The sequence below is a fragment of the Mercenaria mercenaria genome, chromosome 18 (assembly GCF_021730395.1).
Source record: "Mercenaria mercenaria strain notata chromosome 18, MADL_Memer_1, whole genome shotgun sequence".
Taxonomy (NCBI): domain Eukaryota; kingdom Metazoa; phylum Mollusca; class Bivalvia; order Venerida; family Veneridae; genus Mercenaria; species Mercenaria mercenaria.
The window spans coordinates 3,740,410-3,884,588 of NC_069378.1; the positions used below are offsets into that span (position 1 = coordinate 3,740,410).

Here is a 144,179-nt window from a genome sequence, read left to right on the forward strand (position 1 = left end):
TAGAAAATAACGTAACATCTGATTTTTTTTTTATTTGTGTGTGTTTGGGAGGGGAGGGGGTGCGTTATGATTAAAAATCAGATACCCCTCTAGAAAGTTACATCTGTATGTCTTTTAAAAGAGACGGAATTAGTAATTACCTTGTCAAAACCAAGAACATCGGATATTATATTAACGATAACAAACAGATACATTTTGAGTAATAATATCTCCCACCTTAATGCATCGTGAGCAGGAGATAATTGTTTTCTTTAACACTTGGAGACGAAACAAAAGCAGACAAGACAGAGCTCGTCTTTAGTAGTAACATATAGAAACACCTTTTTAGTTTCAGCATGACTAAATGTATTGTTAAATAAACATATCACATGTGTTTTTACTATTATGACTTCACGTTGATTTATAAAGGTTCTCAAACAGAATTACTAAGTACTAAAGTCCTCGAAACGATGTGTGTATGCTGAAAAAAAAACTCATGAAATTACTTTTTAGTAAACTAAAGCTCTAAAATCCTAAATAGCTTATTAAGGCCAGAAATGTGGCTTTAGACTAGTTGAAAATAATAAAAGTCAATGAAAGATAAGCAGATTGGATAAAAAGGTAATGATTACAATCACAAGTGTTTGACAGAATGCAATGGCATCCCTTTAGAAAGGTAGGTGACAGTGGGCATTTGGCCTTTATATGCCGTTCAACAAAGTGGAAAATTCTATTTCAAGAGAATTTTTAGTATAAAAAAAATTGGATCGGTTAAACCTATATGAAATTTCTATTTTTCTTTGGTTTCTGCCATGTTATCGTATTAAAAGACAGGGGTATGTGACAGAGTTATTTCTTATAATGGAAGCCTATGGAAAATTAATGGCAGTGTCTGACCTAAATAAGAATTAAGGAAGCATTTCACAACAATGGGACTTCGTACAATTTTTGTAGTTATGAATTTCTTCACAGTTTAAAAATGACATTGTTGCTCATTTACAGTTCTATATATTAGGGTTTACCACACAGAAGGACCGGAGCGGTTCATTTCCTTTGCATTAGTATTGGTATCCATCGTCATTTGTCGGAGTAACACCCGTAATAATGTGTAAGCCGCTACACTTATTGATTAAAAGCAGTTTAAGCCGATTTAAATTAATTTAAACATTTTATATCTAAATCAATTTGTTTTCTTTGGTTTTAGATTAGACTGGCATCAGTCGTTAGAATCATTAAATGTAAAGCACTTGGCCATAAAATCAATCCTCTCTGATAGAACTTTCTGAAAACATTTCAATATCTATTGCCTCTGTCTCTAACAACTTGACAAATGCGATTTGGAACCGGACAGCTTTCATACCTGCTAATAATCACCATCTCATTAGCAGTCATTGCAAATGTGTTCGTGATGTAATGTAACCTTTGGCCGATTGCCCCAGCCTGACTCGACCTCTATCCAGGTGCCCGCTCGTGATGAAATAATGCATGGGGGGCACCTGGGGTCTTCCACCACCATAAAAGCTGGAAAAGTCGCCATATAACCTATAATTGTGTCGGTGTGACCTTAAATCCAACAAAATAAAATAAATAAATCAAAATGTAAATATTGTAGATATATATTTTTAGTTTCATTTTCCTTGAACTGATAACTTTTACAAAACTATAATAAGCTACATTTTTATTCATGGTGTCATTTTTTAGATAATGATGAAAATGGTACTTCTTGTCTGGTTAACATGCTAAAATATTCACATATACAAAGAATGAAATTCCTTATGATGCTTATTTTTTTCTAATATAAACCGCGATGTGCAACGAGTACATTTTAACTGGATTAATATTTATGTATAATAGTAAATTTTTCAATGTAGAAATACTTGTAACAAGACATTTTCGCAACATTCAGTGGTTACGTTAACACAAAACCTTCAGTGGAATTAGTTTCTCACAGTAAATACAACATGCAGATGAAACAATTTTAAGAATTATTTGTCATAATAATACTTAATTGTCTGTTAAAATATGCATCATGTCATTTATTGATGGTTATTCCAGTACCCCTGACGGCAAACATTTTTTATAATCGCATTTATAAACATGTTTATAAACATTTTACATGAAACGCCTACATCCCGCGATTCGGTAAAATATTTCCTACTGTATTTGATAAATAGTATTTTATTATGAAATTAAGCTCAACTGTTGACAGAAATGAATGAATATTAAGCGGTCTAAAGAACTTACGCAAGAAATATTTACATTATAAGTGCACACGGTTTTAAAGACATTTCATGAAAATATGTTATAACACATTACAGACAGATGAAAACGCAACGTACAATAATATGTAATTTATCCTCAATCAAATAACATACATAAAAATTTCACCATTTAAATGTTGAATTCCTGTTGAGATAAGCCACAATAAATGGGGGAGGTGGGGGAGTTGAGTGGGGGGGGGGGGACGGGCACAGAAAGGGGATTTTGTAATGGACCTGTGAATATATATATATTTTTAAAAAAGAATGGGAAATGTAGGTTATAGTCTGATGTCTACCCATGTCGGATACAATGCCTGGAAGTGCACCTAAGATCTTCCTCAACCATTAAATGCTACCATAATACATAAATTGTGCCACTATTACTAATTAGAAAAAGAAATTGATTGTATAAAAATAAAATTTTCTTTTGTCAATTAAATTAGTAAACCGTAAGTAGTGTAATGCGCAAGTGTAAACTATAAGTTAAGTTTTAAAGGTCCATAATGATTTATTTTATCTTAAAAACAAGATGATACAGCTTTCCAAATAGATGTTATGTGTACTTACATTGTTAGAAAAGCACTACCCCTAATATTGCACATAACTTATATAGTTAGCAATATTCAAACCTTTGACAAATGTTAAAGAAAGAAATTATCAGAAATAGGATTTGACAAGAAATTAATGTATTTCATGTTCATAACGGAAAATGTGGCAGCCACTGTATTTTAAACAAAGGCATTATTGCAAATGTTCAAAACATAAATTTATTTGTCCCTGGTTTCATGTAATAATATTGAAATATCAAGGAAATTATTTTCATTTAATACAAGGAGGATGTTTTTTGTTCATAACATGGGCAAGCATTATATTTATAAGAGATTTGAATGTTTAAACATGACGACAAGAACACTGATACGGCAATGTTTTCGCTACATAGGGCACATAAAAAGAAAGTGATACATGTATTCAGTTTAAACTGATCCATTTTACAATCATTTTGTATTATTTCTTCTGTCAATATTCTATAGGTCATCTTTTTGATAAGAATTATGTGCTGAACATCCATATCGTTGAAACGCTTATCTGTTTTGTTGTTGTTGTTTTTTTTGTCAACGGAATGGAAAGGTGTCTTTCACATCTAATATCCCTCTTAAACATACAATTAATATCCGTCTTAAACATACAATTAATATCCCTCTTAAATATACAATACGTTTCTTATATTGTTGTATTTTTATCACACATTCTCCGTAGGACAGCTTAGCTACTTCTGAATATATTCCATCATTATAAAATTAAGTTTTCAAGAAGTTCCACTGCCAAATAAAATCAACTTTGAAAGGTTACACATGAGTGATTCTGCACATTCCTAAAACCTAAGCTTATTTCATCTCAAGGTAGCAATTGGAGTTCGTTACAGTTCACCATAAATATTGTACTGGGCGTCTTTTGACGAACACACATTACGAATTAAATAACTTTCGATATCAAAGGTTTTATGAACACCACATTCGTTTGATCCATAATTTAATACAAAAAGCATTATTGAATAGTGATCGCATAACTGTAAATGTTTTTGTTTCTGTTTTTGTGTTTTTTAACGCCGTTTTTCAACAGTATTTCATTTATGTACCGGCGGGCAGTTACAGAGGTGGAGGACGAATGATTTCGGACACTATGTATTCTATCAATTCGTCACGGAGAACATACGCCTCGCCCGGGGATCGAACTCACGGCTCCGCGATCCGTAGATCTGCACTCTCCCTACTGAGCTAAGCAGACGGTCACTGTAAATGTGGACATCCTGACCAACAGGTAGTCGGTGTATTCATCCTAAAGAAAGAACACTGTTAACTATTTCTGAAACAAGAACACAGATTAATTTTGTGTTACAATGCCATCATTATGCAATGTCATTCATTAAAAGGTATATCTCAGTGGCTACATTATTTAGAGAGAAAAGAAAGAGATAAATTCTAATAAAGTGATTTATCTAAGCTTTAAAAGGCAAGGAATGCCTGAGAAGAAGTATTTAATATGAAAATCATCCTCAAGTCTTTCATAACGCTGAAAAAATTAATATCGGACCACTGTCACAAATTGACATACGGGCCTTAATTTATCTGTAGTGTAAATGCAGGTATTGCATCATCTTTTTGTAAATTTTTGAGTTATTGAGGTAAATGTCAGATTTCACGCATGAAATACCTCTTATATTTTTCTGTATTTCATAACATAAATTTCCATGTAAATTTCATTAAATTCTGTTCAGTAATAAGAAAGTTGATATTTTATAAACTTCAGTAATTTATGTTTTTATCCCCAAAACCACTATAATGGGCCTCAAATTGTCAATTTAAATTCGCGCCAAAGTAGTTAGATTTCCCGGCTATATCGTGAATCCCGTGAAAATGACAATAGTCATAGCTCACGGCTTAGCCGTGAATCCCATGAAATTTAGTATTTGGCGGGACATTATCCTTTAAATAGACTGGACTAGATATGCCTTGCGCACACCACCTTCCGACATTATAGACGAATCTATGTCTGAATTATTTTCTTGCTAGAAATTTATGCTCGATCGAGGTAAGAAATTTATTTGTTAGATTTTTGTATGATTTTTGCATTACGATTTTTTTTGGGTAAATTTTTGTTCATTCTACAGAATTCTGTAACATTTACTTTTCGGCATATGATTTTTGCTAGTTTCGGTATGTCAGGATGATTTATTAAATTTTTCAGACTTTTGTAAATTATTTAGAAAGAGGAATCTAAAATGTTTCATTTATATAAGATGTAAAATTTGTACTGAAATTTGTAACATGATATTTATAAAGTACTTTGTTTCAAAAACTTATGTCAAACATTTCGTTATTATGGAACGCCATTACTGCATTGTATTGTTATGTATAAATTTATATGGCAAGTCTAGTACCATGTATATATTATTGTAATATGAAATTGTGTGACAGTCTATTGCATACACATACAAGGTCCGTTTTAGTGTATGGCATTAGATATTATATGGATGCCAACTATCATATAACGTTTGATTTATATTGAATTTTGTTAATTTGTAGTTGTAAATAATAGCTGCAGTTTATCATATCCGTATCTATAATGTTTCATCATATACTTTTCATATCTTTTTCATACTTTAACTTTAGTCTTTTAAGTAAGTAATCTTTGTAATAATGGAAGTAATAAGTGACGTATTTTAATCATGTGACGTTTGAACTTAGTAGCACATATATTTTGTATAAGTAGCACGTATTATTTATGGGAACCTACGGAGGTATGGTATACCCAAAGGAGCAGTTTTATGCCCTGACTTATTTGTTTTGCTATGGTGCTTACCATATGTTATATATTTTAGTTTCTTCTGCAAGACGATTTTACCTGGTGATGTCATAACCCGGAAGTACAATGCCCGAGGTTCACTTGTCTTCACTCGCCTGGATGTGATATTCCCAGCGCAGAGCTTTCGTCCCATGGTTGTGCCGTAAACCGCAAAGACGATGATTTTTGTTATCCTCTGAAGTCAGCTCAGGGATGCAATCACCTACCACCATAGGGAGCCAATACGGAATCAACGTATTCACGGTTTAAAGGGACTGTATTTTGAATTTAGAAGCTATGTTTTGTTTGTGCTACTTAAAGTTCACAATTACATTAAAGACCTGTGTCACGTCAGATTAGAATGGACTATAAGAACTTTTGTATCTAGAGATACTGAACTTTCTTTTTTTTTCTTTCTTCTAATCAGTTTTTTTTTCTTTTCATATCTATTCATTGTTAATAATCATCTTATGTAAATAAATTTGTAAATATTGTAAAGGGTGTTGATTTGTTCTGATGGTTACTGTCGCCGGTACGGCCTTTCCTGTCACAACCACTACTGAAAAAGATATGGCAGTTTGTAATTTATCAAAATGGCTGGTTATGGTGGCAGCCATTTGTGTGTGTTTATGACGTTACTAACACACTGCTGAATTCTTTATTTAACAAATAACCTTTAGAATAGATTATCTCAATGTGTTTTGAGTGTAAGATTTAAAACATGGTAATTTCTTTCATTGTAGCAGGAAGAAGTAGAGAAAAGGTTTTACAAAAATAAGTAGATACAGTTCAGATATTTATCCAGAAAATTTTATAAATCCTCAAGTTTGTTTCTTGTTGTCGTGGAAACAACATGGCCGTCATGGCCGTGATCGAATATTGAAATGTTGATAGCTTTCTCATTTTAAGCCAACTTTGAATTTTTTTTCACTTCTGTAAATAATTTAAGTAGCCTAGCCTTTATGAACAACATTGCCTATCCGTTTAAATGTTATAATTTTTAGGAAAAACAGTAATCAATAGATTTAGATAAAGGAAATAGAGATTTCAACGGTGTACTAAAGTATCAGATTATGTTTATTACTGTTGCTTGATTGCGAGTTTTGAAATATTTAATGGAGATTCACGGGACGACGGATGTTGGTTAATATTTCACTTTGTCATAGGAAATTGTTCTGCTTTGTACTCACGCCCTTTCATCATTTATCATTGATATTGGATACTTAAAATGCGTCATAATGATAAATAATTAACAAGTTACCTGCAATGAAATGCTGGAATTAAACGCTGGAATAAACATAATAACTTATATAATTTAGTAATTTCCGCAAGTACATTGATTTACATAAGAACATGACTCTGAACAAATAAGGGGCATCCGTGGCCGCTGACCTCAAACCACTTGCCCCTCGCCGATGTTGGTTCAAGCCTCACACGGGACGTTGCATTCTTCATGTGCGGAAGCTGCCCAGCTGGCTTAGGGAAGGTCGGTGGTTCTACAAAGGTGCCCGCTCGTGATGAAATAATGCAAGGTGGGGCACCTGAGATCTACTTCCATCATCAAAGCTGGAGCTTTAATTGTGTTGGTGCGACATTGAATGCAACAAAAAAAGAAACAAAATACAAAATTATGGCAAATATTCTTGATTACAATGACGTGTTGTTGAACTCTTTCATTGAACAACGAAAACATGTTAAGATACCAAGACGATTATACTTCATACATGTATATTGTAAAGCTTGGAAGAACGACTGGAAATGAAAATGGTTACAGGACTTTCGTAGATCTCATATAAACATGCACAAACCTAGGAGACAATAGCAATAGCGGTCTTAAGTGCCGTGTGGCGACTGGACTGTAACCAGACTTCCCCTACTGGCACTAATTTGAGCCGGCCATGAGAAAACCAACATAGTGGCTTTGCGACCAGCATGGATCCAGACCAGCGTGCGTATTCGCGCAGTCTGGTCAGGATCCATGCTGTTTGCTAACGGTTTCTTTAATTGCAATAGGCTTTGAAAGCGAACAGCATGGATCCTGACCAGACTGCGCGGATGCACAGGTTGGTCTGGATTCATGCTGGTCGCAAAGCAACTCTGTTGGTTTTCTCATGGCGCAGCTCATTATATTTCGTGGTCCTTTGAGATCATGAAAAACATTCACCATTATTGCAAAAGAATTCCTCTTAAGCCGGTGCTAAAGGATGTTCAACATTTTATTACCTCTTATGAACAGATGAGTCAAACAGAGTCTGCTTTTATTTTCCTTGGTTGCGTTTCATGCTTTCGAAGGATTTCTTAATAATATTTTTGTATGCGTATATCTCAATGGTTTGGCCAAAGGCGGAGATGATTTCTGAGATAAATATTTTTTAAATCTTCCAGACACTTCGATAAACAGAATCTGTACTTTCTAATCTTCAACACAACACTTGGGTAAACAGACTCTGTTTCCAAAACAAATATATACTTAACTGATACCTGTTCTACTCAAAAGAAGGCATATACTGTCGAGGAATAACTAATTGAAATTTAATCTATAACGATGGCATGAACACTTTTTCCTACGTTGCTGTTGACTGAAACATTGGATATAATTTGCAAATTAATCGAACAGCAACTAATATGCGATATTTTAACAACATTTAGCAATTATTTCTTTCTATAATTCTGCCGCTAAATTTTAACGTGCACTACCTTGATTCTAATATCAAATATCAAATCGATATTTGGGCATTTGTGTGCGTTTGAATTGATATGCGCCAAACACTCTTTGCAAAGTCACCATGCAGATAACATACTTATCTCTCGCTCTTTATTTTCTGTTCATTTACGCGGGATTCGATGGTGCTTTTGCCGGTACTAACTTTAAGTACATCAGAAGTGGGGATTTAGAAGGACATACCTGTCCAGCTGACCAGACTATTTTCGAAGATAAAGGAAGTGTTGCACAATGTTTATCGATGTGTTCTGAAATATCCACGTGTTTTGGCGTGTTCAGACAGCCGCAGAACAGCCATTGTTTAGGATGCAAGGACAGGTTTTTGACAAGCGACAAAGCTCCCTTACTGAATGGAACACAATATTATAGGCGCCAGAGTAAGTCCTCGTTCTTACTTAAAAACAATTTATAAAATTATTGAATACATTATTACCTTTGGTTGAATAAACGGTAAGGTTTTATTTTCACAAATATATTTCATAAAATGATAACTCATAGAACGTTGTATTAAAATATTAATGATCTGGCTATTCTGAGATACACCGCAAGTTTGTCGTTTTATTTTGTCTGGGACATGACTCGTTTGTCATCAGTTTCTGAGTCAGAGGTTGCTTAACTGGCTTACTATTAAAACGGCGAAAGATTAATTTAGAAAAACAATAGAAACAACAGCATCAAAATTATAAAAGTGTAAACTTAAAAATCTAATGATTTACTACAGAGTTTGAAACAAAATGATTTAACAGGTCTATGTTTGGTACCATATTTACTGCCCAGCAATAGGACTACATCGGCTCATTATAAGTACACTGTATGAAATGTATCAGAATATATTTTTACAACAATGAAATGCATTAAACATTCTAAAATATTACATTGTTTGTGATAATGTATTACTTTAATGTTAAAATACCTTACATTCTTATCAATAGAACAAAATGTGTTTAACTGTATCGGGCTCACAAATAAAACATCTAAAAGATTAAAAAAAAACGCATTTAGTTGCTTATTGTGGAAAAAAAATTAATAAGTAATAATGACAATATCAACAGTTAAGATATCAACAGTTTTATGGAGAACATTCTGTTACGATTTGAAAAAGTTGTTTCTAATATTTCAAGGGTTACAATGCTTTGAATTAAATCAGCGAACGCGTTTAGAGATGTGACGTCAAGAATATCATAAATACAGTATGACGTCGTTGTGCAGGAGTTGTACATCGCGTGTCTAACATTTATGCGACAAATTATTTATATCACCAAATTGTTAATGTATGTTTGAATGTTTAAAGACTGTTTTTAAAAAAAGTTTACTTAACAATAACGTTACAGTGTATGTTTTGTTTCAGCACGTGACTTTTCGTAATTAACCTTTGTTTCTCTTGGTCATAGGTTGATTTAAATATCGGTTGTCATGACAACACAAATAATATTTATTTGTAAAATATCTTAGAATTTACTTTGTCTTGGATAACAAAATTACAATATACTAGTTTCTAATTTCTGCATGAACACAACAAAAACAGTGGTTTTAATGGTTTATTTCCTATAATGTAAAAGCCATATAATGTCTGTAATTATACATAGCCCGGCTTATAAGTCATTCGATCTTGCACTTTTTAGTAGAGACAAGCCGTAAACATAAAATGATTGAAGGTTATGTCAAACAGAAATCTGGATATGGAACACTGACTTTTCGCACCTTCTTTTGTCAGGGGCAGACAACTCATATAGCGGATATTTTCAGCAAATTTCTTTTTAAATCGTCATATTTCATTCAGTTTTTAATAAAATTTTACGATTTTTGAGATTTAAGTGTTTTGCCTTAGTATCTTTCTATTTATAGTATTAAAATCAGGTTTACTCTCAAGTTTATTCATGCGCAACGACTCCTGTTATTTTGATAAAAAATGCTCTTAGTAGTTACATTTTTTAATGGATCCTGACAAAATTGTTATATAATTTATCTTTATAGGAATGCAAAATTGAAATAATGTAAATAAATAATATATTTCAGAAAAATGACAAAAATATTCATTGTTGTTTATAAACAGCTATCGGTCCTTCTTTTTTATCAAAATTACCGTAAAATGTTTGTAATGTAATATTCATTTTTCAATACAAAGCCCTTTAAACAACACTTATTACACTTTTGTGTCATATAAATCCGCGATTAAATATATCATTTTCCTGAAAAAGAATCAGTAAACGCAATTAAAAGGGAGGTAATCGGTAAATGGAAATATAGTGCGCGTATTTGTTGCATTACCATGAGTAATGTGCTATAATATTGGTTAGTTACAAGTATCCAGGCACTTATGTATTTATATTAAATGGTTCGTAGTCTCAAAAAGAATAATTAAGTGGAATCATTCATGGCGATTTAACATTAAATAAATTGCACATTCTGACATAGCTGGATTTGGTTGCAAGTTAAACAAAGAAGAAAGTAGTCAATCTCTAAAAAGTTAAAAAAAAGAAGGCTTAATATCATGGGGGCGTAGCTCGAGTGATATAATAATACGCATCAGAACGACAAACAAAGAAGGGCAAATCACTAAATTAGATATATAATTTCGATTCTAACACGTTACGAAGGCCTTTAAAGTACATCCTTGACGACATCCATCAAATGCTAGTATTTGCCTATTTTCTATTTTGTGTTGATTTCTTTTCCTGCGCGACTGACGTAATAATTGAAACGTCAGGAAAATGTACTGATATATAAAAATACACAATTATCAGCTAGGAAAATGAATTCGGTTGTGTTAGAATCTGCGATAAACAACGGTTGACGCGCGGACCGGTAAAACAGCATTATGAAGTCCATTATGACGTCAAATGGTGGCATGACGTCCGGTTTACTACTACTTGGATAAATGAAGCCCAGCAATATTTTATCATAAAAGTTCGATGACCATGTAAGATTAAAAATAAAGAAGGCCGTTGAGTGGTTTTTCACCAATTTTGTCACGGTTCAGAGCTCATATGCGCAGGAATTGAACCAAAATGTTTTTAATATAATATCTAATTAAAATGCGATATTTTTAACAACGTGATTTATATAAAGGCATGAGAGTGATATTTTAAGTGAAATGTTTCTAGCAATCTAACAAAGCTGTTTTACTCTTTGTAACGGCATGATGTGTGTTTCATTCTGTATATTTTTGCAAATTTAGGTAATAAAAGATATACTCAAATAAATAGTACTAAGTCGCAATTTATTGATTACATTAATCAAACTGTATTTTATCTGACATATGAATATTTTTAGATTGAAGGAAAATTGACACCAGAACATAATTTAATCACACAAAGCATGAAAAAGTCTTACAGAGTTATTATTCACCTATCATCCTAAAGGTCTATGGCCATAGTTTAAAATAAAAATCGGCTAAATATATTCGTGTTTAAATGTTAAGGGGTGTGTATTTCGAACGCGTCAATGCAGTAACTGCTAATTTGCTATTTATATCATATAAGTACATTTTTTATTTGTCTTTCTTTAACATTGTTTACACTGATTCAGTTTTGCATTACTTTAACTGTTTTTCAACTTACGGCATACATTTATACTAGCATGCATCATCATGAAAGTGTCTTATGACTAATGTCCAGTGTAATTACAAAAGAATAACGTTCTAATATTTGCAGTCCCGTTTTGGAAAGCCAATTAACTTCGGTAGAACTATTTATTTCATTTCATTTCATCAAATGCAATCGTTTTAGCGTACTAAGTTGTGTAAAAAATGCTTATGTTCATCTTACATTCCCTTTCATTAAGAAATAGACTGTGGTTTAGTGATTCACATCTGGGTATGAAATATATGGACGTGTTTATTTTATAACGGGCGGTAGCCTTCACACGCACTTTAAATAAAAATCATTTATTACATACCAAAATATAAATTTGTAAACCACGATGGTGATATGTATATTATAACTACTACTTGAAATATTCAGTCTAATTTTACATATTTTGGGAGTTGTACTTCTTGAGAACACTACATCAAATGTATTAATGTGGTGTCACAATGCATTTTCCTCAGTGGTCACATCCGGTAACATACACATTTACTATACCGCAATTGTTCCGCCTTTAGAAACATATGTAAAAGTACATTTATAAATATGTTGTCTACAGTCATACGAAAGACTAGCACAGTATATCATCTCACAGGTGAAATGCAGTTTGATATAAATATTTTAAAGTCGCCACACTATAAGAAAACATTAAGCAATCATACATTTTTTCTCATTAATTTATATAGTAAAATAAATAATGTATCTTTGACAGGTAAAAACACCACAAAAAAATGAAATTTAGTAAGGAAATCGTTTCAAACATGCGCAAATGTTTATTCATCAGTTAAAATGTATATTCGGATGAGTACAGCCCCCCCCCCCCCCCCAAACTCCTCCTCTCCCCACAAAACACACACACAGCACACTTTCTTTCCGGATATTTTACCTCATCGGGATCAACTTGCATTAGTTCGTGTCAAAACATTATCTCTCACATGCCACTTTTAACAAAGCAGTCTGACAGACTGATAAATCCTCCGCCACTGTTATGGATAGTGAAAGGGTAAACCTTTGACCTTGAGTTGTGGCCTTGACCTTGAACTGACATGGCTTACTCATAAATTCTGCACATTGTCTTGATGAGGTGATAATTTGACCTAAGTTTTATGAAAATCCTTCAAGGGGTTTAGGAGATACAGAGCTCAAATCTTTGATCTTGAGTTGTGACCTTGACCTTGAGTTGACATGTCTGACCCATGGGTTCTTGATGAGGTGATCATTTGACCCAAGTTTGATGAAAATCCTTCAAGGGGTTGAGGAGATACAGAGTGGACACAAAGTGGACACAAAGTGGAAGGCTCAAACATTTAACCCAAAGTTGTGACCTTGAGCTTGAGCTTGCATGGCTGACTCATAAGTTCTGCACATCGTCTTGATGAGGTAATCATTTGACTCAAGTTTGATGAAAATCCTTCCAGGGGTTTAGGAGATACAGAGGGGACACAAAATGGAAGGCTCAAACCTTTGACTTTGAGATGTGACCTTGATCTTGAGCCGGCATGGCTGGATAATAAGTTCTGCACATCGTCTTGATGAGGTGATTATTTGACCAAAGTTTTATAATATTCCTTCAAGGAGTTTAGGAGATATGGAGCGGACACGAAATGGACGGCTAAAACATTTGACTTTGAGGTGTGACCTTGGCCTTGAGCCGACAAGGCTGACTCATAAGTTCTGCAAATCGTCTTGATGGGGTGACCATTTGACATAAGTTTCATGAAAATCCTTCAAGGGGTTTAGGAGATATGGAGCGGAAACAAGTGTTACGGACAGACGGACGTCCGGACGAAGATTATTCCTATAACCCCCACCACTCGTGGCGGGGGATTAAAAATGGAGTTCTAAACAAATGTTTTAAATGACTACAATAAACAATAAAATATGAGCTACATACTTAAATAAATATATATTAAGTTTTTCTATTGAGCCGCTTCTAAATGGGTTGAGGCATTGATGTGAATAAAGGTAGTTGATATTGCATGTTTCAATTAGCTGTAATTTTGACATTTTACTAACAATATACTTTTCTAAATGAGTAAACATATGTGCGTGTAGTTATATGAAATGTGTTTGAAAAGGTCTTAGTATTACGCTAGAATATTTGGTAAGTGCATGTTCTCATATAGTTTACAGCTGTATGCAACATCGTGGTACAAATAAAATTTACCTGACATATCTCTACAAATATATAATTATATGTCATCTCTTAGCCTAGCTCTGTTGCGAAATAGTCATAAAAATAACCACTCTACATCGTTCTTAATCATGTTATAGCAAGTAATATATCGCTGCAAATGTATAGAAAAGTGTTTAATTCGAATTAAGATCTACGTATAAATTGATTATTACATAAATACGAGGTTTAGTTCGTATCCACAAAAAAAATAAAATGCAACATTTAGAATGAGCAAAACATGAAGCATCTCTCCCGTATGTGTGGACAAGATTAAAAAGACCCGAAAAGGCATTTATAGTCGGAATAATTCTAAAGCGATATAATCTAATTATGATCACATGCTTCCTCTTTTTTATAACACTATTTTATTAAAAAAAAATGTCTTTGTTTGAAAACAGGATGTAAAGTTTACGAAATGTGATATGTCGTTTCAGATAATTTATCCCTGTTCATACAAATTATTCCAAAAGTAACCTTTCTTTGACATTTCTTAAAATAATGTAACTTTGAGAAGCTCTACATAGCCTAATTGTTTTGTCACCAGATTATAAGAAATTTCGAAAAGGGCGATACAATTTTATACGTTGCTGAACATGATCAAAATATTTTTACGAATTCAATAGTCCTAATGATGACGTCATAAAACTGTTTACCCTGGCTTTCATGGTTGACTGATTCGAGTGTTCCATATCCTGAATTTATCTTCTGGTATTGTTCTTTAAGAAATGTATTGTCTTAAGTCTCTACTAAAATGTGCAAGGTTCAGCCATATTTTAGGATTTATAAGCCGGGCTAACAGGTTTTCTCGTGAAATAGGCTATACATACATAACACGTAAACTCTTATTTATACTATATCAAAATTGTATTTGCTTAAACGAATAAACAACTGAAATTAGATGTTTGAAATTACGTTTTAACCAATTAAAGTTTTTGAAATCCGTACTTTGAAGTCCTATTTCCCAGTAATTGGACCTTAGTTCTTTGCTTGATGGTCAATCAGAACAACATGAATGCAGCTGTTTATATTATGGTCTTCAAATAGTGCCATCGTTTTGTTGTCACAGGTAAATGCATATTACGATAACACGATTTGGTAGCACAACAAAACGATGATGATAATACAATGTGTCAGCAAGATAACAGGATGCGACAGTACAACATTAATGCCACGTTTTTACTTCCTATTGTAATGCTGTCGCATGAGTTGTCTTGATATAACATCGTGTTGTCGCATCGTGTTAGCGTGCTATAATGGTCGACATAACGACATTAATATCGCACAATAGTATTGCGTTGTCGTGATGCTGAAGTCGACAGAACGACGATACGATATTTGTATCGTGTTTTCGCGTTCTGGTTTGATATGCGCAATAATCCACTATAATATTTTTACTGCGAATATATATTAGTATAATCAGAACGCAGTATCACAATATTAATGCCGTACGTTCGTATTTTGGGTCCCGGCATTACAACAACACGATACTAATGCGCCGTATTAATGTTGTACTGTTGACCGCGACACCACGACATGGCGATATAATAGCATTACAACACGATCCTTTAGCACGACAACGTGGTGCGGCTTCACGACAATACGATGTTATACCGCCCTCACCTAGTGTTATTGTGCTATCGCAATATCGCCCTTACCTCAGAGGGTTCGTCAGTACAACATTGCGTTGGCCCTATCGGAAGACCGTACTATATCGATGATCCTTATTTACCAAATTGGCTGACTGAATTGTTCCAAATTACAGGGAGAAATGTTTCAATAAGTTTGATTGCCAGCAGATATTGTAAAGCAAACAAACGACACAATTTATATAAAAATATAAACAGACGTGTATCATATTTGTTTTACAATAATTTACGGTAAAATTACTACCTCAGCCTGTATCTGCATGCCGTATAGCATGTATTATAACACAATAGGAAGTATTAATTTCAACCGCAGTTTGGTTGCGTCACTTACATAACAATTTCACTTGATCAATGCCGCTAGTTCAATCTGTTTTGATGTCGCAATCAGCGCATTATGTAATGTACGGAAACTAATTATAATGTCTAAATATTTGATATCACAATTTAAATTAACTAAACTAAAATGTTTCAATGATAGAATGCACACTTACGCTCGAAAAATATCAAAAGGACTTATCAAAATAAGTCTTTTTTTTTTTTTTTGGATGGCTTTAAAACTTTTGACTCAATTAAACAAAACTGATTTGTTTCTGAATCTCTTGCAGCGTACAGATTTGTTGAGGAAGGAAAGACATGGTATGAGGCTAAGGTAAGTAGTTTACCCCGTACGTATAGGTATTTTTTCCCCTTCTTTATCTATATAAAGCCGCCATTTTGTTTTGTGGAGACAATTCTTTGAAATCAGTCAGGCGTGGAGCTAACAGTATAATAAGGACTGCCAATGTAATATGTATTTATAAATCATTTGTCTTGTACTTTCCATGCATATTTTTGTGCAATGTAGTCATTTAAAGCAGGTATTTGATTCTCTGTAAGTGGTACTTAACTCGAGAAAGTAAATAATAAGTCTCCATACGGTAGCTCGGTATTAAACGTGTCGATTCAGCTGCTTGATGTCAGCGGAAGAAAAGGGTTTTTTTCTGATAATTTTAATAATAATAATAATTAATCTTGGAAAGTGCTTCTATCAAAATAATTTAGCCAAAATCAAGCAGTGTTTATTCTTTTTTACAGAACTATTGTGAGAAATTAGGCGGACGTTTAGCAGACATACAAACAATAGAAGAAGAAAAGTTTATAGAAGGAAACGTTATTTCGGGTCTGTGATTTTATAAAGTATATATCATATTGAATTTTTTGTGGCATTATTTAACATTCTTCACCATTGCAAAATATTATGTGAACTAGTATACCTTTCTTCTTTTTTTCCGGGATGGTATTCCTTAACACTGGGATATAACATATAGCTAAAGTACAAGATGAGACTACATCTATGTACCTTCATGTGGTTATTGATATTATACAATGCTATTGTCAAACATACTACATGTGTAGTCTTTTTTTTCAACATTTTTTGATGAAAAATAATTGTGTTGCCAATTTTATAAACCATTTAATTACAGTAGGATTTGCCGAGATGGTACACCTTTTTTAACCAATAGGCAGTCACTTAATTTGTGATCAGTCCAATTTTGTGTTTATGTTATGCATTTAATATTACAGCAGACGATAAAGAAATCTGGCTGGGTGCAACAGATGAGGAAAATGAGGGAACATTCCTCTGGCAAGACGGAACCAAAGTTTCTGATGCTTATGACAACTGGGGACCAAACCAACCAAATGGTGTGAATTTTGGAGCTGTTGCGCATTGTATGCAATTCTGGTTTGAAGGCGGGAAATGGACATGGAATGATGCAGCTTGTAGTAAATATATACCAAGCGTATGTGAATTCTACTGATACCACAGTGCTGGATGGTTTCGATTCTATTACTCATTGAAAACTTTGATAATTTAAACACTACCTTACATCTTTTCTTGTGGCTTGTCTTTTACTGGATGGTCAGCTATACTTTCACTTAGAAACTCTTACATGTGGTCCGCCCAAGAAGTTTATTAGATGGAGACCAAGATATCCAATCAGAAGATCATTAAATATTATGTTTGTATCCCGGCCGAGGCAGTTATTTTGTTCAGTTTGACTTTTACCCTTGGTTGTGTGGGGACTTTCTCAGGCGCTTGCGAAGAACAGGTTACGACTAGTAAGGAACTGAAGAGCGAAGAAACACCAGAAATTTGAGCTGATTTCTACTTTACCACAGCCTGACACGTTTTATAGCAGTGTGCTTTGTAATCCGAGAAGCAAACTAAGGCACGTTTCCGATTTCTGGTGTTGCTAATTATTGTTTATCTTTTTTCTTCGTATAATGTTACTCAAATGTAAGGAACCTATTTTAGTATAGTTATAAGGTTCTAAACTAAAATTGTGAATGTTAATATGTAAAGCAGATGTTGTATTTAAATGAGAGCGTTTACGACAAAAACAGTGTGTTTGTATATTCATTACAGTTTTAGATTTTAATCATTCTGTCATCAATTTGCAGATATGCTAAAGTATTGGTTGCATAATCGCTGTTTACAACGGTACAAAGCTTGACTGTATCGTTATAAAGTCATTATGAAAATACATTTTATCTTTTTATCAATTTGATTTGGAAATATAGGAGTGCAATGTTATTTTCATCGCATCTTTCTTTGCATTTTATGTTAAGCTTACGTATGGTGTATTGGTAAAGCTATCTAAGGTAAGCCTTGTGAGAGACCCTTTTACAATATTATCATAAAAGTTGTTTAAAGTCAAAATTTCAGAATTTTCTGTTTTTCGTTTGCTTATGTAATACTTACATCTTTGTATTATATTAAACGTGAAAACAATAAGACCTTCTATTATTTCATGATCGCCAGAGAGATAGAGGGTTAATTTGCATTTAAAAATGGTATCTAGTTTTGATGTTACAGTAGCAAATATAATAGATCCTACCAAGTCTTGCAGTGTTGTTTGACGGCCGTTAAAAGTCTATCCTTACATACACACAGTTCTGATATAGTTTCTGATCCTCATCCTCCTTTGTGGTCATGTGGTCCATTCAATATCTGTATAATTAAAAAAAGGCCGTTTTATCCGGTGCTAATTCGCCACTTTGTTATTTGTTGAATATATTAATTCCAAAGAACAAAGTGGCATTTAAAAACAAACATCAGCCGGGGTCCAAAATTATAAGGATGAGTTTGGAAACCAGTCTTACAACTCAAATACTTCCATTTTGACTGGTTATTCCTGAGATTATTTTTTAAACATCAAAGATTGGAACTAATAATTAAATAACGTATACAAATCTATTTCAAAGTCTTTCAATTAACCAAAAATTATTTTACAAATGTGAGTTTTATAAAAGTTTTTTTTGTATCAAAGGCTGATATTTATAGATTTATTTTGTATCTGTTGTTTTTTTTTTTACAAAGAATGACAACTCCTGTGGAAGGTGAAGGTATTTAGTAAGAACTTGCATTAGCTTACCTCTCTAGCATTATAACAACTTAGTTAGGCAAAATATTTTTTCCACGTTATATTCGCCTGTGTATGATCTACCACTGCTACGCTGCTTCAGATGTTTTTGTCATCTTATGTATATAAAGTGAATTATCACTCAGTATTTTATGGTGAAGATACTACATGTTTGTTTGTAACAAAATGTTACATTTGTAAACATGTTTTGTAATACGTAACAGGTAGGATATGGAAATCAATCTAATTAAAAAAAACAAAAACATCGACACACATGATAATAGTCTATATTTTCTTTTTTGTTGTTTTCTTTCCATCTGGTGTCCTTTTAACGTCCTACCAAGCATAGTGGATACACGTTTTTGACATGCAAAACAGCTTTACATTCATACTGAGTAGGAAATAATCGAATTGTTTAGTATATCTCAAACAAATCATTTTGTTTATTGTGTGGCAGATCTGTAGAATGGTATGAATAATAACAACATGTGTATTATATATGTATGTCATAAAAGAGGAAATATAAATAAATCATTACAAAAACAGGCAGGATTAGTACCTGTGTTATTATATTGATCTTCGGTACTTTTGCCTAGAAATTGAACAATGTTAACGCTGTATTCTAGGACTGGTCTCGAAAATTTCTTTTTTTTACGTTCATACAAGAGAAGATATACAAATATAACTTTAAGAGTGTAATATCTTAGCTGTTTTATACAACTTAAAACAGAAATGCATATTTTTCAGAATTTTAAGTAAATAAGACAGAAATTCAAAACAATCTGGCTTAGCAAACGTTCATTTATGACGTTACTAAACAGCAAATCAGCCAAGGACAAATTAAACATTATGTTAACTTTTACACGTACCAACCCAATTATTTCACATACACCTCCAGATTGATATGAACTACATCTTTCGCCGTAAAACCCTTACAAAACTTTTGTTGGAAATGAAATATGTCAGAAATTTAGAAATACAATAGAAATTAACAATTCTAGGTTCTGTAAAGTATATTCAGGTTTACAAGCAAGTGCATAATATCCTGTTTCCTGAAACTGCCATTCCGGATGCCAAAAAGAGCACAAAATGTATAAAATTGTAATAAAACACATATATTATATGTAGAATGTAAAAACAGTTTCCGCAATTGATGCTAACTAACCTAATAATAGATCCCATCTTTTCTAATTTCATTTCGGTTCTTATCCCAAAATATTTTTTATTGAAATTTCATTTCTATAAAGACTTCATCTTTTTCCTCATAGTCAAGAGTCAGAATCTTTACATTAAAGTCGTCGTTTCTTCTTTAATTCTTTGTAGTATAGACTTCAAAGCATGCCGCAATCATTCAGATATTGTTTATCAATTATATATAATATTATGTAATATATTCAGTCGGAGAACAAAAAGACATATACAATAAGGTTTTCAACTGAATCAGATGTTTCGCCAAAGTCAGGATTTCACATTCATTTGCGCAAAATTCAATACGGCATGATTTACAAAGAAGACTATTTGATAATAACTTGAGGTACCTGTCAGTGACATCAGTAGTATGGATGTTGTAAAGTACTACGATATATTTACAATACAGCGACATCACCGGACAGTTGCATATTAGAAACAACTGGTAATGATCGTGGTATTTTTGTAGCACTTTAAAAGACATTCATACAGAGCATGCTATAATTCAGATTTGATTTTAGTTAACATGCCAGGAGATCCTCTACCGCTATACCTGGAATCAGTTTATACCTCAGGTAACATTTTATTGTAGCATTATCTGAATATATTAACTATCTATTCTAACAAGCATGGAGGACTGTTCTGTTTCCTTTTTTCTGTTTCAGTTTTCCTTTCACGTATGCCAATGTAACGTAAGAAAACTTTGGAAGCTTTACAGTTCAATATCTTAAAGACAAAGTCTGGATATTCATCTAGATTTCTTACACAATAGTTCAATACATCACACAAAAAGTACTTGTAAGAATCCGAGTTACTTATATGAAAAACATCTCCACAGTGTTTCTTTTGCACATTTTTTGAACTGTCAGTCAAATACAAGAACAATACCTTGCATAGTCTTGGTGATTTCACTTTAGACAAGACAAGATAGTCTAATATTTCTTCCACCATTGTCTCATACTTGCCTGCAACACACTCTGTACTGAGCGATGTAAAACAAAGGAATATCAAAATTTTATCGTGGTCCCCGAGAACGTTTTCTATCCACTTATGTCGATCACCTGTCATATAATGCTTATAGACACTACGGTCATAACAACACTGGCTTAGAACACCAACCTCATTTTCAAATACAGATTTAAGTCTTTTAGTGACTTCATGTGTGAAAGTATCAAACGGTTTGGGCAGAAATAAAATCTTTTTCTTGTAGAACGGATCTGTGTCTTCGAGCAATGCCATCGTTACACTTTTCCGCATAGTTCGGACATTCGATCCTCGATCTTTTATAGTTTTTTCTGGAGTTCTTGTAAAAGTCGTAGAGCTTAATCTTCGTCTCGATGACTTTCTGGACAATCTTGGACTATGCTTTTTTATCGACCTGTCTGTCAGTGAGCACTCTGAGAAAAGTAAAATATCATTATATTTACTCAAAGTACACATGTTAAATAATATTGATAAATAAAAAGGTAACTAGAGACTTCCTTTAAAAAAAGAATATCTTCCTTTGAATTTAAGTGTTAACTGACATAAGAAAAACAGTAATAGAAACAAATGTGCTGGAAGAAATTGCAATTCTAAGCTAACGCTCTAGTGGGTAAACTAAAGACAATGGCACAAAATGATCCATATTTGACATTTGACCTCATCACTAACTTTGCCCTTGAACAAACATAACCAATTATGTCGTCAGCTTAAGGTTTAAAGTTGTGGTAATCCTTCCAGGAGCACACTGTTAGTGACAAATAGAAACCGAAGCAGTCAGACACATGGACAGACAAACAGACGATCGGATTAAAAGCGAAATATCTACCCCAAAGTGTTTTGGCCACCTTATTTCAATAACTCATCTAATGCGAAAGTGTCTAAAACACATTTGAACTCAGGCAAGCAGACATACGGGCGGATAAATAGCTGAAAGGTATGTTTCTAATGTGTGCATAAATAATTATACTATATCCCATGTATTTCTAAAGTTTGACATAGTCATAGGTAAAATGTAAAAACAAACCTGTAATTTCAGATTTATTAGTGTTTAAAGGGACACTGTCCTCCACACAGATACTGGCATTACGAGATTCTGTAATATACATTAACAGTGAATTAAAATATATAAGAATATGTTTAGTATGTACATGTATCATAGAACTTGCATTTAACAAGAACTTGTCGTGAAAAAATAAAAGCATACATGTGTTTTTGAAATAGGTCCCGAAACTAATCCGAATATGCTGAACAGAGATTGTGATCCAAATCAAAATATCTAAAATCACGTTTTGTAAACTAAAAACAAACCAGCTGACTAGAGATTACAGATTGATGCAAATTCTGTTAGTTTAGTTTAAATACTGTTGTTTTAAGGATAATCTGCTGAATACATTTCCAATACTAGTAAATTTGTAACAAACTTATATATTACAGTTCGAATATGTGAAATAAACAGAAGCCTCAGTGGCCGAGTGGGTAAGGTCGATGACTTCAAATCACTTGCCCCTCACCGATTTGGGTTCGCGCACTCGGGGCGTTGAATTCTTTAAGTGAGGAAGCCATCCAGCTGGCTTGCGGAAGGTCGGTGGTTCTACCAAGGAGCACGCTCTTGATGAAATAACACGGGGTCTTCCTCCACCAACAAAGCTTGAAAGTCGCCATGTGACCTATAATTGTGTCGGTGCGACGTTAAACTAAGAAAGAAAAAAAAACAGATAAACAGAAAACGCACCTGTCACGCTTCCCATGTGGTGTTTGAAGTAAGTTATTCGTAAGTACATGAACCATTGCACAACTTAGAAGGAATGAAAAAGAAAATTAAAACTCGGTCAAGAAACACTACTTTTACATCTAAAATTGATTCTCATCACCAATGAATTGATATTTATACAAAATTACGGAATTGTTCTATTACTTTCCAATTGCAGTGATATGATTATTACGTTTATATCAAGAAATTGTGCTTTTGCAGACAGGTAACAAGGTACTTGTAATTAGTTTCGGCTATAAACAGAAAATGAAAATATTTCACTTGACAATTGTATGTCTGTAAATTTTAGAATATCGAATTCAGGTGTATTTATAGTTTTATAAATTGTAATGAGCATAATATAGAGAAACATGTCATTGAAATATTTCTTATTTATGTTACTCGCGCAGTATATGTAAATCTAATCACTTGACTGAATAAATGCATCCTTTGATTAAACATTACACACCCTTAGATGAATGTTTGATTAAATGGAGCATTGTCACCTACAGAAACATAATTTGAAAGGGTCTCAAAAGTAAAATCAGGTACAAGTATCCAAAAGGGATAGCTACGTCCGGACAAACTGAAAGTAAATCTGAAACAACATTATTTCTTACCAAATATTGTGCTGAAGAACATAGCTGTTATAACAACAGTACAAACAACTCCAAAAATCATAAATGTCCCAAATGAATGAATGTTGCCGGGATCACTGGCTGGACTTCTTCTTGTAGAATTTCCTGAAATGGCTGATGTAAAAATAACAGCTCAATATGTCTTTGGTGTCTTTTTAAAGTATTGCTAGTATGAGGATTATAAAAGGAAAACTTTATAATCATATTTCAAGTATTACAGTCAGCTGTCCTTGCGAAATCTTTTTTTAGAAAACAAAGCAATAATTTTATGCAAGGAGGCAAATTACATATGTTAGCATTTATATGTTCGGATCAGTTAAGATAATTAATGGAAGAATTATTTACTTGCCGTTTGGACAATGTACTCTAACCAACTGGTACTTTAAGCAATACTTTCCATGAGTTTGATATAGTACCTATAGAAAGAAATGCAATGATTTAAACGCAACAATGGAAGATGAATAAAAGTAAAAAAGATAATCTTTACTTTCCTCTTAGACATATAATTCATGTGCATGATTTAAGAATTGTTGCCGACGTATCTTAAAATCGAACGTTATCAACAAGATTATATTCACGCATGTTCCTTTAAAATGGAAAATCATGTATAGTTAGTTCTAGAAATGAGTAAAATTATAGTTTTGCATTACCGCTCAAAAAAAACAACAACAACAACAAAAAACAAAACAAATGTTAATCATATTTTTTCCATGAAGTTACACTAGATTAACATTATTTTACATAGTTTCATATGCTAGAATTTCAACATTTCAATTGCATGTTACAATTCATTTGAAATGATTTTTCGATTTCTCATGGATTTAAATCATCATCTTGTCTGTCTGGTCTAGGATATTTGTATATTTAAGATCTAATAAAATGACGTAGTTCCCATCAATGCATAATTAACAAAGGTCGGGGTTCGATCCCCGGCAGCTACTCGGGAATTTTCAGAAACGCTTTTCAGTGTTTCCCACCCAACTAGAGGTGTACTGGTCAGGAACCCAGGCAATCCTTGCGTGTATCAGTGCTATACACTGGACACGTTAAAGAACCAGGCTGTCTTTTCGCAACGAGCTAGGCTAAGTTAGCCGGACAAACGTGTATCTGATTTCTGATCTCTCTGTCGTGGGGGCTTTGTCTCACTCTGTCCCTCTGGTCAGATCGCTCTGTGTCTGTACTAGTAGAGGATGAATTATGCGCCCTGTGTGGCTGCATTTGAACTATGTAAAGCGCCTTTGAACGTAAAATTGATCATGAAAAGGGCGCTATATAAATCTGGTATAATAATAATAATAATAATGTTCATGTCATCCCTTCAAAGTATTTTCCCTGCAAGTATATGCATTTTTGAAGTCTTTCTAATCATGATCTAAACATGGCAAAGCAGCGTGGGGAGACACTGAAAACATTGTATATCCGTGGGCTCTTCTACTGACATAGCATTTACCTGCTATCATGGGAAATAGGAAAGAGTGACTTAGGTCAGGAGAATAAGGTGGGTGCTCAGCCTGAATACCCTTTTATTGCTGTAAGAAAGGCTTACAATCTTGCTTTTGTGGGTGGATGCATTCTTAAGATCAAAACTTTACTATGGACTTTTTATATATATTTTGACAGCTGCAGTGCTTTATTTTTGTAAACTTGCCCGTGTCTGTTTTGATCTCTTTGCAAGATACTCATAAGAACTGAAGAAAGTGGCATGGAAACCCTCTGAGCACTTTTTGTCCTTTTTGCAATGATCGGCTTTGCTTGACTTACCTGACATTGGTCGAAGGCTCAAAATTATTAGCCAAAGTTTCATCATCCCCTTTCCCCTACCCCAGTCAGTAACTCAAGAAATTTTCTTGTTTTCTTGGTATTACAATTATTTCAACATTTTTTTTTGCGCAATCTAGACATTTGGTCAATCAATAGGCCTGCCTGGATGGTTACTGTCTGAAAAACTATTTTGACACTTAAAATTTTTTTAAGCCAACAACACTGAGATCTGAGTGTATCTGTATGGTTCTACAACGGATAACTTTGCCAGTAGTTACTGCATTAAATCGATATTTCACATGTATGCTTAGTAAACATCCGTTATCAAATACATGAAACTCTTGTGCTGCTATGTACAATGACTTCTATGGTAGACCATTAATGACAGTATTTTATTACCCATGTAACTGAAATAAATCAACCCCTGTACACATCATAACTATCTCCAGCATGTAATAGGGATACAATGTTAACTGATGTTTCACAGAGAATTTCCTTCTTTTGCCTGGATAGACGGATCATATATTTTCCAAGATTTCAATGGGTTTTTTTTCCCGATGTTTGTTTAAGTCTAGTGCCCGATGTCTTATTTGAAGGCATATTTACCCTTATCCTCCTGAAGTTCTATAAAGAACTTGTCCATATTTCAATTTGGACAGTGTCATTAACTGTAAAATGGGTGCTTACAGAAAAAATACTGACTTAATGGCGAACAGTGCATATCATGATCAGACTGCACGGATGTGCAGGCTGATCATGATCTGCACTAGTCGCAAAGGCACAATCAATAGTGTCAAGCATGATAAGGGTTAATATATATAGTTTCGTTTTTGAAAACCGTGCGTTACTTTAAACAGACATCGAATGAAACATGACATTGGCAGAGACTTTTAACTTAGTTGTGCATTAACTGTTTTACTTACCTTGACGTACCCTAAACCATGATAACCGCAAGTAAGTTGATATTCAAGCCGATTGTCTGTCTGAAATTTATTACATAATCTTACAATTATATACTTGTTCTTGTACCAGCAAAAACTAACAATGAGCGCAAAGTAAAAGTCTGTAAATGTGTAGTGGAAGCAGTTGAAAGTCATCCATTACAAGGACACTGTGTTGTTACATTTTCGGTCCTTGGGACCATTAAGCTCATAAATAAGAGTTCCATGTAAGCGGCGCTAGGGTGCATAGTGGATGTTGTACATTTCCTTACCTCTCACGAACCGACTAAATCAAACCGAGGCTACTCTAATGTTGCTTCGGTGAATCACATGATTCAAAAGAATCTTCTCTCATATATTTTATTGATAAATAAACATGCCAAACCACAGAGATATATCATTTATGATACTCTCTTACTGGATAATATAACTTTTGTTTTCCGTTCAACCAGAGCATTTTGTCCTTTATGCCTACTTTCTTTTGAATAACATTTTTTGTGTGGTTGTAATATATGAATGTTATTATACACCTTTGATAAAAAACCATGTGAAATGAGTGATATCCACTATTGTAAAATAACGATTACCTGTCTGGAAATATGAATTATATCATTTTCGCATGACGTTTTATCGATGGCATCGAAAGACAAATGTTGTACGACTGTAGACATATTATACACAATAGAAGTCGTATCTTGACAGTTAATCTGTGAACCTATGTTCATTGGTACAATCTCACATATATCTGTACAGCTGTTAACAGGATCTGAAAACGATATTATAGGAAACTTTATTATCATGTTGTTCATTTCGCGAACAAAAATATTATAAAAGCATTTGGCATCTTGTGTAGGGTATCTTTCAAGAGAAAGTACTAAAGGCATAAACTGGATGCACATATTTCTAGATCACATTCTATACTTGTCTTGAAAACCTTTTTAATAGGAAACCTAGACTCTGGCAACGTGTAAGACAGACTGTTGAATACAAGATACCGATTAAAGTATAAAATTTAGGGTATAGATATACATGTGTATATAACAATAAAGATAAAGTTGGAAATACATGTGATTCATTTTATTTATTAAAGTGTTCAAAATATTCTATTTACTGATACTATTTACATATGTAAAGGTTACGGATTTGACACTTAACGTTATCCACAAAATCGAAGTAAATACAAGTAAATACAGCTTATTTGCATTTAGATAATAAAAGCTATAAAAAGCTGCTTTGGAAGCATAAAACCCAGCAAAATAATAGCAGACTAAGGTGTAAGGCATCTGAAATGATTGTTTTATGCTTATCGTTATTATGCATATGGCGAATTAAGCCGATACAGAATCCAGTTTTATTCAAGCGAGTTTTTCAAAGTTGAATTGAAAATGTCTTGATGTTCTCTCTAAAATGACATTAAGGATATTTAGTTACTTTCTGGCAAAGTTTATTGCAACAAAGAGGAACGTAAACTGATAGGAAGCTATATATTTCAAGAGTTCATCTCAACATACTGTAATTACATTGTGTCATGTGCGGTAGGTATATTAAAACCTATAAAATGGTATTAAAGCCGGGCATAGTATGTCACAACTTGGCGGGGGAAATAGATTAACCCGTGTATGACCATCCGTCTATCCGTCCGACTGACAACATACCTCCGAAAATATTTGACATGCCGAAATGAATCTTTATAGGGTTGTCATTCAGCAAAAAGTTTTTTTCTGTAATTTTACTTATTAACAGCAGAGTTTTGACCCTTGAATACGTATTTTCAAACGTGTGCCGACACTGTTCAAAACGGCGATGGTACAGAGACATTAGACGTAGCAGACATATATAGCGGGGTGAGCAGTTACACATTTCTGGTTTAAAGTCAAACTTATACTGTAAAGACAAAACAGCCTGTAACGTTTCATTTCTCGATATTTCATATTTTAGGTTGTCCTTAATGCCATTACAGTTGTTTTTCCTCATATATTATGTTATACCAAATTTGAATAGCGCCCTTTTTCATGATAAACAAGTTCAAATGTGGTTTATCCGTTAGCCGTTCATTCTCTACTAGTACAGACACAGTGATCTTACCAGAGGGACAGAGCGAGAAAAAGCCCCTAGAACAGTTAGAGAAATCCTTTAAATACAGTGTGTCGAACGGGATTCGAACCCGGACCTCTGGATTGACTGTCAAGCGTGTTACCATTAGACCACATGGCCACCTGTAATGTACATATATATGTACATTTATATATCTAAATTATGTTGAGATCAGCCCATAATATATCCAAGCACCCCTTCTTTATTTTAATTATCAAATGTCTATCACGGCAGCTTCGGTGCATTATGAGTGTGTAGGCAGCTGACTAAAAAGTCGTTCTATATGGAAACTTATTTCCGACGTTTTTAAAGCACATAAATAACAATATTCATGACCTAAGGCACTAGTATTGAGACTTCCGGAAACACTCCATTGCGATGTTGGAACTGATTGATGCACCCATGCTGTGATAATAGGTTCTTTGTCGATATTTTCCGTCGGAAACCAACAGTTCTGTAACGATAATTACTCAGTTATTACGTTTTCATAATGTGCATTAAGCAATAATAATTTACATTGCCGTAGAATTTGTATTTAATAAATGACAATACAAATGACGGTTTTCAAAGCAAGGTTATAGTCATATCTAAAAAATATTTAATGTCTTCCAAATAACTACATAAAAAATTGTGACTTTGATTTAGCTGTGAAGAAATCTCAGTTAAAACAAATTGTATTAGAGAAAAACACAATCGAGAAAATTCAGGGAATACTCTGAGAACGCAGAATTGAATTCTTGAATTCAATGTACCATAGAAACATGCAAGTCGTTTTCTACATTGTATTCTATTATTTTCTCTCTTACATGTAAAATCAAATGCACTGTCTTTTTTTTTATTCCATGTGATATCTTTTTATTCTCTACAAGACGACGAAAAGAAGTGTTTGGAATACTTGATGTTACTTTACCAGTGTATGAAGATATTTGTATACTTCTTAAGAGTCCCAAATAGAATGTGTGTTAAGTAATAGCTTTATTTTCTTGTAAAATTTAACAACACTAATAAGCTTCGAAACGTCAAAATAGCTCCTACCATTGCTGAAGAATGATTCGACCAATAGACAGGCAAAAAGAAGCACACTGTATCCTTTAACATCTCATTCTTTGCCGACTCCATTTTGTAACACAGCGTCGTGTTCCTTTCTGTAGAAATATAAGAAACATGTCAAACTGATAAAACCTTTTAGCAGTGCCAAAAATAGATCAGTTTTCGTGACTTTGCTCAGTCGCTGTATTTTTCTAAGCATGTCAATGATAAATGATAGAACTTGAAATCGTGATTTGCACGTTTTCCATAGGTTTAAACAAACTAGTACATAATATATGAAAGTGTACGTAAATACGGGCTGACAGAAAGCTGTTATATCAATATTTCTGCTTAAACGTCTGAACTTTAATAAAAATAAACTTTGTACAACTATCGTCATAAAAAATAATATTTCTTTTCTGTGAAATATCAGTTCATTCTAAGATTTTGAAATTACAACTTTTAGCTTCTTCAATTGGAGTTTAAAACGGATAATGTAATTCTAATTGCGTTCCGATTTCAGCTAATGCTTTACATACCGTGTGTCTGACTTGATATCCAACTTATTTTAAGAAAGCGTCTGTTAGGACATAGATCCAACCTTAAATGTCCAGTTTCCGCGACAGACAGTGGTTCTGTCGAAGCTGAAACATCACATGTAAATATATGTTAGTACAGATAGAGAGAATTTATACGAACCAATCACCATCAAAATATGCCACACCATTTACGACAAAGCGCCTTGCAGTACAAAAAGAAACACACCTATATGGCAACCCAAGAAAGCTGGTTTCAGTGACACCACAAATTAAAAGCGGTTCAACATTTATATGATCTTTTGACAAGACATTGGAATTATTCCATTGTTCTCACTGCAACTTGCTCAGAACAGAATTAGAAAACGAAACCTGATCAATGTTGTCACGAAAGAAAACTAAACGGTATTAATGTTTTCTCCGTGCAATGAAACCTATTACACACTGTTCGATTTGCAACAAGTGTCATATTCCATTTTAGAAAGGAAAGTTATTGAATAATTTAATACAATAACTCAATACATATGATATTTTTCTGTAGCGACAATAGCATTTTGAAAGACTTAAATGTATGCTTGACAAACATGTTGTACATGAAATATTAAAAATACTACATATGCTTTATTTAAACATAAAATTAACAAGCTTAGTAGTGTTAGCAGTTGGGTTAAAATACTACAAACTGATTGCATAATAAAGAAGTGTTCGATCACTAAAACCCAGGAAGTTGTCTTTTTTTTTTTCTTTTACTGCAAGACATTTAACTTTAATAATGCAGCTCTACACACACAATTATTTTATATATTTGTTAACATTAAATACATTTAATGAGGATTTTCTAAACTTTTAGTAAATATCTAAAGCTAGAATATTATAGTAGAAGGTAGGCATTGGATATCTTTAATAGATAAGATATAGTACATGTGACTTGACATATATGACAAACTGTATAGACAGTTCGCAACACTTTTATTTTCCTATACTGCGTACTTAAAAGCGAGTAAAAGTCTTACCATTTATTGGCTCTGGTATGATTATCTTTGGCGTGGAAGCCATCCTATCTGTCGCCTAAATACAGGTAAACACAGGTAAATGCAAGTAAATACACTCAGGTAAATACAAGTAAATGCAGGTAAATACAGGAAAATACAAGTGAAGGTATATCAAATTTATAATCAGTTATTTTTGAGAAACAGCATAATTAAAAGTAACACATCAGCAAGTACAATGTTATAAGTTCCATGTTCGGTAAAGTTTAAACCGTGGTAACACAATCACACTTACCGTTACTGCAAATGAATGAAAGACCAGAAATGATTTTGACATACAATTGTATATTTACTGATGAAGGCAAATTGATACTTATATATGATACACCTACGTATTTTATACTTACTTTTAACGGGAAATTTTTCTTCAAAAATTTAAACAAGGTCCTAGGCTATTTGGTTTATGTTCGTTTCTAGGCATTTTTTCATATGTAATCACGAGGGCAACACCTTGGACAGATCTATCACAAACTGTTCATTATCCTGGACGCGTGTCATATCTAATTACTACAAATTTTTGCATGATTATACTTGTCTTACTAACGACATAAAATAAAATAAAAGTTTCATTCTTAATTGCCATTTATGTCAAATATACATTAACTTGATATCAATCAAACTACATTTTACATTACTTAAAAATTTACTTGGACAGAAACACATTCATGTTTAATACACGTTCGGCGCAATTTTCCTATTTGCTTTTCGATGGATTGAACCTAGAGTCCTTCAGCGATATATGTATATAGTGTTTCATACCAAGCGATATCGAAAACATCATGCCGTTTACTTTGTGTGAAATCCATATTAGACTGTATTTATCCATGTATTTGCATTCATTTAAAGAATAATTTGTGGTTATGTAGTTATTATCTGGAGTGGCTGCGTTCAGCTTGAAGGCCTTCTAGTGTACTTTAAACAGCTCTCAAAACAATACATTCTAAATACTAATGGACTAATTCTAAAATGGCTGTCAAAGTGTGGATGTGAAATTTAATTTTAGTATTTAATTTATTACAACCTACCCATAAATAAAATGAGTGAACGAAATTGATTTACACCCAGTGCTCATCAAGTGCCTCTCAATTTCAAGTATACAAACATAAGATATAGTCTCATTTAAAAGCTTCCAAAATATACCAGCAAATACTAGAATACCATAATTTATTACGAGATGGTAGTGTAATACCTGCGCAAAACAGTGCAAACCTTGTTTACTCATATTTCTCTTATTATATACAGATTGTATTTAACATTAATAACATTTAATTAATTATAATAACGACTCATCTCTTATATTATACTGATGTTATTTAACATTAATAACATTGATTAATTACAATATTGCATGTTTCAAAGTATAAAAGGGGAGAAGCATCAGACCTAACACTGACTGGTATTTTTTGCGAAATTACTCAGATTTTACAAGTTTTATATGGTAATGAAAATTTGCTAGCATACCTGATATACTTTTGTTTTATAAAAATTTAAATTTTAAGTATTACATAGAATCTTCATATATGTTATAACCGTCAGACCAGTAAACTTTAAGTTCCATATGGCAGCCGTAAAAGATCTCCCCGAACTGTTATATGCTTAGGTCTTTTGGGATCATCGACTCAATTAAATATGTGTGTAATAGAATTAAGAATTCCGCTTAAACCGGTGCTTAGGCCTTGGTGATGTTGCCTTTCCATTTCCTCTTATAATCCGACTCAATCAATATTGTGCTCGGCTGCATTATATTGCATGCTATGCCCCGAAAGCATCTCCTTTTACTGAACAGACTTTACTCCTTAAAGCTTAAATACGGTTGAAATGCAACAATACAAATAACACTAAAAAGAGAACCAGTTTTAAAACATTTTATCTTACCGTTTGAGTGCAGTGTATATAAACACCCGCATCAACCGTAACGTATTCCGAGTAGGTAACTTTTCTGAATGCGAACAACACAAATACAGTCATAAAATATTTTTTGTTTACTACCAACAAATTGTAACGATTTGAACTATTCATGGCTGTATCTAAGTCCATTATGTTTATCTCATTTCACATTACATGAAAATACATCCAGTCTTACTTCTGAAACACGTTTCATTTGAAACGTTCTTGACTGTTATATATTACTGTTCTAAGTTTTGAACCACATCTATTTCCAACGAACAAATGAAAACATTATTGTCAGTAAAATGCATTGTGTGTTTTTTTTTTACAACAAATCCGTTTGTGGTCTTTTTTCAACAAACCCTTAAATCGTAAGTAATTGTTCATTCCACATCAGTGTATTTCAACCACAACAGGTTATCACTTATTTATTATCCTACACCGTCGCTATGTACCAGAAGATATTGAAAACCCGCTTCGTTGTGACATTTCACATTAAATGAAATGACATTCACTAAGACAGTATAATATCTAGTTATATATGAGAAATATAAATTGATGCAAGCTCTGTAAATCTCCGTACGTTATAGTCAGCAGTACTCCTGCGATGTAAACTGCTTCTGTCTTTGACCTTCGACACACGCAACAATCAATTAATACTGTAGACAGACAGAATCAATACAAAAACAGTTTAAGATTTTTCAATAAAGTGGTTTAATCCTTGCGAAACTCTGTTCACTAAAATATTTTCATCCATAACAGTACACATATATATTATTGAAACTTTTTAAATTCCTTCGTAGTTTGAAACAAGAAATATCTTTAAAAATGATGGTCGGAAAATTGTAATAAGGAAAGACGTTTATGAATTTTTCATCTTACATTCATCTTTCATCTAACATTTTTCAAATTGCAAAACTAAACACCGCACTTTAACAATTTAAATGGTTCTCTTTTAATTTTTCGCAAAGGTTTCGTAGGGTTGCAATTTTGTTTCGTTTATCGTTAGACGAATAATTACAGCAGTAGTCTGATGAAGATTCATGAAGCGGTTCATGAGAAGAGGTCATTAAACGTGTTTATATTTTTAGCTAAACTGATCCCTATCCCCATTTGTAACAAAATAGCAGGAGACCTTACGATATTGTTACACATCGAGTTTGATAAAAATCCATTACATTTTAGTGGTTAATGCGAAGAAAGGCATATCTACTTTTAGCTATAGTGGTCCCTAATAGGGCCCAAGTTCCTATATAAATAAATTTGGAAGAGAACCTTATAATGATGCTCCAGACCAAGTATGACAAAGATCCACCAAGCTGTTCATGAGACGCTGTATAAAGGCATTTCTAGTTTTAGCTCTAGCAGCCCCTAAAAGGGGTCAAATGTCCCAGCTGAACATAGTTGGCTGCGGGCCTAATAAAGATGCTACAAATCAAGTTTGATTAGAATACATGAGAAAAAATCAATTAAAGGATTTTTTTATTTATTATTTTTATTTATTTCTAAAATAGGCCAACTGATCCCGCTTTAACAAATTCGTATTCGCTATTCATGAATCTTTGGACAATGAAGTCACACCTATAAAAAAGTGAAGGTCAAGCAAAACATACAATTGTAATTATTTCAATATTTCTGTTTCATAAGCAAAGTTTGACAGTAGTCATATCACATACATAAACTGTATGCAGCGTACCTTCATTTCAGTGTAATGAAATTCAGTCATTATATAGCATATATATATTAAAACAGATTTCAACTGAGTTCAATATTTGCATCTCATACTAAAGAAAAATATTCATATATAATAAATCAGTTAAATAATTTATAACAAATATATCAAAGCAAACAAGTACTCATTTTAATATGCAATCTGAATAAGTCACAAAAGCAAGAAACCTTTTCATTTACAGACGACAATTGTAACAAGGAAAATCTTTTAAAAAGCACTTCTCTACATAAAAGACTCTTATCACACCCTTATTCATGTGATACGCAGACCGTATTCAGCTCTTTCTTTAATTTGATATATGTTGGTATTTGAACAGGTTTTTATCATATTTATTAAACTTACTTATCATTTTGAGATATATCAATATTCTTGCTAAATATACTGAGCCAAAGTTAGCTTTAAAACTGTGAACAGCGTCGTTTAGGATAAACGCTTTGTTTACATTTCACTCAGCGTAGCACAATCAACAGAGTGAAAGAAATTGACACTCTCGTCCAATCAGGCAGAGTGTTGCATAAATCTTCCATTTTGATAAATTATCTATAATGCGTTATCAAGTAGTTTGATTTGCAAACTGATGTCACGTGGCATAGGTAACGAAAACGAATTTAGACGGCAGTCGCCGAAAAAAAAACGAAAATGATACGTTTGTGCCAACTGAACTATGAGCACATAATAATTATGAGCTTTACTATTTAAAACGCAACGAATTATTGTTGCCTTAAAATTAATGCTGTCATATATTGGATTAATTCTCGAAGAAACATCGAATTGACCACTTGTTCAGACACTTTGGTCGATCAGTGTCTTGTCATTTGGGATCACGGAGTACATTCATTTTTGCTGTAATATAATTTCGCTTAAGCAAATGATAGTCAGGCATGAGGGGTCTTGCACATTTCATGAACAGACTCAATAAAAACGGGTCTGCTATTATGTTCATTAGTTGGGGTCTATACTTCCAAAGGAACTGTTCACATATTTTATTATTCAAATTCACTTAGTTTTGACCACGGTTATATCTTCATATTGATGCTACAAAGTAGCTACGCATGGACGTACAGATAGAACGTAAGCTTTGATAAATGGATCGCTATCGCTTTATAGGGCCATTCACAATACGAGGTTTGGGAGCTCCATGATATGGATCAAAAGCTGGAAATTTACAATGTGACCTATAATTGTTTGTCTGAAAACCATACCAAACAAAGTTTACAGACACTGACAACGCGTGTGTTTTCCTACTTTTCACTATGGAATACATCCTAAATTTCGCATCATTTTGCAATTGCAAAGAGACCAGAGCTTAAAGTTACTGTTATTGCAATTGTATTATACGAAATCAAGATGCTCAACACAGACACGGCGTGCACGCGTGTTGTTGTTGTAAATAGACATATGATTGCTAAAATAACTGCAACTGTATCATATCAATCAATGGTACATCATCAGAGAGTTTAATAAGGTCAATGACAACATAATTAATTACGTGACAATGTATTTATTTACATTGCGCGGCATGTATAGTGAACTCAAAGAATGCTCATATGTATATTTTCTAATGTTTGATTTACATAATGTGTGTGTATTCTTTGATCTTATCTTATTAATTTTAGATTAAAAGCTGCCCGCCTTTTCATTTACAACATGCTATTATGAATAAAACTGTTAAGTACTCCGTAGGGAACTACGCAGACCCACAACACCACAATCATTGAAATGACATGACATTTATATACTTTGTAAAATATCATCGCATATAATTGATTCCAAAACTGTTACTTTTATGTTTTTGTAGTTTGCTAAAGTGCCTTAAAATTAATTTTACAAATCGATAGCCTTACAGAGAAAATGGAAATTCGTTGAAAATGATACATTTGTAAAGCAAATACATTTTCTTCGTATTGCGGCAAAAGTATTTTAACACGGGTATTTTATTGTTGCTAAAAAGTAGATTACAACCAAAAACAAAAATAATTACTGAGTATCAATTAGCATGAGCAACGTATAATTTCAACATTTTATTAAAATAGAAACACAAATACTTAACTGAGAAAATTTAAAGTTATTATTTTCAGCAGTGCATTAAAGCTTTTATTATGATACCGAGTGATTATATTGTTATTTTCTCAAGAACATTATACTAAAATGTGTTGTTAGGCTTTCTAATCCCCGAATATGCAACATTAATCACTTTCGTGTGTTTGCAAATTGAAGGAGAAAATACTTTATAACCGATGTGAGTACGTTTGCTACTTTTAGCATATGTTTCATTGTAACACACTGTATCAAGCAACGTTATACAATTACGTACATTGATGTTTTACAGATATATTCATATAACAAAACGGGCTTTTCAAAACATAAAAAATGACCAAAAAAAAAAAACCAGATTGTCATATACCACGATGATGTAAGACTTAACTTTTTGCACTAGACATTAAATTATTTATAAAACGATGAGTCACCTCATTCAGATTTTACATGATTTTGAAGTTAAATCAGTATAATTTAACTTACCGCCTGAGTGCAGTGCATGTAAACGGTTTCATGCGTCGTATGTTCTGAATAGACAGGTTTACAAATTGAAAACAAAATAAAAACAGTCAAAAAATAAGAATCAATCCTTTCTTCCATTTGAGTGTTATTTCATTTGTGACATATTTCACTTTGTCAATAAATATTTGTGTATTTTCACTTAAAACAGATTAATAATGTTCAACACACAACCTGGACCGCCGTTAGAACATTTTTAAGTATGTAAACTATTATAATAGTTTTTTTTTATGAAATTCACATTGTTGAAAATATAAATTTCTGTTCAATGATTATAGTGTTGATCTTATCAATACTCTTGAAGAAAATCAATCAAACACAAAACTGTAAATTTTTTCAAAGAAATAAAGTGTAACTAAGATATCAATCAAAATATTGTTTATAAACAGTAGCCATTTATTACAATAGCTATTTATTACAATTCAAAACAGCTTGTTAAATCTTTTAAATGACGTCGTTATAATTAGAATACATCCGCTTATTACGACATCATTACAATTAGTTGTCTCACTTTATATATTGAAACAATTCTTCTAGAAAAACACTTATCGCGTGCAAAAAGCAGTATGCCATGTTATCAAACCAGTCACTTCTTACTAAATTGTTGCTTATACCTGCATCTGGTATCAACTGTACATATAACACACGCGATATCATTTAGATAATCACAATATTCCCTTACTTCTTTTTACTGTTCTCTGTCTACTTTATTGTATTTAGTGCAATACAGGTATCTCACACTTGCATTTATTTCTTCCCGGGTTACTGTTAATAATTTATATATAATTTATGTGGATGAACTGAAGCGACAAAAAAACATCTAGGATTACATGGACTAAATCGTCAACATCTCTATAAACTAGACCGAACACTGACACTTTTATTTACACGGATTTTTCTGATATATTTACCTTAATGAGATCTTATTACTCGTTTCAGCGTTTTTGTTTTTATACTATATGAATTAATTTGGAACGAAATAAATATGTTTTATTGGATTCAACTGTGCAAATATTGCATTGTTCATTAAAAACTGTAAGTTAATGTGGTTGTAAATTTTTACTGCAAACATAAAAACACAACAGTAACCTCTTGATTTCGGTATAAAACAATATGCTTGTTGCAGAATAACTTATAGTCACATAATATACTTTCCGGCTTTGATGGTGGATGAAGACTCCAGGTACACTACTGGCATTATTGCACAATGAACGGGCACCTGGTTAGAACCATCGACCTTCCGTATGCCTGCTGGATGTCTTCTTTACATGAAGAATTTAACACCCCGAGTGAGGCGAGATTCGAAGTCAGCGTCCTTAATCACTCGGCCACGAAGCCCCGCGAAGAAAATTGAGATTAACGTTTAAGGTATGTTGAGGATCAGTGTAGATTGTTCTTACATCAAGTGTCAGGTTTAACATATTGACATATTGAATGCCCATACATACAGTATTCTGACTGGCTAGATGTCTGAAGGAAACATATAAATGAAACTAAAACGGAACCCACCTTTAAAATTCCAACCGTGTTAAAAGTGTCTAATTTCTGTTTCTGTTATTTGACTCAGAAGATTAAATAACCACTTTGTTATTTGAGGTTTTATCAGCCATCTTGTATCAAAATGAAATCTAAATGAAATGTACCATAGAATATATCCACGTTTACTAAAGATGAAACAAAAAGAAATTTCAATTTCATCTTGCCGCATTATTTGAATTAACTATCATAATACACAAGTTTCCTGTCGCAAACAACTGACGGTCAGGAAAATTATTTTTACAGGTGTAAATCACGATATATCATATTCAGTGTTTCTGATTAAATTACTTTACTTATCGTTTACGCCCCTAAACATGTGTTATATCCAATAACTCATATGCAAATAAACGTCCTACTTAACAATATCTTCTCTGTTGGTACTTTTTCAGTTACATATTTATTAGTTATACGTGCGTAATTTGACGATATTAAGGGTTCGACTATAACGACTGTATTTAAATTTACAGACTTCAAGTTTAATTTAAACCAGGTGGATCTTAAAATCGAGTATAGGCTAAACTGACACTGAATTAATCGGATAAATAAAATCATTCGATTCGGTAACTTTCAGGAAGTTTGTAGTCGGTAAGGTTTACGAAAAAATCTTAATTCAAGTATCATCAAGCGTAATACACGAGGATCGAAATATATTAAAACTGCTTTCGGGTATAATTACTGCAACGAAACACGAGAAGCATTTTGCAGATTACCAGGCAATACAGCTAAAACACCATTTACATTAATGTAATTGCTTCTTGATTAATCCACGCAACCTGACAGATGATTCTGTTGCTGCAGTGAAAACTTTACAGTTATTTGCTACTATTGATAATTCTTCTGTATTGCTGACATGTAACAAAAAGTGTTGACAACAAAAAACAAGATAACAAAAATGTTCGTTTCAAAATGAAATATCATCTAAATATGATAATAGGCTAAAACTAATAAAATTACATATTTGTTTTTCTTTATAACCGTTTCAAATTGAGTAAATGACGAGTCAGGTTAATTCTTATGGATAGATAGATAGATAGATAGATTTCAACATAAAATGTCCAATTACATGGCAAGTATGACATCAATACATACAACAAACAATATATGAATTAATATAGTTATGTCAATCCACATTATATGTCAAGGATAACACAAAAAGAAGAGTTTTAATAAACTCTTTTTTCCATTGTGGTTCTTGAGATGTAGTGTTGTGTGACATAGGAAGAATCAATGAATGAGAATTATTCTGAATTGCCGTGAAACATTAAAATGGCTAGCATATGACTAGACTATACTAAAAACGTTTAAAGCACATGTAAAAAACTAACATTTAAATGACAAGACTATCTATCTGAACAAATCATAGCAATGTTGTAAAAGTTAAATAGAATTTAAAAAATGTTCCTTGACGCTGGATTTAAAAGGAGAGGTAGTTCTAGAATCCCTGATATATTGAGGCACACGGTTCCACAGGGTGTACCCCATATAAGCAAAAGACTTTTTGCCAAAGCCTTTGACAATAGGAATAGCATATCTTGCCATCTGACACTATATCACATGGACTATCAGAGTTGGAACCAACCTTTACCCTGAACCTGGTAGAGTAATTATGAGCAGCACTGACAGGGGTAAAATTATCACTCATATATGAGGGAGCAAGGTTTGAATTAATTTTGAAAACATGCCAAAGAGTAATTTGGTTCACTCTCTATCTGCAGCAGGTAACCGTTAATATTTGAAAAATGCTCTTAACCTATATGTGACCTAGGGTGTAACCTTAATGCAACTCCTATGAGCTTATTTTGAGTGACCTGTAACTTGTGTTTTAACTCTTGAGTTAAACTGTTGAACCAAACAGATGAAGCATAGTCAAAATGACGCTGCATAAGGGAAGAGACTAAAAGTTTTTTGTGTGTGTCGGGTGAGAAATTCACTTTTACGATACAAAACTTGTAAACTAGCATTGCATTTCTTGATTATAGATCTAGCCATAGCATCAAAGGACAAACACTGATCAAGGGTGGCACCAAGATATTTAACTGATTTTTTGGATTCAACGGTTTGACCACTGCAGTTTATATCAAGATTGGATTGGGATATTAACCTTTAATATTGGATACTAGTACTTCAAAATCAAAAGTAGCTTTTGAAGAATCAAAAAAATTACTTATGTGTTAGACGAGGTACATGAATAGTATTATCCTTCGCTAACCGTAACCTTATTCATAAGACTGCAATATTTTCATTATGGAAGCTATGTATTTTCTGTTACCATACGTGTTATATACCAAAATAAAGCACTCGTGCTTTACGTCTAAAAGGTATAAGTAGTTGACAATATAAGGGAAAGGCACGTGGTAAAAGACATCGATTTATTCGTAGATATTTAATGAGAACATGACATGTCACATGCTGTGAAATAAAACTAGGATTTGATCAATAACGTTCGGTTTCCACACAACACGATCCGTATTCAACAACGTTTAAGGTTTGCAAGTTAGACTTCATAATGCTAATTTTCATTTTCCTCTTTTATTATTATCATAACATTAACTAGTAATGATATTTTGCAAGAATATTCATAGACAGTTCTGCGATGCAAACTTTCATCAGTAATGTTATGTTATTAAGTTATGACAACTTGAATGCTTGCCATTCTACAGTTTAAGTCAATTCGTCATTTCGGCGTTTTGTTTCTCACAAAATACTGGATAGCTTTTAGCATCACCGAGTTCAGACTGGGTAGGCCTATTTCAAACAAATATTTAATACAATGGTTCAAAGCGTTAAAATAATTGCTTATTTACGGGTTTCCACAATATTTACTTCTTTCAGCTCCCCTACTTGTACAACAGGGCTATTTAACAAATAATCAAGGCCTTCGAGTGGTTTGTCGTCTGATTTATCACGGTTCAGAGTTCAGATGCGTAGGTTACCACGTGGTTAAATATCTAAGCATCTGAACGATGAACCGTGGTAAGTTAGACGGGCATTGATTGTTTTCATTCTTACATGCACATTGAAATATTTTAACAGAAATTATATTTGTATTATTTTATCCACGTGGTAATGAACTGGATGTCAAGCGGCAATTTGACGTCATAATTGACGTCATTTTGGTCTCTTACCGGTCCGCGCGTCAACCCTGGTTTGGCAGAATATACAGAGCTTCACCTTTTTCTTTGTTTAACTGGCAATCAAATCGAGCCATTACGTTGACCTGCAATGGTGTGTCCGGCTAATGCGGATCTCGACAGGCCAGGGTGCACCGAATTAGAACCAGTCTGGCAAAATCCACAACGTATGTAAACATAAATTTTAGACATTTTTAATTAGTCTGAAAACTCGTTTGACACGGTAATCTTTCTGACGCATGGAACGTCGAGACGCCGTCATAACGACATTTTAGACGTAATATTTGACGTTATAACTAAAGCCCGTAGACTCAAAATTAGAATGACTGTGACTAAAGATACAGTAATGCGGCCTTGAACCGAACATAAAAATGACATTTTTTTTGCCAAGTTACTCACTCTAGTAGTTTTTTGGCAGTGATGAAAATTTTGTTGTTTTTTTCCTAGTGCTTTTTGTTTTCCTAGTATTTTTGTATCAGAATTTAAAAATACTCAGTTGACCATAATCATTACAAATGCTTATGTATAAAGCTTACCGTTTGAATGCAATGCATGTACACTTCCGCATCTACAACAAATGCCAGGTAAATGATTTTTCCAATTGAAAAAGAGATAAACAAAGTCAGAAAACAAACTGCTTTTCTTTCTAACATTTGCGATACGATAGTCATATTGTTTATTTTTTCAATCAAATTGGCGCAACGAAGCTGTTACAACCATTTTAATCCTTCAGAATTGTATTTTTAACAGAGATTCTCAACCGTATATGGTAATAATTAAAATGTGTTCAAAAACTGCTTAAAACTTAGTTCAAATGTACACTTGAATCGCGTATATAGTAGAAAGAATTATAATTTCCATCCTACATGATGACGCTCGGCAATTTCCGTGCAATCACGTATTCTTTATAATAAGTAATAAAACGGACAATGCCGATTACGATTACATATCCACTATCTTATAACACGTTACTTTTAAGTAAAATTTAATGTTATAGTTTTTTTTTAACAAAACACTCGACACAAGTCCTTTATTTGTTCCATAACACACATAATATTTTTTAATCAGTTGGTAATCCATAATTCAACACTTATTATCTAGCTATTTCCATCATTTTCGAATAATTGCTTTGCTGTGATATGTCACGTTATCTAAAACGAATATTATTCCTTCCAGCTCTCTTTACTGTACAAGATTTTAGTTGTTAGAACTGGAACACAATGAATGCAATCTCTATGAATCTTCATATGTGCCATTAGCAAAATTTACTAAAATTTAAATGAAAACAGCTGTCGGTTGCTTAAGAACTTCAGCACGCGCTAACATGAATGAATACTGTCGGCAATCACTAGCGCTTTTAAACTTCTCCGATAAAATATGTAATCATTTGCAAAACTCTTCCGCATATTATATGTTAATAACCATAAATTCCTGTCATTTTAAAAGTTTGGAATGGATTGCCTGTAAATAAGCAAAATTATCGACCCTCTGTCCGTCGGACCTTGGGCAATAGTTTTAACTGTTCACAGGGATGGCATTCAGTCAGTCAGTGTATACAATATAGCTGTGGTATAGTGTGGATTCCAGTCTATTTTGGGACTGTCATTAAAGCTCATGCAGGTCGTGCCTTTATTGTTCTGTTTATCAGTATAAGGTAATATGTATCTTTAGCCAATATAATCATCGTTGAACTTCGGAGCTAGTTTTACTTCTGTCAAAAACATCCACAATATGTCCGAAAAAATAATCTTGGACTGTCTATATACATAAAGTATTAGACGGACTGGTTGCAAAAAAAAATGGATGAAACACGCAGACATTTCCGTGTTACCGCACGAGAACACAGAAACAACTTCTGCATTGCTTCCGCAGAGTGGTGAGTCTGTCTTCGACTGACCACTCACCATTTATTGTTATTATTGATCGCTAATGCTACACAATTAATTCGACAACAAAAACAAATGAACTTAAAGATTTCGTTCAATAAAAGTAAAACTTCATTTATAATACTATCTGAAGGTTATTGAATTACATGTATAATTTTCTAGATGTTTTATTTTGGATTGATTATTAAGAGACAGGTTTTTCATTTAATCTGAAAGAAAAACTACCTTTCCTATGTCTTGTGCTAACAAGAATTTGTCAATATACTTGAAACTTCACCATAAGAAGCATTATATTGCTAAGAAGAAGTTAGGTACGTATACCAATACTTAGAGACTGGTATACAAACAAATGCACAAAGACACAAAAACAATATTCCACAATCAAAAGACAATAGGTAAGGGTAGATTTCTCGGAAGCACAGAGCACCAAAAACACAGCCCCAGAGCCACGCATTTACATAGTAGGCCCACAACAAAAAGAAGCTGTAATGGAAAAATATTTCAGACGGGTTGCTTCAAACATCCAACAAATACATATTAATTTATGTTAAATATTGATGGAGAGGAGGGAAATGGTAAGGGGCGAAAAGGGGTCGGGGATGGGGGTGATGTGGGGGAAATCCGAAGGGAAACTTACTCAAAATGGTTTCTTAAGAATGTCTGTTTGTTTACAAAATCCACTCATTTGGTAACAAAACACGTAACCTTCTGATTTTCATTTTAAAAGGCAAAATATCTTTTAAGTTAATATATTCTAACACCTGTTGACATTTTCCCCTCCCATCTTCATACAAATGGACAGGCATTACATCAGCGGAAAGCACGGATAACGCATTAGTTAGTTACCCAAAAAACATATAAGTACAAATATCTAGAATGCAGAAGATATAATATATAAATATGAAATTTGACATGAACAACATAAAATGTTTTAAGAGGAAGGAATCCCTGTCTTGTTAAGATCATGCCAATATCTCATTTAGAAAGAAAATTACTCAAGAATAGAGTTGCACTGACAGACTCTAAACTTACGGTTTGAATGCAGTACATTACAACAGTTGCATACGCCGGCAGTTCCAAACAGTTAATATCTGTATCCATAACAAGAAAATAAGACTATTGTTCATTACTATTTATAAGACAGTACATTTTGTAGGCGATAACATTTGTTAGTCTAGTGTGTTTCACATTACCAATTTTATGAAAAATACGTATATACAACCACGATTTGAGATATTCATTTACTGAAATAAAGCGTTTGCAATCTACATGTATATGCATCAAAATTGATTTTTGTGATATATACATATATATATAGCTAATCATTCCACGAAAAGTCAATTCCATGTAAAACATTGATCAGTTAATAAATATTTAAGATCATACTACATGTATTTCAGCTTCAGTAAAGCAAACCTCAAGTTCGACGTATATTGGCATATCAGTATCCTTCTGTTTTCAAGAAATTTGTACATTTAGTAAACATATTTGCATTTTTAGCATTACATCATCGTTGTTTTTTTCTTTCCAAGCATAATGTTTAATAGTTTTGAATCGAATACAATGTTATTTAAATGAAAATGCTAATCTACGGTTTGTCGTACGATATAAAAAGAAGTTTACTGCCTCCAGTTATCCTAATTGTACATGCTATTACTGTGTGGCTTAAGACAAATTGGTTTCCAAAGTATACAGAATGTTATACTGTAATTCCTAACGCCTGCTAATATCTGCTATGAAGTAACAGGAAGGAGTTGTCTTTTGCCTGTGAACAGTAACACACACTAAAACTAATAAATATTGTCCCTTATATCTGCTTTGACAGTCTGCATTATTATAACAATATTTTGTCTTTTGCAAACCTTTGTACAGTCTGACGTTCTAGATATTCATATCATTTATGTATTAATCAAATTTATTCCCTGTCGGGAAACAGTTACTCATAAATGATGAAAAAGCAATTATTTAACCTGACGAGAAAATGATAATTGAAAGCTACCCTAAGTCCTTGAACATGTATGTTGAGGGTGTCACAATGTCAGCTTTAAGGATTACCTTAGCAGCATAATATATATCTTTATTGCAAAATGTTACATAGGAAACAAATCAGAAATTACCTTGTTTATTTCTGTATGAATTTCTAAGCTTTAGATAGCATTTTATAGTTTTGAAACAATCTGAGCATTTGTACAGGAACACTTATTAATAAAACGTACCCTTTTAAACGTAGGTGGTCTCATTAGCGGGGGTCATGTAAAACTAAATTATAAGCATCTTTCTTATCGATAATGTTATGAAATTTCAATTAGACATGCAACTTTTAACTTACTCTTACAACTACGCTGCCACTTGCATGCAGATATAAACAAATACCATGTTAAATTGTTTATTAAAATTCATTAATTAATATTCACAGCAGTGTACATGTATAAAGCCTCTTAAATTCTTCTTATCAGCGTAAGTAGAAAAACGTGCATCACCTGCATATTAAAATCAATTAACAGACCCGCGCTATCGACATGGCGATGCACTAATCAGTACACGGTAAGCTAAATTGATAACGACTTTAAGATTTCTTAAAGGTAATGAGTATTCTGGCTTTATTTCATTCATCGACTTTGTATTTCAGTATATCTAGCAAAACAATGGAAATGCTTTGTTTGATTAAACTATGGTACTGCAAGTGGCGAATTAAAGTTTCATGTCAGAAACACAGCAGTATAGGAAGCATAAATGTTATGATAAGGAAACCATGACAAAATACATTCTCTTATCAATACTTCATTCACCATTTTATCATCCGGTATATCATTTTTATACAATACATGCATTTTTTTCCGAATTCATCAAATTAATAAACGTCATACAATTGTGAAATTTTCTTAATTATTTACTCTATAATTTATTGGTAAAATATTTACAATAGGTTGAAAAACAGATTCAATATATCAACCATTTAACATTTAATTTTATTTTTGTACTGTAAGGACTATATTCTCGGTATTAAAAGTTACATTTATATACATACGGAATGGCATTACTGCAATGTTACTCAAGGGACATTTCCAAACTTCCGGACAAGACATCATACCCATTAACGTCATCCTGTCTTGATTATTCCAAGCAGTCATATAGACTGGGAATTCTGTTTTTATTGACAACTTATCAGTTATTTGGTTCTATAGAACCCGCTAGTAATACTTAACTGAACTGACATCGGAAACTTCGAGCAAATGAATACGTATCTTTTCATGTCATTAAATTATTAGATTCAATGCATTGGTATAGTTGTTGTTGCATTAAATTAAGGAAGAGTTTAATGAATATTTCATAAGTTGATTTAAAAGAATTTGTCAATATTTTTTACGATAGTAACTCTTTAGCATAAACTTTAAATGTTCAAATGGGATAAAATTAATACGTGACAATACCATACGCATACGCCAAAAGTTGATTAAGACACTGATGATATATATATTACATGACCAAACGTTACTCGAAATTGCTTTTTGAAGAATGTGTATGTGTAAAAAAGTATTCAAATCCTTTAATTGATTGAATATATTCACTTTTTTATTTACAGGTGACGTTTTCAAAGAAATTTGTGTTAGTCAAATACATTTTATCATTTTTTGTTGTATTTTGTTATTTTTAAAGTTAAAATATGGTGGAATACTGATTTTTAAATTTGATTTGCACATTGTTGTTGTTTGCATGGTCATTGTTTTCATGAAATTTAAGATTGTTCAGCTGACCTCTATTGGTGTTGGTATTGTTTTCGTTTGCACTTACCGGAGCGAGGCTCTAGCTTGAAAAGACTCGTGTCAAATTATGTAGGGAATAACTCAATCTCGTGAAATAATAACAAAGAATTGTTAAATTTTCTGTTTTATTTTCACAAAGAACATAATTTTGCCGTGTGTGCGAAACCGCGTAATCCGACACAGGGTACACTAACTCTACAGTTAAAACCAGCCACCACTCATTCATCTGTAAGCAAGGTACGCAACGGGGGGAGAAGTTTACTTTCGATTTCTTTTGCGGTGATAAATTACTAAAAGCTTATCATTTTAATTTTGGGTAACAAAACTACTAAATATCCTCCATTTTATATGTGCCTTCTGATATTCAGTGCAATTGTAGACTAAATAAATGGTTTATCTTCTCAGCGCGCACCTGTTCCGTGTCCCGATTACTACAGGATCTAGCCAAAATCCATGTCGTACAGCTAAAACCGAATAACGATGAAAAAATACTGTTTTTGCAATTGCATTATATACGAGTACAAACACGGGTTGTCAACGTGCTATTGTTGTAAATAAACATATGATTGCAAAAATAACTGACAATGTAACATTGTAATGAATTACGTGACAATGTATCCATTAACATTACGTTTCATGTACAGTGAAAAAGAATGCTCATGTATTTATTTTCTAATGTTTGGTTTACAAGAACTTATGTATATTCTTTCCATCTTGATCTAATCTAATTAATTTTAGATTAAAAATGGTCCTCCTTTCATTTGCAACATACGATTATGAATAAACTGTTAAGTACTCCGTAAAACCATATGGATCTACGCAGATCCACAATCATTGAAATGACATGACATTTATATACTTTGTAAATATCATCACATATAATGAACTGCTCATTAGTTTCTTTATTCTTACCTTTTATGTTTTTGTTGTTTGCTTAAGCGTCTTAAAATTAGCTTTACAAATCAGCACAAATGGACATCCGTTGAAAATAATACATTTGTAAAGCAAATACATTTTATTCGTATTGCGGTAAACTTATCTGAACACGCGTATTTTAATGTTGCTGAAAGAAAAGTAAAATTACAATCAAATACAAAAACAATTACTGCGGGCAACATATAATTGTAACATTTTACTAAAACAGAAACACGAATACTTAACTGATAAAATCTAAAGTTTTTATTTTCAGCAGCGCATTAAAGCTTCCAATATGCTACGGAGAGATTATATCAGTGTTATTTTCTCAAGAACACTATACTAAAATATGTTGTTCAGTAGTTTTGTTCTGTGTCTCGAATATATATGCAACTTTAATCACTTCCGTGTTGTTTATAAGTTGAAAGGGAAAGTACTTTATAACCGATGTGACTACGTTTGCTACTTTTAGCTCATGTTACATTGTAACACACTGTAACAAGCAACGTTATACAATTACGTACATTGATGTAAATTTCTAAAATGATCTGTCAGTCTTTATAATGTTTTACAGATTTTTTCATATAACAAAACGGGCTTTTCAAAACATAAAAAAGTGAAGAAAAAACATTAAACAGATTGTTCTGTGAATACCACGATGATTTTACACTAGACATTAAATGTATTTATAAAACGATGAGTCACTTCATTCAGATTTCACAAGATTTTGAAGTTAAATCAGTATAATTTTGGAAAAAGAATCTTAACTTACCACCTGAGTGCAGTGCATGTAAACGGCTGCATGCGCCATATGTTCTGAATAGACAGGTTTACCAATTGAAAACAAAATAAAAACAGTCAAAAAATAAGAACCAATCCTTTCTTCCAGTTGAGTGTTATTTCATTTGTGAATATTTCACTTTGTCAATAAATATTTGTGTATTTTCACGTAAAACAAAGTTATAATGCTCAACACACAACCTGAACCATAGTTATAACATTTCGAAGTATGTAAGCTGTTATAATAGTATTTAAATTTCTGTTCAATGATTGGTGTTGATCTTATCAATACTCTTGAAGAAAATCAATCAAACACAAAACTGTAAATGTTTTCAAAGAAATAAAGTGTAACTAAGGTATTAATCAAAATATTGTTGATAAATAGTATAGTAGCCATTTATTACAATAGCTATTTATTACAATTCAGAACAACATGTTAAATCTTTAAAATGATGTCCTTATACTTAGAATACATCCGCTTATCACGACATTACAATTAGTTGCCGCATTTTATTTAATATTGAAATAATTCTTCTAAAAAAACACTTATTGCGTGCAAAAAGCAGTATTCCATGTTTTCAAGCCAGTCACATCCTACGACATTGTTGCTAAAATAATACCTGCATCTGGTATCAATTGTACATATAACACACGCGATATCATTTAAATAATCACAATATTCCATTACTTCTTTTTACTGTTCTCTGTCTACTTTATTGTATTTAGTGCAATACAGGTATCTCACATTGTTGGCCCTGCTTAATCCAGGTTGTTGTGCCCCAATTATTAGTTTTCTCGCAAACAATCTTAAATGGTTATTTTTAGTTTTAATAAGTCATTTTATCTTGTTTTATGGTACTGAATTGTTGAAAAACGATATTGATGTGAAAGCTGTGTGATCTGAGGAGACTGATTGTCAGATAATGCACCCTTTTCTGGTTTAAATGAAATGCAAATAAGACGTTAAATAATATTCAGTAGTTCATATATGCTTAACATTTAATTAGTACACTTATATCATTAAGCAGGTTTCTTTTAGTATGTTTTTGATTTTGTAGAGAAAAATCAGTCCAGTTCTTCATTCCATGAGTAAAAGATACAGACTCTTAAAGTTTTATGATAATTCTTTCGTCTGTGCTTATCAGACAGTCAGTCCCTTTTAACTTACATATAGAAAACTTTTTACTTTTTTATATGGGAAGATCACTGTTAGGTCAATGAATAGTTTCGATGCTGTTGAGTTTGATTTGCCCGTCGATGCTTTGGTTACGTCACTGCTTTTGTGGTGGTGGCATGGGCGCCTTGGGGTAAATGATGGTCAACAATATCGATACTTCCAAACTAAACATCTTGATGTACAAATACATGTTTTATACTGTTTTAGTGTCTCATAAGTCAGTAATGGCTGGATGTAAAACTGTTTTAACGTGACTGTTTTATACATTATGTAAAAATGCTATGAATGTTTTACATGTGACACTTTAATAAAATATAAAGTTGAAGTTGAAGTTGAAGTATGTTTTATTGGATTCAGCTGTGCAAATATTGCTTTGTTCATTAGGTGAAAATATTTAAAACTGTAAAATATTGTGGCTGTAAAATGTTTCTGCAAACACAAAAACCAAACATTAACTTCTTCGGAAGACTTCTTGATTTCGGTTTGAAATAATATTCGGAGATGTTTCGCTATTTGATATTCACGGAAAATTATGACTAACGTTGAATGTACTGTTCTCACTTAAACTAATGTTTTCACTTGTTTAGCCTAGTGACATAATTAAATGCACATACATTGTTAACTAAAGTATTCTGACTGATTTGATGTCTAAGGTAAACATGTAACCTAAAACGAAACCCACCTTTAAAATTCCCACTTTTAAAAGACTTAAGGTAATTATTTGCATGAATAATGCACAAATGATGCTGTAGATTACATAGTTACCGTGTTAAAAGTGTCTAATTTCTGTTGCAAGAGTTTTTGTACTTAGAAGATTAAATAACCACGTTGTTTGTTATCTGAGGTTTTATCAGCCATCTTGTATGAAAATAAAATCATCTTATTTTATATAAAAAACCAAATAGCCATGTTTACTGAAGATACAACAAAAAGAAATTTCAATTTCGTTTTGCCGCATTACTTGAATTAGATATCATAATGCACAAGTTCCCTGTCGCAAACTAATCAGGTATTTCAGTAAGTGGCGGCCAGATAATTCAGTTTCTACAGTTGTAAATCACAATATATCATTTTCGTTGTTTCTGATTAAGTTACTTTACCAATCGTTTGTGAAAATTCTTTTACTTCCCTAAACATGTGTTATATCCAATGATTTATATGCAAATAAACTTCCTACTTACCAATATCTTCCCTGTTACATTAGTTATACGTAGGTAATTTGACCGAAACAAAATTATCATGTTATGGATTCGGTGAAAAAGAAGACCGAGGATTGGATTTGAATTTACGGACTACAAGTTTAATTTAAAGCATGTTATTCTTAAAATTGAGTATAGGCCAGTTAGAAACAACAAAAACTGACGTTGAATTATTCAGATAAAAAACATCAGTCGATTCGGTTAGCTTTCAGGAAGTTTGTAGTCGGTAAGGCTTACGAAAAAATAATTACCCGAAAAGGATTCAAGTATCTTCAAGCGTAATACACGACGGTCTGAAATATATTAAACTTGCTTTCGGGTATTACTGTGACGAAACAGGAGAGACATTTCCAGATTACCAGACAATAAAGCTAAACCACCATTTACATTAATGTAATTGCTTCTTGATTAATCCATGCAATCTGGCAGATTGATGATTCTGCTGCAGTGGAAACTTTACAGTTATTTGCTACTATTGATAAATCTTTCTGTATTGTTGACATGTAACCAAAAGTGTTGACAACAAAAACAAGATAACAAAAAATGCTCGTTGCAAAAATGAAATATCATCTAATTATGATAATAGACTAAAACTAACAAAATTACATATTTATCTTTCTTTTTCACCGTTTCGAATTGAGAAAATGACGAGTCTTGTTATTATTAGATACTACAAAATCAAAAGTAGCTTTTGAAGAACCAATAAAATTACTTATATGTGATCCTTCCAGCTATCCCGAACGCTAACCCTAACCTTATATATAAAACTGCAATATTTTCATTATGGAAGCTCTGTATTTCCTGTTACCATATGTGTTACATATCAAAATAACGCGCTCTCGTGCTTTACGTCTAAAAGGTATAAATAGCTGACAGTATAAGGGAAAGGCACATCGTAAAAGACATCGATTTGTTCATAGATATTTAATGAGAACATGACATGTTAGTTGCGGTGAAATAAAACTAAGATTTGATCAATAACGTTCGGTTTCTATATAACACGATCCGTATTCAACAACGTTTAAGGTTTGTAAGTTAGACTCCATAATCATATTTATGCTAATTTTCATTTTTCTCTTTTATTATTAAATTATCATAACATTAACTAGTAATGAAATTTTGCAAGAATATTCATAGGCCGTTCTGCGCTGCAAACTTTCATCAGTAATGTTATGTTATTAAGTAATGATAACTTGAATGCTTGCCATTCTACAGTTTAAGTCACTTCTTCATTTCGGCGTTTCGTTTCTCACAAAATACTGGATAGCTTTTAGCTTCACCGAGTTCAGACTGGGTAGGTCTATATCAAACAAGTATTTAATGCAATGGTTCAAAAGTGTTAAAATAATTGCTTATTTACGGGTTTCCACAATATTTACTTCTTACAGTTCCCCTACTTGTACAACAGCAGTATTTATTAAATAATCAAGGCTTTCGAGTGGTTTGTCGTCTGATTTATCACGGTTCAGAGTTCAGATGCGTAGGTACGTGGTTAAATATCTAAGCACCTGAACGATGAACCGTGGTAAGTTAGACGGGCATTGATTGTTTTCATTCTTACATGTACATAGAAATTTTAACAGAAATTATATTTGTATTCTTTATCCACGTGGTAATGAACTGGACTTCAAGCGGCACTTTCACGTCATAATTGACGTCATTTTGGTCTCTTACCGGTCCGCGCGTCAACCCTGGTTTGGCAGAATATACAGAGCTTCACCTTTTTCTTTGTTTAACTGGCAATCAAATCGAGCCATTTACCATGACCTGCAATGGTGTGTTCGGCTAATGCGGATCTCGACAGGCCAGGGTGCACCGAATTAGAACCAGTCTGGCAAAATCTACAACGTATATAAACATAAATTTTAGACATTTTTAATTAGTCTGAAAACTCGTTTGAAACGGTGATCTTTCTGACACATGGAACGTCGAGACGCCGTCATAACGACATTTTAGACGTAATATTTGACGTTATAACTAAAGCCCGTAGACCCAAAATTAGAATGACTGTGACTAATGATACAGCAATGGCAGTGATAAAAAAAACATTTCCTAGTGTTTTTTGTTTTCCTAGTATTTTTGTATCAGAATTAAACATTACTCAGTTGACTATAAACATTACAAATGCTTAGGTATAAAGCTTACCGTTTGAATGCAATGTATATACACTTCCGCATCTACAACAAATGCCGGGTAAATGATTTTTCCAATTGAAAAAGAGGCAAACAAAGTCAGAAAACAAACTTTTTTTCTTTCTAACATTTGCGATACGATAGTCATATTGTTTATTTTTTCATTGAAATTGACGCAACAAACTTGTTACAACCATTTGAATCCTTCCGAATTGTATTTTAAACAGAGATTCTCAACCGTATATGTTAATAATTAAAATGTGTTCAAAAACTGCTTAAAACTTATTTCAAACGTACACTTGAATCGCGTATATAGTAGAAAGAACGATAATTTTCATCCTACGTAATGACGCTCGGCAATTTCCTTGCAATCACGTATAATAAAGCGGACAATGCCGATTACGATAACATATCCATTATCTTATTAACACGTTACTTTTAAGTAAAATTTAATGTTATATTTTTAACAAATATCTCGACACAAGTCTTTTACTTGCTCCATACCAGACATAATATTTTTAAATCAATTTTGGTAATCCTTAATTCAACACTTATTATCTAGCTATTTCCATCATTTTCGAATAATTGCTTTGCTGTGATATGTCAAATTATCTAAAACGAATATTATTCCTTCCATCTCTCTTTACTGTACAAGATTTTAGTTGTTAGAACTGAAACACAATGAATGCAGTCTCTATGAATCTTCATATGTGCCTATTAGCAAAATTTACTAAAATTTAAATGAAAACAGCTGTCCGTTGCATAAGAATTTCAGTACACGCTAACATGAATGAATACTGTCTGCTATCACTAGCGCTTTTAAACTAGTACTTCTCCGATGAAATATATAATCATTTGCAAAACTCATGTGCATATTTCATATCAACAACCATACATTTCTTTAAAGTTGTAATGAATGGATTGCCTCTGTCCTTCGGACCTTCGGCAATACCTTGAACTGTTCCACCGGCAAGTCAGCAAGTGTATATAATATATAGCTGCGGATTCCAGTATATTTTGAGGCTGTCACTAAAGCTCATGCGGGACATGAATTTATTATTATATTCTATCAATAAAACATAATATTTTCCAAAGAAACACTATCATTAGTCAACACAATTATCGTTGAACTTCAGTGCTAGTTTTATTTTCTGAGAAAAAAATCCACAATATGTCCGAACAAATAATCTTGAACTATATATATATAAAGTATTAGACGGACTTGCTGCAATGAAATCCGATGAAATACGCAGACATTTCCGGTTTACCTCACCAGAACACGGGAAAAAACTTTCACATTAATGTCATTGCTTCCGGATTAATCAAAGCAGAGTGGTGAGTCTGTCTTCGACTGGCCAATTACCAGTAATTGTTACTATTGATCCCTCTTGCAACACAATTAATTCGGATGCGTCGGCAACAAAAACAAATGAACTAAATATTTTTGTTGCATAAAATTAAAAGTTCATTTATAAAACTATCTGAAGGTAACAGAATTCGAGAATAATTTTCTAGATGTTTTATTTTGGATTGAGTATTAAGAGGCAGGTTTTCCATTAAATTTGAAAAAAAAAACTACAATTCTTGTGTCTTGTGATAACAAGAATTTGTCAGTATACTTGAAAAAGTGGTAACTATTCACAATAACAAACATTAGATTACAAAGATAAATGCTAACTCCCGCCCGCTTAGTTCAATAGGGACAGCGCAGATCTACGGATCGCGGGGTCACGAGTTCGAGCCCTTGGCGAGGTGTATGTTCTCCGTAAAAGACATTGTGTCTGAAATCATTCGTCCTCCACCTCTGAATTATTCATGTGGGGAAGTTGGCAGTTACTTGCGGAGAACAGGTTTGTACTGGTACAGAACCCAGGAACACTTGTTAGATTAACTGTCGCCGTTACATAACTTAAATACTGTTGAAAAACGGCATTAAACCCAAAACAACCAACCAACTAACTAACGGAAGAAGTTAGATACGTATACCAATAATTAGAGACTACTATACAGACAAATGCACAAAGACAGAAATACAACATTCCACAATCAAAACTTACTCAAAATGGTTTCTTAAGAATGTCTGTTTGTTTACTTAATCCACTCATTTGGTAATAAAAATACGTAACCTTCTGATTTTCATTTTCAAAGGACAAAATGTCTTGTAAGTAAATATATTCTGACGCCTGTTGACATCAACGAAAAACACGCATAACGCATTAGTTATTTAGTTACCCAATGAACATAAGTGAGCTGTACCATGAGAAAACCAACATAGTGCATTTGTGACCAGCATGGATCCAGACCAGCCTGCGTATCAGGATCCATACTGTTCACTAGAGGTTTCTCTAATTGCAATAGGGTTTGAGAGCAAACAGTATGGATCCTGACTGCGCACATGCACTATGTTGGTTTTCTCATGGCGCGGCTCAGTTATAAGTACAGGCATCTAGAATATTTACCTGCAGAGGATGAAATATCCCAGACAAATTTGACATTAACTGTATACAATATGTTTAAAGAGGAAGGAATACCTGTCTTGCTAGGAACATGCCAATATCTTATTGAGATAGAGAGTTGCATGAACAGACTTTAAACTTAAGGTTTAAATGCAGTACATTACAACAGTTGCATCCGCCGGCAATTCCGAACAGTTAGACTTTCAGGCTTTCCAAAATTTTCATTACTCTTCATAAAACTGTAAAAAAAAATTGTAGATGATAACGTTTTTAGTCAAGTATGTTTAACATAACCAATGTTATTAAAAAAATATGTATATACTGTTACTATTTCTGATATTCATTTCCTGTAATGCGTTTGCAAACTCTTTGAAATTGACTTTTCTTCTAAAAATCTGTAAGTAGCTGATTATTCTACGGGAAGTCACTTTCATGTGAAATATTGAGAAGTTAATAAATATTTAAGATCATAATAGCTTAGCTTCAGTAAAACAAACCTCAATTCCGACATATACTGGCATATCAGTATCGTTCTGTTTTCAAGAAGTGTGTACATTTTGTCATCGTTGTTCTTTTCTTTCCAAGCATAATGCTTAATAGTTTTAAATTGAATACAATGTTATTTCAAAGAAATGCTAATTTACGGCTTGTACTATATGAAATGAAGTTTATTTCCTCCAATTAACATATCTTTATTGCAAAATGTTACATAGCAAACAAATCAGAAATTACTGTTATTATTGTTTATTTCTGTATGAAGTTCTAAGCTTTATGCAGATATAAACAAATACCATGTTAAATTGTTAATTATTATTAATCATTAATTAATATTCACAGCAGTGTACATGTATAAAGCCTCTTATATTCTTCTTATCAGCGTAAGTAGAAAAACGTGCATCAACTGCACTAATCAGTATATAGTAAGCTTAACTGATAACGACTTTAAGATTTCTTAAAGGTAATGAGGTTTCTGGCTATATTCCATTAATCGGATTTGTATTTCAATTTATCTTGCAATGCAATGCAATTGCTTTCCTGGCTTAAGCTATGATACTGCACGGGGCGAATTAAAGTCTCGTGTCAGAACACAGTAGTAAAGGAAGCATAAATGTTATAAATTGTTTTTGTTTCTTTTTAAAAAAAAAAACAACAGGAAACCTTGCCTAAAAGCATTCTCTTATTAATACTTCATTCACCATTTTATCATCAGGCATATAAATTTTATACAAAATATGCATTGTTTATTCCGACAATTGTGTGAAATTTTCTTAATTATTTACTTTATGATTTATTGGTAAAATATTTGCAATAGGTTGAAAAACATATTCAATGTATCAGCCGTTTTTATTTTTTTACTGTAAGGACTATATGCTCGGTATTAAAAGTTACATTTATATTCACACGGAATGGCATTACTGCAGTGTTACTCAAAGGACATTTACAGACTTTCGGACAAGACATCATGCCCATTAACGTCAACCTGTCTTGATTACTCCAAGAAGCCATATTGACTGGGGAGTCTGTTTGTATTGGTAACTTATCATTATTATTTGCTTCTACAGAACCCGCTAGTAATACAAAGTTGAACTGACATCGGAAAATTCGAGCAAACGAATACGTATATTTTCATGTCATTAAGTTATTAGATTCAATACATTGGTATAGTTGTTGTTGTTGTTGTTTTTGTCTGTTATAGTAAGTAAATTACGAGTTAGATTATTCATTAAATTAGGGAAGAATTTAATGAATATTTCATATGTTGATTTAAAAGAATTTGTCAATAACTTTTACGATAGTAACTCTAGCATAAACTTTAAATGTTCAAATGGACTAAAATTAATACGTGGCGATACCATACGCATACGCCAAAACTTGACTAAGACACTATTGATATATATATTACATGGCCAAACGTTACTCGAAATTGCTTTTGAAGAATGTGTGTATGCAAAAAAGTATTCAAAACCTTTAATTGATTGAATATATTAACTTTTTTTTTTCATGTGACGTTTCCAAAGACGTTTGTGTTAGTCAATTACATTTTATCATTTTTCGTTACATGTTGTTATGTTTAAAGTTAAAATATGGTGGAATAGTGATTTTTAAATTTGATTTGCACACTGTTATTGTTTGCATAGTCATTGTTTTCATGAAATTTAAGATTGTTCAGCTGACCTCTATTAGTGTTGTTATTGTTTTCGTTTGCACTTACCAGAGCGAGGCTTCAGCTGGTGTCAAATTATGTAGGGAATAACTCAATCTCGTGAAATAATAACAAAGAATTGTTCCATTTTCTTTTTTATTTTTACGAAGAACATAAACATTTTGTGTGAACGAAACCGCGTACAGTCCGAAACTGGGTACATTGACTCTACAGTTAAATCCAGCTACCACTCATTCATCTGTGAGCGAGGTACGCAACGGGGGAAGAAGTTTACTTTCATTTTTTTCTTGCGGTGATAAATTACTAAAAGCTTATCATTTTAATTTTGGGTAACAAAACTACTAAATATCCTCCATTTAATATGTGCCTTCTGATATTCAATGCAACTGAAGACTTAATAAATGGTTTATTTTCTCAGCGCGCACCTGTTCCGTGTCCCGATTACTACAGGATCTAGCCAAAATCCATGTTGTACAGCTAACGCCGAATAACGATGAAAAAATACTGTCATTGCAATTGCATTATATACGAGTACAGACACTGCGTGTCCACGTGCAATTGTTGTAAATAAACATATGATTGCAAAAAAAAATCTGACAATGTAACATTGTATTGAATTACGTGACAGTGTATCCATTAACATTACGCTGCAGGTATAGAGAACTCAAAGAATGCTCATGTATATATTTTCTAATGTTTTGTTTTTCTACGAGAAGGTATTTCTAAACCGGTTTTTTATGGGGATGTGGTTTACAAACTTCGTAAGATCTTGGGTCATGGTAATTTTCCAAATGTATTTGGTAAAATTATAAAACGTTTTATTCAAAGAGGTTACGACCCAACTGTTTTGAGACATACCGCATGTTTAGTGTTCAACCCGTTTACAGTTGGACACTACGCTTCCCTCTTTGATTGTGTCTGACGGAAGAGGGGGAGGACTCTATGATAAGCAGTTTTTAAATCATACCAGGACTGAACTGTTTTGATATCTGTCTTCTAGCCTGTTTCGTCGGGCCCTTAAGGGTGTTTCTCTTGTTGCTCTGTCTTCTGAAATACTTTTTTGGTTCTAAAGGTTTTTTTTATATATTTATACACGAGCATTTTTGTGTTTTACATGCCATGCCTTTTTGTTTCCATTACGTGTGTTAGAGAATCACCTGGAGGGGATTACTTTTATTTACACTGTCCCGTGTCTTTGGAACATGGTGGGGGTAAGAGTGAGGTTGGGTGCGCACCATAAACCGGTTTAAGCTCTCCAGTGCCCCACTTTGTTCCTTTGTTTGTTCGTTTTGTCCTAATGTGTTGGCCTTTTGTGTGTGAGCGCGTGTATGTGTGTGTGTGTGTTTGTGGTGTGCGTGTCTGCGTACTGTGGGTTTTGTTTTGGGGAGGCAGCGCTTTTGGTACGTGGCATTCCCTGTTTGATATTTGTCTTTGTTTTTTTACAAAAACTTATGTATATTCTTTCCATCTTGATCTTATCTAATTAATTTTAGATTAAAAATGGTCCTCCTTTCATTTGCAACATACGATTATGAATAAACTGTTAAGTACTCCGTAAAACCATATGGATCTTCGCAGATCCACAGCACCACAATCATTGAAATGACATGACATTTATATATTTTGTAAATATCATCACATATAATGAACAGCTCATTAGTTTCTTTATTCTTACCTTTTATGTGTTTGTTGTTTGCGTTAGCGTCTTAAAATTAGCTTTACAAATCAGCAGAATTACAGAGAAAATGGACATTCGTTGAAAATGATACATTTGTAAAGCAAATACATTTTATTCGTATTGCGGTAAGCGTATTTAATTGTTGCCGAAAGAAAAGTAACATTACAATCAAATACAAAAACAGTTACTGCGGGCAACATATAATTGTAACATTTTACTAAAATAGAAACACGAATACTTAACTGATAAAATCTAAAGTTATTATTTTCAGCAGCGCATTAAAGCTTCCATTATGCTACGGAGAGATTATATCAGTGTTATTTTCTCAAGAACACTATACTAAAATATGTTGTTAGGCTTTTAAGTTAAGTTTTGTTCTGTGTCTCGAATATATATGCAACTTTAATCACTTCCGTGTGATTACAAGTTGAAAGGGAAAATACTTTATAACCGATGTGCCGATGTGACTACGTTTGCTACTTTTAGCTCATGTTACATTATAACACACTGTGACAAGCAACGTTATACAATTATGTACCTTGATGTAAATTTCTAGAATGATCTGTCAGTCTTTATAACGATTTACAGATATTTTCATATAACAAAACGGGCTTTTCAAAACATAAAAAAGTGAAGAAAAAAAAACAACATTAAACACATTGTCCTGTGAATACCACGATGATTTTACACTAGACATTAAATGTATTTATAAAACGATGAGTCACCTCATTCAGATTTCACAAGATTTTGAAGTTAAATCAGTATAATTTTGAGAAAAGTATCTTAACTTACCGCCTCAGTGCAGTGCATGTAAACGGCTGCATGCGCCATATGTTCTGAATAGACAGGTTTACCAATTGAAAACAAAATAAAAACAGTCAAAAAATAAGAATCAATCCTTTCTTCCATTTGAGTGTTATTTCATTTGTGACATATTTCACTTTGTCAATAAATATTTGTGTATTTTCACGTAAAACAAAGTTATAATGCTCAACACACAACCTGGACCGTCATTAGAACATTTCGAAGTATGTAAACTGTTATAATAGGATTTTTCATACAATTCACATTGTTGATTGGTGTTGATCTTATCAGTACTCTTGAAGAAAATCAATCAAACACAAAACTGTAAATGTTTTCAAAGAAATAAAGTGTAACTAAGGTATTAATCCAAATATTGTTTATAAACAGTAGCCATCTATTACAATAGCTTTTTATTGCAATTCAGAACAACATGTTAAATCTTAAAATGACGTCCTTATACTTAGAATACATCCGCTTATCACGACATTACAATTAGTTGCCGCATATTATTTATTGAAACAATTCTTCTAGAAAAACAATTCTTGAGTGCAAAAAGCAGTATTCCGTGTTTTCAAGCCAGTCACATCCTACGACATTGTTGCTAATACCTGCATCTGGTATCAATTGTACATATAACACACGCGATATCATTTAAATAATCACAATATTCCCTTACTTCTTTTTACTGTTCTCTGTCTACTTTATTGTATTTAGTGCAATACAGTTATCTCACATTTGCATTTATTCGATTTCTTCCCGGGTTACTGTGAATAATTCATATATAATTTATGTGGTTGAACTGAAGCGATAAAAATACATCTAGGATTACCTGGACCAAATCATCAACACCTCTATAAACTAGTCCACACACTGACAGTTTTATTTACAAGCATTTTTCTGATATATTTACCTTAATGAGATTCTATTACTTGTTTCAGCGTGATTGCTTTCATACAATGGTGAATTACATGATTTAATTTGGAATGAAATAAATATGTTTTACTGGATTCAGCTGTGCAAATATTGCACTGTTCATTAGGTGAACATACTTTAAACTCTAAGTTAATGTGGTTGTAAATGTTTACTGCAAACATAAAAACCACAACAGTAACTTCCTTGTAACACTTCCTGATTTCGGTATGAAACAATATTTGGAGATGTTTCGCTACCTAAATATGTGTTATATCCAATGATTTATATGCAAATAGACTTCCTACTTACCATTATCTTCTCTGTTACATATTTATTAGTTATTCATAGGTAATTTGACCATGTTATGGATTCGGTGAAGAGGAAGACCAATATTTGGATTTGAAATTACGGACTATAAATTTGATTTAAACCAGGGTTGTTATGACATGCTGGTCTTAGAAGGAGGTTTAGGCCAATTAGACAATTAGATTCAAACCATGATGCTTATGACATGTGGGTCTTAGAATGAGGTGTTAGGCCAATTAGATTGAAACCAGATTGTTATTTTGGTATGTTTTTGTCAATTAGGAAGGGGTTTGAAGAGCCAATTAGATTTAACCAGGATGTTTATGAATGTAGGTGTTAAGGAGTTTAGGCCAATAGATTTAAACCAGGTTGTTTTGGCATGTGGTCTTAGAAGGGGTTTAGGCCAATTTAACCAATCTAGATTTTAAACCATGATTTTGATTTATGACATGTGGGTCTTAGAAGGAAGGTGTAGGCCAATTAGATTGAAACCAGGATTGCTATGGCATTTTGGTCTTAGAAGGAGGTTTATGTCAATTAGATTTAAACTAGGATTGTTATGACAGGAGGTCAAGGCCAATCAGATTTAATCCAGGATGTTGATGTTTGTTAGGTTTGGGTTTAGAGAAGGAGGTTAGGCAAATGAATTTAAATCAGGATTGTTATGACATGTGGGTCTTACAAGGAGGTTTAGGCCAATTAGATTTAAACCAGGATTGTTATGACATGTTGGTCTAACAATGCGGTTTAGGCCAATAAGATTTAAACCAGGATTGCTATGACATGTTGGTCTTAAAAGGAGGTTGATGCCAATTAGATTTAAACAAGGATTGTTATGACATGTTTGTCTTAGAAGGAGGTTTTGGACAATTAGATTTAAGGAGGATGGGTTAGGCCAATTGAATTTAAACCAGGATTGCTATGACATGTGGTCTTAAAGGAGGTTAGCCAATTAGATTTAACAGATTGTTATTTGGTTTGTGTGTCTATCAGATTAGGGTGGCTGTTTAGGTCAAATAGTTGTTAAAATCAGGATTGTTATGACATGTGGGACTTAGAAGGAGGTTTAGGCCAATAGATTTACACCAGAATTGTTATGATATGTGGGTCTTAAAAGGAGGTTTAGGCCAAAAAGATTTATAAAAGGATTGCTATAACATGTGGGTCTTAGAAGGATTTTAGATATTTTAGTTTTTAAATTGGATTGTTATGACAGGAGGTTTAGGCCAATTAGATTTTAACCAGGATGCATTATGGCATATGTGTCTTAGAAGGAGGTTTAGGCCAATTAGCAACAACAAAACGGTCTTGAATCATATAAATACAATAAATAGCAACATTTAAGTCGGTAGCTTTTAGGGCGTGTATAGTCAAAAACGTTTACGAAAAAGTCAGGATTTGAAGTATCTTCAAGCACAACATTTGACAGACTGAAAAATATAAAAGTTGCTTTCGGGTATTACTGTGACGAAACACGAGAGACATTTCCAGACTACCAGGCAATACAGCTAAAACACCATTTACATTAATGTAATTGCTTCTTGATTAACCCAAGCAACCTGACAGATGATTCTGTTGCTGCAGTGGAAACTTTTCAGTTATTTGCTACTATTGATAAATCTTTGTTTTGTTGACATGTAACAAAAAGTGTTGACAACAAAAACAAGATAACAAAAAATGTACGTTACAAAAGAAATATCATAATATCACCTCATTATGATAATAGGCTAAAACTAAAAAAACATATTAATTTTTCTTTATAACCGTTTCGAATCGAGAAAATGACGAGTCATGTTATGATTAGATACTACAAAATCACAAGTAGCTTTTGTAGAATCAATAAGATTACTTAATATGTGTTATCCTTCCAGCTAACGCGAACGCTAACCCTAACCTTATTTATTTTCATTATGGAAGCTATATATTACCTGTCATCATACGTGTTACATATCAAAATAACGCGCTCGTACTTTACGTCTTAAAGTATAAGTAGTTGCCAATATAAGGGAAAGGCACGTCGTAAAAGACATCGTTTTGTTCATAGATATTTAATGAAAACATGACATGCTAGTTGCGGTGAAATAAAACTAAGTTTTGATCAATAATGTTCGGTTTCTATACAACACGATCCGTATTCAACAACGTTTAAGGTTTGTAAGTTAGACTCCATAATCATATTTATGCTAATTTTCATTTTTCTCTTTTATTATTAGATTATAATAACGTTTACTAGTAATGAAATTTTGCAAGAATATTCATAGGCAGTTCTGCGCTGGAAATTTTCATCAGTAATGTTACGTTATTAAGTTATGACAACTTCAATGTTTGCCATTCTAAAGTTTAAGTGAATACGTCATTTCGGCGTTTTGTTTCTCACAAAATACTGGATAGCCTTTAGCATCACCGAGTTCAAACTATGTAGGCCTATTTCAAACAAATATTTAATGCAAAAGTGTTAAAATAATTGCTTATTTACGGTTTTCCACAATATTTACTTCTTTCAGCTCACCTACATGTACATCAGGAGTATTTAACAAATAATCAAGGTTGAGTGGTTTGTTGTCTGATTTATCACGGTTCAGAGTCCAGAGACGCAGGAATTGAACTACGTGGTTAAATATCTAGGCATCTGAACGATAAACCGTGGTAAATTTGACGGGCATTGATTGTTTTCATTCTTATATGCACACTGAAATTATTTTAACAGAACTTATATTTGTATTATTTTATCCGCGAGGTAATGAACTGGACTTAAAGTGGCAATTTGACGTCATAATTGACGTCCTTTTGCTCTTTTACCGGTCCGGGCGTCAACCGTGGTTTGGCAGAATATACAAAGCTTGACATTTTTCTTTATTTAACTGGCAATCAAATCGAGCCGTTTACCTTGACTTGCAATGGTGTTTTCGGCTCAGGCGGATTTCAACAGGTCTGGATGCACCGAATGTGATCCAGTCTGGCAAAATCCACAACGTATATAAGCATAAATTTTAGACAGTTTTAATAAGACTGAAAACACGTTTGAAACGGTAAACTTTCTGATGCATGGAACGTCGAGACGCCGTCATAACGACATTTTTGACGTAATATTTGACGTCATAACTAAAGCCCATAGACTCAAAATAAAATGACTATGACTAATGATACAGTAATGCGGCCTTGAACTGAACATAAAAAAATGACATCTTTTTGCCAAGTTACTCACTCTAGTAGTATTTTTTGGCAGTGGTGAAAAATTTGTTGATGTTCTTCCCAGTGTATTCTTTTTGTATCAGAATTTAAAAATACTAAGTTGACTATAAACATTACAAATGCTTAGGTATGAAGTTTGTAAGGAAAATGTCAGCTTACCGTTTGAATGCAATGTATGTACACTTCCGCATCTACAACACATGCCGGGTAAATATTTTTTCCAATTGTAAAAGAGGCAAACAAAGTCAGAAAACAAACTGCTTTTCTTTCTAACATTTGCGATACGATAGTCATGTTTATTTTTTTCATTGAAATTGACGCAACGAATTTGTTACAACCATTTGAATCCTTCAGAATTGTATTTTAAACATAGATTCTCATCCGTATATGGTAATAATTAAAATGTGTTCAAAAACTGCTTTACGTATTTCAAACGTACACTTGAATCTCATATATAGTAGAAAGAATGATAATGATAATTTCCATCCTACGTAATGACGCTCGGCCATTCCCGTGCAATCACGTATCCTATATAATAAGTTACAAAACGGACAATGCCGATTACGATTACATATCCACTATCTTAATAACACGTTACTTTTAAGTAAAATTTAATGTTATATTTTTTTAACAAAACTTTCGACACAAGTCCTTTATTTGCTCCATACCACGCATAATATTTTTAAATCAATTTGGTAATCCATAATTCAACACTTATTATCTAGCTATTTCCATCATTTTCGAATAATTGCTTTGCTGTGATATGTCACATTATCTACAATGAATATTATTCCTTCCAGCTCTCTTTACTGTACAAGATTTTAGTTGTTAGAAATACAATGAATGCAATCTCTATGAATCTTTATACGTGCCTATAAGCAGAATTTACTAAATTTTAAATGAAAACAGCTGTCGGTTGCTTAAGAACTTCTGCACGCACTAACATAAATGAATACTGTCGGCTATCACTATCGCTTGTAAACTTTTCCGATAAAATATGTAATCATTTGCAAAACTCTTGCGCATATGTCATATCAACAACCATACATTTCTTAAAAGTTGTACTGAATGGATTGCCTGTAAATAGTCAAAGGTATTAGCCCTATGTCCTTCGAACATTTGGCAATAGTTTTAACTGTTCACCTGCAAGTCAGCAAGTGTATACAATATAGCTGTGTATTTTGGGTATAGTTTGGGTATATTTAAGGACTGACATTAAAGATCATGCCTGCCTTTATTGTTCTGTTCTATTAAAAGAAAGATAATATGTACCAAAGAAACGCTATCTTTAGTCAACATAATCATAATTGAACTTCTTAGCTAGTTTTATTTCTGACAAAAACATCCACAATATGTCCGAACAAATAATCTTGGAATGTCTATATACATAGTATTAGATGGACCGCCTGCAATAAAGTTCGATGAAACACGCAGACATTTCCTGGTTACCGCACGAGAACACAAGAAAAAAGCTTTCACATTAATGTAATTGCTTCCGGATTAATCAAAGCGGTGTGGTGGGTCTTCTTTGACTGGCAACTTACTAGTTATTGTTACTATTGATCCCTCATGCAACACAATTAATTCGGATTCGTCGACAACAAAAACAAATGATTTCGTTGCATAAACTTTAAACTTCATTTTAATGCAGAAGTCAATATAATTCGAGTATAATTTTCTAGATGTTTTATTTTGATCTGATTATTAAGAGGCATGTTTTTCATTAAAACTACATTTCTTATCTCTGTCTTGTGCTAACAAGAATTTGTCAATACTTGAAACAGTGGTACCTCTTCACCATAACAAACATTAAATTACAAAGATTAGTGCTAACGTACGTAGTTAGGTATGTATACCAATTTTTAGAGGACGCTATACAGATAAACGCACAGACATATAAATACAAGTGTACAGTATTCCACAATCAAAACTTACTCAAGACTTCATCTCAGTGTTGTTATATTTTCTGGTCCTTCGGGATCATTGATTTCAAGTCATTTAGATTTGAAGATTGAATACTGCTTAAGCCGGTGCTAGGGGGCGTGGGCAGTGTTGCATTTTCCATTACTGCTCATGAACAGACTCAATCAAACCGTGTCTGCAATTTTTACTGTTTGCCATGTTTTCGGTGCTTCCGAGGGATCTACTTTCCAGATTTTATATTCTTAAGGATGTACGAGCGTTTTTTCATTATATCCGCTATTTTGAAAAATGTTCCTTCGAATATTGCTTTCTAACAAAAGTTTTGCCAAACATTAATGCTAAATGATTAAAATATGGCTTATATTGTACCATTTAACCAAATAGATTCCACTTTTTGCGAAAAAACAATCCACCCTTATTTCTTGCCTAAATTTGACGTAAGATTTACAGTGGGGTAGAGGTAGGTAATTTCAAATATCTATTAAAGAAGACCAGGTTTGGTTTTGATATTTTCCTGACTGATACATAAAACACCTTATGTTACCTAGAAAATATAAATTAAAACAAAATGAACAAAATATATCAAAATTCACCAGTTTTTAACAGTTTTTTTTTCTTAATAAATCTCTCAGATGCACGGTGACCCCAATTTTTTCTTTTCATTTTGAAGCATTTTGGTATATCGTTAAAGCTGAAAATATTTTGAAAATCTTAACGTCAGATTTTATTTTGTAGATCTAAATATGTTTGTACTATTGAAAATAAAGTGGGTAGGGTAATTATGGCAACATGTAAAAATGAAAGAGATTTTGTAGTGGCATTATGCTTATATATAATACTGGCATCATCTTATTTTCATATTAACCTGTAAGACCTTAACTCCCTGTATCATTAAGTGGGATATCATATGTTTGATAAAGTACCACCATTTTTTCAGTCTTACAAAATTTCAGAAATGCTTAAACAGAGGGTGAAGAAAATTGAAATTAAAACGAGTTCGGTGATCTTGTTTGTTGTTTGTGTTGGAAAGTAATGTTCTTCAAGCTCACAGAGTATGAAAAAAGTCTTAACATTAGAAAAATTCGTTCCTGCATCTTTAAGAATGTCTATTTGATTACAAATTTGTGAACAAAAACACGTAACCTTCTGATTTTCATTTTTAAAGGACAAAATGCCCGGTAAGTAAATATATTCTGACACCTGTTGACACTTTTCCCTCCTATCTTCGTACAAATGGACAGGCATTACTTCAGCGAAAAATACGAATAACGCATAAGTTAGTTAAACATATAAGTACAGGCCTCTAGAATATTTGTTTGCAGAAGATGAAATATTTCAGACAAATTTGACATTAACTGTATAAAATATGTTTAAAGAGAAAGGAATCCCTGTCTTGCTAGAAACATGCCAATATCTAATTGAGATATTGTTGCATGAAAAGACTCTAAACCTACGGTAGGAATGCGGTACATTACAACAGTTGCATACGCCAGCAGCTCCGAACAGGTAACGTCTGTAACCACAACCAGAAAATTAGATTTTTGTCTTTCCAAATTGTTCGTTACTTAGATGACTGTGTTCTTTTTTGTAGTTGATAACGTTTATTAGTCAAGTATGTTTCACATTACCAATATTATGAAACATATGTATATAAAATCACTATTTCTGATATTCATTTCCTGATTAAAGCGTTTGCAATCTATATGCATCAAAATTGATTTTTACTTCTAATATATATATATATATATATATATATATATATATATATATATATCGAACAAAAAAGAACCAAAAAAAGAACCCGGAACGGTTTCACGAAGAACCAAAAAAGAACCCGGAACGGTTTCACGATATACCTATGTATAGCTAATCATTCTACAAACACTCACTTCCATGTGAAACATTGGTCAGTTAATAAATATTTAAGATCATACTATTTCAGCTTCTTTCTTAAAGGCAATGAGGTTTCTGGATATATTCCTTTCATCAATTTTGTATTTCAATCTATCTTGCAATACATTGAAGATGCTTTTTTGGATTAAGCTATGGTACTGCACGTGGCGAATAAAAGATATCAGAAACATAATAGTTAAGGTAGCACCAATGTTATAAATTGTTTCCGAAACAAATCCAAGGAAACATTGCTCAAAAGCTTTCTCTTATTAATACTTTTTTCACATTTTATTATCATGTACATTAATTTTAAACAAGAAAAAATGTAAAGGTAGATTTCCCGGAAGCACAGAACACCCAAACCACAGCCATAGAGCCTTGCATCGCAAAGTAGGCCCACAACAAAAATATGCTGTAACGGAATAAATATGTATACGGGTTGCTTCAAATTTCCAACAAGTACATTTTAATTATACATCATTGTTTTTCCAAATTTATCCAATTAATAAACGTCATGCAATTGCAAAACTTTTTCTATGACATAATGGTAAAAATATCTACAATAAATTGAAAAACATATTCAACTATATTTGAAATGTATCAGCCGTTGTCTTTGTACTGTAAGGATTGTATTCTCGGTATTAAACGTTACATTTTATATAAATACGGAATGCCATTACTGCAATGTTACTCAAGGGACATTTCCAGACTTCCGGACAAGACATCATGCCCATTAACGTGATCCTGTCTTGATTACTACAAGCAGCCATATAGACTGGGGATTCTGTTTTTATTGGCAACTTATCAGTTATTTGCTTCTATAGAACCAACTAGTTTTACTTTACTGAACTGACATCGGAAACTTCAACGCACTTTGAACAAGCAAACGAATATGTATCTTTGTTTTATGTCATTAAGTTATTAGAGATAAGACATTGGTTTAGTTTTTGATTCGGCTAAACGCTTTCAAGCGTTTGACGAGTCCTTGCTATCGCCCGATTTCTCATTCTTATTAAATGGCCTCACAACACAGCGAAGTGATGTAGTTCCATTAGATTGTCTCTAATTTCAAAGAGTTCATTGATCGAATGAAGTTCAGTTATGTCAATCCTATTTGCTATGACCAATATACGATGTAATCTGTCAAATTTATGACTTGAAATTGTGCAATACTCGAATAAAATCACATATTTTCTTCCGCGGTAACTCATTAAGCATAAACACGCATAACGATTCTGCGGGATTTGGTAATACATTTGCACATATGATTATGGTGACGAATTTTATGCCCTTTTGTCACAAAATAGCAAATATAATGTTCACAAATTCAAATAAAAACTGCATATTACCTTATTAGCCAAATTATCCATTTGTTACCATGTCCGTTCTAAAAAATAATCTTTAAAATCATTGCGCAAATTACAAATTTATCGCGCTGTGCATTTTATGAATTGCGCAGGCTTACCAAGCTTGCGTAACATCCAGCGAAAGACAAAATATAGTTCCAGAACATACTGTTAGTACTTTATTGAGTCGGGTACCCCTGAAAGCATTGGAATGTCTCTTAACAAAGAGTTTACAACATCGATGAAATTAAATTAGGATAGCTTCATTTTAAAAGACCCGAATAAGATATGTGCAGTACGTTAATTCTTCCGCGAGACTTCGCGGATGAATCCTAACTACATTCTGGACACTTTTCGGCGAACACGCGTGACCTGTTTATAACAACGCTTCTACGACTTTGCGTGGGTTGAATTTTGCAGTCAGTAAGCGGATAAATTATCGGAAGAAGAAGCTCTTACTGGTTTGTTTAATTACTACTGCTATTAAAAATGATTTTATTTCTTATTTTTCGAAAAATAAACAAATCGGCGAAACATTAAATTGTATTTTCTTGTAGTTTTTGAAATCGAAAGTAGATCGTCTGTGTTTGGCTGCTTTGACGAAACAAAACAACTTTTTTATGAAAAGATTTAAATAAGAGGTAATTTAACCGTAAACTTCAATGTCAGGTACTGCCAGTTGCTGCTAAATGTCTTCGTATCATCAAAATTTGTAAAAAAATATTGCTGAAACTGGAGATTTAGAAACGTGTAATCGTATCCGGATATAATATTCTGGGTAAATATCGAGCTGTGTTATGAAATTTTAACATTCAAGTAACAGACATGATAGATATTATTGTAACAGAAATGATTCTAGAATTTATTTTTATAACACCTACATAGAATCTATATCTGACTCTTATTCTAGTCCTGAGGCATAAGCTGAAAGTAAAAAGATAAAGTGACAGTCATTCATACTTTGGATATTGTAATACTAAAAAGAATCTAGGTAATATTAGAAATTGAAACATAAAATTTTCCGTTAGAAATCGCACCAAAGGCTGTATCAAGGGTATACATATTCAAATATTTCTTGTGGTGATACCCCAAACCCTACTTGCAGGAGGGGGTATCCTCCCACACCCTTCCCCCATATTTCCACTTTAAAGTTTGATACATTTGCCCTTTTACCACCTGCGACAATGCCCATTTCAAAATCTGACTGCAATTTAAAGCGGGAGGAAACACCCCTCCCCACACCCATCCTGCTACCGACCACGTAAAAATGGCTCAAACATTTTTTCAGCCCAGTCTAAGCCTGTCTGTCTATATGAATCAAAATGGATAATTGAAAGTGCATGGACTTCGGGATTACAGACATGATTTTGAAGGGGTTGACAGGTCTGAAATAGAATAAATGATGGTTTTAACTAAAAAAGAACTGCATTTATTAATATCGGTTACACTATATATTGACACTCAGCAACATTTACATACAATTGTCTCTAAACGCAAAAGTAAGTATACTTTAAATTGACATCACTTACAATATGATTGAACAATACCTAATATATGACACGGTTATCGCCAGGCCCATTTTCTGTAAAATATCTGAACAGTTCTTTCATCCATTCGTTACAAATTGTATGTGGCAATCCGCGTTGTAAAATTTTAATATATAAATTGTCATATTCAAATTTTATCATGTGCGAATATATACCAGCCGATAATTGCCTCTTTTGGCAATGCCGGATGCAAATGTTTACTGGAAAAATATATATAGTCATGGGCAGTATCTTAGTGTCAGCTGTCAAATTGTAGTTTGTACTTTCAACATTTTTATTTCTGCGAACCACTCTTCAATTTTAGAGAAATATATTGGGTTTAAATACTTGTATAATGTCAATCAAAGTTTTACTAGGCCTCGACTGAATGTTCATTTCATTTATTGTAACAAAATCTCTGTTTAGTTGGGGGGAAAAACTAAAAACAAACTGAAACTGGTAGACTATACTACCAGTACATCAATCATTAGCCGACTCTCAGGCCCTTCAGGCCTTTGATTATGTTTTTGTCGTAGTAAGTAGATTATATAGCAATTATGAAGTTTGTGTTAGTCAAATACATTTTATTATCATTTTTCCTTCCTTCTCAAGGAACACTTAGAATTTCTAAGTGACACTTGACTGAGCAACTGATCGCGAAAACTGTTGTAATTACAAGCTGGCCAATCAAACATCTTGACCTTAGAAATAACCTCTGACGTAAAAAGTTTCTTTCCGAATTGAGACGACTCTGGCTGAACGCGCTCCGCGGATTACATATTATTAAACCCTAGGTTGGAAAAGTGGCGTTGTTGAACATGCCAAACATCTTATTTGTCTAAAAAGTTAACATACGTCGTTTTCCTTCGAATGCATGGTCAATATGTGATAGCAAACCCCATTGCGACTCTCACTTTTGCGCAACAAATTCACGTATCGAATGCCCAGATATCACAGTCGAGATTTAGGACAGATACTACTATATTACAGCCATGAATTACTTGATCAATGGCCACTAAGTTTGCTGTGTGCGAGGACGTGGACTGTTAACGCATCAAATCACTACATTAGGATGTTAAACAGAAAAATATAAAGCGAATATATGTCAATAAGGTAGTGGCAAGGGTTCCAGTAACCGGATAACTAGAAAACTGCCTCAATAACTCAGTGGTTTTAACTTTTCAAACAGATAGTTAAGTACCTGTCCATTGCACAACTTGATATTTGGTATGTAGCATAGCCTAGATGTCCTCTACCAGGTTTGTTCAAATTATGCCCCTTGGGAAAAAAGAGGCCCTGCCCGGGGGTCCCAAGTTTTATAAAGACTTGTTTAGGAAAAAAACCAGTCCTATGCCTTTGATATTTGGTATGTAACATTGCCTAGTGGTCCCCTACCAAGATTGTAATTATGCATCTGGGGTGAAAAGTGGATGCGTCCAGGGGTCACAAGTTTTAAATATACATATATAGGAAAAAAAACTTAAACAATCTTCTTGTATGAAACTGCAAGGCCTAGGTCTTTGATATTTGGTATGTAGCATTGCCTAGTGGTTCTCTAACAAGATTGTCAAATTATGCCCCTTGAGTGAAAAGTGTCCGAGGTCACTAGTTTTACATAGAGCAAAAAGCCACAATAACTCGGCAATGCCTGGGCCTAAGACTCTCTAACTTGGAGGTTGAACCTGAAGAGCCTGGTAACGGGCAGACTGATATCTGTTTAAGTTGTATGCATCATCCAATATTTCCAATTCCAATTATCAATACAAACAAAATGTGATAGTTGAATTATTATGAAGAAAAATAACCCTTCCGATTTTGGCAGTAAGATAATTTACACAATTCGCAGACCACACATAAGATGTGTTTACTTGTTTCAGCGTTATTGCTTCTATACAGTGGTGCAATAAATATTTAATTTGGAATGTAGAAAAAGTTTTATTGGACTCAGCTGTGCAAGTAATGCATTGTTCATTATGTGAAAATATTTAGAATTTTTAGTTAATGCGGTTGTATTATTTACTCTAAACACAAAGCCACAACTGGTACAGTAACCTCTTCGGAACACTTTCAGATTTCGGTATGAAACAATATTTGGAGATGTTTCGTTACATATCCAATGAATCTTAGACTGGCCACTAACCAGTTATTGTTACAATTGATGCTTCATGTCACACAATTAATTCGGATGAGTCGTCAACTTGCAGATTTCGTTGATTAAGTTAAATTTTCATTCATGTTACTATTTGAAGTTAATAGAATCCGATTAAAAATTTCTTGATTTTTTCTTTTTTTCTTTTTTTGGGTTGATTATTAAGAGACAGGTTTTTCATTAGATTTGAAAGAAAAGCTACATTTCTTATGTCTTGTGTTAACAGGAATTTGCCAATATACTTGAAACAGTGGTAACTCTTCACCATAACAAACATTAGATTACAAAGATTAGTGCTAACGGAAGAATTTAGTTATATATACCAATACTTAAAGACTGCTATACAGACAAATGTGCACAAAGACACAAATACAATATTCCAAAATCAAAACTTACTCAAAATAGTTTCTTAAGAATCTTTGTTTGTTTACTAAATCCAATTATTTGTTAACAACAAGACAGGTCACTAATGGCGACAAATGCCCGCAGCGCCTTGACCTTTGACATAGCGACCCCAAAGTCAATACGTTCGTGTAATCAATAAGTACTATCAGCATGTGATGTTTGAAGGTCCTGGGTGCAGTGGTTCGCGAGTAAAAAGCCTTCATGAAAAAAGTTAACATTGGCTCCTGTGACCTTGACCTTTGACCTGGTGACCCCAAAGTCAGTAGTGTCGTGTTCTCAATAAGTTCTATCAGCACGTGAAGTTTGAAGGTCCTGGGTGCAGTGGTTCGCGAGTAAAGTGCCTTCATGCAAAAAGTTATTTTTGGCCCCTGTGACATTGACCTTTAACCTGGTGATCCCAAAGTCAGTAGGGGTCATTTACTTAATAAGTACTATCAGCATGTGAAGTTTGAAGGTCCTGGAGGCAGTGGTCCACCAGTAAAGTGCCTTCATGCTAAAAGTTAACATTGGCCCCTGTGACTTTGACCTTTGACCAGGTGACCCCAAAGTTAGAAGGGGTTGTGTACTCAATAAGTACTATCAGCAGGTGAAGTTTGAAGGTCCTTGGTGCAGTGGTTCGCGAGTAAAGTGCCTTCATGCAAAAAGTTAACGTTGTGACGAACGAACGAACTAACTAATGAACGAACGGATGGACAGTTGAAAACTAATATGCCTTCCTTCGGGGGCATAAAAATACGATTTTTATTTTCAAAGGACAAAATGTCTTGTAAGTAAATATATTTTGACACCAGTTGACACGTCTCCCTCCCACCTTCGTACAACATGAAGACAGGCATTACTCCAGCGGAAAACACGGATAACGCATTAGTTAGTTACCCAATAAATATAAAAGTAAAGGTATCTAGAATATGTCTGCTTGCAGATGATGAAATATTCCAGACAAATTTGACATTAACGTATAGACTATGTTTAAAGAGAAAGAAATCTCTGTCTTGCAGGGACATGAGATAGAGTTGCATGAACAATACTCTAAAAGTACGGTTTAAATGTAGTACATTACAACAGTTGCATCCGCGGGCAGTTCCGAACAGTTAAGGTCTGTAACCACAGCCGGAAAATTAGACTGTTGTCTTTCCAAATTGTTCATTACGGTTTGTAAGACTGTAGTCTTTTTCTGTATGTGATAACGTTTGTTAGTCAAATATGTTTCACATTACAAATTTTATGAAAACTATGTATATACTGTTGCTATTTCTGATATTCATTTCCTGTAATGCGTTTGCAAACTACATAAAATTGACTTTTCGTCTAAAAATATGTATACTAAATAGCTGATAATTATTGATCACTTAATAAATATTTAAGATCATAATATTTCAGCTTCAGCCTAGTAAAACAAACTTCATATCAGTATCCTTCTAGTTTCAAGAAGTATATTTGCATTTTTATCATTTCATCGTCGATGTTGTGTTCTTTTCAAGCATAATGCTTAATAGTTTTGAATCGAATACAGTGTTATTTCAAAGAAATGCTAACCTACAGTGTGTCGGACTATACAAAATGAAGTTTACTGCCTCCGGTTATCCTAATTAAACATGCTATTAGTGTGTGTCTTAAAATAAATTGGTTTCCGAAGTATACAGAATGTTATATTGTAATTCTTACGGCTGCTAGTATCTGACATGAAGTAACAGGAAAGAGTTGTCTATTGCCTGTGAACAGTAACAAACACTAAAACTAGTAAATATTGTCGCTTTTATCTGCTTTTGACAGTCTGCATTTCTTTAACGATATTTGTCTTTTGCAAACCTTGACTGACTGATTTAAGTTTAATTACGGTCCATCCGCCCTTTCAGGCACAAGGAAGCATATAAATTGTGTCTGAAAGGGCGGATGGACCATAATTTAAACTTAAATCAGTCAGTCAAGGTTTTGCAAACCTTTGTACAGTTTGACGTTTTATATCTCAACATCTAGATATTCATATCATTTATGAATTAATCAAATTTCTTCCCTGTCGGGGAAACATTCACTCATGAATGATGAAAAAGCAATATATAACCCAATGAGAAAATGATACCGAACTGTGAGACACAATTCTCAACAATGTATTTTTTAAACATTTGAAATGCATTCTCTTCGAAAAACTGTGATATTTTAATGATTGTTTTATATGCAACAATTTTCATATTTGGATTTCAATAACAATACAGCTTTAAGTACAATCAATATAATTTCATTCAGAAACAATATATCGTATATCTAATCTAAGGAAAGTCAGACGACAATATTCACATGGCAATATTTACATTCGCCCTATTCTTTTCCATTGAAATTTATGACGTTCATTTCGTAAGAACAGCAAAAAGAAAGACGCGAAAATTAAGTCATCGCTGCTTTGTGATAACTGAACGCGTATAGTCAGGGAGTGTGTGTGTGTGTGTGTGTGTGTGTGTGTGTGTGTGTGTGTGTGTGTTCGGGTTTAACCTCTTTTTCAACAATTTTTCAGTCATAATAGTCAGGGAGAACGTTCCTTAGATGGCGTCGCAGTTGTTCTGTCTGGTGAACATAATGGCCGGGAAGCTGATTTTAATATTAAATGCCACAAAATATGTGCAATTTATAATATTATCTTGTTTACAAATGGAAAGGAAATATAATGTAAATGTAAGAAATGAAACTATTTTTTCGGTGTTCATGCGAAATGAACGACAGAATAGGATCGGCAAATTAAACAAGAATCGCTAGCGTGATTCATGGATTTGCCGATCCTATTTTGTCGTTCATTTCGCATGAACACCGAAAAAAATCATCATTTCATTTCTTAATTATATGTTACATTAATCTCAGTATACTGTCGATCAACATCTTTTTATTAATTGATTACAGGTTTTCAGTGAAAAACGTGATATGTAACAGCGAGTTATATCTGGTAAAATGTCATTGTCTTCCTTAAATAGACAAAACTCTGGCTATGGTTTGCAGATGACACTCAGGTTCATTTCAAAATTCCACTGTCTCGTTAAATTATTATATACTATTAAGTGTTATATGAGTTTGTACACATGTGTGATAGGTTACTCGTTTAGTGGCTGAAAGCCACCCTAAGTCCATGAACATGTCCATTAAGGGTGTCACAATGTCAGCTTTAAGGATTACCTTAGCAGCATAAAATTGCAAAATGTTACATATGAAACAAATCAGAAATTACTTTGTTTATTTCTATATGAAGTTCTAAGCTTTAGATAGCATTTCATAGTTTTAAAAAAATCTGACCATTTGTACAGGAACTCCCGATAACAAATACTACCCGCTATTAAGACAATTTTTAAACGTAGGTGGTCTCATTAGCAGGGTCATGTAAAACTTAATTATAAGCATCATTCCTATCGATAATTTTATGAAATTTTAATTAGACATGCAACTTGTAGATTCTTCAAACAACAACGTTGTCACTTACATGCAGATATAAACAATTACCATGTTGAATTGTTTATTGAAAGTAATTAATTAATATTCTCAGTAGTGTTCATATATAAAGTCTTTTAGATTCTTCTTATCGGCGTAAGTAGAAAACTATCCACCAACAGTTGCACATTAAAATCAATTAACAGACCCACACTATCGAGATGGTGATGCACTAATCAGTACACGGTAAGCTTAATTGATAACGACTTTAAGATTTCTTAAAGGTAATGAGGTTTCTGACTATATTCCATTCATCGATTTTGTATTCAAATCTATCTTGCAATACAATAAAGATATTCTATTTGATAAAGCTATGGTACTGCACGTGACGAATAAAAGGTATCAGAAACACAGCAGTAAAGGTAGCACCAATGTTATAAATTGTTTCTGAAAAATATATCCAAGGAAACACTGCCGAAAAGCTTTCTCTTATTAATACTTTTTTCATCATTTTATTATCAGGTAATACTATGTTAATTTTATAAAGATAAAAGGTAAAGGTCGATTTCCCGGAAGAGCAGAGCACCCCAAACACAGCCATAGAGACGTGCATAGCATAGTAGGCCCAAACAAAAAGATGCCGTAACGGAAAAAAATATTGTATACGGGTTGTTTCAAATTTCCAACAAGTACATTTTAATTATGTATCATTGTTTTCCAAATTTTCTTCAATTAATAAACGTCATGCAATTGCAAAACTTTTTCTATGACATAATGGTAAAAATATCTACAATAAATTGAAAAACATTTTCAACTATATTTGACAATGTATCAACCGTTATCTTTGTACTGTAAGGATTATATTCTCGGTATTAAAGGTTACATTTTATATAAATACGGAATGCCATTACTGCAATGTTACTCAAGGGACATTTCCAGACTTCCGGACAAGACATCATACCCATTAACATGATCCTGTCTTGATTACTACAAGCAGCCATATAGACTGGGGATTCTGTTTTTATTGGCAACTTATCAGTTATTTGCTTCTATAGAACCCGCTAGTAATACTTAACTGAACTGACATCGGAAACTTCGACGCACTTTGAACAAGCAAACGAATACGTATCTTTGCTTTATGTCATTAAGTTATTAGAGATAAGACATTGGTATAGTTTTTATGTTTCTGTCGTAGTAAGTAAATTATGTTGTGTGTATATATATATACATTTTTTTTAATGTTCGATTATTCATTAGATTAGGGAAGAATTTAATGAATATTTGAATATTTCATATATTGATTTCAAAGGATTTGTCGTAAGTTCTTACGATAGTAACTTTAACGATGTTCAAATGGACTAAAATTAATACGTGAGAATACCATATGCATACGCCAAAACTAGACGGAGACACTGATGATATTTTACTCAAACATCGCTTTTGAAGAATAAGTGTATGCAGAAAATATTCAAATCCACTTTTTTTATTTTCATGTGACAATTTCAAACAAGTTTCGGTTAGTCAAATACATTTTATTATTATTTTTCCTTCTCAAGGAAATTCCAAGTCACAACAGAAATTCCAAGTCACACTTGACTGAGCAACTGATCGCGAAAACTGTTGTAATTACAAGCTGGCCAATCAAACATCTTGACCTTAGAAATAACCTCTGACGTAAAAAGTTTTCTTTCCGCGGACTACATATTATTAGGCCCGAGGATGGAAAAGTGGCGTTGTTGAAACATGCCAAACATCTTATTTGTCACAAAGGTTACCATACATCGTTCCCTTCGAATGTATGGTCAATATGTGAAAATAAACCCCATTGCGACCATCTCTTTTGCGCAACAAATTCACGTATCGAATGCCCAGATGTCACAGTCGAGATTTAGGACAGATACTACTAAATTACAGCCATGAATTACTTGATCAATGGCCACTAAGTTTGTTGTGTGCGAGGACGTAGACTGTTAACGCATCAAATCACTACATTAGGATGTTAAAAAGAAAAAGATAAAGCGAATATATATCAATAAGGTAGTGGCAATGGTACCAGTAACCGGGCAACTTGAAAACCGCCTCAGTAACTCAGTGGTTTTAACTTTTCAAACAATAGTTTTTTTTTTGTTTTTTTTTTTGGGGGGGGGGGGTTGGATTTAACGTCGCACCGACACAAGATAGGTCATATGGCGACTTTCCAGCTTTAATGGTGGAGGAAGACCCCAGGTGCCCCTCCGTGCATTATTTCATCACGAGCGGGCACCTGGGTAGAACCACCGACCTTCCGTAAGCCAGCTGGATGGCAAACAATAGTAAAGTGAACTTGATATTTGGTATGTAGCATTGCCTAGATGTCCTCTACCAGGTTTGTTCAAATTATGCCCCTTAGGAGAAAAGAGGCCCTGCCTGGGGTTCCCAAGTTTTAATAAAGACTTGTTTAGGAAAAAAATTTAAAAATCTTCCTGTCTAAAAATACATGTTCTATGCCTTTGATATTTGGTATGTAACATTGCCTAGTGATCCTCTACCAAGACTGTTCAAATTATGCATCTGGGGTGAAAAGTGGTTGCTCCCAGGGGTCACAAGTTTGAAATAGACATATATATGTAATTTTTTTTTAAAACTCTTCCTGTATGAAACTGCAAGGCCTAGGCCTTTGATATTTGGTACGTAGCATTGCCTAGTGGTCCTCTTACAAGACTGTCAAATTATGCCCCTGGGGTGAAAAGAGCCCGAGATCACTTGTTTTACATATAGCAAAAAGCCATCATAACACGGCAATGCTTGGGCCTAAGACTTTCAAACTTATAGAGTGGTTGGACCAGAAGAGTAGATGACCTCGAAGTCAAAGATCAAAGTCACTATAACCTTTACTACCAAAAAGGCTTATAACTCTGCAATGCTTATGAATAGGACCCTCACACATAGTAGAGATGTTGGTCCTGACCAGCAGATGACCCTGAAGGCAAAGGTCGTGGTCAAGGTTACCATGACCTTTAGTACCAAAATGCTCGATGACTCGACAATGCTTTGGGCTAGGACCTTCAAACTTAGTAGAGAACTTGGTCCTGACCAGTTGATGACCCTGCTGGGAAAGGTCAAGGTCACCGAGACCTTTTACTGTGAAATCATGTTTGTTCGCGCAGTACGAATTTTCGAGTATTTCGCTCTATGAACGATGCGCGAATTTAAGACCGCGCTATTATTTAACCATTTAGCATACAGTTATTCGAATTTATTTCCTGTCAGAAATATATGTATGTTATAGGACCCGTTTATTTCAATATTTTTTCAATACGTCTCAGTTTATCGGCAATCTATTAAAGGTTGTCTTGATAGGACGTTATTTACTTTTACCAAAATGGATTAAGAAATCTAACGATAATTATCTGTTTAACAGCCATGTTGTTTATTTAACAAGGTCATAAAATGGACCGCTTTTATTGACAGGTTGTACATAATAGTGACACATGCGATGCTGGCAATTTTTAAAAAAATATATATTTGCTAAATTTCTATCTTTAATTGAAAATGCGCGAATTAAAGCTCGCGCGAAACTGTTTTTTTACGCGAAAGTGCATGCCAGCGAATTTAAATGATTTCACAGTATACCAAAAGACCTTATAACTATGTATAGCTGTCTAGGAATCTCAAACTTAGTAGGAAGGTTCTTCAAGTGAGTCCGATATTCACTGACCTTTACCATGACCTACTGGCCTTCTTATTGTATTTGAAGCTACAGTAATGGAATTTGAGCCACTTGTACTCTTTTTTGCATAAGAAACAAATTCCAAAAATCTCCTTTGCCCGACCTGGATTTGAACACGGGACCTTGTGTTCTCTAAGAGGACACTCTACAACGTCACCATAAAAACTGATAGGCAAGGGAAGGGAGTAGAAATGCTGTATTATACCTCTACATCGCATGGCCCTCTTGATATCTACAGTACCTTAAAATCAGAGCAGAACTTATTTTGCCTTACAGACATATCTATTGCAATCATAAAAATGTTTTCATACTTTGTGTCCTGCATATCATTGACTTTACTTTTTGTGCCCCAACCACAAATTTGGTTTTATCTTTGCGTCCAATCCTGGGGTTCCACACACTGATGACCAATATTTAAAACAATTGCAACTGAAATTTTACAAGATGATCATTATATATTTATATATATATGCCCTAAAATGAACTTTTTCTATGCTTTAGTGTGTTTTTGTTGTATTTTGTTATGTTTAAAGTTACACCGAAACATCTTTAGATCATATGGCAAATTTACAGTTTATCGGATTTTCATGATGGAGGAAGACCCAAGGTGCCCCTCCAGGTATTATTTCACGAAAATGGGGGAGGGTTGGGGGTATATCCTGTGTAGAGCCACCAATTTTCCGTAAGCTTACATGAAAAAAAACGTAAACAAAGATATGGGCCGTTTCGTGAGAAAACCAGTATTGGTGACATGATATATTTATTGCATAACCAGTAATTTAAAATACTTGAAAATCAGCTTTTATCTTATGTTCAAAACAAGAAACAAGTATACCATAATTTAGTTATCCAAGGCAAATCAAATCCTACCATATTTTACAAATAAATAGTGAAGATTATTTGTTCCTATTTACAGCTTTTTAAAGGTCAAAGAATGTTCTTCATGAATATTTTGTTATCTCAATTTTGATTTTTTGTCACTTATACACGTAATGTCATGGAACAACCCATTTATATCCTGTACTACAGTTATTTCCTCATACATATAACCTCTGCTTTCCACGGCTCAATAAGGAAGAACAAAGACGTAATTCATAATTGTGTTCATCATGTAAGACATGTGTGCAATTTGTCAGAAGATGTTTTGGTCCGATATCCTACCTGTATCAAATCTTTGGATTTTATTAGATAAATTGTTGAATACTTCAATGTTGCCAAAAAGCATTTGTTATAATTATTTCAGGCAGAATAGTACTGAACAGGAGCATCTATTTTATCAGACATATATGTTTGGTCTTACTCTTCGAATTTGTAAATGAGTTGTATTGTGCTACCACTAAAAATATTGAACGTTTTTACCAATGGACTGTTACTGCACGACATTTAATTTTCGATGTATACTCTCGAACACAATTGTATATATCTTTAGTAAGAAATATACATTTGGCGAGTACTATAACTAATGAGGAGCTTTTACATTGAAATTAGATATCTAAAGATAAAATATTTTAGTTGGTATTGGATATCTTTAAGTATATTTGAAAATTGCTTAATTGCCTCAAGGAGTTTAGATATTTCAAGCTAGTTTGATATGAAATTCGTAAAAGTAGTGTTTGTTTCAAGAGATAGTCACGCCCTCCATATGTTCCGAGAAGAATCCATCTCTGATTATAAACAAAATAAACACAACCAGAAATAAGCATTCAGTCTTTCCAACGTTTCCATTGCTTTTTATATTCGCTGGTACAAGGCCTTATTCTTTGTATTTGATTAAAGATTCTTTATCACACTTTCCTTACATTTGTAATGTTTTTGTTTTTTTTTTTTTTTGTTGGATTTAACGTCGCACCGACACGTGATAGGTCATATGGCGACTTTCCAGCTTTAATGGTGGAAGAAGACCCCATGTGCCCCTCCGTGCATTATTTCATCACAAGCGGGCACCTGAGTAGAACCACCGACCTTCCGTAAGCCAGCTGGATGGCTTCCTCACATGAAGAATTCAACGCCCCGAGTGAGGCTCGAACCCACATCGATGAGGGGCAAGTGATGTGAAGTCAGCGACCTTAACCACTCGGCCACGGAGGCCCCTTGAAACTATATATATCCTGTCATCGCATGTGATCTGCCTATAGCAATAAGCGCTTAAGAGCTTGTTTATATTCCTTGAAGAAGAAACAAACATATCATAAGAATCACGGATATTGTTGGTAAATATTTAATAAGAACGTAATTTGTCAGCTACAGGAGATCAAACAAAAAAAAACGATCTATATTACCAGATCAATATCCGTCATTTTAAAGGTGTTACTTGTCAAGACGAAATCAACACCAAAAGCTTTTCACTGAAGATTTTAACGTTTACAACATTACTTTTCGTAGGTTTCAAATATTTGCTAATAAATGACTTGTTATCTTCCAAATATCCTAATTGTAATATGTATGTTATAAATCAACTGATGCTCTAAAAAACATCTTACATAGTGGATGCCAATATCTGTAATGAAGTAACAGAGAACAGCACCAGTGGTAGCATACGCCACAAACAATTTATAATGTAGGCTATCGCTACCATTGACAAATGTTTGTATTGTTTCCTAATATTTTTTGTTCAAAGTTTGGAAACTCATTTCCTCCTTTTATACCTAGATATCTATGAATTGATGACATATTATGAATGAATGAACTGTCTACACTGTCACGATACGCTAACTTATGAATTATAAAGACGACTTTAGTTAACATGCAGTAACAATAATACATCTAAGACGGGCCAAACGTGAGAAAAACATTTACAAGAACGGATGTTTACAATACTTGATTACATATATAAATAAATGTTAGCACATATTTTATTTACAACATTGAAGTGCATACTAGATTCTATATCATAGAATAAGGAACGTTACACTATATTTATACTTTCTTCTAATTCAAATTATCTGACAGATGCAGGTTACGCTACAAAATGAATAACATTTTCACACTGTTTGTATAGAAGATATTTCAAACCAGAAAGTAATGAACCACCGGAGGTTTTTTTTTTTTTTGTGTGTGTTTTCAGAATTTTGCAACAGCTTCAGGGATCTTAATTGAGGTAATGAACCCGTAAAGACATTCGGCAATTTCCGTTCGTTTACGTATTCTCCGTACGCGGTTTCGGCATTCTGCGGTTGTTACGAAAATGGCCGAAGGATGTCGAATGAAAATTACGTAATTACACGGAAATTGCCGATTGTCGCTACGGGCCAATTACATTAACTATTACCTTAAACTGCCAATGTTGCCTATTGAACGAAGTGGATAACAAAAGAGTATTTGATTGTCTGTATGTATGCTGCTTTGGCTGTCCACAAAAAATATATCATGTGATAGAAAATTATTCAATACATTCTAATCATTTTAATTAAACTTGGTAATAGACGGAACATGCTGTTGATATAATATATAAAACAACAATAATTACGCTTGATTCAACGTATACAACAACACACATATATATATATATAAAATTGAGGAATTTGTGTTTATGTTCAAAATAATCAAGTTTTACTTCATATAAAAAGAGCTGTCGGGGGAAAGCAAAAATACACTATTCAAGACCAAATGTTCAGACCCTATATATCGATTCTTACGATCATGCAAGTGTGAAACAGTGGTCCCAGTACTTTTCCAATAGAAGTTGTGCAGGAGACACGCAGGAAAGACAATACCAGCACATGAAGGAATATAGTGGAACATAGTTTTACAACTATCAGAAAAAGAAGAAGGAAATGACTTGTATAGTTGCATGTATTTGTAAGCCATAGATATTTGTTTGTTTGCTTGTTTTGGGTTTAACGCCGTTTTTCAACAGTATTATTTCAGTTATGTAACGACGGGCAGTTAACCTAACTAGTGTTCCTGGATTCTGTACGGAGAACAAATGCCGTGCCCGTGAATCGAACTCACGACCCGACGATCCTTAGATCTGCGCTGTCTCTATTGAGTTGAGCGGATGGGCTGTCATAATACACAAAAGGACAAAACCGAAGTAAAACAATAGAACACAGTATCAAAACAAACCCATTCAAGAACACAGTTTTATGTAGTTTCAGCTCAAAAGTATGAATAAGCAGAAACAGACATGGAACACCGCCGCCAATCGCAAAAGTAAAAAAGAACGTGACCAAAATTATTAGAACTATTAATTCCTTATGTACTTCCTGCGCAGACACTCTTTGCTTTTATATATTCATTCTTGCTTCGATCTTCGATACCTGTCACGTATAAGGGTTTTTTTTGGTTCATTGTTTGAACGTGAAACGAGCCTATGTTCCAGTATTATAGCTTCAAACAATGAACCAAAACAGAATTGTATCATTTATTTATAACCAGAAAATAAAAAGCAGTATTAATTTCCCACCACAGCTATATAAACGTGTGTTAATAAATATCTGTTATACATAAAATATCTGAACGCACAGGATATATATTTTATCATGAAATTCTTGATGACTTTACTTTAAATCCGTGATTCTAACGCACATTCAATGTTGCTACACATCATTTATATACAAACATACATATAAAATTTAATTCATACAAATATATATAATATAACAAACACTTACGTTTCATATGTTAGTAGCACCAGAACGAAAAGAAAAACGGTACTAACGAAACGCCATGGTAACGGGCAGACTGATATCTGTGTAAGTTGTATGCATCATCCAATATTCCCAATTCCAATTATCAATACAAAAAAAATGTGACAGTTGAATTATTATGAAGAAAAATAACCCTTCCGATTTTGGCAAAAAGATAATTTACTCAATTGGCAGACCACACATAAGATGTGTTTACTTGTTTCAGCGTTATTGCTTCTATACAGTGGTGCAATAAATATCTAATTTGGAATGAAGAAAAAGGTTTTATTGGACTCAGCTGTGCAAGTAATGCATTGTTCATTATGTGAAAATATTTAAACTTTTTAGTTAATGCGGTTGTTTTATTTACTGTAAATGCAAAGCCACAACTGGTACAATAACCTCTTCGGAACACTTTCTGATTTCGGTATGAAACAATATTTGGAGATGTTTCGTAACATATCCAATAAATCTAAGACTGACCACTAACCAGTTATTGTTACAATTGATCCTTCATGTCACACAATTAATTCGGATGGGTCGTCAACTTGCAGATTTCGTTGAATAAACTAAATTTCATTCATGTTACTATTTGAAGGTAATAGAATCCGATTAAAATTTTCTTGATTTTTTCTTTTTTGGATTGATTATTAAGAGACAGGTTTTTCATTAGATTTGAAAGAAAAAGCTACATTTCTTATGTCTTGTGCTAACAGGAATTTGCCAATATACTTGAAACAGTGGTAACTCTTCACAAAAAAAACATTAGATTACAAAGATTAGTGCTAACGGAAGAAGTAAGTTATATATACCAATACTTAGAGACTGCTATACAGACAAATGTGCACAAAGGCACAAATACAATATTCCAAAATCAAAACTTACTCAAAATAGTTTCTTAAGAATGTCTGTTTGTTTACTAAATCCACTTATTTGTTAACAACAAGACCTGTCACTAATGGTGACAAATGCCCCGCAGCGCCTTGACCTTTGACCTAGTGACCCCAAAGTCAATACGGGTCGTGTAATCAATAAGTACTATCAGCATGTGAAGTTTGAAGGTCCTGGGTGCAGTGGTTCGCGAGTAAAAAGCCTTCATGAAAAAAGTTAACATTGGCTCCTGTGACCTTGACCTTTGACCTGGTGACCCCAAAGTCAGTAGTGTCGTGTACTCAATAAGTACTATCAGCACGTGAAGTTTGAAGGTTCTGGGTGCAGTGGTTCGCGAGTAAAGTGCCTTCATGCAAAAAGTTATTATTGGCCCCTGTGACATTGATCTTTAACCTGGTGACCCCAAAATCAGTAGGGGTCATTTACTTAATAAGTACTATCAGCATGTGAATTTTGAAGGTCCTGGATGCAGTGGTTCGCCAGTAAAATGCCTTCAGGCTAAAAGTTAACATTGGCCCCTGTGACCTTGACCTTTGACCTGGTGACCCCAAGTTAGTAGGGATCGTGTACTCAATATGTACTATCACCAGGTGAAGTTTGAAGGTCCTTGGTGCAGTGGTTCGCGAGTAAAGTGCCTTCATGCAAAAAGTTAACGTTGTGACGAACGAACGAACTAACTAATGAACGAACGGATGGACAGATGAAAACTAATATGCCTCCCTTCGGGGGCATAAAAATACGATTTTTATTTTCAAAGAACAAAATGTCTTGTAAGTAAATCTATTTTGACACCAGTTGACACGTCTCCCTCCCATCTTCGTACAAAATGACAGGCATTACACCAGCGGAAAACACGGATAACGCATTAGTTAGTTACCCAATAAATATAAAAGTAAAGGTATCTGGAATATGTCTGCTTGCAGATGATGAAATATTCCAGACAAATTTGACATTAACGTATAGAATATGTTTAAAGAGAAAGGAATCCCTGTCTTGCAGGGACATGAGATAGAGTTGCATGAACAATACTCTAAAAGTACGGTTTAAATGTAGTACATTACAACAGTTGCGTCCGCGGGCAGTTCCGAACAGATAAGGTCTGTAACCACAGCCGGAAAATTAGACTTTTGTCTTTCCAAGTTGTTCATTACTGTTTATAAGACTGTAGTCTTTTTCTGTATGTGATAACGTTTGTTAGTCAAATATGTTTCACATTACAAATTTTATGAAAACTATGTATATACTGTTGCTATTTCTGATATTCATTTCCTGTAATGCGTTTGCAAACTACATACAATTGACTTTTCGTCTAAAAATAAGTATACTAAATAGCTGATAATTATTGATCAGATAATAAATATTTAAGATCATAATATTTCAGCTTCAGCCTAGTAAAACAAACTTCGTATCAGTATCCTTCTAGTTTCAAGAAGTTTGTATATTTAGTAAATATATTTGCATTTTCATCATTTCATCATCGATGTTGTGTTCTTTCCAAGCATAATGCTTAATAGTTTTGAATCGAATACAGTGTTATCTCATAGAAATGGTAACCTACAGTGTGTCGGACTATATAAAATGAAGTTTACTGCCTCCGGTTATCCTAATTAAACATGCTATTAGTGTATGTCTTAAAATAAATTGGTTTCCTAAGTATACAGAATGTTATACTGTAATTCTTACGGCTGCTAATATCTGACATGAAGAAACAGGAAAGAGTTGTCTGTTGCCTGTGAACAGTAACAAACACTAAAACTAATAAATATTGTCGCTTTTATCTGCTTTTGACAATCTGCATTTCTTTAACGATATTTGTCTTTTGCAAACCTTGACTGACTGATTTAAGTTTAATTACGGTCCATCCGCCCTTTCAGACACAAGGAAGCATATAAATTGTGTTTGAAAGGGCGGATGGACCGTAATTAAACTTAAATCAGTCAGTCAAGGTTTTGCAAACCTTTGTACAGTTTGACGTTTTATATCTCAACATCTAGATATTCATATCATTTATGAATTAATCAAATTTCTTCCCTGTCGGGGAAACATTCACTCATGAATGATGAAAAAGCAATATTTAACCCAATGTGAAAATGATACCGAACTGTGAGACACAATTCTCAACAAGGTATTTTTTTAAACATTTGAAATGCATTCTCTTCGAAAAAATGTGATATTTTAATTATTGTTTTATATGCAACAATTTTCATATTTGGATTTCAATAACAATACAGCTTTAAGCACAATCAATATAATTTCATTCAGAAACAATATATCATATATCTAATCTAAGGAAAGTCAGACGACAATATTCACTTGGCAATATTTACATTCGCCCTATTCTTTTCCATTGAAAATTATGACGTTCAGTTCGTATGAACAGCAAAAAGAAAGACGCGAAGATTAAGTGATGGCTGCTTTGTGATAACTGAACGCGTATAGTCAGGGAGCGTGTGTGTGTGTGTTCGGGTTTAACCTCTTTTTCAACAATTTTTCAGTCATAATAGTCAGGGACAACGTTCCTTAGATGACGTCGCAGTTGTTCTGTCTGGTGAACATAATGTTCGGGAAGCTGATTTTAATATTAAATGCCACAAAATATGTGCAATTTATAATATTATCTTCTTTACAAATGGAAAGGAAATATAATGTAAATGTAAGAAATGAAATTATTTTTTCGGTGTTCATGCGAAATGAACGACAGAATAGGATCGGCAAATTAAACAAGAATCGCTAGCGCGATTCATGGATTTGCCGATCCTATTCTGTCGTTCATTTCGCATGAACACCGAAAAAAAATCATCATTACATTGCTTAATTACATGTTACATTAAATTCAGAATACTGTGACCAACATCTTTTTATCAATGTAATTTCATTCAGAAACAATATATCGTATTTCTAATCTAACTTAAGGAAAGTCAGACGACAATGTTTACTTGGCATTATATGTAACATTAAACTCAGCACACTGTCAACCAACATCTTTTTGTTAATTAATTACAGGATTTAGGTGAAAAACGTGATATGTAACAGCGAATTTTATCTGGTAAAATGTCATTGTCTTCCTTGAATAGACGAAACTCCGGCTATGGTTTGCAAATGACACTCAGGTTCATTTAAAAATTCTTCTGTCTTAAAAATAATTATGTGATTTGTGAGTTTGTACACGTGTGTGATAGGTTACTTGTTTAGTGGCTGAAAGCCACCCTAAGTCCATGAACATGTCCATTGAGGGTGTCACAATGTCAGCTTTAAGGATTACCGTAGCAGCATAATTTTGCATAATGTTACATAGGAAACAAATCAGAAATTACTTTATTTATTTCTTTATGAAGTTTTAAGCTTTAGATAGCATTTCATAGTTTTAAACAAATCTGACCATTTGTATAGGAAATCCCGATAACAAACACTACCCGCTATTAAGACCATTTTATAAACGTTGGTGGTCTCATTAGCAGGGTCATGTAAAACTAAATTATAAGCATCATTCTTATCGATAATGTTTTTAAATTTCAATTAGACATGCAACTTTTAGATTGTTCAAACAACTACGCTGTCACGTGCATGCAGATGTAAACAATTACCATGTTAAATTGTTTATTGAATATCATTAATTAATATTCTCAGTAGTGTGCATGTATAAAGCCTCTTAAATTCTTCTTATCGGCGTAAGTAGAAAAATATACACCAACAGTGCACATTTAAATCAATTAACAGACCCACACTATCGACATGGTGATGCACTAATCAGTATACGGTAAGCTTAATTGAAAACGACTTTAAGATTTCTTAAAGGTAATGAGGTTTCTGACTATATTTCATTAATCGATTTTGTATTCAAATCTTTCTTGCAATACAATAAAGATATTCTATTTGATAAAGCTATGGTACTGCACGTGGCGAATAAAAGGTATCAGAAACACAGTAGTAAAGATAGCACCAATGTTATAAATTGTTTCTGAAAAAAAATCCAAGGAAACACTGCCGAAAAGCTTTCTCTTATTAATACTTTTTTCACCATTTTATTATCAGGTAATACTATGTTAATTTTATAAAGAAAAGAAAGGTAAGGGTAGATTTCCCTGAAGCACAGAGCACCCCAAACACAGCCATAGAACCTTGCATCGCAAAGTACCCACAACAAAAAGATGCTGTAACGGAAAAATATCACGCTAATTCTAAGACATTATTTGAATTATGTTTTGAAATCATATTTTGACTCTAGAAATATAGTAACTGTGTCATTTTAATAAATTTACTCACAGGTTGCCATTAATTCATAAAATGATTTTCATTTCCGTAAGCCGAATGCAACTTATCAGTTATTTGCTTCTATAAAATCAGCCGGTAATACATAGTTGAACTGACACTGGAAACTTCGACGCACTTTGCAAAAGCAAATGAATACGTGTCTTTGCTTTATGTCATAACGTTATTAGAGATACCAAGACCAAGCGTTTTGAAAAATATTCAAACCCATTAATTGATTGGATATATTAACTTTTTGATTTTCATTTGACGTTTTCAAAGAAGTTTGTGTTAGTCAAATACATTTTATTATTATTTTTTGTTGTATTTTGTTTTGTTTAAAGATACACCAAAATGCTTTTAGATCACATGGCAAGGTCCTAATGTGTCCCTCCTGGTATTATTTCAGGTAGGGGCATTGGGGGGAGCACCAATTTTCCGTAAGCTAGCTGGATTGTCCTTACATGAAAGATTAACTTAAACAAAGATATGGGCGGTTCCATGAGAAAACCTGTATTAGTGAGATGAGATAATTATTGCATATAAGTATTATAAAATACTGGAAAATCCTTTTTTCTCATGTTCATGCAGAAACTAGGAACTAGTATACTGTAATTTAGTTATCTAACGCAAATCAAATTCTATCATATTTTACAAATAAAAAGTAAATAAAATCTGAAACGTAGATCTCTCGGAAGCACCGAGAACAAGGCAAACAGTGAAAATTGCAGACTCGTTTTGATTCTGTTCATGAGCAGTAATGGAAAATGCAACACTGCCCACGCCCCATAGCATTGGCTTAAGCAGTATTCAATCTTCAAATCTAAATGAGTTGAATTCAATGATCCCGGAGGACCCGAAAATATAACAACACTGTGATGAAGCCTCGGGGACTTTTTACGGCCGCCACACAGCACTTAACACCCGCTGTGGTGGAGTAGATAACATCTGAAAAGTAGATCCCTCGGAAGCATCGAGAACAAAGTTAACAGTGAAAATTGCGAACTCTGTTTGATTGAGTCTGTTAATTTCTGTTACAAATAAATAGTAAACAAAATTTATACAAATTTTCAAATTTGAAAAGTCAAAGTAAGTTTTTCATGAATATTCTGTTATTTCAATTTTGATTTTTTTAAGTCACTAATACAGGTAATATCATGGAACGACCCATTTATATCCTGTTCTACAGATATTTCCTCATATATGTATCTTAACATAACTGTGAATTGCTTTAAACGGCTCAATTAGGAAGAACAAAGACGTAATTCATAATTATGTTCATTATGTAAGACATGTGTGCAATTTGTCAAAAGATGTTTTGGTCCGATACCCTACCTCTATCAAATCTTGAGATTTTATTAGATAAATTGTTGAATACTTCAATGTTGCCAAAAAGCATTTTTTATAATTCTTTCAGGCAGAATAGTACTGAACAGGAGCATCTATTTTATCAGACATATATGTTTGGTCTTACTCTTCGAATTTGTAAATGAGTTGTATTGTGCTACCACTAAAAGTATTTTAGTAAAAGCTGGGCATTAGATATTTTTAAGTACAGTACAACCTCTCCAGAGCGACCCTCTCTTAAGCAAAAACCTCTCTATAACAACATCATCAAATTGTCTCTATGCTGAAATACACTATCAAATTTACCTCTCCAGAACAACAACCTCTACATAACAGTCAATATTTGTATCTCCCAAAGGGTGTTGCTCTACAGAGGTTACACTGTATATATGAAAATTGCTTAATTGCCTCAATGAGTTTAGATATGTCAAGCAAGTTTGATATGAAATTCATAAAAGTAATGTTTGTTTCAAGAGATAGTAAGAATGTTGTTTTTAAAGGAAATGAATATCCGTCAGTGGAAGTGTTGTATAGAAAGAATCTAAACTTACTGTTTGAGTGCAGTGCATAAATACAGTCACGCCCTCCATATGTTCCGAGAAGATTCCATCTCTGATTATAAACAAAATAAATACAACCAGAAAATAAGCATTCTGTCTTTCCAACGTTTCCATTGCTTTTTATATTCGTTGATACAAGGCTTTAGTCTTTGTAAGTTTTTTTATCACACTTTCCTCACATTTGTAATATAATGGAAGCTATATATATATCCTGTCATCGCATGTGATCTCCCTATAGCAATAAGCGCCTCTGAAACACGGAGCACTATTTTTCTTCTTAAAATTTAAGAGCTTGTTTGTAATCCTTGAAGAAGAAACAAACATGTCATAAGAATCACGGATATTTTGATAAATATTTGATAAGAACGTAATTTGTCAGCTAGAGGAGATCAAACAGAAAAAAAAGATCTACAATGTATATTACCAGATCAATATCCGTCATTTTAAAGGCGTTACTTGTCAAGAAGAAATTAACACCACAAGCTTTTCACTGAAGATTTGAACGTTTACAACATTACTTTTCGTAGGTTTCAAATATTTGCTAATAAATGACTTGTTATCTTCCAAATATCCTAATTGCACATGCAATATATATGTTATCAATAAACTGATGCTCTATAAAACTTCTTACATAGTGGATGCCAATATCTGTAATGAAGTAACAGAGAACAGTACCAGTGGTAGCATACGCCACAAACAATTTATAATGTAGGCTATCGCTACCTTTGACAAATGTTTGTCTGTTTCCCAATATTTTTTCAAAGTTTGCGTACTCGTTTCCTCCTTTTATACCTAGATATCTATCAAGTGATATCATATTTACATGTCTGTCTACACTGTCAGGATACGCTAAAACAAAGACAAATATCAAACAGGGAATGCCACGTACCAAAAACGCAGCCTCCCCAAAACGAAACCCACAGCACGCAGACGCGCACACCACAAATACACACACACACATATACATACACGCGCACACACACAAAGCCAACACGTTAGGACAAAACGAACAAACAAAGAAACACAGTGGGGCACCGCCTTGGAACGGTCAGTGGCAAAAACACCACGGGGGAGCTTAAACCGGTTTATGGTGCGCACCCAACCTCACTCTTACCCCCACCATGTAAAACGACTTTAGTTAACATGCAGTAACTATAATACATCTAACACGGGCCAAACGTGAGAAAAACATTGACAAGAACGGATGTTTACAATACTTGATAACATATATAAATGAATGTTAGCGCATATTTTATATACAAAATTAAAGTGCATTGTATATCATAGAAGAAGGGACGTTGTGCTACACACACCACACTTTATTTATACTTTCTTCTAATTCAAATTATCTGACAGATGCAGATTACGCTACATAGTTAAAACATTTTCACACTGTTGTGTATAGAAGATATTTCAAACCAGAAAGTAATGAAACGCCAAGTTTTTGTTGTTGTTGTTTTTGTTTTATTTTGTAGTTGTTGTTGTTTTATTTTTTTTTTTTTTTTTTTTTTTTTTGTATTTTCAGAATTCTGCAACAGCTTCAGGGATCTTAATTCAGGTAATGAACCCGTAATGACAATCGGCAATTTCAATTACATTAACTACTACCTTAAACTGCCAATGTTGTCTATTGAACGAAGGGGATAACAAAAATGTATTTGATAGTCTGTATGTATGCTGGCTTGTCTCTCCACACAAATATATCATATGATAGAAAATTATTCAATACATTTTCATCATTTTCGATGAAGCTCGGTAATAGACGGAACATGCTGTTGATATTATATATAAAACAATATTTACGGGTGGTTTAGCGACAAATTGTAAAATAACATACATATACATAAAATGCGGAATTGGTGTTTATGTTAAGAATTATCAAGTTTAACTTCATATAAAAAGGCTGTCGGGGTATCCAAAACCAAGTGTTCATACCTTATAAGTCGCCTCTTATGAACATGGAAGGGTAAAAATGTGGATTCAGTGTTGTTATATTTCTGGTCCTTCGGGATCATTGATTTCAACTCATTTAGATTTGAAGATTGAATACTGCTTAAGCCGGTGCTGGGGGGAGTGGGCAGTGTTGTATTTTACATTACTGCTCATGAACAAACTCATTAAAACCGAGTCTGCAATTTTAACTGTTTGCCTTGTTCTCGGTGCTTCCGAGGGATCTACTTTCCAGATTTTATTCAATGCTTTCCAAACACAATTTATCCAGGAGACACACGGGACTAGAAGAGCAAAGAAAAGACCAACACATTAAGGAACTCAGAAACAACTATCAGAAACAGAAGAAGGAAATGTCTCCTGTATAGTTGTATTTATTTATATAAGTAACAACGGGATGAACACTTTAGTACTAAATTGCGTCAGCGGTATTTGTTTGTTAGCTTGTTTTGGGTTTAACCCCGTTTTTTAACAGTATTATTTCTGTCATGTAACGGCTGGCATTTAACCTAACCAGTGTTACTGGATTAAGTGACGCTACAAACCTGTTCTCCGCAAGTAACTGCCAACATGTCCACATGAATCAAAGGTGGAGGACGAATGATTTCAGACACATCGTCTTTTATCAAATCGTTACGAAGAACTCGCGACTCCTCGATCTGTGTGTGTGTGTGTGTGTGTGTGTGTGTGTGTGTGTGTGTGTGTGTGTGTGTGTGTTCGAGTTTAACCTCTTTTTCAACAATTGTTCAGTCATATAAACGATGGTGTCTACTTGTAGCAGTGAGCACAATGCCCAACTTTATAGTGCTGCCTCACTGGAATATCACTCCGTAGACACGTCGCATGATACCCCACCCAGTCACATTATACTGACACCGGGCTGACCAGTCCTTGCACTATCCCCTTAATGCTGAGCGCCAAGCGAGGAAGCTGCTAGTACCATTTTTTACGTCTTTTTATGACTCGGCCGGGGATCGAACCCACGACCTCCCGAACTCGAAGCGGACGATCTACCATTAGGCTACCGATCTGTAGATCTGCGCTCTCCCTATTGAGCTAAGCGGGCGGGCAGAAATGATACACAAAAAAAAACAATGACGAAGTAAAACAATAGAACACAGTAACAAACCAAACACTTTTAGAAACACGGTTATATACAGTTTAACATATATCATAGGCTCAAAATAATGAATAGGTAGAAATAGACATGGAACCGCCGCTAATCGCAAAAGTAAAAACAAAAAACGTGACGAAAATAAGATACCAAAATTGTTAAAACTGTTTATTCGTTATGTACTTCCTGACCAGACACTTGCTTTTATCATGCAACTACAATGCAATGTGCCTGATATCACTTGCCTGATATTTTATTTTGTTATCAGGTCATTGACCTGATATCAAAATTAAGCTCCTCCCATATTGACGGACTAGTTTTTACATCAGTTTCCTTCCAGACTGAATTTTATTACAGAGTCCAGTTTCGATGTTGCACAACTTTTTTTCTAGATAGATTCTGTAATATCAACAAATTTCCTCGAATATGGTTGTCTCTAATTTTATCACACAGACAATAGCAATGAATGACGTCATTGTGAAACGTTCATCATGACATCACAATATTTACATGGATCGATTCTTGGAAAGGTTTACAATACACAATTTTGACAATGTATGATATACTTATTCTTTATTTATGCCTTATTTAAGGCATGCACATTTTATTAAGTATATGCAAAAGTGTTTGTGTTAATTATTATTCTTGAGTCAGTTAATTATACTTCTTTGATCAGTGTAAATTTAGTGATTTTAAAAACTTTAAAGTCAGGAACTGGAAGTGAAATTTTCAGCGCTTTGGACATGTAGTGAGTCAAATGTTGTATAATATGGAAATAAAGCATGTTCTGGTTTATTCAAGAGGATGATTTTTGATCTTTACGCAGGTAAGAAATTATTTCATTCTTATTTTTTTTACAAGAATATCAGAAAGTCAAAAACATTGTCGGTTCCCTCACCCCTTCCAGCCCATATCAGCCTCGACCTGATAACATTGATATCAAAAGACAGTAGCCTGTTATTCTCTATTTATATAATTCATAATTGCTTCAATACCGGTCGTGTAAAAGGTTTTTCTTTGTTTCATTGTATGAGCGTGAAACGAGGATGGGTTTCATTATTATAGCTGCAGACAATGAACTAAAACAGAATTTATCATTTATTAATAACCAGAAAATAAAACGCAGTATTCATTTCCCACCACAGCTATATAAACGTCTGTAAATTTCTTATCTGTTATACATAAAATATCGGATTGCATATGGGATATTTATTTTATCACGCAATTCTTGATGACTTTACTTTAAATCCGTGATTCTAACGCACTTTCAATGTTGCTACACATTGTTTATATACAAACATACACATAAATTTAATTCATACAAAATATATATAATGTAACAAACACTTAAGTTTCATATGTTAGTAGCACCAGAACGAAAAGAAAAACGGTACTAGCGAAACGCCATGGTAACGTGCACACTGATATCAGTGTAAGTTGTATACATCATCCAATATTTCCAATTCCAATTATCAACACAAAAATCGTGTGATCGTTGAATTATTATAAAGAAAAATAACATTTCCGATCTTGGCAGTAAGATAATTTACTCAATTCGCAGACCACACATGAGATGTTATTACTTGTTTCAGCGTTATTGCTTCTATACAGTGGTGCAATAAATTTTTTAATTTGGAATGAAAAAAAAAGTTTTACTGGACTCAGCTGTGCAAGTAATGCATTGTGTATTATGTGAAAATATTTAAATTTTTAGTTAATGCGGTTGTATTTTTTACTGTAAACACAAAGCCACAACTGGTACAGTAACCTCTTCGGAACACTTCCTGATTTCGGTATGAAACAATATTTGGAGATGTTTGGTTACATATCCAATAAATCTTAGACTGGCCACTAACCAGTCATTGTTACAATTGATCCTTCATGCCACACAATTAATTCGGATGAGTCGACAACTTGTAGATTTCGTTGATTAAATTAAATCTTCATTCTTGATACTATTTGAAGGTAATAGAATCCAATGAAAATTGTCTAGATTTTTTTTAATTCATTATTAAGAGACAGGTTTTTCATTAGATTTGAAAGAAAAGCTACATTTCTTATGTCTTGTGCTAACAGGAATTTGCCAATATACTTGAAACAGTGGTAACTCTTCACCATAACAAACATTACATTACAAAGATTAGTGCTAACGGAAGAAGTTAGTTATATATACCAATACTTAGAGACTGCTATACAGACAAATGCACAAAGACACAAATACAATATTCCAAAATCAAAACTTACTCAAAATAGTTTCTTAAGAATGTCTGTTTGTTTACTAAATCCACTTATTTGTTAACAACAAGATCTGTCACTAATGGTGACAAATGCCCCGCAGCGCCTTGACCTTTGACCTAGTGACCCCAAAGTCAATACGGGTCGTGTAATCAATAAGTACTATCAGCATGTGAAGTTTGAAGGTCCTGGGTGCAGTAGTTCGCGAGTAAAAAGCCTTCATGAAAAAAGTTAACATTGGTCCCTTTCACCTTGACCTTTGACCTGGTGACCCCAAAGTCAGTAGTGTTGTGTACTCAATAAGTACTATCAGCACGTGAAGTTTGAAGGTCCTGGGTGCAGTGGTTCGCGAGTAAAGTGCCTTCATGCAAAAAGTTATAATTGACCCCTGTGACCTTGACCTTTAACCTGATGACACCAAAGTCAGTAGGGGTCATTTACACAATAATTACTATCAGCATGTGAAGTTTAAAGGTCCTGAGTGCAGTGGTTCGCCAGTAAAGTGCCTTCATGCTAAAAGTTAACACTGTCCCCTGTGACCTTGACCTTTGACCTGGTGATCCCAAAGTCAGTATGAATCGTGTACTTAATAAGCACTATCAGCATGTGATGTTTGAAGGTCCTGGGTGCAGTGGTTCATGAGTAAAGTGCCTTCATGCAAAAAGTTAACGTTGTGACGAACGAACGAACTAACTGATGAACGAACGGATGGACAGTTGAAAACTAATATGCCTCCCTTCGGGGGCATATAAATAAGTAACTTTCTGATTTTTATTTTCAAAGGACAAAATGTCTTGTAAGTAAATATATTTTGACACCTGTTGACACGTCTCCCTCCCATCTTCGTACAAAATGAAGACAGGCATTACATCAGCGGAAAACACGGATAACGCATTAGTTAGTTACCCAATAAATATAAAAGTAAAGGTATCTAGAATATGTCTGCTTGCAGATGATGAAATATTCCAGACAAATTTGACATTAACGTATAGAATATGTTTAAAGAGAAAGGAATCCCTGTCTTGTAGGGACATGAGATAGAGTTGCATGAAAGAACTCTAAAACTACGGTTTAAATGTAGTACATTACAACAGTTGCATCCGCGGGCAGTTCCGAACAGATAAGGTCTGTAACCACAGCCGGAAAATTAGACTTTTGTCTTTCCATATTGTTCATAACTGTTTATAAGACTGTAGTCTTTTTCTGTATGTGATAACGTTTGTTAGTCAAATATGTTTCACATTACAAATTTTATGAAAACTATGTATATACTGTTGCTATTTCTGATATTCATTTCCTGTAATGCGTTTGCAAACTACATAAAATTGACTTTTCGTCTAAAAATATGTATACTAAATAGCTGATAATTATTGATCAGTTAATAAATATTTAAGATCATAATATTTCAGCTTCAGCCTAGTAAAACAAACTTCATATCAGTATATTTCTAGTTTCAAGAAGTTTGTACATTTAGTAAATATATTTGCATTTTCATCATTTCGTCATCGATGTTGTGTTCTTTCCAAGCATAATGCTTAATAGTTTTGAATCGAATACAGTGTTATTTCAAAGAAATGCTAACAGTGTGTCGGACTATATAAAATGAAGTTTACTGCCTCCGGTTATCCTAATTAAACATGCTATTAGTGTGTGTCTTACAATAAATTGGTTTCCGAAGTATACAGAATGTTATACTGTAATTTTTACGGCTGCTAATATCTGACATGAAGTAACAGAAAAGAGTTGTCTGTTGCCTGTGAACAGTAACAAACACTAAAACTAATAAATATTGTCGCTTTTATCTGCTTTTGACAGTCTGCATTTCTTTAACGATATTTGTCTTTTGCTTTCTTGACTGACTGATTTAAGTTTAATTACGGTCCATCCGCCCTTTCAGACACAAGGAAGCATATAAATTGTGTCTGAAAGGGCGGATGGACCGTAATTAAACTTAAATCAGTCAGTCAAGGTTTTGTAAACCTTTGTACAGTTTGACGTTTCATATCTCAACATCTAGATATTCATATCATTTATAAATTAATCAAATTTCTTCTCTGTTGGGGAAACATTCACTCATGAATGATGTAAAAGCAATTATTTAACCCGATGAGAAAATGATACCGAACTATGAAACACGATTCCCAACAATATATTTTTTAAACATTTGAAACGCATTCTCTTCGAAAAAACGTGATATTTTGGTTATTGTTTTATATGCAACAGTTTTCATATTTGCATTTCAATAACACTATAGCTTTAAGCACAATCAATGTAATTTCATTCAGAAACAATATATCGTATTTCTAATCTAACTTAAGGAAAGTCAGACGACAATATTTACTTGGCATTATATGTTACATTAAACTCAGCACACTGTCAACCAACATCTTTTTATTAATTAATTACAGGTTTTCAGTGAATAACGTGATAATGTAACAGCGAATTATATCTGGTAAAATGTCATTGTCTTCCTTAAATAGACGAAACTCCGGCTATGGTTTGCAAATGACACTCAGGTTCATTTAAAAATTCTACTGTCTCATTAAATAATTAAAAATAATTGTGTGATTTGAGAGTTTGTACACGTGTGTGATAGGTTGCTTGTTTAGTGGCTGAAAGCCACCCTAAGTCCATGATATGTCCATTGAGGGTGTCACAATGTTAGCTTTAAGGATTACTTAGCAGCATAATATTGCAAAATGTTACAAACAAATCAGAAATTACTTTACTTATTTCTATATGAAGTTCTAGCTTTAGATAGCATTTCATAGTTTTAAACAAATCTGACCATTTGTACAGTTATTGGTTTCTATAAAACCATCTAGTAATAGTTGAACTGACACCGGAAACTTCGACGCACTATAAATAAGCAAACAAATACGTGTCTTTGCTTTATGTCATTAAGAAGCTATTTGAGATACCAAGACCAAACGTTACCCAAAATTGCTTTTGAAAAATGGATGTACGTAAAAAGTATTCAAATTGATTGCATATATTAACTGTTTGATTTTCAATTGACGTTTTCAAAGAAGTTTGTGTTAGTCAAATACATTTTATTATTTTTTGTTTAAAGTTACACCAAAACACTTATAGATCACATGGCAAGGTCCCAAGGTGCTCCTCTGAGTACTATTTCAGGTATCGAGGTAGCACCAATTTTCCGTAGGCTAGCTGGATGGTCCTTACATGAAAAATTAATGTAAACAAAGATATGGGCGGTTCCATGAGAAAACCTGTATTAGTGACATGTGATAATTGTTGCATAAAAGTATTTTAAAATACTGGAAAATCCTTGTTTTTTTTTCTTATGTTCATGCAGAAACTAGGAACTGTAATTTAGTTATCTAACGCAAATCAATTTCTACCATATTTTACAAATAAGTAGGAAATAAAATCTGAAAAGTAGATCCCTTGGAAGCACCGAGAACCAGGTAAACAGTGAAAATCGCAGATTCGGTTTTATTGAGTCTGTTCATTTCTGTTACAAATAAATAGTAAATATAATTTGTTCAAATGTTCAAATTTGAAAGGTCAAAGAATGTTCTTCATAAATATTTAGTTATCTCAATTTTGATTTTTTAAGTCACTAATACAGGTAATGTCATGGAACGGCCAATTTATATCCTGTTCTACAGTTATTTCCTCATATATGTATCATGACATTGCTGTGAATTGCTTTCAACGGCTCAGTTAGGAAGAACAAAAAAGTAATTCATAATTGTGTTCATAATGTAAACACGTGTGTAATTTGTCAGAAGATGTTTTGGTCCGATACCCTGTATCACATCTTTGGATTTTATTAGACAATTTGTTGAATACTTCAATGTTGCCAAAAAAACACAAGTTATAATACTTTCTTGAAGAATAGTACCGAACAGGAGCATCTATTTATCAGGCATATTTTTCGTGTAACTCTTCGAATTTGAAAATGAATTGTATTGTTGAAACGAGTTGACATATGTGTATTAACAGTATTATGCCTAAGGTTTGAAATAGTACACACTTAATAAATGTATAGCTAACGACAATAGAAATGTGTGCAACCACTAAAATATTGGAAGTTTTTAACATTGGATTATTACTGCACGACATTTAATTTTGGATGTAACTCAACAGACACAATTGCCCATATATTAAGTAAGGATGAATACTTTTGATGAAGACTATACCTGATGAGGAGTTTTTACATTTAAATTAAATATGTAAAGATAAAATATTTTAGTAAACGATGGGCAATGGATATCTTAAAACATATGAAATTGCCAGAAGGAATTTAGATATTTCAAATAGGTTTGATATGAATTACATAATAATGTTTGTTTCAAGCTGATTTTTAGAGGGAATGTATATCTGTTAGTGGAAGTGTTGTATAAAAAGAATCTACACTTACCGTTTGAGTGCAGTGCATAAAAACAGCTACGCCCTCCATATGTTTCGAGAAGATTCCATCTCTGATTATAAACAAAATAAACACAACCAGAAAATAAGCATTCTGTCTTTCCAACATTTTCATTACTTTTTATGATCGTTGATACAAGGCTTAATTCTTTGCACTTAATTAAGGATCTTTATCACGCTTTGCTCACCCTTGTATTGTAATTGAAACTATGAATATCCTGTCATCGCATGAGATCTCCCTATATGAATAAGCGTCTCTGAAACACGTAGAACCAGTTTTCTTCTTAAAATTTAAGAGGTTGTTGATAATCCTTGTAGAAGAAAACACGTGATAAGAATCACGGATATTGTTGATAAGTATTTAATTAGAACGAAATTTGTCAGCTTCAGAAGATCAAACAAACAAAAAAAAAACGATCTATATTACCAGATCAATATCTTGTTAATTTCAAGTGTATCTCCAGTTCATGTTATCTGTCAAGAAGAATTTAACACCACATCACTGAAAATTTGAACGTATACAATGTTTCTGTTTACGTAGGTTTCATATAATTGCTAATCAGCGTTTTCTTATCTTCCAAATATCCTAATTGTACATATAATGTGCATGTTATAAATCAACAGTTGCTCTATAAAACGTCTTATGTAGTGGATGCCAATATCTGTTATGAAGTAACGGAGAACAGTTGTCTATTTTCTACCAGTCGTGGCACACGCCACAAACAATTTATAATGTAGGCTATCGCTACCTTTGACAAATGTTTGTATTGTTTCCCAATATTGTTTTCAACGTTTGTAAACTCGTTTCGTCCTTTTAAACCTAGATATCTATCAAGTGATATCATATTTATGAATGACTGAAATGACTTTAGCTAACATGTAGTAACAATAATTCATCTAGGACGGGCCAAATATGAGAAAAACATTGGCAAGAACGGATGTTTACAGTACTTGATTACATATATAAGTCGCCACTTTACGATCATGCAAGTTTGAAACAGTGGCCCCAGTACTTTTCCAACAGCAGTTGCGCAGGAGACACGCAAGACTATATTGACAACAAAAACAATACCAGTACATTAAGGAATACAGTGAAACATAGTTTTACAACTATCAGAAACAGAAGAAGGAAATTACTCTTGTATAGTTTCATGTACTTGTAAGTCATAGATATTTGTTTGCTTGCATGTTATGGGTTTAACGCCGTTTTTCTACAGTGTTTCAGTTAAGTAGCGACGGGCAGTTAACCTAACCAGTATTCCTGGATTCTGTACCAGTACAAAAACCTGTTCTCCACAAGTAACTGCCAACATCCCCACATGAATGAATCAGATGTAGAGGACGAATGATTTCAGACACAATGTCTTTTTTATCAAATCCTCACGGAGAACACGCGCCGCGCCCGTGGATCGAACTCACGACCCTGCGATCCTTAGATCTGCGCTCTCCCTATTGAGCAGAGCGAGCGGGCTGAAATAATGCACAAAAAAGACAAACACGAAGTAAAACAATAGAACACGGTAACAAAACAAGCACATTTAAGATCAGAGTTATATATTGTTCAGCAACTATCAGAAGCTCAAAATCATGAATAGGCAGAATTAGACATGGAACACCGCCGCCAATCTCAAAAGTAAACAGAACGTAACGAAAATAAAAGATACCAAAATTATTAGAACTATTTACTTCCTTGGTAGACACTCCTTGCTTTGATATATTCATACTTGTTTCGATACCGGTCATGTATAAGGTTTTACTTTGTTTCATTGTATGAGCGTGAAACGAGCCTGGGTTTCAGTATTATAGCTGCAGACAATAAACTAAAACAGAATTGTATCATTTATTAATAACCAGAAAATAAAACGCAGTATTCATTTCCCACCACAGCTATATAAACGTCAGTTAATTTCTTATCTGTAATACATATAAAATATCAAAACGCATAGGATATATATTTTATCATGCAATGCTTGATGACTTTACTTTAAAGGTCCAATACTAAGGAAAGTGAACATTTTAATTTCTTTTAAAAAGCACAGAAACTATTTCATTTTATTGGAAAATGAAAACTGGTATGTAGAAATTCGAAATAAATCGCAGTATATGTACAATTATTTTTCTATGAAGTATGAAGAAAGTTAAAAAAACCTGGGGGTCATTCTGTCGATTCATTGGAATTTCAACATAATGCACATACATTTCTTTGAGTTCCAAAGACCTTCTGTAAATTTTGACCTGCCAATCTTCATTATCTAGTGTCTTGCAGAAGTCTATGCACTGGCTATGAAAAAAATTGCCAACTCACTTTCCCTTGGTAATGGACCTTTAAATCCTTGATTCTATCGCACATTCAATGTTGCTACACACCGTTTATATACAAATATACACATAAAATTTATTTCATATAGAAAATAAAATATAATAAATATTACTTTTCATGCGTTAGTAGCACCAGAACAAAAAACACAAAATGGTAACGCGCACGTGGCTTTCAGTGTACGTTTTCTATATCATTCAATATTTCCAATTCCATTTATCGATACAAAAACCGTGAGCTCGTTGAATGATTATGAAGAAAATCATATCAATTAATCATGTCCCATAAAATGATGAAATAACTTTTCCTATTTTAGCAATAAAATAATTTACACATTTCGCAGACTTTCAATTTCAATTTCATCCCACAATGAACACGAGTACTAGTTGCAGCTATAGTAATAACGGGATGAACCTCTTTAGTACAAAATTGCGCCACATGACAATAAGTCACCATCACAAACCGCGCCCTGTAGATCTCGTAAGAGCAGTATCTCTCACAATATGTTTCTATGTTTCTGCTCATACCTAATTTTAAGTGGCCAGTTATTTGCAGACCAGGTATAATTGCTTTTTGCTGAAATAGATAGACTTATTTAGTATATATAAATATATGTATTCACAAACTGGCCTCGATGTCTAAAGAGTCCAAATTAGTGCACAAAAGTATACATTTGGAATATACTTAGCGAACTGAAAGATAATGTGTATGTCATCAATTTTTATTTCCTATATTCTTTAGCCTACTAAATTCTTCTTTTTGGACTTTCAAATTGCATTATGCATAAACGCCACACACACACACATATATATATACATACGAAGGTCAAGTGGGGCACACATAATTCACACAAATGAACGGGTGTGTTCCTGAGCGGGAAAGAATTGTGCAGCACCCCTCAAACCCAACTTGCATCAGCTATAATTGAGCGTAATTGTATTTTTAAACCGACATGATCCCACACGACAAGAACATTTAACAAGACTGGAATTGCTTAACATAAATCATAAATGATATAAAGCTAAGTCCAAATATAAGCAAACCCAATTCTATTGCAACAATAACCCAGTCAACACTAACTGGGTATGACTGTGCATAAAAGCCGTATATAGCTGCCATAATTCCCCTGAACTATTCTATTATATGAGCCGCACCATGAGAAAACCAGCAAAGTGTGCTTGCCATCAGCAGGGATCCAGACCAGCCTGCGTTTCCGCGCAGTCTAGTCAGGATCCATGCTGTTTGCTTTCAAAGCGTATTACAATTAGAGAAACCGTTAGCAAACAGCATGGATTCTGACCTGGATCCATGCTGGTCGCAAATGCACTATGTTGGTTTTCTCATAGTGCGGCTCATATATTCTAAACTACTACTAGTATACTGCTCCAGGAATGACTGTAGCCCGGCTTGTAAATCCTTTAATATGACAACAATTGCAAACTTAAGATGAGACTTAAAATTATACATTTGAAGCACAATACCAGAAGACAATTTCTTGATGTGGAACAGTCTAATCAGTCAATCATGAAAGCCTGGGCAAACTGTTTTATGACATCATCGCTCGGACAGTTGAATTTGTGATGTTTATCAATGTATAAAAAGCACTTAGTATATGTAGAGCTTGTCAAAGTTAAATTGAAGCAGAAACTACTGGCCGAAAGGTAGATTGGCATCGGTCGTTAAGAGTCCTTAAGAATAAATATCTGTCATATAATCCTCTTTGATAGCACATTTGGAACACATTATAATATCCCTTATCTCTAACTCTGCTGGGATGCGCCTAGACAGAGAAAATAGCAGTGTCTGTATGAAGAAAGAAAAACATTTTTACAGATTACTTGATCGCAATTGATTTTGTTAGTCTAACCGAATGGTTTCTTTGTATATAATTTGCATGTAAAGGGTTAAATCGTGTAAAACTAAGTATCATTTACAGAACACTTAACACTGTGTTTTCAAACAAAGACAAACTATTTATAAAATAGTGTCATCAAAACGAGGAAACACGTGTTTATAATTAAATTATATATAAATATTGACTCAATATAAAATTGTACATACATCCCGAAGAGATGCCTTGTTTTTGCACATCGTAAAATTTGTATGTTTTTTGTGGTGGATATAGACGAGAGCTTAAATCTACCTTAAAATCAATTCAAACGTAGATCGTAAATACTTTGATAAAGATTGGCAGCGATATTTTAGTTTATATTAGTTTATGGAGAGCGATGGGGCGCACTAAATTTCACTATTCCGCAACAAAGCTAGGACTAAGAGATGATTCTGAAAATATTGGAAACTAAATCTTCTATAACAGTTCAAAAAAATTTAATGAAAGCTAAAAAATATAAGGTATTCTGAAAGAATACTTGTAGGCACTTTAAGAGAATCTTTATTTGTACATGTTGCATTTAGACATTATGTACATATCTTCCAACGCAATATTTTTTCCAACAGCTTTCAAGTTACCACGTGCACATTTTCGTTTTAAATTTAAACAGTCTATTGTTATTTAACAGCCAAAATAAGAGAATGCGACTATGCGGCAAAAAAACGCAAGATTTATTTCCAAGTACCAGTTAGCTCCCTTTTCCTTGAGTTAAGTAAAGGTTATCAGAAAAATAATATGTTTGATCGCGGATAATTTCACCAAACAGTGAAATTGTTGTCTAAACCGCTGTTTAAAACAATGAATATCATATCACGTGTATTTTGTGGTATTTCTTTTTTTTATTTTATTTTATTTTTAATTCTGCATTGGTATAGTAATAAATAATATTATAATTATGTACGTTTTCATGATAAAACATAAGAATAAAGAGCGTTTTTATTAAACTGATGGAAGTCCTTGTGCATGGGCGCACTTGACAGCAAAGAGGTTATTGTTGTTATTAATAGAAAGACATGAACACAAAACACTCATCCTAAAATTTATAAATTTATATTTAAAAATGAACGAAATACGGCAGTTTAAATAGGGAAACGCTGAAAATGTCCTTATTATGAGTTGTGTGCCCCTGACAAGAGTAGAGAGCTGCGAAAAGTCAGTGTTCTGTGTAAAAAGCACACGAAGCATTTATACAGGTACAGGTATAGGATTTTGTAGTGGTGTTTTGATATACGTTATAAAAGAATCAATTAGACTAAAGCAATAGAAATATATGTCTTAATTACATGAAGATTTGACAGTAAACTTCTCTTATATAAAACTATTGTGACAGCAGGTAGTCACAAACGATATCTATCTTTTATCTACATGAAAACCCGCGCATTTATGCTGCTATAGGATAGGATAGGTACGATCGTAGTAAGTGGCTGGACTTGCCTCCGCGGTTCAGTTCGCCTTATTATTGTCATGCCAAATAAGCTTTCATGACGCTTAGTAGTAAACAGGAATTCCTGTGGATGTTTTTAAACAATTGTATATGCTTCCAAGTTTTTGTCGAAACTCCTGAGACAATTGAGAGTGAAAGTAGATATATCTTGATGTCTGCCTATGCGGCAATAATAACGTTGGCATCACGTGTCCCAGTCACGTGACCATTGTTTTTCTTGCATTAAGATCAACCTTCTGATTTTTGGAAGTGTTAAATTGCCATCGTTTAATTTGTCTCGTCGTGATTTTATTGCTCTAAGAAAATGGTCATGGTATTGGTATATAACTTATTTCGACATATTTTCTGGTCATATATTTAAGTTATCTATGTATAACATCTTTATACCACCATTTTCAGTCTGTCATTTGCATGGTTACCTTTTCTTGAAGGATTTTCTAAAGGCAATATTAATTATTTCTGTACAAATGATATATTACAGAGATGTTTCCCATCACTTTGTAAAAATATAACTAAAGAAGATATATCGCTGAGGCAATACAAAAAAAAATGTTGTTTTTTACATCATTACATTAAAACGGACTTTAAATTTACGCCTTCGTTTTGTTGAATTCAGATGTACATTTGTAACAAGAATTGTATTTCCATATTATTTAATATCCACCCTATTGAAATATCAAAGGTTCTAGTTTCTATTTATATATGATAACGACTGATTTGGCATACGTGTTTCTAATTAATTTTGCACCTGAGACCTGAGAACGATATTTTATGTTATTCGGCGATATATGGCCTTTTTGTGTCGGTTCGCCGTAAAATCTAACTCACTCACTATTTTATGTTATTGAATGTTTCATTTGTATAAATTGATTATGTTTACCTTATATGGTCTTCGTGGATACAGTGTAACATCATGGGACGTGCTGTCATTCAAATCAATCAATTAAATGGCAGGGGAATTCATTTAAAGGCAATCTTTAAGACGCAGGTGCATGTTTTCCTAATTTGTACTGGAACTGCTTCCTGGAGCCGATAGTTGGATTTCGATCCCAATCAGTGTAAGTTTTAGGACGTCCCAACATCTCAGAATGTGACTTTGTGTCTAATGAGCGGACGCTTATCAAATAAAGTCAATTTATATCAATCCGAATATATGAAATACTTATTTCAAATTAAGTCATAATAAGAGTAAAATTTGCGATTCTTGTATGATCAATTAAAATACATGAAACATATCTGATTTTCAATAATTTAAAGCATTATTCTCCCGAGTGAGTGCATGGTGCAGTGTATGTCGTAAATGACGATTTTCCTTTCGATTTACAAAATTTCCAAAGTTTTATTTTTGATGTCTGGTCTAGCCCTAATAATGGCATCAGATTTAACAACACAAACGAGAAAAAAAAGTTTCACTAGAGAGAGAGAGAGAAAAAAACAGGAAAGAAATAAAAAAAAGCAGAAAAGAAAGCAATTTGTGTTGTCGGACATCACGTGGAAATGCAATACATTTTATTCCATACAAAGAAAATTAGAGGTCAGTTTCGCATATGGGTCATGGTCAGTTAAGAAGTAGGTCACAAAATACAACAATCTGCTCACACTACAAAGGCAATGTTATTTCTCCGACATTCATAAAACCCCATCAGACTGTCTATTTGCTTTGGGTCTACAGCAAAGACACCATATATCATCTTCTGTTCTATCAGTACTAGGTACACTGCTTTGTTTGGCGCGGAGTTTCCTTTTGCTGCATGTTGCAGCAACTTTCGTACTTGTAGAATATAGATATCCCTCGATTCTCTTATATTTACAACTCAGGGCGTTGAATTCTCCATGTGAAGAATCTATCCAGCTAGATTACGGATGGGCCGGTGGTTCTACACAGGTGCCCGATCGTGACGAAATAATACACAGAGGGTACGACGTTAAACCCAACAAAAAACAAAATAAAAATACATCCTATCAAAGATGTAAAAGTTAAATATCCGGTTCATAGAAGGCAATCAAGACGTAGCATTTTTATTGGCCTCAGTACCATATAACATTCATTATTTTACAAAAAGATACTTTTATATAGTATCACTTCTGCAGAAATAATTAAAATTCAGCTCTTCGTAAACTTATCGATCTTAGAAAATCGTTGTGGTATGCATATTATTTCGAAATATTACAAGAGTACAGCAACAAGCTTTAATAGGGACCGTCTGTTTCTTTTAGTATGCGCGTTACTCAAGTTGCACGCGCTGTTAGTTGTAGCAATTTATTTTGTTTTATTTGATAAGCAAGTATTCAATGTTCCTGTTTCCTTTAGGGAAATAAATGTAAGTGTAATAGCGCCTCCTCGTGGTATATGTGAAAACACGTATAGAAGTAAACCTAGATACAATGGTATTTATCAAAACTAACAATACGTTTTATTTACAGAATATATACCGTATGTTCTGTATAACATTGTTCTGATATAAGGTATAAAATGTAAAAGAAGATCCGTTGGGATTACAAAATGCAACCAAACAAAAATAATAGCAGACATGACTTGATTGAGTCTGTTATTAGAGACAATGAAATGTGCATCATCTCTTGCGCCCCCCTAGCAATAGCTCATGCGGAACTCTATTATCCATAAACATAATGAAATAATTGCGATATATATGAATGAGGCTTTTTAAGTCTATAATGTTTTTATACTGACGTAAGTTTTGACATGTACTTGTACAAGGGAAACAACAATATAAGGTCGTGGTTGGGTTAACAGGATATGTACGTTGTACTACTGGCAATACAGTATAAATGGCTATTGAATTCTTGTACAAATTTTGTATAAACTTGTATAAACAGCCTGGATAAATTGGTAATCGGTTACTTTCGAAAAATATCCTTTACGTATGTCGAACGTGGCATAAATTTAATATATTTCAGGCCATTTGTATCTTGAAATTGAAAGAAAGGTTTAAACATTTACAATGACTATGTGTAAATTTCTGTCCCTAACCGAAAAACATACAAGTAATCTAATCTATATTCTTTATCTAAATGTTTTCGACATAACAGATATTTAATCATGTTTGCTTGTTTATGTAAAAATGAAAAAGGCTTAAGCATATGTCCAGTTAAAAAACGTATTTACACATAAGCATAAATAACTTGAACGAACTTACTGTGGTATTGTTTAAGATTGCTAGAAGGCTAAAATACAGCTTGCCGCAGCTGTCAGTGCGCAGCTTTAGTGTTAATCTGCACTATAGGGCTATGTGCTTGATGTTTCGCTAGACTTGACCTCGCCTCGAAGTTTTCATAATGGGAGTCTATAGGAAACTTCCACTACCTATGACAATTTCGCGAATAGAATGATTCTGCAATGTAGATTTAAATGAAAATTCTAACAGTTTTGTATAAACATATGGTCTACAATGTGGTTTAATGAAATGTAAAGGTCCATGTACTTGTTTTTGACATTTTCGCCCATTATTAAAGAGATACGAACATTCAAAGCTTCTTTTTAGACTTTATTTGGAATTACTAACCGTGTCAAATCTTTTAATATATCATAACTTTTATAAGATTGTTACGCTACCACTATAATAAATTTAATCACGAGTTGCCATTAATTCATTAAATGGTGTTCGTTTCCGTACGCCGAGTACAGGATTTATTCAACTTTATCCGGATATATGACGTTACACCATTATTTCTGGTTTATCAGACGTGAAAATAAAATTCAAAATTTCTTGAAAGTTTACTGAAATGTCTACAGCATCTAAAATAACTCAAGTAGATTATAAAACGTAAAACGTAATTACGTAACGAACGTATATTTTTTTACATTGAAAATATTATTTCGAGCATAATACTTTTGTTCATTTCAACTTTCATAAAAAACGTAGATGTTCAATTCAATTTGATGCACCAAAAAACCAGTTTAAGCTCCCCGTGGTGGTTTACCCCTGACCGTTCTAAGGCGGTGTCCTACTGTATTTGTTTTGTCCTCGTGTGTTGGCTTTGTGTGGGTTAGTGTTGTGCCCGTCTGCTTGCTGGGTTATGGTTTGTGGGGGCTGCGTGGCTTTCCTTGTTGGATATCTATCCTTGTTTGTTTTTATTACAAACGTCATATACTCGACTGAATTCTATGATTTTATACGAATGCCAAACGTCTTTAAGGAAAGAGGGAAATGTTTAACACACACCCTCACATTCGTTATTATTTCGAAACCTTTCGGGATATTTGATACCCTTCAAGTTACATTTTCATGTCTCTTTGAAGGGACAGAAGTTGTAATCATCTTGTCAAAACCAGGAACTATCGGATATTATTGTCTCGATTACAAACAGAAATAAATTGAACAGTAATGCTTCAGTCTTTTGTTTGTCGTCAACAGCAGATAATTGTCTCGTTTATAAAGTCTGGAAGGAAGGGTCTTTATCCAATCCAGAAATAAACAAGTTCGATTTGAAAACAACACAAAGAAAATCCCGTCTATAGTAGTAACTGTACAAAGATACCTTGAGGTGTAACATCAATACGGTATATAGTACAGATTTAATGTGACCGGACGATGAAGTTTTCTTATTTAAGATCAATTTTCGCCTTTAATTATTTTGTCTTGAAAACAATAAGAAGGTGGTTATAGAAAAAAACATCAAGTTTAACTTCGTGCAGGGAAGTGTTTTACTTGATAAATATGATGTCTTCTAAACATTCAGTAGTTTATCCTATGTAAATTGAAATAAATTCAGCTAAATTCCTGAGACAGGCATTTATTTCACAAGTGGATTTGTTTTGTTGGGTTTAACGTCGAACCGACACAATTACAGGTCATATGGCAACTTTCCAGCTTTGATGGTGGAGGAAGACCCCAGGTGCCCCTCCGTGCAATATTTCATCACTGGCGGGTCCCTGGGTCGAACCACCGACCTTCCGTAAGCAAGCTGGATGGCTTCCTCACATGAAAATTTCAACGCCCCAAGTGAGGCTCGAGCCCACGTCGGTGAGGGGCTAATGATTCAAAGTCAGTGACCTTAACCACTCGGCCACGGAGGCCCCGTTTCTGCCAAGAAGGAAAGCTGTATAATTATATATAAAATTAATTCACAGTAGTTTGCAAACTATATGGCACGAATTTAAGAAAATCTTTGTGTTCGAAATTATTCTGAAACAAACTGTGAAGTACATTTGGAAAACATAAAATGCAAATGGGCTGTCTAAGTTACAGAAAAAGATTTGTTATGTATATGTAAGAGATATAATCTTGAAGGTTTATAAACTTACTAACACTAATGTGTTAGTGAGAATGTCAGAAACAATAATTTTGATGCACGTTTTCCCTTATTGTACTTATTTATATTTCTTGTTAGAGTCAACGTTTCTTTAATACTTTGAGAGCCATAGTTTTGAAACTCGGTACATACAGTATGTGTATTATCGTAATGAGAGTAAAGTATAGCAATAACAATAATCCCATGATGCATTTGGTATGAACTATGACCCTTTTTGCTCTAAAAAAAGACAAAGTGAACTAGTTTGCGATTTGGAATGTTCACGTTCCCTGTTTTCTATAATAATCTAGTGTAGTGATGAAAATTACCGTAGCATTTTACTTGCACAAATATTATCTGGAAAGTAGATCCCTTGGAACACGAAGAAATGAATCAGTGTGAAAAATGCAGACTCAGTTTTGATGCAGCGTTTTCCTAGACAGTACTGTAAAAAAGACTTATACTTTGAGACATATTAATATGTACAAGTATTGTTATTACGTAAGAATTAAAATCAGTACAACCCTATTTTGTTATAAAATCACTTTTCTCAAATAATGTTTAATGAGAATTATTTGCAGTCCTTGTTCTATATCTTTTACATTTCATATTCTACCAAAATACGTGTCGTAAAGAGTTTATTTGAATTTTGCTAAAGATATTTTACAGAACTTGTTAATTTCAGTTGTAAGATAGATCGTCTGTCTGAATAGTCACCCAATAGAATATCATGCGAGAATGACATTAGTTAGATAGCCAGACAGGTTATCCTTTTATTTCATAACAAGAAAATTTATATGTCTGTATGGCTTTCACGCTTGTTTCACGTACAGGTTATACTCGGCCGAGTTATTGCAATTTTCAATCATTTTAAATATATAAACCGTAAGAAATAGTTTTTGACATATTGTAACAATTCTACTTAGCAGGTGTCTAGGAGTGTAATTTGCATGCCAATATTAAATATTTTTCAATTGGATTTAAAAAAAAAAAACAACCCTGACACACAAGTGCATACGTATCTATGCATATCAGTATTACAAAACTATTATGAACTTGTTCAACAGCCATTTGTTCATCATAAGATTTACACTATTGACGTTTTGATAAAAAATAATATAACAATACACGTGAGAATGACGAAATATACTCCATATGAAATTCAAACGTTTGTGTGGAAAAAAATAACGTTTCCAGTTCTATTGTCACTTGACGAAGAGTAAAAACGAGTATGTAATAAATATAGTTGACACAACAGGGCTGTTCCTTAACGTTTACTTTCTATATAATTATACAGGAGCATTTTTGTGTTTTACATGCCATGCGTTCTGTTTCTATTGCGTGTGTTAGAGATTCGCCTGGCGTGGATTACTTTTATTTACACTGTCCGTAACTTTGGGACGTAATGGGAGTAAGAGTAGTAGAAGTAGTTTTATTTGGCACAAGTGTACATAACATGGCAATTTAAAACAAATGACATATAACATTGGTGAACTTCATCTGACTAGAAATACGGCATGACATAGATAAATTATGAGATAAAAGCCATGTAATGCTCACCAATACCAGGGATAACACAAAAAGGGGGAATGAATTCCTCTTATTTCCATTGTGGTCCCTGATATTGGAGGTATGATACAGAAAGTCGTGTTATAATTAAATATTCAGTATGAGTGTTGTGCAAAACTATATAATACAGAAATGCATTTGAGATCACATATATTACAATCAAGGAAGAGTTCATTACAGAATTAGTCAGGAAAACTTTGAAAACTATCTTTGACAATTATTATAGTGAAGGTAATGATATTGTAAAAATGAATGCATTGATATTATTAATATGAAATCAATACTGCAGTAGAGTAAAAAGGTGATAAATGACTTTGAGAAAAATAACTTTAAACTAAGAATTCTCATAATAAAACATATTAAAAAATATTCAGATACTAAATTGAGAGTGACTAGAATGAAATTAACTGGCCATAAGGTGGGCTTTGACGGCATGCTTGAATGTTTGGGAAGATTCAACACCCCTAAGATGTTAAGGGAAACTGTTCCACAAAACAAAACCATTAAAAGCAAACGATTGTCTACCAAAGCTTCCTACCTTGGGTAAAGAAAATCGCCCTGTGTCACTAAAAGTATAGCTAGCATCAATTGAATTGGAAGAAGGAAGTGCAGACATTCTGGATGTGGTACAACGGTCATGGATATGAGTAAGAGGTACAAAATGCTCCTTTAGGTATTCAGGTGCTGTGTCAGATTTGCTTTTATGCACATGGCAGAGAGTTATCTGTTCTACTCTCTTTGAGACAGGTAACCAGTTAAGAGTCTTGAATTGATCTTACCCAACATGAGACCTATTATCCATATTCAAGACAAATCGAACCAATTTAATCTGTGTAGACTGAAGCCCTTTTTTCAATACTGGGTCAAACTAAGGTACCAGAAAGAACAAACATAGTCAAGGTGACATTGTATTAAGGACATGACTAAAAGTTTCCTTGTGTGAAGATCCATGAACTGACTTTTTCTATGCAAGAAGAACTTTTACCGGGCATTTGACTTTGTAACCACTGACCGTGCAATTTCATCACCGGAAAGATTTTGATCCAAAGTAGCAACAAGATACTTAACTGAACTGGTGGCCTGGATACTAGTACCATTACACGAAATATTTAAAGTATTTTGTGACCTTAACTTATGCTTTGTACCAAAGATAATAGACTCTGTCTTACCAAGATGAAGTGAAAGCTTGTTATCAACAAGCCATTTACTTACATGTTCCAGTTCCACAGAAAAAAGAGATTCAATGTTGGATATACTTTTACCATTAACAAGGATCCCAGAGTCGTCAGCATACAATAAAAAATTGTTTTTTACCACAGCTGACATGTCATTTACATAAATCAAAAATAAAAGAGGGCCCAAGATTGATCCTTGGTGAACCCCACAAGTGATAGTAGCCTGGCTGGAATGAACAACAGATACATCAACTAACTGGTGTCTGTCAGAGAGATATGATTGGAACCAGAGGACAGCATCTGGACTGAGGTCAATTGCATTCAGTTTCATTAACAAAATACTATGATTAACCGTATCTAATGCCTTCTGCAAATCAAGAAGAACCATTCCAACCATGTTACCTAGATCCATTTGAAATTTAACAAAATCTGATAAATGGATAAGACAAGTATCCATAGAAAAACAAGACTGAAAACTGTATAAAATCTTCTTCCCATTCAAATAACCTTCGATTTGATCATATATGACCCTTTCAAAAATCTTGGAGATTATGCACAGAGTGAGGTTAGGTGCGCTCCCCAGTAGTGTTCTTGCCGCTGACCGTTCCGAGGCGGTGCCCCACTGTGTTCCTTTATTTGTTTGTTTTGCCCTCGTTTGTTTGCTTTGTGCGTGAGTGTACTATATATATGTGTGTTAGATGTGTGCACGTCTGCGTGCTGTGAGTTTCGTTCTTGGGAGGCTTCGTTTTTTGGAACGTGGCATTCCCTGTTTGATTTTTATCCTCGTTTTTGTGTCCTAAATTAAAATAGTTATAATGATTCAGATGGCATCTTAGCAAATCGATATACCACTGGATGATAAGTGCAGCAAGTCACACAGGAAGTCGGCAGACAGAGCGCAACCTAGGCTTTTACTGCGGCGTACTGGAACATTTCTTTGAACAAAAAACACGTCTAAATTTCAGACCTTGATTTAAACGGAAACATAAAATGCAAGACATTTTTCTTTCAAAGGGCAGCGAAGCAATAAAATGATCCGAATAATATTGTTAACTTTGTTGAAGAGATGATTGCTCAATCTCATGAATCCTGCTTTCGGCATCTGAAATCCGAAAGTGCAACAGCTCATCTTTAAAATGAGATTCGTGCTATGTGTAACGGTTATCAGTATGATACAACAGTGACAAATTTGTTATCAGTCAGATAAGGCAACATGTAAAGCTAAAGAGTGAATATCAAGCCATTGTCCAGACATTGAAATATCTTACTCTTACACTGTTTTGTATAATCAGCAGATAAATCATATTGATTTTACTGATGCTTGTAAAAGACTTGTAGGAACATAAATAGATGTGAAAAGAAAAATATGTTGAACTTGAATATAAATATTTAATCAACCAACTAAAATTGAGTTTGTTGAGTGGAGTCACTTTACCTTGAATATCAGTAACACACGACAACATTTGCCATGGCCAATTTAAAATAATATAATTCCAAATAACGTTATTGTAAAACAACTATATGTACAATATTAATGGTCCAGTTGTCCAATTTAACGAATCATTAACTAAGCATTTGTTAATGTTTTTGTGCTAGTTAATGAGCACTGTTCAATCTTTGTAACCTTTTCAACCGTTACATTCTTTAACGAATCATTAAAAGATAAAAGGCAAACAAAAAGAAATTGTAACGGAAAAATGTAGCAGATGGGTTGCTTCAAAACTTCAACAATAAGTACATTTTATAGAGATAGACCCTAAAATTTTCATTGATAGAAATACATTAAATAAAGTCTAGAAATTGATTTCCAAGTCCTTGAAACTAACAAAAATGATTTCACAAATGTGCAATGTATGATAGTTTTGCTAATATCAACAACAGACATTTTAATATTTAATTCAGAGTTGTGATCCACAAAGAATGTCAACTCTTGCCTTGGGCTAGTACTTTAAAGCAGAGATATCTATTAGTTTACTTCCCTTGCAATTACACAATAGAGTGGAAAACGAAAACGGGTTAAGACACAATATCATCTGTTTTTGCAAAACAGAATCATTTAGGATTTATTCATGTGTGTTTGATTTACCCCTCAAAGACTGGTTCCAATGATTTTGTCAACTTACTTATGGTAAAAAAAATAACTTTTAACAAGCCGATAATAAAATGAAATACTAGTAAGTATTTCATAGTGCAGATAATACAGTTTTGCTTGTATCAAAATGTCACAATAGAAGCACTTTTGTAATACAGAACACCTGGTAGGATTAGTAAAGGTGCAATTATATTGATCTCTTTTTCCTATGCCTACATTTTAATTTAAGTAAGGGGTAAATAAAAGAATGGGGATGTTGGGGAAAGTAGAAAAAAGCAAGGACTTACATTTAAACGGGAAATATAATCTGAAAAGTAGATCCCTTGGAAGCACCAGAAACAAGACAATCAGAGAAAATTGCAGACTCGGTTTGGATGAGTCTATTCATGAGTAGTAATAGAAAATGCAACAAAGCCGCTCTCCAAAAACTTAGTCACCCTACACTCCAAACAATAGCAGCGCAAACACGCACGTACACAAGACAAACACACACAAACACACACAACTAACAAGACAGTGAATCACAGCTCAGAGACGGCCTGAGGCCAAGAATATAGCGGGCACCTAACTTCATTCATAGTAAAAGGAAAGGGACGTTATGCAATGAGCAAAAGGGGGAAAGGAAATAAAACACAAGCAAAACACAAGACATAATACGTAACATGAAATACGAAACGGACAAAACAAGCTAAAAATAGTGGCGCCGCCTTAGAACGGTCAGTAGTAATCTACAATCCTATATAAAGGAAACTGGCGGGGCGGGGTGGTTGTGAGGGCGGGGTACGCGTTTAGGGTATGCCAACCTCGACCTTATCCTATTATCAACAAGTTAGACCATACAGTGTAAATAATAAAACTCCCCTCTGAGAATGGTTGTAACATTAGGGACAAAATACCAGATTTAAGAAAGTAAAACTTATATCTTAACGAAAGTGCTATATCCCATCTTACACTTCTATTTACACGTCCTCTAAGGGCAGAAAACATAATAACACCAAAAACTGTGTTACCTGTTATGTAGCTTCCAATGATTTCCAACTTTCATTTTCAAACCAAGATATAGCATTTCAGCATGAAAACAAATTTGACACACATACTTTGTACTGCTTGAACTACAAGAATATTTATTTTTTAATATTTGCCATTAGAATAATAACGTAAAGCAGAAAAGCAATAGAAAATAAGTTCCTTAAATGATAATTACACTTCCCTTTTGACTGTCAACAAATAATGAAACTGCAGGTAATTTGAAGCGTACCTAATAGTTCAGACTGTTATATTGACCCAATGCTTTTCAAATGAAACTTTGAAGCAGGAAATTTTATCAAAATATTCAGAATTAGAAAAGGCTATAATCGGTGTTATTTAAGATTAAGAATTGTGTGAAAGAAAATTAAAATGATTTGAAATAGGTATTTGTCAATATGTTTGAATATAATATGTCTTGAAATAGTAAAAATAAAAAAGATGAAATGATATATCCAGTGATGAAGAATGAGCACATGTAATGTTCAAAATGATAACGTTGTTAACAAACCGTTAAAATTGTAACTCCAGTGCTGAACAATAAGCGCAAGTAATGCACAGAATAATAGCGTAACTTGATAACAAACAGTTCAAGTGATAGTCCCAGAGTTAATATTATTGAACGAGTTTTCGTCCAGAACGACAGAAAGTGCATTATGTTTGCAAAATATCACGAATATTACAGGACTATTTTAAAGTTTGAAGTCTGAAGACGGGTAACTAAAATTGCCGTTTTAAAAATAGCAGACTATTGTTTTATGCAATTATGTTTCTTTTCATTTGCAATTAGTAAACGATTTAAACTGACAATACCAGCCTTCCTGAGTGTAAATACTCAGCTATTCAATCATTTACAAATGTCACATACTATCTAAGTGGTTTTTGAAATCTGCTGTATTCCAACATGCGATCTGTCACAAAATACTATTTTTCTAGTCACAGTGACAGCTTCAGGAGGACTGTGTATTTCATTTATATGCAAAGGCAAAACAGTTATTTGATAAATTTGCATAAATGTGACAAAATGGTGAATATTTAGTGAACATCATGAAATCATTTTCAAGCTATATGCATAATGAAATACAGACTGAATCTCATTTCAAGAATGAGACAGTAGTGTATTTAAACGTGAATTTTGCGATTTCACATTTGGTGGGATAACGACTTCTGCAGCTAGAATGGTAAATAGAACAACTTCGTCCTTTTTCTTTTTAGCTGTGCTAAATTGTACACACATATTGTATATTGTACATTGATGAGACTATAATAAAATAAATATATACCACATGGATGGTCTTTTGTTTGGACCCATATTCCTCCCCCCCCCCCCCCCCCCCCCCCCCCCCTCAGTACCTTAAGCCAGGAAATCCTTAAGGTCATTGTCTTAGTGTCAGTAAAAAATTGTCCACTAAATTAAAATATGAAAGAAAGAAATTTAATTTTCGATAGTTGGGTTGACATTATATTGATTTTGAATTTCTTTTTTATTTAATTGATTCTATAAAGCAGATGGCTAGGTACAAATAAGATCAGGGTTACTAGGGCGTCGATCATTTTCCAAAGATAATATTTTTTTTTTGCATATCATTCAACTGTGTACTTATACAGACATAATTATGTGCTTTCTTGTTGTGAGCTAAAAGGTTTTCCGTCTGTGGAGGTCTAAATAATGACATTCTCGCATGATATTCTAATGGTGGCGTTGTAAGACAAATTCTTTACAACAGCTGATCTATCGTACATTGCAGATGTTTTGTCGTGATGATTAAACAATGAATCAATATTCTTCTGTTCTATTTCACGTAGACAACTGCAATTGCTTAAAGGTCGAAAAACAATTCTAAAGACAAAACCATTAAACTACCTAGGTGGTAGGTGATAAGAGTAGAAGTATTCTACTTATTATGGTACGTACCTTGTGATACAAATGTACATTATTTCTATATTGACTTATACTTTAGGAACCTCGTTTACCTTGCGAAGCAGCAAAGTCAGAAACTTATGTAAATGTAATGAAGCTGTCTCTAGTACAAATTAAACGCACTAGAAATATGTGCTTCAGTTTTGCACTTGATTTGTTGTTGTTGTTTTTGTTCCGTCTGGATACAGATTGCGCGTTAGCAAAACGTCCGGTTCAGAAGAATCTTTATTTTCCTGCTGATTTCAAATGCAATCGAGTTTTAAGAAAAGTATTACTCAAATGGAAATATCCACATTCAAGTACGCGTTAAGGGTGTTTCTGTGTGTCCGACCGGAGTTAATATTATCAGAATGCCTCATGAGGGCCCCTTGCCAAGTTTAAGGTTAGCCCAGGTGGTAAAACCTCACGTGCATTTTAAGAATATATATCCCTGTATGTATGTCTAACGCTGAAACGTTAGCTTCGATTTTAATTTAAATTTATTAGCCGATGAGCCAGACCCAGAAATTTTGGCTAGCGGTACCATCGGAGGGGATTAAAGCTCAATGCTATTTTTTGATAGGTAAACATCTGACAATTCAGAAACTATGTAATAGAATTGCAGTGGTGGTAGCTTTTTGAGTTATTAGCCATATAGTAACACCACCCCAAAACAGACTTTCATCAAACTTCCGCTATACATAAGTAGACTTTCTGTTTCAAGCTAATGGTTCTCTTTTTTTTTTTTTTTTTTTTTTGGAATATATTTACTTGGAAATTGATAGACAAACAGCTCAATTTATGTATTTTATGTATTTAATAGAACTGTTATTGAAATATTGCCTCTTTAGCGTTTAGTGATTGCAATTACAGACAAACATAGACCAGTGCTTAAAATGATTAAAGAACACAAATATTGTTTCATAACATGCAGTTAGAAAGGTATTTTGCTCATTCTTGAATTAATATGATATGTTTAAAGGCCTAGATCCACTACTTTATAAGTGCCCCCCCCCCCCCCCACCCCCAAATCCAATATACAACTCCCATCTTATCTGCTGCTTATCAGCGATTATGTATTAGCAACTGATTAGAGGGCAATTAGCCATGAAGATGTATGCAGTGGAGTTGAAAGAAATTAGTTTTTCTTCAGTAAATGTGGAATAATAATAATAATAATAATTATTATTATTTTGATATTATATAGATGATAATAACTATTACTTTAATGTTATAATAATAATAGAGGTAATCATAATTGTTATAATTATTATTATTATCAATATCATTATTATTATTATATTATTATTAGTAGTATATTATTATCATTATCATTATTATTATATTACATATAGGATGATAAAAGATACAGTAATAATACTGAAAATAATAAAGATAATTAAACACAAGTATAGTGAAAACTTCATGAGTTCTTTGTGCTGACAAACAATTTTTTTTGATTTGGAAACCGATTTTCATGTATTCATATAATCAACATTATTTGAATATAAAATTATTGTGTTCCATCTAATAGTATACTCAATTTTCATTTTCAGTATGTTGCCAAAAGGGACTTTTTTCATGCTTTGCTTTGTAACTTTGAAATTCACATTCTGTTTTCAATTTAGACAAATTGCCGGGTTACAGCAAAAACCTACTATCTACACATTTTTGGTAAAATGACTTTTTTATATAAATACATGTATTTTGGTCATTTGCACATCGTCACAAATATTTAGACCTATAGGAAATGTCGTTTCTGAGATATTGATTTGTGACCAAATCAAGTATCGATTTTTTAGCGATTTTTCAAGATCACAACCTCGTATTTTGATAGGCTGCCTATATACTCACACAAATGTAGTAAAACAAACCAGCAATAAGCACATATTTTAAAATACTATAACTTTGCATGAACAATTTCTTGTGAATTTAACTAATTTACTAGAGCAAAAACTACGCATTTAGAAATACTGGCTTTTTGCTGGAACAAATTCGGTTGCCATTGCGCATGCAGTTGGAGCAAAAACAAAGTATAAAAAGATACAACGCAACATGTCAGTAATATTTTACCAAGCAGTTGGTGCAGAAACCAAGTATTTAAAACTGCAGGTGTTTTGCACTGACAGATTTACATTTCAGTTGCTTAAATGTAAGCCCAAACCTTGTATAAACAGATATGACATTTTTGCTCCAAATATACATCAAATTTTAGCATCAAGTATGGTTACAAAAACAATTATATAGGATTTAAGTCTGCAGTATTAAGTTTTCATTTCAGTTTGGGAAGGTTAATGTTGCATTTATTAATTGCATTTTAACTGTGATTGGTTTTCTGCAAACTAGAAAAGTTAAGATTATTATATTTTTTTTTTTAATAATTTTTGCTATACTCAATATTAATCATAGTAAATGACAAACAGGTAATAATTACTGAGAATCTATTTAATATAAATATTTTATTTTATAGTTCTTGATATAAAACATATTGTATTTTTATCAAGTATAACATTTATACAGAATGTAACATTAAGGAGGTAGGTTACCTTGTTACAAGGGTAAATTCAAATTAGTTGAACCGCAGCATCTTTTTGTATTTCGTGTAATATAAAGTTTTAACTGCTAAAATATCAGTTTCGTTTGTCTCTGTCCCTTCAAGTTCAAGTTTTATCCAGGTTTGAAGAACATGACCCTCCAAAGGTATTTTATATTGAAAGAAGAAGGAAAATATGGATATTTAACACTTTTCAGTATATTTTAGTTTCATTGATATCCGTAGAAGTCAGCATAATTTATAATTTTACTAGTATGCACGTTAGCTTTCTAATATAAGCTTAAAATGTATATGTCGCGGGGCTCGTGTTTCCATGGTAACGCATTTTCTCTCATTTTTAAACAACTATGTATAAAAATAGGGGTTTTCGACGGCTTCAGTGCCATTCTGTTAATGACCAACATGCAATATTTGGGTAATATTATTAGCAAAATACCAAGCACTATACATGGTACCCTATTTTTCTTAAAGTTTAAAGTAACCATGGCAACAGAGATGTTTAAAATGTCTTATATCTTGCTTTTTGTCGTAATTTCTTATAAAATAATATTGAATAAGATTATCTTTCTAGTTGATGTAGCTTTAAAACATATTATTTCTAACGTAAGTTATATTTTCGTGTTATCTGCATTTATTCAAACAAATTTCTGAGCTTAGAATACTTACACAGCAGTACCCATCGTCTGTTTTTTCATGGAAAGATCGTTCAGCATGCTACTATTATTCTCATGGATATTGTTGAAATGAAAATAAAAAGCCGAAGCTGTGTTTCTTAAATAGACTAGTGTCAACGCTTTTGAATTTTACATTTAGATACATAGGTCACGGGCTTCGTTTCCATGGTAACATCAATTCAATTCAAGAAACCACAATTTTCTACTGAAATTTGAACAATTTTAGATCATAGTTTAAGTATATAAGTAATAAATTATCAACGGAACCTGAAAAATAGGTATTACAAATCAAAGTGCTATAGTTTTTATTTGAAAATGGCCGTAACAAGTAACCTCTCACCCAACTATATTCCAAATAACATTGGTTACCATCATCCATTTTCTTACATTCCGCATAACATTTCAATATAACTACATAAAAGAAGCAAATATTGATTATTATTCAGAGCAAAAGACTCATAAAAAATATTTCAGCAAATAATGGTTATTTGAAAATAGTTTGAATAAAAAAAAATGCACAGAATTACGTACTTTCAAGATAAAAGCTATTAATTTTGCGCGGTTACTGACACGTAACGTCATGACGTCAGTGACGTCATTTTAAGACAACATTGTGTTGAAGCGTTTCTGCGGCAATTTATTCATTATTTCTGCATTATTAAACCATAAAGCGTCAGATCGAAGACAGGTCTATGATTTGTTTTCAGAAGAATGAATATGCAAACACATTTAGTTTGTCGTAAACGTAGTCGTAAATCGTCACGTTAGCTTCCGGTTGGACATGCGAACATACAAATATAAAGGTTACCTACCTCCTTAATTACATGTAGTACCTAATAGTTTTCATAGATGTGCCAGGTCCGATTCTTTAGATGAAGGACAACTGATGGGAGAAGCAATCGAACTAGAAAACAAATACAAAGACAAAGGTGCCCTGAGTTTATACCACAGAAGGCAGAAACTCAGACGACGAAAGTCAGCAATTTAGTGGTGAAAACATATCAAGAACAGAGAATGATGAAATAATAAAATTCAGAAATGATTCTTGTGATGATTGTATTTACCTGAACATACAACCAATAAGTAAAGTAATACAGTGATGTATACTAATGTTGACGATCTGTGAAAAAGGAAATAACAATATGGGTTGTAATTAATAATAATAACAACAGTGCAGTGTAACATTGTGATGGACAGTAATGTTAACGACATTCCTAATAGTGCGTATGACAAAGAAATAATACCAAAACAAGAGCACCACCTTACAGATGTAGACGCTCATCGGATTTTTTTTTATCTCTGTTTAATAGAAATATTGTCATATCCATGATTTTCTAAGTCCAAAAGGGGCCTGTTTCTTGCAAAACGTAATGTAGAATGGCGAATTACTGCTTCAAGTTCTAAAGCAATAGCTTTGATTCTTAATGAGAAAATTTGACCTAAACGCAAAACTTAACCAAGAATTCTGCTATTTTCTAAGTCCAAAAGGGGCCATAATTCTTGCAAAAAAAGCAGAATGGAGTTATGTTTCTAGCTGTACAGAGTCAGCTTTTGATGGTTAACAACTGTTGCAAGTTTTAAAGCAATAGCTTTAGCAATAGGAGAAAAGCTGATCTAAACACAAAACTTAACCAAGAAATTTGACTTTCTAAGTCCAAAAGGGGCCATAATTCTTGCAAAAAGCAGGATGGAGTTATGTTTTTGTTGTACAAATTCAGCTATTGATGGTAAACAAGTGTTGCAAGTTTTAAAGCAATGCCTTTGATAGTTTAGTAGAAAAGCTGACCTAAACATAAAACTTAACCAGGCAAAGCAGACGCTGAAGACGATCAAGTGACGACAATAACTCATCTTTTTCTTTTCTCAATAAATCAGCCAGAGCTAGAAATGCAAGCAATAAAGCTGACGCGACAGACAATAACATTAAAAAATTAGTGCATGTGACAATGAAAAAACACCAGAAAGTCCAAGCAATAATGAAGATGCAGTGCAAAGTAACATAGTGATGGACACTAACTTTGAAGACAGTCAAAATAGTGTGTGTTACGAGATGATGTGTTGAACACATCACCTATGCCTGATGGTCAAAGGTCAAGGTCACAATTCCAGGTCAAAGGTTGGATATTTTGTTTTTGCTCCATAACTTCTATGTGTCTGGAAGGGTTTTATTTCTAAATGGATTTGATTCAGACTTAAAATAGTTGGTTATCATCATCACCCATATCATATGACACCACCGCCATAACTCTTGCACCAATATTTCATAAATTATGCCCCCCTTTTAACTTAGAATTTCAGGTTAAAGTTATGATACACTTTCACCTTATCTCAGTTATTACTAAATGGATTTGATTCTAACTTAAAATAGATGTTCCACCTTATCATCCACATCAAAGTGCATCACTCTGACACCAATTTTTCATGAATAGTGCCCCCTTTTACTTAGAATTTAAGGTTAATTTTGATGCATTTTCACTATATCTCAGTTATTATGAAATGTCTTTAATTCAAAAGTTCAGCTTTGGCTACAAACCACAAAATTTTATAAAGTTATGGCCCATTTACAACTTAAAATTTGCCAAACTCATGGTTGCCAGACAACAACGCACAAAAGGCTTGACAGATTTAGACAAATTTTGGTACACAGGTGTAGCATCATAAAATACAGCTCAATTCGATTTAAATTGCACCTTCTAGTGGCCATGTCTTTCTTGTGATTGCCATTCTTCTGTGACAAGGCCGTAATGTGGGGGTATTCGTCACACCTGTGACAGTTCTGGTTATCGACAGTAACATTTCAAAACGGTCAAAATGTACAGATGTATATCTAATGAAGAGTTTTATCTCTCGTTCCATGTTACTAAAAGAATGATCTTTGCAATTTGTGTGCAAAAACTAAACTAAAAAAGGATAGAAAAGAAACAACAGTTCCAAAAGCACAAACAATGTAAAATAACAGCTTGGGATGAAAAAAAAATGACAAGAACCTAGCCAATGAAGACAATAAGGTACACACATGCATCATTGTTGTACAGTCAGTTCTGTACACACCTTGTAATTTAGTCAGTGTAATGTACTGTATGAGGAAGTTGTGTTGCTTTCATCTATCAGTTTACAGTTTTGGAAACAGTTCATGTTATGTGTGGTCAGAAGAGGGGTTCCTGTGAGATTTCTACGAGTACAATCGTCCACAATCAGCTGAAACTGTAGAATAATAGTCGGATGCATGTAAGGGACAGAACAGAAATCAAATTATTTCATGCAGTAAACACAATCAAGAATACTAAACAAATGTATCTCCAATTTCTTGAATCTGGCAACACACAATGGAGTGTGACAGCACACATGCTGCAATGAGTTTACGAAAAATACTCGGTCAAAGCAAGTGGGACAAGGCAAGATGTGGCAAGCCGTACACTGTTGCCATAAAAGTATGAATATTTTTCTAAATTTACACAACTAAAAGAACATCAAGATCACACATTAAGACAATGGAGTGGAAGTAAACTGGATGAAAATGAAGTGGATCAGGTTTACTAAAGATAATCCAAATGTTTGTTCTTCAAATATTGTATTACTGATAAGTATTTTGAGCGGATACAACTAACAAAAGATAGTCCACTACCAGCCAAAGACCAACAACCAAAGCTGTATAAGAGCAAGCTTCCGCATCGATTGCCAAAAAGAAAAACTTCTTTGCAATTTGCACAAAAAGAATTATTCCCAGTGAGTTTCATGAATTTATTACAAGTCTCTCTCTTCTGACAATTAAATTGGCAAAAAAAGTCCTTGCAGAACCAGACTTTGAGGGAAGCAATGTAGACATAGATCCTGATTAAATAAAGTGAACTCGCATAATATTAATTACTTTGTGATTCCATAATTATCTTTTTATTAAGTAATGTAATTCAGATACTGTTATTTTTCTTCTTTTCACACAGTTTAATAGACAATCAATTGAGCAAACACGTTGTATATGTATATGCGATATATTGTCATTATTTTTATCTTAAATTCTGCAATAATTGTTAAGGCAAAATATCTTATCTGAATATACTATGTTTCTACACAGTTTTTTACCGAGTATTTTTATGAGTATGGTCAGTGCATAAGCCACTCAGTTTTATTAGCAATGTTCTTGCGCAATGATTTAGTGATAAATGTAATCAAACTGCGACAGCATAAATCCTGTATTTACATCTGCAGTGTTTATGCGGAGTGTATTAGGACTGGAATAACAATAAATGAGCCAGCAAAATCCCTGTATTTACAACTGCAATGTTTGTGCATAATTGATTTCGTTTACATTTTCGGGTAACAGTTCCAGCAAAAACATTGTTTATTAACAGACGTGGTTATTGTACAAAAAATATATTTGAAATATATACAAACTGTTTGTGCAAAAACAATTTTTGCTTCTAACTCCACAATTACTAAGTTTACTGTCAAACCACTTAAACAGAACATAAAATATATTATTTCCAGTGTATGTGTAAAAGATTGGTCCTCTAATAAAAGGTAATTAAAAGTTATACAGTTTTTTTGCTTCTCCTGAAAAGTTTTCAAAAAAAGAGATACTAGGTTTTTGCTCTAACCCTACGAAATGTTATTTACAGTATTCTGCAAGCTTTAGATGAGTGAGTCACATTTTTCAAAAATATCACAATTCTCCAGACAGAATTTGAAAAAAAAAAAACCTTGCATGTTTCTTTAAGTAAGTTTCTCATTATTTCATTACTGTGAAAATAAGTTTCTGATTATTTTATTATTGCGTTTTATCAACAAATATTTTTTCTTTACATAGAAATGCCAAAAAAACTAGTATAACTTTAACAGTTATCAATTATTCATTAATTTAGAATGAATTACATCGTTTCCCTTTCTCACTAATAGATACACTTGTAAGGTAGACTAACTCCAAGAGTATAAGATAGTAGAATTCTACGTATCACAAAACCAAGTTGTCTGCCATTGGCTGTTGGAGCGCTTGTAATTTACGGCATATTAATGTGCGTTATCTATTTGTTTGTAATTATTTAATACTTCTATAAATGATATGGAATAGAAAAGTATGAATACCGTTAAATCAAAGCAATTTCTGAACTAGCTTTGATATATTTAATCAACAATTAGACAGTAATTCGCAGGCCAATAGTTTTTAATATCAAAGTCGCCTTGTAATTTACGTGACAATACACGTGTAGACGAAAAACTCAAAACATGTTGTTTTACTATCTGATCTGTTTAAAAGGTGCATACTCATGCCTACTTCTGAATCAAAGTTCTTCTGCTTAAACAGTAAACATTTTTATGCTGAATAATACCAAATGGTTCTATTATACAGTAAAATACGTTACCATAAAATCATAATATTTCACATAAACATGTTAGAGTCGTTGTTATTTAGTATTATGTTTAGAAAAAAATATTTTAACTAATCAATAAAATCATTCTTCGGTTAAATATCAAATGCCATCTTAATTAATTGGATGAAAAAGAGTAATTTACGTTACAATATGTTACCTTAATCGGTAATATGCTGCCGTTATTATTTTCAGTCATTTTCTTTCTATATCATGTCAAGGTTATTCTTTGTTTTCAATAAACCACATTTTCTATGTATTTAACATACTAGAACATTTTTAGTTATGACTCTTCATCACTGCCTGAATCTTATAAGATATCATCAATATTGGTAAGCGCATAATTTTCATCAGTTTCACTGGTTTCGTTTATGTCAGTGTTGCACAATATGTCAAAAAGTTCATCAGGAACGATCCTTTCGTCACTCAAGTTGTACACTAACTGTTGTTCGTCATCAAAGTCCCAGCAGTTTTTAACAACACCAGGAAGATAAAGGCTATTCTCAAGGGCATGTAGTAAAATATACACCTTTAAGAAAAGATCAAGGTTGTTTAATTTTGATATGAATAGGAGTAAAACTACAAAAGTATCAATTTAGCTTGTATCAAATTTGAGTCTATTATATTAAAGTTTTCCTATTATTTTTTACAATAGCTACGCAGATATGTATATAAAAAAAATTGTAGATTAATATAGATAAATGGATAAGTAACTGATAGTTGACTGGACTGATATGGCATCAGGGCTATGTCTATGCCGATCAGCACTATTAAGGACGCCGTCTTGGTTGCCATTCTTCTTGACAAACATTTCGTATCTAACCTTGTTGATATTCCGATACTTTGGGTGACTGCAAATATAAATGACTCTCCGTCTCAAAAACGTCGTCGGAGCACACATGTTGACGTCCCAACATTTTGCTGTCAAAACTGAGTTTTGTTGTCATCATTGCTCATGAAATATTTCCAAATCTGCGGATGTTTTGGTATTTTTGACCAGAAAACAGAAGTGTTGGTGCAGTTCCACGTCGTTTTTATTTTTTCAACAAACGAGATTCTTTTAAAAAAGTATGTATCTGCAATGAAATCTACTATCAAAGCATCGCCATCAATGATGTAAGATACATTTTCAATAGACTGGTATGGTGGCATATTTCTGCATTCACTTAAGCTGACAGTTTACGTGAAAATTTAGAAAACGTTTCACGAAAAGAATCTCTTGTTCTAAGTGGAAAAAATTCAAGAAAGTGCCAACTACTGCATACGATAACAAATACCGAATTAACAGAAATAATAAAGGGAGTTAAAAAATACGTTAATTTTATAATCAATATGAATGTTATAATAAAATATCTATAAGTTTTAGACACTCTTAGAGGTGATGGTTCAGGACTGAGATTGATACGCTTCATTCCGTAGAGGGGACCATTGGGTTATCTTTATGCAAGTTTAGGGCACTATTTTGACGAATTGTCTCGTAGGAGGTAGATTACCTTCATATTTGTATGTGCGCATGTCCAACCGGAAGATAACGTGACGATTTACGACGACGTTTACGACAAACTAAATGTGTTTGTATATTCATTCTTCTGAAAACAAATCATGAACCTGTCTTCGATCTGATGCTTTATGGTTTAATAATGCGGAAATAATGAATAAACTGCCGCAGAAACGCTTCAAAACAATGTTACCTTAAAATGCCGTCATTGACATCATGACGTTACGTGTCAGTTACCGCGCAAAATTAATAGCTTTTATCTTGAAAGTACGTAATTCTGTGCATTTTATTTATTCAAACTATTTTCAAATTACCATTATTTGCTGAAATATTTTTTATGAGTCTTTTGCTCTGAATAATAATCAATATTTGCTTCTTTTATGTAGTTATATTGAAATGTTATGCGGAATGTAAGAAAATGGATGATGATAAGCAATGTTATTTGGAATATAGTTGGGTGAAAGGTTACTTGTTACGGCCATTTTCAAATAGAAAACCTAGCAGTTTGATTTGTAATACCTATTTTTCAGGTTCCGTTGATAATTTGTTACTTATGTACTAAAACGTAGGTCTAAAATTGTTCAAATTTCAGTAGAAAATTGTGGTTTCTTGAATTGAATTGATGTTACCATGGATACGAAGCCCGTGACCTATGTATCTAAATATTCAATTTAAAAGCGTTGACACTAGTCTATTTAAGAAACACAGCTTCGGCTTTTCATTTTCATTTCAACAATATCCATGAGAATAATAGTAGCATGCTGAACGATCTTTCCGTGAAAAATTCCAGACGAGGGGTACAGCTGTAAGTATTCTAAGCTGTGAAATTTGTTTGAATAAATGCAAATAACACGAAAATATAACTTACGTTAGAAATAATATGTTTTAAAGCTACATCAACTAGAAAGACAATCTTATTCAATACTTTTTATAAGAAATTACGACAAAAAGCAAGATATAAGTATTTTAAACATCTCTGTTGCCATTGTTACTTTAAACTTTAAGAAAAATAGGGTACCATGTAAAGTGCTTGGTATTGTGCTAATAATATTACCCAAATATTCCAGGTTGGTCATTAACAGAATGGCACTGAAGCCGTCTTAAACCCTAAAAAACGAGAGAAAATGCGTTACCATGGAAACACGAGCCCCGCGACATATACATTTAAGCTGATATTAGAAAGCTAACGTGCATATTAGTAAAATTATCAATTATGCAGACTTCTACGGATATCAATGGAATTAAGATACACTGAAAAGTGTTAAATATCCGTATTTTCCTTCTTCTTTCAATATGAAATACCTTTGGAGGGTCATGTTCTTCAAACCTGGAAAAAAAATGAACTTGAAGGGACAGAGACAAACGAAATTGAGATTGTAGCAGTTAAAACTTCATATTACACGAAATACAAAAGAATGCTGCGGTTCAACTAATTTGAATTTACCCTTGTAACAAGGTAACCTACCTCCTTAACAAAACAATATTTTCACGAAAACTTTCTCCTACTTTCACGAAAGTTTATGACATCTTTCGCGAAAAGTATTGTTTTTTTTTTTCGGGAAAGTTCATAAAATGTTCATGAAAACTTTATGATCCTCGTATGCAGAAATATGCTACCACAGAATGGCTTGTTGCAGCTCGATACTTCCTTCAACGTAGTATAATAGTTTGGCTTTGTCGGTCTTTGTTGGCATTCCGTAGGATGTTGCAAATGGCACAGGAAATTCTATGACTAAATCATGCGTGTTCACCAACTAATATCACGAATAGTCCAAAACACATTTCTTTCAGCCCTTATCTGTGCCATTTTATTCTGCGAGCTGGTCACTTTCTTTGATTTTTTTTAAAGTAAATGCCGCTATTGCCAATTTCTGCTTTGAATGGATACATGCATTTTTCTACATCTGTCATCACTTTTTTACATCCGCATAATCGGCTTTGATCTGCGCAGGTTCCAATTCTTTGTATGTGGATTCGTCATCTGAAGTCATGTCTGTTTTCGGTTGTGTAGCTTCAACATATTTAGCGCGCATGTGCTGTGTCAAACAACATCTGTAGTATGAAGGATATTGTCTGCTGAAACTTATGATGCTTCCCTTTTTCTTGGCATGACGCTTGGTAGTCTGTTCTATAGTAATTTACACATTCTGTGATGCTGGTGTGGCTGATCTAGACACTCTGAAGCCACGAACCCTCAAAAGCTTTTCTGTACAAGGGTGGGTTACTTTAAGATTCACCATTAGGAGCAGATATGGGAGCGGTGGTCTAGTGGATAAGGTGTCGGCTCAATCCAGGAGTCGTAGGTTCGAGAGCCCCACTGGGGTCACAACCATGTCTTTTCTAATGACACCAGTACTGGTTTTACAGGACGCGGACTCGAGAGTGATACCAATAGACATTTGTGGCCTGTATTAATGACAGTATTTCATGAATTTTATCAATAAAATATATACAGAAGTGTGCCCTTTTCCGTGATGTCTCTCTCTGAAACTTTTGAAAGTAGTCTTTGAACGTTGTTTGACTTTCAGCAGATTTCCAAGGCTTAAATTGTCAGCAAGTTCCTTTATTTGTTTACATGCACATCGGTTGAAGGTCAATACCATATTAAAAAGTAATACTACATTATTTTACAAGTGGGAACACAAATGTGAGTTATAACTGGTTTTACAATCCACAGATCTTACATTTTGGCAGAAGAATACCATGTGTTTCTCTTTTGTATCAAACAATTGATGCTGGCTGGCAAAAGTAATTGGAGTGTTGATGAAACACAAACATTAAATTGCGATATGGAGTCTTGCTGATGTTCAAAATGGACTATAGATGGAATGAACAGAAATTCATAATGAACACAGAAGTTTAAACGTTGATGACTCCTTCTTGTTTCTGTTAGCCTCCTTCTTTGTTACCTTTCTTTTATTTTTTGCTTATTGCAAAATATTTGATAACTTCCAACATTGCATGTATATATTTAAACCACATTTCTTTGCCTAGTGTGGATGCAAACTAGATTATATTTTGACGGGGTTTAAATGTCAAATACCAATTTAGCCAATTAGTGCCTGATAAAAATAAAACAGATCTGCTAGTGTGAACACATGGTGTTCCAAATGAGTATCTATTTCTTTTCTACTTGTTTGAAACCTATTTCTAAAATGTATTTCAGTATATATACATGTATAATTATGTTCTTGAACATTTATAATTGATTTGTACTGATTTTGGTAACACATATTATTGTCACGTAAAATTCGCACAACTATTGAAATGAGATGGTGATTCACTGCATTCTAATAAATATCTAGTTCAACAACACAAATTTTGTAAAGTTATTAGAAAATGTTATAATTTTTTCCCGATCTGTGCAAGGCATTTTCTTTACTTCAGAAATTTTAGTTTTGTACATTTTGGTAACATAAAACTTATACGGAGATTACGTCATGGAAAAGTTCCTACCACTGCAGAAAAATAGTTATAAGAAACACTATTCAGTTTTTACTTTCAATTATACTGAAGAATCATAAACATCTTGGTCATTGGGTTATTAGTACAAGTAAAATATCTATAATGTTGGTAATAAAATCACTGTTACGTAAATTACACTAATTTAGATGTTGTTTTAAAGAACATTCAATTCATTGTTATATAAGGTTGTTAATAAACTACAGAATGCACTTTTTCTTAATCATTATGTAGCACTATTTCATCATCCTAAATGTTTTAGGAAACATATTAAATGTCACGTAAATTACAAAAACCGCAACGTTTAGACGGCATTCATGTAGGAATAAAAAGCATTCGGTATGTACTTTCCGTAAGTCATAATGTTGAATATTCCTTGATTCCTTAGGGAAGGCAGGGGGAAATGGTACCTCAAGGTCTAACATCTATCTGAAGGAAATCTAATTATGGGCTGTAATTATGCTAAATAGTTGTCCATGTTATTAAGATGTTCTTTATAATCATTATTGTATTATTATTATTATTATTATTATTATACCAGATCTATAAAGCGCCCTTTTCATGATCAATTTCACGTTCAAAGGCGCTTTACATAGTTCAAATGCAGCCACACAGGGCGCATAATTCATCCTCTACTAGTAGACATTGTCGGCTTAAGCTGATGTGGACAGTGAACTGTGAACGTGTGGTAAATCCTGGGGGTCTTCTCAAGACAAACTTGTATTTCGTTCACTAGCTGACTTTGGTCATGACAGAACGTCATTCAAGTCTTATATAAACAGATTGAATGAAACTGAGTCTGGGTTATGAATGAACGTGAACAATGGACAGTGGAAGACGGACTCCTGCTAGGGGTCATCTCAAAACTTAATTTTATAATGTGATCCTAGCTAATTAAGGTCACTTTATGTTTTTTAAATGAACGCAAGTGTATTCATATAAAGCTTGTTTATTGACTACATAATTTACAAGCAATAGATCAGTCAGATTCATTAGAGCTTACACCAAGCTGACGCAATAGTTGCGGCACCTTTTTCGTAATGATTCTGTTACAGTGTAGCTGATTTTCACGAACTGTATCAATCAGTGGCCTTTTCCTGGCATTCCTACGCTGCTGCGGGGTTTAAGTAGACCGCACTTCTTCTCTAGATGTTGACACTGAAGCTTGTGACTCACGTCTTGCATGTGGAAGAGTAGGTAGAGTCTCTACTTGTCCTGTGTTGCGACCTGCGGAATCGTGATCTGTATCTGAATCGAAAATGCGCTAGTTTATGCCTCCCGATTCTGGTTTACATTAATGTGTGGCGTTTGCGAACCCTGGTTGACAAGACCTTCATCATCGACTTAGGTTTCACCTCTCCTGCAACGATACAACTATGTTATTTTATGCAAGTATGATATCGACTAGCTCTTATTTGTTTATCGAGTTGGTTTTAAATTTTTTGAGTTTATTGCACCACTATCAAGACATATCGCGAGTTTCCATGTCATAAAACACTGCACCAGTTTAACGCAATTATTTTATCAAGTGGACTATCAACAGTATACTATTTGTTTAAGACTATATTAAAGATAGTTGTGTGTTTCTTGTTTGCTTAATTTCACTGTCTTTTTCTTCCTTTGCAGGATCGTACCTAAATCAACAAGAAATACTTGATTGCTAATTATGATAACCAAATAAGATAATGGTGGTAATTCAGCACATTAAGAAACGTTATTTATTTTAAGGAAGGACAAAATATGGTGATATATATAAGTCTATTGTATAACATTCTTTTTAATTCGTAAATCCGAAATAATATCTTGAAGATATCAATTGTTTTTCATAGAAATATCATTTCGTTTTATTCGAAATATATGTAGTTTTTACAAAATATTATTTCGTATTTTCGAATATAGGAAATAGTATTTTCTTTTGAACAAATAATCTGTACTGTTGTCGTCAGACACTTTCATTTTAGATATCTCATTCTTTTTGCATTACGTAAAAACGAAATGTTATTAATATTGTTTTGTTTTCTCAAAATATTTTCGTATTTACGAAATAAAAATGAATGCCATATCTAATAAAGAGTAAATATAATATAAAAATACTATTTCATGAAAAATTGTAACAAGGCGTAAGTACTTGCTTTTACGAAATGATATTTCGTATTTACGAAATGTTATTGCATTTTTACGAAATATTACGATTTAATAAATATTTTTTACGAAATATTATTTACTTTTACGAATTAGAAAAATGATTTAACATATATATTGAATATTTCAAATGTCACTTAAGGGTTTCCGTATAGAGTTTTAAAATAGCACAGTAATTATTCAGTAACACATGCGATATTTTACGCGGATAAACACTTTTTTTCAAGTATCCCTTTACTACGGTGGCACAGAGGGGACATAGGAAATATTTTATTTATCACGTGCACACGTGTTAGCACCACGTGCGAACGTGTTAATTAACACGTTCGCACGTGTTAGCTAACACGTGCGAATGTGATAATTGACCAATGAAATATCGAAATATCAGCCATTTTTTTAAAAAACAAGAAGCTCTTACTTTATAAATTACAGGTAACTACTAAATAATTTGGACTTATTGCTGCTACAATGATAGTCGGGTATTTTATTTGTCACGTGCGCACGTGTTAGCACCACGTGCGAGCGAACGTGTTCATTAACAAGTGCGCACGTGATAACTATCTCATTCGCACGTGATAACCATCACGTTCGCACGTGTTAGCTTACACGTTCGCACGTGGTGCTAACACGTGCGCACGTGATAAATAAAATATTTCCTATGTCCCCTCTGTGCAAACCGTACTTTTCTATATCTTGCGCATAAAGTTGCAATACCACGTGCAAATTTTAGGGGAAGTTATCAAATTGATATTGAAATTGCTAACCACAGCTTACCAGGTAAACTATCTGGATATGATATTTACATAGTTATGTTTGAAAGTAAAAGTAAAAGATCTTTTCTACAATTGGAACGAAAGATAACTTACATGTATTTTCATGTCCGGCTTCCATGATTGTATACGAACTGTTTGAATTGCGTGAATTCCGTGCTATTTTGGACACAATGACCAGGCCAATGTAGAATAAATATTGATATCATTGTATACGATTGTACACAAAAGTTGTGTTTTGGGTGGTGTTTGTGGAATATTTTCATGAATTAATAATCTTGCAGAGTTATTTGAAGAAAACCCAATTATTTTCATTTTGACAATTAAATTTAGTTTATAATTTGCCCCATGAATGAACGTAAACTAATATTATACCAAACCATTTGTGGTTAGTAGATAGAAATATTTGAAAGGCGAAACAGGGGTGATTATATTTAGATGTGCGAAGTAAAACTGTACATGCAAGGTACGTCTCCATTAATCACAGTACTTTGATTTTTTTCGGCGACGCCGTCTAAATTCGTTTTCGTTACCTATGCCACGTGACTTCAGTTTTCAAATCAAACTACTTGATAACGCATTATAGATAATTAATCAAAATGGAAGATTTATGCAACACTCTGCCTGATTGGACGAGAGTGTCAATTTCTTTCACTCTGTTGGTTGTGCGAAGCTGAGTGAAATGTAGACAAAGCGTTTATCCTAAACGACGCTGTTCACAGTTTTAAAGCTAACTTTGGCTCAGTATATTTAGCAAGAATATTGATATATCTCAAAATGATAAGTAAGTTTAATAAATATGATAAAAACCCGTTCAAATACCAACATATATCAAATTAAAGAAAGAGCTGAATACGGTCTGCGTATCACATGAATAAGGGTGTGATTAGAGTCTTTTATGTAGAGAAGTGCTTTTTAAAAGATTTTCCTTGTTACAATTGTCGTCTGTATATGAAAAGGTTTCTTGCTTTTGTGACGTATTCAGATTGCATATTAAAACGAGTACTTGTTTGCTTTGATATATTTTTTATAAATTATTTAACTGATTTATTATATATGAATATTTTTCTTTAGTATTGTATGCAAATATTGAACTCAGTTGAAATCTGTTTTATTATATATATGCTATATAATGACTGAATCTCATTACCCTGAAATGAAGGTACGCTGCATACAGTTTATCTATGTGATATGACTACGGTCAAACTTTGCTTATGAAACAGAAATATTGAAATAATTACAATTGTATGTTTTGCTTGACCTTCACTTTTTTATAGGTGTGACGTCATTGTCCAAAGATTCATGAATAGCGAATATGCATTTGTTAAAGCGGGATCAGTTGGCCTATTTTAAAAATAAATAAAAATAATAAGTGAAAAAATCCTTTAATTGATTTTTTCTCATGTATTCTAATCACACTTGATTTGTAGCATCTTTATTAGGCCCGCAGCCAACTTTGTTCAGCTGGGACATTTAACCCTTTTAGGGGCTGCCAGAGCTAAAACTAGAAATGCCTTTATACAGCGTCTCATGAACAGCTTGGTGGATCTTTGTCATACTTGGTCTGGAGCATCATTATAAGGTCCTCTTCCAAATTTATTTATATAGGCCTTGGGCCCTATTAGGGCCCACTATAGCTAAAAGTAGATATGCCTTTCTTCGCATTAACCACTAAAATGTAATGGATTTTTATCAAACTCGATGTGTAACAATATCGTAAGGTCTCCTGCTATTTTGTTACAAATGGGGATAGGGACCAATTTAGCTAAAATATAAACACGTTTAATGGCCTCTTTTCATGAACCGCTTCATGAATCTTCATCAAACTACTGCTGTAATAATTCGTCTAAGGATAAACGAAACAAAATTGCAACCCTACGAAACCTTTGCGAAAAATTAAAAGAGAACCATTTAAATTGCTTTAGTGCGGTGTTAAGTTTTACAATTTGAAAAATGTTAGAAGAAAGATGAATGTTAGATGAAAAATTCATAAACTTCTTTCCTTATTACAATTCGCCGACCATCATTTTTAAAGATATTTCTTGTTTGCATGTGAAATGGATGCAAACACACGCACACTCATTAAAGCTGTACTTCCTGCTTTGGCACAGCCGCCCCCTGACGTGAATGACTATCTGCGGCAGGTGACTAATGCACTGTTAATAATGACACGATTGCCACCAGATCCATTACTCGATGTGAGATTTCGTCTTTTTAATCATTATGGAGGTCGTGATGTGTTTCAGCTTTTTACAGCTCACCGGTACCAGTTTTATGAGATTACTGACGAAACACCTGAGACTCTCATACAGTTAAGTGGTCTGATTGAATACGATACAATTCGGGAGCATACTCTGTCTTCTCGCAACAGAATATTGTTATTTATGTTTTGGCTCCGCTCTTATCCAACCCACCACCTGTTATCAGCCTTATTTTGTGTAAGCACAACGACTGTGAGAGACGAAATTTGTGCCATGATACCCTTATTTGAAAGGAAATTAAAAACATTCGTAGTGTGGCCTTCTGAGGATGAATGGAGAAGTATGTCAGGCCGTTGGTGTAAAATTCCAAATGCTGTCGGAGCTATCCACGGAACTTCCCATGAGATATATAGACCTTCCGTCGAGCCACAAGAGCAATATTACTCTGGTCATCGACAGTACCACGCCGTTCATACTCAAGTAGCCGTTGACAACGAGGGGATAATCCGATTTGTACAGAGCGGTTTCCTAGGACATATAAAAGATGCGCAGCAATTTGCCTTGATGCAAAGAATTGGCACAGACTTGGTTTTTCCACATGACTGCTTTCTCCTTGGTGACAAAATATACCCGAACAGGTATCCCATTATTACTCCGTTTTCAGCAGGCCAAGTTGCAAGGCGTCACGGGCGTGATAGAAGAATATGTGTAAAATTTAACAAATATGTTAGCTCATGCCGCATTATCGTTGAACACTCAATAGTAGAATTGAAAACATACAGAGCTGTAAGCACAATTTGGCGTCATCAACGATATTTACTGCCGTCAGTTGTTGTTATCTGTGCCGGACTCGTTTGCCGTAGGAAGGAGTTAAATATGATACTGTAATGGGACTGACGCTTGCTCAGTGTAATAGTATTAAAATGAATAGTATTACAATGAAAAAGGATACTATGTATATAATTGCTATAAAATAACCCCTGTTGTGCCCATAGGAAAATGACATACATTTTTTATTTATCATAAATAATCCGTTTTGAGAAAACCCCTACAATATATCCTGCATTGCCCGTCTTACTATGTCCACTGTCAGAGTTCCCGTAATCCGACAATGTCTAGTATAGACACAGAGCGATCTGACCAGAGGGACAGAGTGAGACAAAGCCCCCACGACAGAGAGGTCAGAAATCAGATACAGGCATGTCCGGCTAACGTAGCCTAGCTCGTTGCGAACAGACATCCTGGTTCTTTATCGTGCCCAGTGTATAGCACTGATACACGCAAGGATTGCCTGAGTTTCTGACCAGTACACCTTTAGTTGGGTGGGAAACACTGAAAAGCGTTTCTGAAATTCCCGCGTTGCTGCCAGGGATCGAACCCCCGACCTCAGGATTGGAAGGCCAGTGTGCAAACCACTGAGCTATCCGTCCACCCATAAATATGAAATACAAAATGCATACATTTATGATTAATCAATAACATTTATTCAAAGTTCTAAGCAAACCCAAAAATGTCGAAAATTAAGGAAATATTTTGTTTGTTCTTAAATACTTGTTACATCAATTATTCAAACAAACTGAAAAGCATATGTTCCATAGTTCGTATGTCTACATTGGATATATTTTAGCTCATCTGAACTTGGATCTAAGTGTAGGCATATATCAGGATGATATCACACCAAAGGCTACCATCGATACATTGCTATCACATATTATCTTACTCCAGGGTTGTATGCCTTTCCAAAAATCACTTTAAGAATTAACCCCCTCCCCCCCCCCCCTCCACCCCAGATGGTACCAATCAACCCTATGGCTCATGTACATATATGTAGTATTTTCGTTGTCAACTAATGACGTATTCTTCATAACATTGGCAGATGTATCGTTTAATAATTGAAATGCTTGTACAGGATTGTATGATGATACCAGGTAAACAATATCCTGACGCAAAAACAAAACACGACGTTTTCGACTCGAAGGTCTTCTTCTGTTACAGTAAAATCTAAATGCTACGCTAGTAAATCTTATGGATCGGTATTAATATTTATGTTATTTTTTCATTTGTAATTTATAATCAGTATACGTGGATTCATGTCAATTGTCATTAAAGCCTGTCATTGTGTTACATGCTCAGGTTAGGCTCCTGAATATCCAGGTAAAATCTGGTGTAAGTGGGCTTTGCTATGTACGAGGTAGGTTCTCGTTAATATTTCGTATAGCGTGTAAAATAAAATACTAATAAAATATTTTGTGTATTACTTGTAAACTCTTACAAACAATAGATTTGATATCTCCAAGTTAGGCTTTTAAGAATAGTATTAGCCAAAGTACACAATCTACATCAAAATATTGAACTGCCCTTTTCACTCTCAACTACTGCTCACGGAAAACAAAGACAGTTATTCGACATGCAGTTATTTGGAGTATTTCACTTGTTTAGCGATAAATATGAAATACAAAATGCATATATTTATGATTAAATAACAGTGTTAATTCTTTGTTCAAAAAAAGAAAACAATCTTGTAATTTTGTAAGTGCGAAATTTAAGAACAGACTTGACAAAATAGTCAAAGCGTTTCATATCATTCCGATAAATGTTTTCCTGATCCATTTTTATTAACCTTGGCAATAACTTCATATTGATTATCTTATCATTTTGTCTCGGATAAACACTTTTTACATTTTTATGTGTTGTGTGACCTCTTTAAACCATTTGTGTCATTGTTGGAACAAAATAACTGAAGGAAAACAGAATATTCCGGATTCTGTCGGAAATAGAAAGTTTTCTTACACATGGTTATAGTGATTGGCGTCCGTACTCTCTAAAGAATAACAGTGGATATAAATACACATTCGCTGGAATGGAGCCGTTGCTTTTCTTGATAATGCAACTGTAACTGTATAACACTGTTCTTGTAAAATTGCATATTTGTAAAATTGCCATTGATCGTGCGGTCACTACTAAATGGTTGATTTTGACTCTTAACTTGCAAATTGCATAGTCGTACCCTGAAAAGTTTAAAAGCAGTGTCCCTATTTTCAATTTGTTTTTTGTCCTTTTCGTTTATATGTGATGATTTTTTATGTTGGTAGTCTTTCTTCACTACACCCCATCCCCCCCCCCCCCCCCCCCCCCCCCCCCCCCCACGCCCCACTCATTTAATGCAAGCTCCAAACTTTATATGTCCCCGCACCCACTTTTACTCACTCTTCCCCCTTGATCACATTCTATAATTAAAATGAAGATAGACATACGAGGCAACTCTCTGTTACAGTTTCTATTTGTGGTTAGCCTACTTTGCAATGAGTAATTGTGAGGGTGTTTGCTGTGCACAGTACTTTTAAGAGACTACTCTTACTTTTGTTTTGCCAATTTACATGCATTTGGTAATCAATACAGAGAGACAGCATTTAATCACACTTGGGACTAAACAAGATAAATTCAGAAGCTTCAAATGAATTTCGAAGCGCGACAAGTGAATGTTAGTTATTTATATGATTTTTTGAATGCAAAACGTACACTTTCTATTTACATATTTGTATATCATTCTATTAAACAATTACTAATTTTCATATTTAAGTTGAATAGCTAAAGTGATTCAAAAGAAATTTCGTACTCAATTGTTAGCCAATTATCATACAATTATTTAGTCAAAGCATCTAGCAGTAGTAATAACCATAAAACAACTAATAGTGCTAGCAGAAAATGTCTTGCCATAAGCCTCTAATGAGCAAGGTAATGGTATGCATTAGGTTACTTTAGTAACGGCTGAAAGGTGTCTGTTGCTTGCAGTACAAGGTATCCAAACAGGAAGTAAAGCACTT

General features: G+C 33.4%; 2 protein-coding genes across 10 annotated transcripts; one reads left to right on the plus strand and one right to left on the minus strand.

Moving 5' to 3' along the window:
* The first annotated feature begins 8,106 nt into the window (after positions 1-8,106).
* Positions 8,107-18,285, plus strand: LOC123538579 (perlucin-like). Of its 2 annotated transcripts, none has more exons than XM_045322788.2 (4): positions 8,107-8,681; positions 16,316-16,359; positions 16,785-16,869; positions 17,277-18,285. In XM_045322788.2, the coding sequence occupies exons 1-4, from the start codon at positions 8,369-8,371 to the stop codon at positions 17,507-17,509; spliced, it is 675 nt and encodes a 224-aa protein (XP_045178723.2). In that variant the 5' UTR covers positions 8,107-8,368; the 3' UTR covers positions 17,510-18,285. The 2 variants fall into 2 exon arrangements, with proteins under 2 accessions (XP_045178723.2, XP_045178722.2); XM_045322787.2 differs by having other exon boundaries at positions 8,113-8,681; positions 17,274-18,285.
* A 1,928-nt stretch (positions 18,286-20,213) lies between these two features.
* On the minus strand, positions 20,214-103,677 carry LOC123537951 (uncharacterized). Of its 8 annotated transcripts, none has more exons than XM_045321904.2 (12): positions 103,017-103,677; positions 31,049-31,103; positions 30,039-30,143; positions 29,506-29,615; positions 28,807-28,924; positions 26,964-27,142; positions 26,359-26,418; positions 24,024-24,090; positions 23,657-23,788; positions 23,019-23,081; positions 22,311-22,379; positions 20,214-21,699 (listed from the first exon to the last, which is right to left on the minus strand). In XM_045321904.2, the coding sequence occupies exons 1-12, from the start codon at positions 103,137-103,139 to the stop codon at positions 20,918-20,920; spliced, it is 1,863 nt and encodes a 620-aa protein (XP_045177839.2). In that variant the 5' UTR covers positions 103,140-103,677; the 3' UTR covers positions 20,214-20,917. The 8 variants fall into 8 exon arrangements, with proteins under 8 accessions (XP_045177839.2, XP_045177841.2, XP_053386216.1 ...); XM_045321906.2 differs by lacking the exon at positions 103,017-103,677 and adding an exon at positions 93,319-93,879; XM_053530241.1 differs by lacking the exon at positions 103,017-103,677 and adding an exon at positions 60,873-61,826.
* Positions 103,678-144,179: the final 40,502 nt, after the last annotated feature.

What these genes read in the sequence shown, in the direction of transcription:
- LOC123537951 (XM_045321900.2), bottom strand. Translation starts at nt 33,121, where the DNA reads ATGGACTTAGATACAGCCATGAATAGTTCAAATCGTTACAATTTGTTG. An exon ending in TAATTCATATTTCCAGACAG is followed by an intron (nt 26,419 to 26,963) that starts GTAATCGTTATT and finishes AATAAATTTCAG; the next exon opens with ACAGACAATCGGCTTGAATA. An exon ending in TAATAAATCTGAAATTACAG is followed by an intron (nt 21,700 to 22,310) that starts GTTTGTTTTTAC and finishes TACTTTTCTCAG; the next exon opens with AGTGCTCACTGACAGACAGG.
- LOC123538579 (XM_045322787.2), top strand. Translation starts at nt 8,369, where the DNA reads ATGCAGATAACATACTTATCTCTCGCTCTTTATTTTCTGTTCATTTAC. An exon ending in AGACATGGTATGAGGCTAAG is followed by an intron (nt 16,360 to 16,784) that starts GTAAGTAGTTTA and finishes TCTTTTTTACAG; the next exon opens with AACTATTGTGAGAAATTAGG. An exon ending in AGAAGGAAACGTTATTTCGG is followed by an intron (nt 16,870 to 17,273) that starts GTCTGTGATTTT and finishes TTAATATTACAG; the next exon opens with CAGACGATAAAGAAATCTGG.